At 41.4% G+C, this 124,204-nt stretch overlaps 5 protein-coding genes across 12 annotated transcripts; 1 reads left to right on the top strand and 4 right to left on the bottom strand.

The window, feature by feature from the left end:
• Positions 1-9,637: 9,637 nt before the first annotated feature.
• Positions 9,638-17,584, bottom strand: timmdc1 (translocase of inner mitochondrial membrane domain containing 1). The gene is made up of 8 exons (XM_044188252.1): positions 17,400-17,584; positions 15,816-16,162; positions 14,338-14,503; positions 13,863-13,951; positions 13,474-13,541; positions 12,650-12,728; positions 11,220-11,330; positions 9,638-11,065 (listed from the first exon to the last, which is right to left on the bottom strand). The coding sequence occupies exons 2-8, from the start codon at positions 16,139-16,141 to the stop codon at positions 10,915-10,917; spliced, it is 990 nt and encodes a 329-aa protein (XP_044044187.1). The 5' UTR covers positions 16,142-16,162; positions 17,400-17,584; the 3' UTR covers positions 9,638-10,914.
• A 252-nt stretch (positions 17,585-17,836) lies between these two features.
• poglut1 (protein O-glucosyltransferase 1) lies at positions 17,837-24,847 on the bottom strand. Its single transcript, XM_044188242.1, has 11 exons — positions 24,695-24,847; positions 23,956-24,046; positions 23,567-23,710; positions 23,351-23,486; positions 23,128-23,249; positions 22,655-22,714; positions 22,284-22,383; positions 21,946-22,004; positions 21,519-21,686; positions 20,430-20,486; positions 17,837-20,290 (listed from the first exon to the last, which is right to left on the bottom strand). Exons 1-11 carry the CDS (start codon positions 24,765-24,767, stop codon positions 20,134-20,136), a joined length of 1,167 nt encoding a protein of 388 aa, XP_044044177.1. The 5' UTR covers positions 24,768-24,847; the 3' UTR covers positions 17,837-20,133.
• Positions 24,848-25,256: 409 nt separating this feature from the next.
• On the top strand, positions 25,257-37,479 carry LOC122872261 (calsequestrin-2-like). Its single transcript, XM_044188240.1, has 11 exons — positions 25,257-25,779; positions 29,807-29,891; positions 30,183-30,283; positions 31,679-31,787; positions 32,554-32,627; positions 33,584-33,714; positions 33,809-33,854; positions 34,100-34,154; positions 34,254-34,354; positions 34,519-34,593; positions 34,677-37,479. The coding sequence occupies exons 1-11, from the start codon at positions 25,537-25,539 to the stop codon at positions 34,884-34,886; spliced, it is 1,230 nt and encodes a 409-aa protein (XP_044044175.1). The 5' UTR covers positions 25,257-25,536; the 3' UTR covers positions 34,887-37,479.
• A 958-nt stretch (positions 37,480-38,437) lies between these two features.
• On the bottom strand, positions 38,438-92,737 carry LOC122872260 (vang-like protein 1). Of its 7 annotated transcripts, XM_044188234.1 has the most exons (11): positions 92,582-92,730; positions 87,442-87,633; positions 82,039-82,307; positions 73,214-73,340; positions 55,476-55,907; positions 54,481-54,656; positions 46,823-46,956; positions 45,620-45,658; positions 43,198-43,345; positions 41,669-41,903; positions 38,438-41,531 (listed from the first exon to the last, which is right to left on the bottom strand). In XM_044188234.1, the coding sequence occupies exons 3-11, from the start codon at positions 82,107-82,109 to the stop codon at positions 41,271-41,273; spliced, it is 1,623 nt and encodes a 540-aa protein (XP_044044169.1). In that variant the 5' UTR covers positions 82,110-82,307; positions 87,442-87,633; positions 92,582-92,730; the 3' UTR covers positions 38,438-41,270. The 7 variants fall into 7 exon arrangements, with proteins under 7 accessions (XP_044044169.1, XP_044044168.1, XP_044044170.1 ...); XM_044188233.1 differs by lacking the exon at positions 87,442-87,633 and having other exon boundaries at positions 92,582-92,737; XM_044188235.1 differs by lacking the exons at positions 87,442-87,633; positions 92,582-92,730 and adding an exon at positions 91,967-91,989.
• A 9,269-nt stretch (positions 92,738-102,006) lies between these two features.
• On the bottom strand, positions 102,007-106,025 carry LOC122872259 (helix-loop-helix protein 2-like). 2 transcript variants are annotated; one of them, XM_044188232.1, is made up of 2 exons: positions 105,564-106,025; positions 102,007-104,418 (listed from the first exon to the last, which is right to left on the bottom strand). In XM_044188232.1, exon 2 carries the CDS (start codon positions 104,376-104,378, stop codon positions 104,007-104,009), a length of 372 nt encoding a protein of 123 aa, XP_044044167.1. In that variant the 5' UTR covers positions 104,379-104,418; positions 105,564-106,025; the 3' UTR covers positions 102,007-104,006. The 2 variants fall into 2 exon arrangements, with proteins under 2 accessions (XP_044044167.1, XP_044044165.1); XM_044188230.1 differs by having other exon boundaries at positions 105,335-106,023.
• Positions 106,026-124,204: the final 18,179 nt, after the last annotated feature.

The raw sequence follows: 124,204 nt of genomic DNA, 5'->3' as shown, positions 1-124,204 counted from the left end.
ACCTCATCTGTGAGCAGCTCACACAGTTTAAACAACATTTTTCTTTTATAAATATGGAAGGTTTTGTTGTAGCTCCCCGAGACAGAAGAGAAGACTCACCAGTATGCGGTCGCTGCCTATGATGGTGTTGAGACGATGAGCGATGGTCAGCACAGTGCATTCTCTGAACTTGTCCCGTATGGTTTTCTGGATCAGTTCATCTGTCCTGCAGAGACACAATAATGAAAAAACAGACAGCACAACCACAAGCTGCACAAGCAATGACATTTTAGCTGATGTTTATTTCACTAAAGTTGCAACACAAAGCAGAAATGTTTCCTTTTTTTTTTAATGCTGAATTTCCAAATTTCAGGAAAAATTATTTAAAAACCTACAACATTTGAGGCCAAACTGATCTTGCATGCAGGTGTTAAATCCTGCCATTAGAGGAGGGCAGGTCACGGAGGCCGATCTGAGGTCAAAACATCATCGATCTAGATTTTTTCCCAGCACCCGTTCTACCCACAATACCAACCTGACACACAGGAAAGACAGAAAAACTGACGTCATCCATCGTGTGTGTTGAAAAAGCAGACTGTGACTGAGTGCACAGTTTTGGGTTTCCCAGGGTGCTTCACTCTTCAGCTCCATACACTTCTGCTACATGTTCTTCCACTAAAACCCCTAACAGAATAGACTTGAATCTGTTAGTCTTTAACAACCATCAGGATACACAACTAAAGACCTGAGCCTGATCACCAGGTAATGTCAACATCTAATGAAACAAACTAATACATATAACCAATATATAATTGCTAAAGAAGTCACAGTTCTTACCGTGTTCTCCGCCTCGGCCACTGGAAATTTCCTACGAGTGTCACAGCATAGGTCAGCACCAGGCCCACCTCTCTAGCACTGAGCCCTAATGAACAAAAACATAATAAAAATGACATGCTGCCTCAGGACATTTTTCTACACTGAAGTGACAAATTTTCAACTTCTGTATGCATGCCAGCAGTCCCCCTCCTACACTGCCCTCCTTATAGTTATAATGCTCTTGCCATATGCTGACTTTTGGTTTTTTGGAGATTGTAGTATACCAGAGTGAGGATAAGAGACAACCATGTTTCGTGCCCCTGAAGCAGTTTGTAATTAACTGTGTAGAGGGATTTTTTAAAACTTTTTTTTTTTTTTAAACACAACACTGCAAATAAGTGACATACTAGCTCTAGTCAGGACCATCTTCTTGTTTTGAGTCATTTTATTGAGACTTCTGAGATCATGGAAGGAGTTTCAAAACAATACAGTGGAAAGACTGCACTCATTTGTAAAGCTCGATTTTAAGATGGACACATTGAAGATAAAAAGCAGAGGAACGATGGGGGATGACTGAGGCCGCCACCGCAGCCACAGCTACATTCTGTAAAAATAACTAAAGAACAAGCATCACACTGTGAGGAATACTGAGAAAGAAAATATAATCTCAATAAGCTACACTTAATTCGACAGTACATGCACCACTAATTATTATACTGTATTATCATCATCATCATCAACCGGTAAACCCACTTGGTACTTCACACTTATACCCACCTGGTACTTAATTTATTTTCTGACCTGTTTTTATAGTGTTTTTATAGTGTATTGTATTATATTTTTTGCTAGTACTTCCTCTTTGCTAGTACTTCCCCTTCGGGGATCAATAAAGTATTTCTGATTCTGATAACATCACTTTTCACACAAGCAGGAAATGTGGAAGAGTGGGCAGATCTCTTACTTTGGAACTGTTTAAATGAAGTCCATATTAAAGAATTAGTATGAATATTAGAGGCCTATGAGCCATGGCTTACCTCAGCTATGACACTGAGCAGTACTTTAACCAGAAGGTTACAGCCGGCAGCGAAGTACTTGAGATAAATGTGGCTGCCATACAAAAAAGGACTTCAGGTTGTCCCTCAAGGTGCTAAAGACTTTCTACACCGGCACCGTAGAGAGCGTTCTGACAGGCAGCAGCACTAAGAGGGACTACCTGGCCCTGCAGAGGGTGGTGCGGTCAGCTGAACGCACCATCCGATGTCAACTCTCAACTCTGCCCTACAAGACATTTACACCAGGAGGTGCAGGACGAGGGCTGAGAGGATCATAAAAGACATCCATCATCCCAACATCGGACTCTGCTGCGTCAGGAAGGCACTACCACTGCCTGAAGGCCAAAACAGAGAGGAGGAGGAGGAGTTTCTTCCCTCAGGCCATCCGGATTCTGAACCAGTGACTTTCACTTCACTTACATCATTTATAACCCATAATTATAATCAATTTTTTACAATTATTAGTTGCTTTCTGGAGCTAGGTACAAACAAATTTCACTACATGTTGTACTGTGTATGATTGTGGATGTGACAAATAACAGAGCTGAAGAGTTTGTTGCAATTGCAGATGGCTGAAGAGTGATGTAGTGAAATAGTAAAGCATGTTCATTTTTTGTATACTAACTGCTAAAACAGCATACTATGACGATTGATTATTACATCGTACATACTGTTTAAAATTAGTATGTGGAACGGATTTGAGACACAGCGACAATTTGAACAGAAATGGTAATCACTCACTGTTCAAAAACCTCAGCACTTAAAGGTCATCCAGGAGGTAGAGGTCTGCATCCTGATACAAAGCCCTGATGAAACACACACTTTAATGGAGTGTAACAATGTGAGGAACAAATAACTGTAGAACAAATTTAACAACAGGGCAATTATGTCAGTAGTCTCAAATATTAAGTGTTGTCTCCTAACTGTGGCAAGAAAAAACACTAAGTTGTGCATACCTGGAGAGTTCAACAAAATGCAACCTAACATGTTGCTACTTGTTGCTGCTGGTCTAGGTTCCCTTGACACTTAGCCAAGCAGCCAAACAGACAGGGCGACTGTGGTAGTGTCCTTTCTGCGTAACAGAGATGACAGTTGTCACTGTGCTCTTACCTCGCCAGGTTGACACGAGCTTTCTGTCCCCGATCAGTGGCAGGTCTCCGTCTTGGAGCAGCTCCAGGTCCTGCACTCAAAGACAACAGATGTTTACTACAAATAGAAAAAGAGACAATATTACCAATATTCAAAGTTTTGGCTCTGATAACTATTAAAAAGGGGAACTCCACCGATTTTACACATCAAAGTCTGTTTACAGGTGTTGGGGAGGACTACTGCAAATGTGAAAAAGACTAGTATAAAGCCTTTAGTGTCTCCAGAGGGAGCTGTGTGAAGTCTGATAAATGTCCTCAAGTGATGTCACTTGAGTCAACATCAGTTGGGGCTGAAGACTAAAAGTTTGAAAATGAATCAAATCTGGGGGAGCGGAGTTAGAAAGAAGTGAGCTTACCAGACCTCTGTAGCCCGCTCCTCAACTCTGCTGGAGGCCAGAGGCTCCAGGCTACATTAGCTGCTACTAGCATAGCGCACCCGAATCTCTGACAAGAACTGTCTGGGTTGACTGTCAGGGATGACTGTTGGGAACATGGATTGGTTATTGGTATGTGAGCTGGCTAGAAAGTGACACACAGTGAGAATAAAACTTTTCATTTGTTAGTGCTCATCCAGACTGATGGGAAACAAAACACAAATTTGGAGAAATAACAACCATGTAGCAATACCTCCATTTAGTCATCACATGACAAATCTGGTATTTCACATTGTGTAAAACCCCACACTGGCCTTTCTGACTCACACTTTGAAAAACTTTGTTAAAGTCTTACAATACATATACTATGCAGTATTTAAGCACACTCACGTCCTTTAAAATGACATTACATCACAGTGATATATCACTTTAAGATTAGAATATTCACCTTATCCCAGTAACATGTCAACTTCTCAATCTTCTCAGTTTTCCTTCTTTCCTCCAGAGGTAGCCCAAAGTTCTTTCTGTCAAACTCTTCCAGCAGGAGGAAATTCTGGGAAGAGGTTACCAAACACACATGCCTTTACATTGTGAATCCCATAATGAAACCTAGAAAGTGTGATGTTTGCAATTTTTATGGATCAACAGTGCTAAAATACTGCAATTCTCATTAACTCTTGAAATGCGAAATATGAAAACATTAGTATTTTGATGTTGTGAAAAGAGTTTCCTGGAAATCAGACGGTGTAGTCCCTCATTCGTCCAAGAGTGTTCTATCGTAGAAAAGGTTTCAGTCGTAGTCATCTGGACACTGTTTTCAGAATCAAGACGTTTCGGCTCCCATCCGGAAGTCATTCTCAATTGTGAAATTTTTTTTTTCACAATTGAGAATGAAAGAATCAGCCTATAGTTCAAACTGGGCCAGCTTGGCTCCTATCCCAGCTCTTCCTCGCCGTCTCATCTCCATGACGACCCCTGTCCATCAAATCAATGTATGTTTGATGAACAGCTGGATGAACAGGTTAATCAGCAGAGGTTATACGCTGTAGTTCGCCTCTCCCCCCGTGGCAGAGCAGGGGAAATGGCTGGATATGAGGGAGGGAGGCAGACAGGCACAGAGAGACAGAGATAAAGACAAACCAAAAAAATAATACACGAGAAATAACTTTAATGCACAATTCAAGCTTGAGCTGTGAACTGCCACTATGGCTGAATCAACAATCTGGCGTTGAGTAGATGGATAGCAGATGTGCGGCTTGGAACAGGTGTGTAGGTTGAACAGCAATCAGGGAGCTGGGAGAGTGAGAGGCGCCACGCCCACAACACACACACAGTTAGGTGCGGTGTGGGATCCAGGTACGCTCTTCAGGACCGTATCCCTCCCAGCCAACGAGGTATTGGTAACCCCGGCCTCGGGCGGAACACATCCAGCATCTGCCGAACGGTGTAAGCCGGGTGGTCATCAATGATCTGGGTGGGTGGAGGGGGAACGGCTGGATGGCATAAAGGACTGACAGAAACAGGTTTCAACTGGGAGACATGAAAGGTGGGATGAATCCTCATGGACCTGGGCAACTTCAGTTTCACAACAGAGGGATTAATAATGGTTTCAATCACATATGGACCAATGAAGTGGGGTCAGAGTTTCTTAGAATCAGTTTTTAGTGGAATGTCTCTAGATGAAAGCCAAACGTTCTGACCTGGTAGATAGGTGGGGGCAGGGACCGGTGGAGGTCAGCAAGGCGCCGATTGTGGTCATCGGTGCAGAGCAGAGCAAGCCTCCTTCCTTATCTTGCGGCACCAGCGGAGATGAGCCTGAACTGACGGTACCACAATCTTATTCTCCTGAGCGGGAAACAAACGGAGTTGAAAGCTCAAAGAAACTTCAAAGGGTGACATACCGGTAGCTGCGCAGGACAGGGAGTTGTGGGCATATTCAATCCAGGAAAGTTGGGAGCTCCAGGAAGAGGGGTTTCTTCTCCAGGTCCTGAATGGCTCACTCCGTTTGACCGTTAGTTTGGGGATGAAAACCAGAGGAGAGACTCACTGAGGCCTCTGTCTGAAACGATGTCTGATGGGATTCCGTGGAGACAAAAGACATGGTGGACCAGCAGCTCGGCAGTCTCATGGGCTGTAGGGAGAGCCACAAAGTACACAGCTTTCGAGAAGTGGTCAACAGTGGTGAGTGGTTGAGTTAGGCAAGAGGCAAAGCAGACCAACAGGAGGATGGTGGGAGGACTTTCCATGGGCACACACAGCACAGGCGGAGACAAAGGCACTAGTGTAAGCAGCCATGGTGGGCCACCAGAAGAGTCTCTTCAGGAGAGATAGAGTGTGACCTTCGATGATGTAACCCAGGAAGCTCACAGAACTAACATAAAACTTGCACTTTTCAGCCTTTACGAAATGGCAGAACTTTGTGGACATGCTGAACGTGTTCCTTGATGTTGCAAGATAATATCAGGATATCATCCAGATACATGAAGACAGAGCAGTTGAGAAGGTCTCAGAGCACGTCATTGACCAGAGCATGGAAGACAGCGAGGGGGGCGTTGGTTAAACCGAAAGGCATAACCAGATATTCATATGGCCAAGAGGGGTGTTGAAGGCTGTCTTCCACTCATCTCCTTCCTGAATCCAGACCAGATGATATGCGTTCCTTAAGTCCAGCCTGCTCCTTTAAGGGTCTCGAAAGCGGAGTTGATCAGGGGCAGAGGATAATTATTCTTCACAGTGCGACCCTTTTTTAGACACAAAAAAGAAACCAGCACCAACAAGGGAGGAAGAATGTATTTCTCCATGGATTCTCTCTCTGGACGGGACAAGTTATACAGCCTACTGGAAGGTAAGAGAGCTCCAGGGACTACATCAATGGCACAATCATAGGAGTGATGTGGAGGTAGAGAGAGGACTCGTTTACTGAAAGCTTCACTGAGGTCATGATATTCATGGGGAATAGTGGACAGGTCTGGGGGTTCAGGAACAGATGAAGTGACAGTGCCCTCTGTAGGGGGGAGAGCAGACTGCAGGCATGTGGAATGGCAAAAAGAGCGCCAACTAACAACCTTGCCGGAGGACCTGTCAAGATGGGCATTATGCAGTCTTAACAAAGGCTGTCCAAAAATTACCAGAGAGGGAGAGAAGAGAGAAGATGAAACCGCATCTGCTCACGGTAATTTCCAGAGAGGACGAGGAGCACGGGACAGGTTTGGTGTGCGACTCGGGCCAGGATCTCCCGTCCTAAGCATTAGCATTCAAAGGGGAAGTACCTCCACCTCTACTGCTGAGCTCCCTCTTTCGGCCGAAGGGAGCAGGTGGCAAGAAAATGGCTGGTCTGGCTGCAATACAGGAACTCACCCGCGTTGTAACCCTCGTCTCCGCTTTCTCACAGCAGTAGGCTTTATTTGTGCCCATGTTTTATAATGTGAGGCATATTATTTTTGTGAAATGCAATTTTAAACATTTCCAGTTTACATTATTAAACCGTAATCGCCACATCAGATATATCGAACATACAATACTTTTCATATTAACTCTTAACAGGTCTTTCTGCTCCCAAACTGCTTTTCATTTATTCACTTCTGCTGGTCACTGCCTAAGTTACATTCTTATTTGTTGCAAGAAATAAATAGGCAAGATTCTTCATCTGCAATACATTGAAATATTCTGTCATACTGGTTAAAAAGTGGGATATGTCAAGAATAACTACAGTTGTATAAGCTGTATAACAAACTAATAAAATAGTATGGTTAATAAATAATTACACAACTCTAGACACATTTCAATTTAGTTTGAAACAAAAAGTATTTCTGCTCTGTTTAAAAATAATATTTGTTTGTCGTCATGCATTACTTTTTCTGCAATTACGCCTGGCAGTTACTGGGTGTAAATATTTAGTAACAATTAATCTTTATGTAAAAACTATTTTGTGTGGTGCAACCCATTTTAATTTAGTGATAAAAATAAAATTCCACTTAGTAAACACTTAAGTTATAACTAGCAGCCTTTTAACCAGCCTAACTAGTTTGAACTAACAAAGAGCTGGTGCTATGGTGTTATACCACATTCTGTGACCTGAATAGGAATTTCAGCTACATTGCCACTTCATCTTACTTTATCACAGGTAGGTAGATAGGTAGGTCTGTTGGAAAAAAATGGTGTCCCCATAGTATTTAGACAGGGTCACAAGTTGATTTAACCAAAAAATGTGACCCTACATATTCAGATATAAGATGTGAAAATTTTGATAGCTCCTGAAATGTGCAGGTCTTTCAGGTAATGTTCCTCTCTGTTGCGTGAGAACAGACCTTTTTTTCCCCCCTTCCCCACAGTGCATACCACTGTTATGGCTTTGCAGGAAGCATCTGACAAAGTCCACATTGTTAACAGAAGTGAATGAGCAGCGAGGATGATTCAGCATGTTTTGGTTAGTAAGATAAAGGTGATTTCCAAATAGTTTCTTTGACAGGAGTTAATGTGTAAATGAGGATGTCTTAGGAAGTGTAGATACTCCACATCTATCATTTATTATCAAACACTAATCCCCTGTAGCTTGAAGGGTGGCTGGAAAAAGTTTTTTCTTCATAAAAACCTGCAGCTTCATAAACGTCTTCATTGTCCAACCGTACATGAGTGTTCAATGTCACATTTTTGCCTAAATAAAGCTAACACTTCAGGGTGGGCTTCTGAGCTTTAATTCTTTAATTCTTAAAAAGGCAACACAGATGTTCCTTTGGCACAGGTCCAATTTGTTAAGGACTTATCTGTCTATCTATCCAAACATATTCTTTGAAGATAATTTTGACTGTAATACTGACTGCTAATGCAATAGGAAATCAACATTTTGCTGTTGCACTATAAATTGTGGTAAACTACTGGTTAGAACATAAGTTTGTAAACACATAACTAGCAGAATGCATCACCTTATCAATGATTCCTTACATTACACAGACATGCAGCATGTCACTTTTGGATAATTCTGTACCGGCGCATTACCCAGACCGTGCTGAGAAATCCAGTATTGTGATGGTAATCACTCACCACAACAGGACCCTTGAAAGAAAAGGATTTAGTCTCTCCTCTTCTTTCTTAATCGTCCTGGTAATTTTAGCATCAGTTCAGACAGTAGCACTGAGCCTCGGCCTAAAGCGAAGACGAGACCGTCCATACGCACCAGTCAACTCAGGAAGACTTACTTCATTGCCAACATCATGTAAAGCTAAGACTCGGCCAACAACACTGTTTTTGGATAGCCGTTTTAAAAATACTTTATTGCATAGGTCTATCTATAATTTTATTTATTATTAGATTTTTGTATATTGTTTATTTTTGTACTGATTTTGCCTTATGTTTAGGCATAGTTGGACCACATGTCTGAGCATATCCTAGGCCTGCTTGAGTTTGACCTCAGCTTTTGCCCTATAAATTCAGTGTTAACGTCGATCAAGTGCTTGTTGTTTCACGAAGTGTGTTTGTATCACTTAATTTCCAACAGCCACCAGTGTGAAGCCTGTAAACAAACAAAAAAAAAAAGTTACCGGCTCAACAGAATTTGCAAAAACGAGCAGTATACGCCATTCTCCATATATTCGTGCTTACAAGCAGCACTTGAAGGCTGCATCTGCGCAACCTGTTTTTCCACACCTATCTTCAAAAGTGTTCATCACGTGCAATAGTCGCTGTTCACGAGTGCAAGACTAAGTTCAAATAACAAAATGGTACAAAACTAACCAATAGTTCCCTCTCGGGGCAGAGCCTTCTATAACTTCAGTATGGTGTCACAGCATTCCGGGACTCTGAACCTCACCTGCAAGGGCTGAGGATTTTTCTAGCAGAAACCAATGCCAAGAATTTAGTATCATAATGCTCTTTCTGTCACTGTCAATAAAAACGCATAGGCAGGACACTATTATCAACAAATTATTTTGAATATATGTATTTGGTTTGTTTTAATACCAATCTAGCTGTAAGGCCTGTATGCATCAAGTATTAGAATATTAAACAATTCTTTCATGCAAAACCAGTTTATATTTGATAACACTGGGTTGATTCATAAACATAAGATTTTTTTATTCATATTAATTTGTCCTGTGAAAACATTATGAAGATGCTTTTAAGAAGGAGACTGGACTTAATACAGGAGATGGGGAAATATAGAAATGCTGGCTGTGAATAGCTATGAATACTGTATTAAGTCAGTTAGGATACTGTCATATCAGATAGTATGTTACTGAAAACTTTGTCATGTCTAAAAAGCCACAGAGATAAATAAATGTATCATGTATATTTATTTTTCTGTATTATTTAGGGTACATTTGCAGTTCCATAAAGCCACCATAAGAGGGAACTGAGAGCCCATTTATAAATGCTCTGAAAGCAGTCATCCTTTCCTATCTTATTTGGAGAGGATGACTACGGTATTCAAGCTACATGACCCCAAACCAAGTTGCCAGTGAAGCCCAATTTAAAATATTTTTAGACATTAATGTTTACATACCGCTTACATTGCTTTAATTTGTTCCACCCAAAAACTCTTTAGTGGGAATGTAGAAGTGCTGCACCTTTGTCATGATGGGATGGGACCAGTGTCCATTTAAGCCAACAAGTTTTAGTGAAGGTTTAATTAACACTGCCATTCAACAAAACAAAGGGAAAAGGTCTGACATTTGCATGTATAAATTATCCCAATCCAAATGTTCTCTCATTTATTTCAGTTCGATTTTGATCTCCATGATGCTGATGGAGTCATTATTGGGTCTCATTTGAATTTAGTTGATCTAGCTGGATCTGAGAGAGCAAGTCAAACAGGAGGTGAAGAAACACATTTGCTGTCTGTTCACACTCAGCCAAGTGATCAAGAAACAGACTGATGAAGGCCAGAAGAGTGCCACCACCTACAGAGACGGTAAGCTCACCCGCATCATGCAGAACTCCTTGAATGGGAACGCTAAAATGGTCATCATCTGAGCAGTTTCATGTGGTGACGATTGTCTCTCTACCGATAGTTCCTACATGAAACTGCTCACACCAAGGTCTGAATTATCTTGAGTAACCGGGTCATGATTCTGGCAAATATCTCCAAAACTCGGCAACTCACACCAAAACAATCTAGATAGATAAACACTACAAGTAAGATTGAATGTAAAATATGTATTTTTTTTATTTTTGGGTGAACTGTCCCTTTCACTTTCAAAACAGTCCTTTCAAGAGGTATCTCCCAAAGCGCGGACCGGCTAAAATATCGTCACTTTCGAAAAATGTCCTTACTCCCAATGTCTAAAACTCAAATTGGTCCTCATAAAGACAGACGTACAAGTACACACACAACAGTTGCCCAGTACAACCAATGTCTACTGAGCAGCTCACTAGCTACTCAAGGGCACCTTGACAGTAGTTGGTGAGGTACAACAGTGTCTTGATTCTAATGTGAAGCAGTTTCCATTCAGTAAGAGACAGTTCAGGCAAAGAAGTGACCCATTTATTGTCAGTTGTGTGAAGTCCCACCTTCAACGTCGCAACTGATAAAAGGCAGTAAGGCAGCTACTGTCATTGGCTGCTTGAATCCTGAGTCAAATCCTCATTCTGTGGTAAACTGAGCAGTTCCTGGATCCTTTCCATGTCCTTATTGGTTTCCTCTGCCTGAGAGCTGACTTTCAGATCTCCAATCAACTCATCTGTCAACTGCAGACGGGCCGCCCTAATGATTTGAAAGAAGGAGACTGGTGAACAACAAGACATCAGGATAACAACCAACTTGAATGTAAATTTGGGTTTGTATTTTTTTAAATGCTTGGTGAAATACCCTGAAAAAGCGTAACAGAACATTATTAAAATCTTCTAATATATCTCACCATTCTGCGAGCCTGAGCTCATGAAGTTCTCTGCGCTCTCTCCTCCTCCTCTCTCTGGCAGTTTCTCCAGCCAGCGACTGCATGCTGATGATCAAAGCACCAGTGGGAATCCTGAGCAGAAGTTAGTTTATATTATTATAAATATCAAACATATATGTTTAATGTATATTTGCATTAGAATACAATACAGAAAATACACTTTATACTAGAACCAATGTTACCTGCACGACAGATGAAAACATCAGCTACTGTAAGTTTATTAAAATAAAAAAAGGTAACGTATGAAACCATTCCGGTACATTTTACCAAACGAAAACACTGGAGAAACTGGGTAATAGAGCCTAAAACACTTCCTGCTATTTCATAATCTGTTTTGTAACAAACCTAGCTGTCAAAGCAGCAGTTAGTGTTCAATTTCCTCTCAGTTGTCTCTTACAAAGTCACACCCTCCTCTGCGGCCCCTCCAGGCCCACCCAAACCTTCACACAGTCACACCTCTGCCACGTGTCTGGACAAGGGGACGATTCTGGGGTGAGATCTGGAGCGTGATGTGCTTTCCGATTAGCTGCCTGCTTTCATTTCGCCCCCTTTGGCCCAGACTGCACCTGGCATAGCCAGGGCCGGGGCTGTTTGCACACATTAAATGCTCCAGGTGGCTGGTCCCTCAGGCAGACAGTGAGAGGAGGAGGAGGAGACATCAATGCTAGTATGGAGCCAAGAGGAGAAAAGACTAGGGCTGAGCCAACACGGAGCTGATGATCACAGAGACAATCCAAAACAGCTCCTTCAGTCTGTTACACCATCAAACACCTCACACTCAATCTCCATTATACAATCAAATTCAGATCTGCTCTTGGCTTTGTGCACTCAGCTGAAAGTGGCCAGAGGAAGGAGTGCAAAGTGGGACACAGAGAGAAGAGAGGGTTGAGGAGACAGAGGAGATGGAGTGAGGCATAAGTCCAGATCAGACCATGGTAGATGGAGAAGAGAGGCTGGAATAACAGAGATGGTATGAATGGAAAAGGGCAGCTGCTGCCTTGGCCTGCCTCCTTGCTCTTGTACCCAAAACATGGCCCTCTGCAGTGCACATGAGTCCCTCTGGCACTGTGAACAGAGTTGGAGGTGGGGGGTGGGTAGGGGTTCAGCTGGGCGACAGAGGGTTGCTCGGAGGAGCGCAGCTGGCTGCCAGAGTGCTCACTGCTCCCAAGCACACGGGCATGAACGTGGACACGCACACAAGCAAGAGCAAATACGCATGTCTGTTAAAAAAATAAATGCATAGCAGCTTCTGAAGATGTAATTTTGTTTATGAGGAGTGAAATGTATCAGGGCAGAAACGAGATTAGTTACTGTAAAAGGTTGATGAGTTGGACTGTTAGGGTGATCAATGGACGTGAATGGACACTTGTGGAAGCAGAAGCCAACCTTACCCCAGCACTGCTCCGATGATTGTCCCTGCCACCATTCCTCCCAGGCCCAGGTTCAGTCTGAAAAGGCCTCCAGTCACAGCTGCTCGCTCACACACACACACACACACACATTTATTATTATCATCATTCATAACTCAATGTGCTGGCATGTGTACTGTATGTGTTAAAACAATTTGTCATTAGGTTAAACGAGGATTATAAAAGTTATTATTGTCAGTACCAGAATTTTTTTTTGGAGCTGTAAAACATATGAAATTGGACAAACAAACAGAATTTCCAAACAATATAAAAATCACATTTCCTGGACAGTGAATTTCTGGAGTATATGAATATCTAATATAATCAAATCTTTACAGCCCCCCTTACAATCCTGAAAAGGGTCAGCGTCTTGTACTCAAAGGATAGAAGGAGTGGTTGAAATATAACCACCTACTTAGAATCTACATCAAATCCCCATCACCAATGATGGATGAGTTTGTATAGAAAACAGGATTTCTGTCAGTAAACAAAAGCATATATTTTAAAGTTTTGTTAACTGACATTTAAAATGTCTTTTTTTAAGACAGACCTGATCAGAAATGCAGCATGGATGCTGCACATAAAACTGCAAGCAGACAGTACACACCAACAACAGGAGTGAAGTGTGGAGCTGCTCGGTACACTGAGTTGGAATAGAACAACTCCCAGATGGAAATGTGTGGAGATGTGTGAATGTGAAGCGGCCTTGTTGTGACACAGTAAGCACGCTCAGTTGGCTTTCCCTGGATAAATAAAGGTTTAAAAAATAAGTGTGATCAGGCCCTGTTGAAGCCCATGTGACTCACCTCCAGCTGCAGCATAGTGGCTGAGGACGCACTTGTCTTGGTACACAGACAGCCCTGTGCTGACAGAACTAGAGAGGGAAGGGAACAGACAGACAGATGAGGGAAAGACAGTCCAACATTATGGTCATTGGAAATAAAAATAATCAAATAAAGAACAAATATATAATCGAATATGAATACTATTCTGCTCAGCTGTATTACAACAGAGTCATTACTGTTAGAGCTTAAAAATACTTAAACCACACTAGCATTAAGTTGTTGGCACAGAGCCTGTAATAGCCTGCATTCCCATCGGATGAACAATAACAGAAAATTTCCTCACGTTCATTGTCTCAAACATAACTCTTAACCTAATAAAATGGTCTGGTATAATCGATTTGTTTGCTTACTTGAACAAGGTGACAAAAGCAGCCACTCTCCAGCTCCATCTCCATCCATATCTCACAAAACCCCGGATTGCTGCATTATGGGCTGAGCGCTGATTTAGACAGAAAGGACACACAACCATAAGGTTTCTGCTGCGATATTACCATGAAGCTAGAACATTAGAGTTTTACATTAACCATTTAATTTTTCCCAGTAGTCATTTTCTACAGGAACATAATCATCAAGAGTCAGGGTTAGTGCCAGAATTTACAGCACCTGGTATTTTCCACAAATCAAAATACTAACTGTTCAGTGTCCAATTCAGAGAGTGAAGTTAAAGTGTGATTATTGAGGAAAAGTTAGTGTAACTTGCTCCCGTATTAGTGACCATAGTGACCTTGAATCATTGCACCTTTGTCACAAATTCTCCCTAAATCCTCTGCTAGTATTTAGTTAAACACTCATACACAGTTCACTTTCTGCCATTCACCCACTTACCACTGCTTCCACTCGGCTGGTATAGATTTCCGCCTGGCTGACTTGGATATACTTCTGCCTGGCATGGCGAGCTGCTGGCAGGCCTCCGTAGATCAAGCCTGCTAGTGCAGCAACTACACCGCTCTTTATCACATTAGTCAGCTCCTCTGGATACCTCAGTGTCGCACTACAGGGAGACAAGGGCAATACGTTTCTTTTGAGAACCAACTCAGTGCCACTTACTCCTTATCTTCAGACAATCTTGAAGGTGCACTTTCAAAAAGAGTAACTGACAAAATGACCTAAGTGAAGTTGTGTTCAGATATTCAAAATGTTGGTATTCACAGAGTTTAATACAGAAACATGCAAACTTATCACCAACAGTTTTAATTTACAAACTGTTGATTGTTGGCTGATGTTAATTCCACACTTTATGTAGTTCACAATTGTTATTTTTTTTGTGTACAAAAAAGTAAAATAGTAATACAGCAAACATGTGTTAGTCAGCAGCATGTGGTGATGATTAAGTACATTAAGCTGTCCACTATATTTGAGTAATTCCACCCTTGCATATTCTTACACAACTATACATAATGACATTTTCATGTTTAGTGCATTCAAGGATGGAGCCTTGAACATTTATACTTGTAGCCTACTTTTCTCTCACCCAGTTTATTTACTACTGTGCACATAGTAGACTGTGTGCATAGATTCTGACAATTCACTAAAAAATTATTGTTCCCAGTCCAGAATAAGTGAGCCTCACAAGACTGTACTGTATTCTGGTCTACTGAGATATCTCTGCCTCTTCTCTCCCTGTATGAATGGTAACAAGGTGAGTCTAGAAATATTCTCTCTCTCTCTCTCTCTCTCTCTCTCTCTCTCTCTCTCTCTCTCTCTCTCTCTCTCTCAGCACTTTAGATAGCTGAAGGATTTGACTAGGGCTGCTAACAATTCTTTTCATTACCGATTTATCTGCCAATTAGTCTCTCAATTAAATTGATTAATCAATAAAATGTAGGAAATTCTGCACACCTGAATATGTGCCAGAAGGAAGCATAACTTGAATAAAAATAACTCCTGCAGTCACTACTTTGACATTTTATGTCATAAAGTCCATCACAATTTCCTTAAGCACTAGATGACACCTTCAAATTGGATTTTGGACTGTTGGTTTGACAAAACAAGCAAAGATGCTGAGTTTACGATCACATTGGACAAAGAAAAGCTTTTACTTATTTCATTATCAAAGTAATGGCCAATTAATTTTCTGTCGATCGACTAATCAACTTAATTGTTTCAGCTCTAGATTTGACATCACATTGTCTACATCTGCAGTATAAAACAGCAACACAACAATTAACAAAATGGATGCAGAAAGGAGGACAAATTATTCGTTTTTAACAGTGTTCAAAAGATTTACGATAGAACTTTTATAAAGAGAGCAAGGTGGTAAAGAGGTGAAAGAGGAAAAGTCAAGAAGGAATAGAAATACCAACTCTCTGTCAAAGAGGTCCTTGATACGGTCCCATCCTGTGTCTGGGAATTCTGGCTTGCCCATGTTGCTTGGCATGGTGCTGGGAGAGGGGATGGGTGCAGGAGCAGGACTGGTGGAGGAGGAGGAGGAGGAAGAAGAAGGCATCTGTGCAGGCTGGGCAGCAGCCACATCAGCTGCGTGGACCCTGGGGAGCAGGAAGCAGAAGGAAGGAGGCCTGGCGCTCTGGATGAGGCCCTGCAGTAGGCCGGTGCTCAGCGTGCCCCGAGGGGCTGAATCTGCCCGTCGTCTCTGCAGGGCGAAGCCCGTTCTGGGCTGTTCTGGATGCATCACGCTTCAGCTGGCATTAGGCTGCAGCAGAGAGGCAGAAACACATGGCCATGGGTTGGGATGTTGCACTCACTGCCTCGACTTAAGCTCCATCCTCAAAATAAATAGCCTTAAGGCAAATTAAATTCTGGCAGGGCTACACAGGCTCTAACTCAGCAGCTGTTAAACAGTGCAGTCCTATCAAAACACACTGGGCACACAAGCAGACTTTCTGGGAAAAGATTTCTTTCTTGACTTCAAAATGCGAGAGCTTGCACTGCTGGGAACCTCAGGTCCTCTGAGCAGGGTGTGTTGGCTGGTCCAGGGTCAAACAAATACAAAAAGGTCACTGTATCTTTACATACTTGTCTCTAAGTCTCTGGAAATGCCACCCAATGAAATAATCTGATAATCTCTGTCCTAAAGAATTACTAAAAGAGCAACAATTTTCAAGCATTCATCAAGTCAGAAGAGAATGTTAATGAATAAGATGGGATGGGAGCCGAAACGTCTTGATTCTGAAAACAGTGTCCAGATGACTACGACTGAAACCTTTTCTACGATAGAACACTCCTGGACGAATGAGGGACTACACCGTCTTATAATGAATAAGATGTTTTCAAATCTGCTCTTTGTTCCATATCATCTACATTTATTTAAAACATATCCTGCTGATGGCCCTCATTTGTTGTTTCATGATGTGAGGATCCCTGCTCACAGTTATTTGCTTTTGTTTCATATAATTTTAAAATGTAATACATTGAGGGTTTATCCCTGCTGGTCAAGCTAAGTTAGAAACCCAGCATATTTTGACATTTGTCAATACCTGTATCAACTTATATAATACATTTCGAATTAACAAAATATTATATATTTTATATATATAAAAATTAAAACATAATAAAAGTCACCCGCCCGGTTAATGTGTTGAAAGGCGTCAGTGCATAGCGTCAGTTCACTTAATGACTTTTCCTCAATCAGCTTGATGTCGTGCAGCTGTGTCAGGTCAGACTGACTTTGCTGTTAGCTAGGCTAAAATCTCACCACTTTTAATTCTCTGTGACAAAAATACCGAACTACTTTACATTATAATTGCTTATGAAACGTTAAATTAAGGTTTACATTTCAGTCGTCTGTTTACATGCCTTGGTCGTCAAAAATACTACAGGAAAATTGTAAATCATGTCTGTCCGATAATTGGAGCCTTACCGTTAACGCCATAGGCTAACGCTTAGCATGCTATTAGTCTGTATCATATCACAGGAAAAAAGCAGCCTACCTGCAAGCGGCGCAGAATTCCTGAACAATGAACTGTTTGTTTTATGAAGCTCTGCAAGCCTGGTTACCGCACATTATTTCCATTTAGTGTCTACATTTCTTTTTTTCATTATTGCCCTTCTGCTGTCTCATTTTCAACCTGACTTTCCCGACCTTTAACCTCGGCCAGAGCGTACAGCTACACAAATGAAATGTGAAAACAGCGCCGCCCGTCGGTGGAGGACTGAGCATTATGCTGCCTGTGCTCTACTTAAGATACTGTGAACAAGAAAGAGCATTACTGAATAGAAATTATAAGAAACTCACTGTTTTGCATTTACTAACAGTACATGCAGATAATTTCTACCCATGCAACTAATGCTTATTGCAGATGTTTACAAAACTGAACACATTTAAAAACACTGACAAAATCAAGAAGAAAAACTCAGCTCCAGGATGTTTTAAGAACCAAACTGTTTATTGGCATAAAAACACAAATGCTGCACAAGATGTAACAACAACCTGAATGTCACACTTTGACCAGGCACATGATCACAGCTTTTTGGTCAAATCAACACACTTACCATCTTTACCTGCTTGTTCACGGTACAATGTGAATACTACAACATATTCAGCATTATCCTGTATCAACTATACACCATCTATCATCTCTTAACATTAAGACAGATTCTTTTGAAAAAAGGTAAAAACAACTAACATGAGTGTTTCTTGGAAACTCCACACATCAAAGTAAAACTAATTACTCTAAAGTCATTATTGCTTAATGTTGGCACTTAGTGTGGAATGAGTAATGTTGACTGTGAATAATTGTTTTTTGCTTTCAAGTAATTAAACTTATGGCAGAACCCATTCAAATGCAGACATTGACAGCATTGTCGCAATAAACAAGTAAATCAAACAATACACAGTATGCATATGTTGTTGTAGTGAACCTTGGTAAAGGTCTATTGGTGTTTCTTCAGTTGTCCAGTAGAGGGCAGTGTAGCAAAGCTGGTGTCCTCTGTAAACTTTATGCTCAACTTAACTGTTCATGGCACGAAGATAAAACAAACTACTTTAACACAAAACTGCTACCAGCCTATAATATTCAGTATTAGTGATTCACTGATGGCACTTTTCCCCATCAAGAACAGATTCCATGTACTTAACATTAACTATCAACTAAGTAAATATCACTTTTGGCCATTACTTTATTTATATTAATAGGACTTGAGTAGATATGGACTTAGATCAGGGTTCCTGGGATTGAATATTTTCAATATTTTTCTACATACAAAAAGGCCAAATACAGAAATTGCAAATAAGCATTCCACGTGGTGCATATTACAACGTTTTAGTTCTCAGGAAATCCTTCCAATACAATTGACTGCATTAAATATGTAACAGCATGGCAACCTTAACTAGTATTATCATTGGCACATCATTCGTGTATATTTGAGCAGGTGTCGAAAGTCACCATCACACTTTACTGTGCTATGATTCAAGTATTTAAAATTAGAGTTTTAGGTGCTCCACAGCTGGATGTGCAGAAAAAGGTCAAAAGGTCAGGGGTTCAATTCAGATTTTTTCCTTTCCCCACCAGCTTTTTGCCAGAGGTCTGATTTTCATGAAAATCTGTCTGAAGCCCAGTCCAGATGTAATTTATGTTGCAAGACAATGTAAAGTCTTTTACATTGCATGTTAAAGACTCCAGCAATTAAGTATGTCACTTCCATAACGTTGGGGAAATCATAAGAGATGGTCAAAATCGAATTAGCAGAGGCTGAGACAGCCTGACTTTTAGTTCTTCGTATGGGTTAAGCTCCAAAAACACTGGATCCTACCATTTCCCACAATGCAACTCAATAGACAGTTGATTTTTCATTAGACATATAAGTTTGGTTCTAATTAGTTATTTGGTGCAATAAAAGGGGGTTACACGTCATGATTGACAGCTGAGGCCGGCTCGTGATTGAGTCGGCCGGGTGTATGGGTGGGACCTTGATACGCAGCTCCAACCCCAATAACTACTGCGCAGACTCTGGCTCCAAATGACGTCACCAGCTCCCGTATTCGGGATATTTTGGCTTCATTTTTGTACAGTGGGATGAAGTGGAGACGCGACGTCCATCTTGATTTACAGTCTATGCTCCAGAGCCACAGAAGACATTTTACAAATGCTTTTACAGGCTGATTAGTACTCGTCATGATGAGTAAACTGAACTTGATGTGTAAAATCTGTGGAGTGCCCCTTTAATGTGTAAAAAAAACACAGCTCACATGGATGTTACTTTGCTGGTGAGTATAGACAACAGCCCTAACAAAAGGAGTTATTTTTAGAAGCAAATCAACTAATTGAACGTGATTGAAAGTGATCAGGGACTCAGAATTGGCATATGAGCCCCCTAGTGGCACCTGAAGGTATGGCAGCATCCACAGTCAACATAGTAAACTACACCTATGACTGGCTAATACTAAGCTATGTGCCCTGTAACTAACTCCTGTAAGGACACATGGTCCAGCCGTGCTCCACATTAGACTAAAATTCAATAGAAATAAACGTGAAAAGTATTTGGACAAAGCTTTAGGCTTTAGATTAGAAAAAAAAACTGTGTTGTGATTTGACTAAAAATGGAACTTCAACATCGACATGTAACATTACTTGTGAGGAAATCATACGTTGTGGTGCAGTGATTACATTCATTATGTAGCGTTTCCCTTCACTACAGCTGCCCTGGTCCTGCAGAGTGTCTCTCCTATAGCTCCGTCTTGCTGGGTCTGTGGACAATCTGGTTGTAGTTGTTGTTTCTTTTGGGTTTGTAGGTGAGAAGATGGCTAAACTCAGTGAGGAGTCTTTCCCAGTAGCAGGAAATATCTTGCATCCGCAGGTGGTCAAGGATGAATTCCTTACCCCTGTGGGTGGGGGTGGGGTTGCACGGGGGACAAGAGATTGGGACAAGAGATTAACTGTGTGCAACGTCTACACTCACAATTTCAAATACATGGCTGCTACAGTTCATTTCCATTCAAAGTCAATCATATGATCTGTTACCTTGTGGCAATCTCCTGTGCAATGGCATCATTCTCTTTGACAAACTGTAGTAGTGCCCTGAGGAGACAGAGGATGTAAAGACATACCGACATTTAGCATACATGCAAAGGAGATTCAGACCAAGGCATATTAAAATTTACACCCTTAAAACATTCACACACCTGAATGAAAAGTTCCTTCAGTACCGATTCCATTCATTCAAGTGCTGACCTGCACATTCATTTAAACATGAAATGTCTCAGGTTTCTGCTACTATAACACCTTCGCATGTGTATTTGTATGATGATTTTTTATAATGTGTGAGAGGACCCATTTGTAGTTGTTTTGTTTGTATTTGTTTTTCTAAAGAGTCAGGGAACCCTGCACTGATTTTGCATTTAACACTCAAACTGCAGGAACATTTGAGGTCTCAAACAGTAAGGGGGATATTTAGTCAGGATTTGTGACCCTTTTTAGGCTCTAAACAGTCAAACTGCGTTTGTCCTTATTTACTAAAAGGACTGCACCAAGGTTTTGCGGAAATAAAATGGAGGAAAACTGGCACCACTGAAAATTACAGGTTTGGTCTCGTAATATGTATTTTAAGGTGTTTCTATTTCGAGCTGCAAAACATGGGAGGAGGGAATGGAAATTCATACAAATAGCTGCTACGCCTGATTGTTCACTGCTGACTCATCACCGTGACAGAGGAAACTGTGCCTGAAATGTAATGACTAACAAAAGCAGGTGTAAAATATGCAGCACAGTTTTTGGGTCAGCAACAGTCAGTCAAACAGTCATTTTTTGACTTTACCTTCTTCCTGCTTGAATATGTTTTGTATTTTTCCTGACTTTAATAGCTCACAGCAGCTCCAGTATAGTGTGATATGATTGAAGCAGCCAGTAATACTTGATTTTTGAATACTGATTTTTTTTATCCATTTATAGCAATAATCTAGTCAAAGGAGTTTCAACGTTTTACCAAAGAACTCTGACAGTGATTTCATAACATATTCAATCACAGATCTTTTTGTTGAGCTGATAATATCAAGCTATTTAACAACATGTAACAAGCAGACCAGGACTGCAAACAAACACCAGTTATGGTACCTGACATCAGAGAGATCCTGCTTGACCGGGATGTAGTGGACCCAGGGCTTGAGCTCAGGGTAAAAAAACTCCTGCCATTCATCCCCCACATGAAACACCAGGGAACCACAGAGGAAGAGATGTTTGAAGCGGAAGCTGGCTGCCACGCCTCGGAAGTTGAATAAATATCTGCAAGGGAAGCGAGGGACTGGTCATTTTGAGCTGCCTCATTTAGCTGATGTATAAACTAAAACAGCTGAAATGCAGATATTACAGTAGTGAATGTGTGTCACCAGTCTGATGGACAGTGTGATGCATCAGGGAACTTAGCGGATACGTGATGATCACTGCACTAAACAATCAAATGGGCATTCAGTAAAGCTGTTGCTGTCTAACAAGCGGCCATCTTAAAAGTCACGTTTTGTCCTTGATCCCACATCCAGCTTACTTGTATTTGCAGTGATCGACCAGTGGGATTTCTTTAGCTGGGGGTCTCCCTAGTGTGTCCTAAAACAGAAAGAAAAACATGGGCTGGTAAATAATTAATACAGATTGACTTTCCAATTGTTTTTCCTCGTCAATATAAAAAAAAAAGTCATAAGGATGTAACTGAAAGCCAATCGTGTGCTTCTCTGTCAAACTGTCCTGATGCTTTAAACCTCAACCAAGCATTACACAAGGCAGAGTGAAATAAAGGCATAGAATTATTATAATATCTTCTACAGTAGCTTCTAATCATTATGAATGTATTTGACCCTGGTGTGGTGTGGTTTCAGTATGACTGACCCTCTCAGACTTCCAGGCCTGGTTTTTTGTGTACTCTGCATCCACCAGCTCTGCAGCTTCTCTGGACAGAAGAATCAGAGGGTCGCGCTCCGGACTAGTCCTATCAAAGAAACGGATACAAGAATGAGAAACAGCAGCTCAGAAAATAAACACAGAGGGGGTTTCAGGTAGTGAGACACTGTGCTAAATTTAATTAGTGTGATTGATAGAAAAAGAAAAAAGATTTTATGGATTTTTATCCCTTTTATAATTTATAATAAGTCTGAACTTTGCAGCCAACTGCGGTAAGAGAATAGCTGAGTACATGAAAACATTTGGATTGTCGTATAATGTCACATAATTACACAAACTAATAAATTCACAGGACTGACCTGGAGCCTCTGAAGAATCCTCTGGAGTCTTTCTTCTTCCATGGCCACTGTGCTGCAGACCTACCACAACATATTATATAGATAAGGCACACTGAAATGATATACTTCATAAGCTATGGCTGCAAATTATTATTATTTAATGTACCATTAATCCACTTCTTATTTTGTAAATACTCAATTAATGACTTATGTCATTAAATAGCAAAAATATGAATAAAAAACAAATATGTGTCATCGCAAAACATCAGATCTGTTAGGGTTTAACCAGATAATACTTATTATAATGTTTACCATATGATTGATAAATAAAGTAAAACAATGATCAAAGTTGGTTTAGAACTTTTTAGAGGTGCAGCTAATTCATTTTTTTCCCCATTGACGATTAATCTTCTCGTTACTTTATCTGTTAATCGATTAACCATTTATAAAATCGTCTATAAAAACGGCAGAAAATAGTGAAAAATAAATCTTACTTTTTAAGGTCATCCCTCATCAGATCCCATCTTCCCAGTCCAGTAGGGTATATGGGCCACACAGCAGGCCCGCCCTCCCAAAACGTCCATGCAGGGTACATGATGTCCTGGTAGTCTGCCGTCTACTCAAATCAAACATACACATGTCAAAACCAGTTATTGCATTTAATAAACATTTGTGTGCGTTTTTAAGTGTGCATTAAACTAATGCTCAGAGTCTGACCTTACTGAAAGAGAAGACAGGCAGGGTTGGCTGCACCCAGTTGGGGACTTGAGGGTAATCCCTGACATTTACCACCATCTCCAAGTCAGGTAACCTGTCAATCACCTCCAGAATGAAATGCTCCACCCCACTGCACCTGGACACAGGAAACAGGTTTAGGCATGGCAAACAAACAGCTGGATGTAAGGATAATCGTATCAGGTACTTTCTCCTTACCTGGCAGGAAACATACAGTTGTGATCTCTGTACAACTTGTGCCCAATGATCTGGTAGTGGGTGCCCACCCCTCTTTGAACCGTCGCAGCCATGACATCCTCAGAGATTCCCCCTTCAAAGGGCTGCAAGTCATGTTGTAGAACACTGAGAGAAAAAGTGTCAGAGGAAAAGCAAGAGAAAAACGATCAAATCCACATTATATAATTAATGCTTTAAAAAAATGAAACCTGCACAGTGATAATGCAACAATAACCATTTGTCGGATTAGTATGCTTAATAAAAAACTGCATGGTGACCTTCGCTACTCTGATGTTGTCCTGTAATTCCTGTTAAGAAAAAGCTGGGTTACAATACATGAGGAAAAGCAAACACATTGGCATCAAACCCACCTTAGATGGCAGCTGCAGTTGACTGGGTTGCACGGAGTGTACTTTTTAACAGCATCAGAAATCTTGTCTCTAATTTCCTTCCACTGTTTCCCTACAAATAATGGCAAATGGTGTCAGAATGTTCATATTGGTACGATCCTATCATTTACCAGTGGGTCACGAGACTGATACATCCACTGTTAGGGAAGAGATAGCTTACTGGGTCAGCATCCCCAATAAAGCTGTCTCAAACAAGGCCAGTGGCTCAGCAAGGAGCTCAAATGTCCTGCATTGTGCAGGTTTTGCCTTTTATCCACTGTTCCACACAGCATATCATGACTTCAAGTTACAATCGCAGCATAAAATATACTGGAATAATGGAAATACCTTTATCTGTCTGAATAAAACAGTGTCAGGGCAGCCAGAACATTTGTTAGTGCTAACTAGCCTTAGCAGACCTGTTGCCAGAACCACGCCCAGCCTCAATGAATATAACTATCGCAATTAATATAAATCTTATTTACAATAATAATGTAAGCGAAAGTGCTAACTTTTAACCGCATTTCATGCAAACCTTAAAGTTAGCAAACAATTAGCTTAGTTGAGTTAGCTCGTAGGCTAGTTAGCTAGCTCGTGAAGTGATGAATGACTCAAACACTAAAAGTTACCTCAAGAAGGTACAGCGAAATAAAATGCAGCAGAGCCTTACTACCACTCTTAAAATGGTTTCATGAGTCGCATTTGTTTATAAATGTATTACCTGATGCCGAAACCAAACATAAATCATAAACTTGCAACAGTATTAAAAATCTCCACAGCCAAAGGCGCTCCATTTTTCCCTCTATCCTCCAGCTTTGTCTGAAGAGGAGAAACAAAGCGGTGATCTGTGATCTGTTACTTCTGACTGAATACAGTCATTACGGTAATGCGCACAACGAAATTCATTTACAGCTTAGGCTACCGTAACGTTTGAAGGTTTAGCACAAATTGGCATTGAAGGGATACTCCTCACAAAATCTGTTTCATATTCACATTCACATTCTTCCTGACTAAATAAATCAATCAATTCTTCATTCATTTCATAGCATGAGATTCCATTTTGCAATGCATATAGCCAATTCCCTCTCATTTTCCTTGGCATGGATAATGCCATTGCTGATGAAATGGCAGATGAAATCTCCACAGCTTCTCTGTTCTAATTTCTAAATTTCTTTCAAGGGCATGAATGACTCTCACATGGACGATTGTCCTGCAAATGGATTGTTGAGAGGCGAGTTTCTCAATCAGGGAGAGAAAAGGAGGAAAGAAAGAGACCCTCCTGGGAGATTTGGGGCAGTAAGACTGAGTGACGGAGAGAGGAGGAGACAGAAGACAGGTGGAGAGGGAGAGATATCTAAGGAGAGCAACAGAGTAAAGCAGAGAGAGAGAAAATAGTGATGAAATATTTGTGAGAATATTTGCTAGAGAGGTAAAATCTGTAGATGAATCTTAAATCTCCCTTGTATGAAATCTATTGTACTCTTCAAGTCGGGCCTTGAGAGGTTCTTTGATTTCTCTGCAAACATCATTCTAGCTCGCAAACACCTCCACAACTGAACAACAATGCAGCAAATCTGGCTCTCTCTATTATCTGGCCTGTGCCTTCGCCTGGTTTTCCTTTGTAGGGCTGAGGAAGGTCTCGAGTTCCCTAATTTTGACGGGAAGGACAGGGTGCTGGACATCAACGAGCGCAACTACAAGAAGGCTCTGAAGAGATACGACCTGCTGTGCCTGTTCTACCATGAACCACTGCCTGCCAACAAGGGCCTGCAGAAGCGGTTCCAGATGACAGAGCTGGTGCTGGAGGTAAGGAATAGGAGCTACAGGGATGGGAAGAGGGGAGCTGGAGGAGTTAGTAAAGACAAGGCGATTGGTGCTGATTCTTTCTTTATTATGGAATTTGCGTTAATTGCAAAGTTTTGGCACATGGAAAGCAAGCAATCTGAAAAAGTGAAGTGTAATGCCCTTTAATACCCTCTAAAAACTGGGCAGCTTTCTACATTTAAGAGATGTAGAGGAATCTCTACAATACCACTATCTTATAGGTCACATTTTGTAAAGGGTTTATTAGTTGCAACTAACGCCTTCATTAATGGTTGGTAAATTTTGGGTTGCCAGGTTGTGAAAATCCATTTGGCAGGTGTATCCTTTCTATTTGGTAATATTGCAGTTATAATTGTTAGGAATCCATTAATAAATACTCATTGGTTTCTCAACTTTCAAAAGCCATCAAGACTGAAGTTATAAATGTGATTCACAAAGGATTATTAATCCAACAAGTCTGCAGTTGTAAAAGTTAATAAGGTTGTTAATGAATAGATTTTGGTCCAGGTTAAGTGGTCAAAGGGATTTATCACCTGGAGACCCATTAGTTGTTGTTATTAATGGTTTATAAGTTTCCTATAAAGCTTAAGTAAATGATTAATTAACCATTAACAAAGTCACTAGTTACAGCTTATAACCTTGTATAAAGGGTGCCTTATCAGAAAGTGGTCCCACTCTACTTTGCTGTAGAGACTTTGCTGCAACCAATAACATACTATTTGACAAAGAAAAGCAACAGATGAAAAATGATTAAAAAAAAACAGGAGAAAGTGAAACCAGAAAAATATTGGCATTTTTGCTTGACAATATTAATTGCCGATCAAAATAGTTGCTGATTAATTTTCTGTCGACTGACTGTTCGATTAATCGACGAATAATTTCAGCTTTACTTTGATTTATGAAATACCTGCAAAACTAACGACATTCCCATCAGCCTCAACTGTACCTACCTGTCTTAGTCTTGATTAGAAAATGTGAGAATGCTAAAGCAAATTGGTGACCGTGGTAAACATCCTGCCTGCTAAACATCAGCTTTGTCATTGTGAGCGTCTTAGCATGCTGATGTTAGCGTTTAGCTCAAAGCACCGCTGTGCAGCCTCACAGAGCTGCTAGCATGGCTGTAGACTCTTAATCTTGTTCCTTGATGAATGGCATAAACAATTAACCAGTTAACACAATTGTTATCTATAAATGTTCAGCTCATCAATCAATCAACGAATTGTTTCAACATCAGCGCTACTCTACATCCCTTCAAATCCTTAATTTTCCAGTGACACTGCCACTGACTTCTTCAGGTACACAACCCCTGAAACCTGCCAACAAAACGTCATTACTGATCAAAGAAGAGCACCAGAGTTGAGAGATGTATCTGTTGTGACATACAGTACGGTGCCCTGATATATCTGATGTCACTAATAACATAAAAATGTCTCAATAAGCTACAGCTCAAATCCCCGTGGATTAGACTTGCAGGCTCAACCGCCATGCACATTTGACTCTAACCTGTCATAACAAGTCATTGTATAGTCACTGATCTCCTCTGGTTGGAAAAGCAGACACTGAATGCTTCACTCTTCCTCCATCTCCTTGATGTGTAGACTGTCTGCTTAACCATAAAGTGAAGTGAAGCAGGATTCATAGCTGTCATGCCGTCACAGTTTGATGGACAGAGTCAATGTTTTACCTGCACACTCTCTTAACTGGCAAGCAGTGATTTTAATCCCATCATGTGCCCTCCTCTGTGGTTCACATGTATCCAGGGATTGTTTCTAGGTCATTCTGTTAATTATAGCTTGTTCCCAAAACTCTTTACTATCTGGCTGTGAACTAGAAATAAGTGGATGTACTCACTTTCATCCCCTTTTTCACACCGTGAATGTGTTCTCTCAGCTACCTTTCCAGTTATCACTTCTGCATTCCTGTCATGTTTCATGCACAGTTTGAAACAGAACCCAAATCTCTTCTCTTCAGTGGTATTTCTAAATCTGTTTTCCTTCCTCAAGCACAGCGAGCTGAAAGGGAAGCAGTACTGACTCACAGCTTCCCTCTAACAAGAAAACTCCACAGGGGGCTCTCAGCACACACACACACACCTTGGTAATGAAAAGATGTATTGACGAAGACAGCAGCAGCTGTGGATGCCAGCTCAAATACACAGCGTACTCTACTCTGCACTATGCGAGTAGTGTGAGGGTGTGAAGTGTTTTGATCCCAGGCTGATCCATGGAGTCTCTATTTAACAGTTAAGGTGATTTCAGTTAGTCTTTTTAAGGATAAGAAGTCATGATTTCCTAGAAATGTTTATCTTTCTGCAACAGTGGTTCTCAAACTTTTTGCCTTATGACCCCTCAAAATTCAGCAATGTCTACTTGGGACCCCTCGTCTCTTGTTTCAAATGTTGTTGAGTTTTGAAATGTCAGAAAAGTCTTTGTGTAGCAGAACTATGTTTCATCATCTTTCCTATCATTTCGCAACCGTTAAAGTTAAACTTGCAAGCCCTTCATGGGGTACTGTCAGATACCCAGGCTGGGAACCACTGATGGTCTGAATGCCACACTCCACACTGTGACGAATACAATTCTGGTGGACGTAACACCCACCAAATCACATTATATAATTGAAATACATTACAGGCTATATATAATATATTCAGCAGAAAAATAATAATAATAAAAATAAAATAAAGCAAAATCAGCCTTAAAAAATTTAATTTGTGTGTAATTGTAAATTGAAGACTCCTCTTCAGGACTTTAACCGCCCCCAAATTCCCAGAAAAAATACAGAGGAAATTTCTTTAACAGGCAGAAACCTCAAGCAGAAACTCCGGAGGCAGAATTACCTGCTGAAAGCGACAGAAGGAGAGATGAGAGAGACGAGAAAGCACAAAACTACAGGAGAGAGAAGATGTCGAGTTAGTAACATGCATTAATCGGATAAGAAAGCATACAGATGGAGAGGAGGAGAGAGGTGCATCATGGGAAGTCTCCCGGCAGTCTAGGCCTATAGCAGCATAACTAAGGGATGGTTCAGGGCTCACCCAAGCCAGCCCTAACTATAAGCTTTATCAAAGAGGAAAGCCTTAAGCCTACTCTTAAATGTGGAGATGGTGTCTGCCTCCCGAACCCAAACTGGGACCTGATTCCACAGGAGAGGATCTTGATAACTGAAGGCTCTGGCTCCCGTTCTACTTTTGGAGACTCTAGGAACCACAAGTAACCCTGCATCTTGGGAGTGCAGTGTTCTAGTCGGATAATAGGGTACTATGAGCTCTTTAAGATATGAGGACATGCCTGACCATTAAGAGCTTTGTAGGGGAGGAGAAGGATTTTAAATTCTATTCTGGATTTTACAGGGAGCCAGTGCAGAGAAGCTAATATTGGAGAAATATGATCTCTTTTCCTAGTTCTTGTAAGTACACGTGCCGCAGCATTCTGGATCAGCTGGAGAGTCTTGGCCCCAAACCCCTCCGAGACACATTATCTAAAGATATAATTAAAGGACTTATTTGGGCAGCCTGATAATAAGGAATTGCAATAATCCAGCCTAGAAGTAACAAATGCATGGACTGGTTTTTCTGCATCATTTTGAGTCAGGATGTTGCAATGTTACGTAGGTGAAAAAAGGCCCGTCTTTGAAGTTTGTTTCGTGTGGAAGTTTAAGGACATATCCTGATCAAAGATGAGTCAGAGATTCCTTAAGGTGGTGCCGGAGGCCAGGGCAATGCCATCTAGAGTAACTATATCTTTAGATAATGTGTCTTGGAGGGGTATGGGGCCAAGTACAATAACTTCAGTTTTGTCAGTTTAACATGCTGGGGGTAGCATAGCGACAAAATGCTTCCCCATGTCCCTTATTTTTTAGATGATAAACTGATTTAAAATGGCTGCTAAAACATTTCTGGCCTGACTCACAGTTTTTACAGATAAAGAGTTATGGTGTGCAATGATTTTCTGCCTTTATCAAAAAAAAAGCCTTACACTGACTGACATGTGTCTGTGTGAACACCTAGCTCACAGCTCAGGTCCTGGAGAACAAAGACATCGGTTTTGGGATGGTGGACTCCCAGAAGGATGCCAAAGTAGCCAAAAAACTGGGTATGACGTGTCTTCATCATTCCACAGTAGCCTACCACAGTATCAGTTACATTACTGTGCATGCTGAATGTCTAAGTTCGGATTCTGCTTTATCCTAGATCAGCATTTTAGGTAAAATCCCTTTCTTGTTGTGCTAAAATACTGACTTCTTCGCATGACTTTGCTTTCCCCATACACTCCTTGCCTGTAATGTACTGAAACTGTATGGCAACAGTGCTGCTGTTATCTAAATGTGAAGCCCCCAGACTAGCTTTCTTCAAGTCCTATACCATACTCCTGCTGTTTAATTAGGTCTGGAGGAGGTGGGCAGCTTGTACGTCTTCAAGGACGACCGTGTCATTGAGTTTGATGGGGAGCTCTCAGCAGACACACTGGTGGAGTTTCTGTTGGATGTGAGTGGAAAATCTTATTCTGCTACTTTTTAGATGTGTATTCCATTGAGAGAAGAAATCCTCAAGCAATTAACAGCTGCAGCCTCGTTAGGATACTTGTAAATGATGTATTTCATAGTAAAACAAGATTCAGCAATAGCTTTCATGTCATTTTCCCCTTAAGGAATTTCTTATTAAAGTGATAATCAGTGATGTTTTCACATGAATAAATTTAAAGGAATAGTTTGACATATTGGGAAATAGGGTTTGCGAAGTGGGAGGGGCTGCTGGTTTAGGAAGTGTATTTCCCCATTCCCGTTTTAAAAACAATATCCTCAATGTTACCTAACATAGAAACACTGGACTCTCCCAGATAACGTAACAATCCTATACATTTTAATAATTTCGGAGCACTTAAAAGAATTTTAAGCTCTGTGATTGGATGTTTCTTGACGAAATGCACCTTGGGAGTCGTAGTTAACTTCTACCTCAAACTTTTTATGTACACGGGCTTGTAACTTTGACTTTTTATCAAAGAACCAGACTTTTTTAATGCGGTTGTTAATCTTTTGTGCTGTTAATTAAGCGGGAGAGTTACATGCTGAACCAAGCTGTAGAAGAGCTACAACTGCGAGTCACTTAATATTGAATAGGAAAAATGAATGGGACTTCACTTCCGGGAACCAGGCACGCCCAAAACCTCTTCAAATTCACAACTGTATACGCGTATTCACTTTCTTGCCTTGAGGTACATTAGAAGATTGATACCACTCTCATATCTGTATGTTAAATATAGACCTAAGGCTATAGCCAGCAGCCGATTATCTTAGCTTAGCATAAAGAATAGACGCAAGGGGAAACAGCTAGCTCTGTCTGAAGATTAATAAATCCACCTGCCAGGACAACAAAGTTCTTATGTACTCTACTTTCTTCAACTGTACTGTGCTGCATTGTTTAATTCTAAAACTATTAATCATTTATACAAGTTAAAGATGCTACTTCAAATTACAATTAAAAAAAACAAACACTGAAACTATACAAAATCTCACAGCTCCTAGTCTGGCACATGACTCCCGTAAACCACAACTTGTTGTTTTTACCCTTTGGTTTGTGTACGGATTAAATAACCGAGATATAATGTGTATTAGTGAGCTTTAGAGGTGCTGGTAGGCGGATTTTGTTAGCGTTGGAGAGAGCCAGGCTAGCTGATTCCCCCTGCTTGTAGTCTGTATGCTAAACCAAGCTAACCAGCTGCTAGCTCTAGCTTCATTTTTAATAGACACACATGAGAGTGGTCTTTTCGTCTAACTTTCGGCAAGAAAGCTGCTAAAATGTTGAACTATTACTTTATCTTTTGCAGCTTTGCAGTGTTTCGTGGCTGTGAAAATCACCTACCTTTATTATGCCGCCCCCTAGGTGCTGGAGGACCCAGTGGAAATGATCAATAATGCCATGGAGCTGCGAGCCTTCGAGAGGATGGAGGAAGACATCCGCCTCATTGGATACTTCAAAGGGGAAGATTCATGTTAGTTTACCACCAAACTCATGTGCTAGTGTCTATGTGATTAAGTGAAGTGTCTTAATGCCTGTGTTTTCATTAACAAAGATAAGGAGCGTGTGATGGGTTAAAAAATACATCTACACTGTTTCTCTGTCCCCTGAAGTCTGTGTTCCCCAGATGCTAATGGCTTCTAGAGGCTAATGGAGCTACATCACCATGAAGCCTAACTAGCTGCTAAAGGGAAACCTGATTCCAGACTGTGACACTCGGTCTCAGGAGAGCCTTTAAATAGCTTCTAGTTCTCTGTCTAATAGGTCAAACTGCAATTATAGTTCCTCTCAAAAAAAAGGGAGAAAAAGCGAGACAGGGAAGATGCTATCTGGTCTGATATGACAGTGGCATGAAGTTTCATTATGGAGCCTATTTCTGTCCAGAGATAGGTTGGTCCTTGGTTGTGACCTTGTTGTGAGCAGAGCCAGCGTTACAAGCGTATAAAACTGTATTAAGGGAGACTTTGTTACTTGGGTGAAGACAGTTCAATCATGATGGGAAATTGAATGAAGCGAGTGGGGTTCACTGCTTACCTTCCTGATCACATACTGTAGATTTGGCTAAGAATGTGACCAGAATGTGAATGATGAAGTTCCACACAATCTGTTTTACTTACCGGTACTTACTCTTTGGTTTCTGTCATTCTCTCTTGAGTTCCTCATCAGTCTCTCTCTCTCTCTCTCTCTCTCTCTCTCTCTCTCTCTCTCTCTCTCTCTCTGTGTGTCTCCCTTTTTCTCAGACTACAAAGCTTTTCAGGAGGCCTCAGAGCGTTTTCAACCTTACATCAAGTTCTTTGCTACATTTGATAAATCTGTAAGTCTTACGTAAGATGTACAAAATAAAACTCTAATCTTCATTAATAGTGTCTAAATCTAAGGATCATCATATATTGCTGTAAAACCCACTTTTGATTACTCTCACATACACATTTCTTGTTAATACACTCTTTAAAGGTAGTAATTGTTTGACATTTTGGGAAATACACCTATTCGCTTTCTTACTGATAGATGCGAAGATAAATACTACTCTAATGTCTGGACACTAAACATGAAGCTACAGCCAGCAGCCAGCTAGTTTAGCTTAGCATAAAGACTGGAAACAGGGGGATATAGATAGCATGGCTCTGTCCATATATAACAATATCCACCTAGCACCTCTAAAGCTCACTAATTATTACGTTATATCTTGTTTGTTTTACCAAAATGTAAAAACAGTGAGGTTGTGGTTTTACAAGGGGTTGTGTGCCAGACTATTTCTTGCCCAGAAGCAGTGTCTTGTCCCACTGTAACTTGTATATTAGCAAGCTTTAATGGTGCTAGAAGGCTGATTTTGTTACCTTCAGAAACCTACCTGTTTCCAGTCTTTATGCTAAGCTAAGCTAGCGGTAGCTTTATTGTTAGCGTACAGACATGAGAGTGGTATCGATCTTCTCATCTAACTCTCAGCAAAAGAAAGCGAATAAGCCTATTTCCCGGAAAAAAAATTTAATGAATAGCAATACGATGAAATGATGGGAGATAGTGTTTCTGGTGGAAACAGTTACAGTACAAAGTTACAGTCTGAACACACTTGGGAGAGGAGTGAAGCATTACAAAAAGTTGTAAGAAGTTGTAACACTTTTCAATGTAAAATGCATTTATTAGAAAATAGATTTTTGAATGAAACCCTTCAGTTTTTCTGTTTGTTTAATGAGCTCATTAAACAAAACCCGATAATTATATCCTCCATCCGCTAATCATAATGAAATCCTGGTATGTTGTATGTTTTAGGTAGCCAAACATCTCTCCCTCAAAATGAACGAGGTGAATTTTTATGAGCCGTTCATGGAGGAGCCGGCCATCCTGCCTGGTAGACCTCTGTCAGAGATGGACATTGTCGAGTTTGTCAACCAGCACAGAAGGTCGATTAGATTGATATCTTTTAAAGGTTCTTTCATTATAGGTTATAGCTGTTAAAACCTGGGTAAGAATTTTATGAAAGTGTGCTCTTTACAGGGCTACTTTGAGGAAGCTCCGGGCAGAGAATATGTTTGAAACATGGGTGAGTAGTTGTTCTGTCTTACCAGAGTTGGCCCCCCAAACTATTTTGTATACATCTTCATGGAATTGTTTTAAGCTGATCTGAGGTGCCACATCAGGACGATTCATACAGTGTATGGTTATATGTAAGAAATAACTTGTACTATATAGTGAATCAAACCTATGACACCATGCAGAATACTACATAAATGCATTTAGGCTGGATTGTAAACCAGTCTTGTGCTGTAAACTTTTTTCAATTTCCAGGAGGACGACATGGATGGAATACATATTGTTGCGTTTGCTGAGGAGGAAGATCCAGGTCTGTGCCTTATTTCCTTTTGGTTTCGCAGTTGTTTCCCTTTTTATTTGCTTTAGTACCTGAAGGTGAGCTGAAGGTTCCTCTGTTCTGTCGCCCCAGATGGCTATGAGTTCCTGGAGATCCTGAAAGACGTGGCCAGAGACAACACCAACAACCCAGAGCTCAGCATCGTCTGGATCGACCCCGATGATTTCCCTCTGGTTCTGCCTCGTCATTAGCTTCCTATTTCTAACTCAAATCAAAAATCTTTCTCAAAAAAGAAGAAACAGTATCTATACAAAATTGTATTTTAACAACAACCATATTCCTTTCAAATGTAAAATAGGTCACTGATCAGTTAACCTGGTTTGTCTCACCCCTCCAGCTGACCACTTACTGGGAAACAACCTTCAAATTGGACCTGTTTAGACCTCAGATTGGTGTGGTAAACGTCACAGATGTAAGTAATGGTTACAATCTTAGACTGCATCAAAGTGAAGTTATTAACCCGTACCTTGACTTTCTTGGTGCTCTGTGTTCCAGGCGGACAGCGTGTGGCTGGACATGTCCAACGACGAGGACCTGCCCACCGCTGAGGAGTTGGAGGACTGGATAGAGGATGTCCTGTCAGGGAGGGTGAACACGGAGGACGATGATGAGTCTGCTGACGACCAGGAAAACCCTGATAGCTACGTCACAGAGGACAGCTATGAAAGTCAGGACCCAGATGAGGAAGATGACGGCGATGACTAACCTGAAGGGTTGGGCTAGTGTCCCGGAAGTTCAGACCTGGGTCAAAATACTGAATCTGCTTGGCACGTTAGAACCAGATTACTGACATTATCTCCTTTTTTTCAAATAATTTAAAAGAAGTGAAATTAAAAGACAATGTGTGGTCTCCCAAAAAATTCAAAATTCTAGACTCGTGGTTTAATGTGGTTTAAATAGTTAGGCAGATAAAAAAGAACTGATTTAAGGTCATCATAGGAAATTTTGGCCAAGTTTATAATAAAGTTTACAGAGTGCCTGAAACAGTAATTCTCCTGTACTCACCAAGGATAAAGATATCAGCATATTAAAGTTTCTGTGTCGCATACACATGTAAGTTAAAGCGCCATTAATAGATTTTGGCTGGGGGCAGCGCAACAAACTGTAAACACAACACTAACATTTTATCATCTTTTAAGCTGGTATGGCTAACATGTTAGCAAACAGTTTCCTATTTAGACATCCAGCAGACATGGAGCAACATTAGCATTCATTTGTTGTCTTGTTTCAGGTCAAATGATGAATCAAAGTCCTGTTTTGGTCTCCACCAAATACTGAGGGAAACATCTGGCTCTTCAGTTGCTAAATGCTCCACTATGTTCACCAGCTAGCCGCTAATTTTGCCTGTCTGCTGTTTGGTGGTGGACAAGCAGTGTACAGTTGGGTTTTAGAGCTTTTCGCTGAAAGCAGCTTCCTGAAATGCGTGGAAACAATGCAGATGTGAATCAAAACATTAAAGCTGCAGGCCATAAAACCAAAACAACAAGCCGAAAGAACCTAAAACCATCCATAAAGCTGAGGGGAACAGCAGAGTCTGGTGATAATTCTTTGTGAGTTCTTAATGATTGACTAATCGATTACATTACACATATGTTAATATAAAAATATTGATTGTAGCAGCTTTAAGGTTGACATAAATGATTAGATAGTTAAGAGGAATTCTATTAGTGTGTGTGTGTATATATATATATCTATGTGAAACTAAATGACAGATGTTTTTGTTCTAAGTAGAATAGTGCTTGAATTGTTTTCTTGTGATTAAATCAGGGCAAAATAAAATGAATAGTTCTGTATATAAAATGTTAATAGACTAAACCTGAATTAAAAGAGCAACACAGAAAAGTATTAAAAGCACTGTTTTAAGAACATTTTCATGATGTAAAACACTGTGAATGTGAATCACCTCTGCTGTTTTTAAGGGGGTGTGTGTGTGTGTGTGTGTGTGTGTGTGAGAACATGCACTTCAGTTCTCTCCCTCATTAAGAAGGTCCAGACTGCTCAAGACAGCAGATTGGCACATTTTCTCCTTTAGTCAATGAGCCTTTTCAACCTTGAATTATTTAAACATCAGTGAATAATTCAGCATCATTATGCCTCCTAATGGGAGAAGGGACCTGGACAGTGAGGCTGGGGAAAGTCGGGGGTGAGGGAGTTGGGGTGAGACAGGCTAAAAGGCTGCCCACCAGGGCCCAGCAAACTGCATATGGAGCGGACATACTCCTGCTGAACCCATACTGCTGGATATGAATTAATAATACAGGGCCATGCAAGAATCATTATTCCCCTGGAGGTGGATGTGATGCAGTGTGTAAACAGGATGTTTATATCATGGTGTGAGATTTACACATAATCCATGCCATAGCTGAAAGATGATCAACTGCGTGTGTGCATTTAAACGTGACCTGAGGCAAGAAGACATGTCGCGCTCTCTCCTGAGGAAAAAGACGCAGACAGTGTCATGGTGCAAGTGTTGTGATGTTCTCCAGGGCCTTTAGGTTACATAATCCTGTGAATGTCAAGTGTGATGGTGTTTTACATGAACGTTGACTAAAAGGAGGGCAGGAGGACTGATTTCTCACACACACACACACACACCTCCTTACTCCCCAGAGAGGAAGGACGACAGCAACACATAGTGGGTGTGAGGGTCTGACAGATTCAATATAAAACAGCAAAGAACAAAGCAAAGAGTAAGATGTATTAAGGTGTAAGATTTCTGTTCAAAACTGAAGCCACTAGAAGATAGAAGGATTTTCTCTCATGCCTCGATCTGCACATAACCAAGTCATTACCAAACAAATAGAGAGGGAGGAATGAAGGGAAGAAAAACATTCCATTTAGATGCAAATGCTCCTCATTTTCCTCTCTATTCATTCCTCTCCTCCTCGTCCCGGTCCTGCACAGAGCAGGCGAGTACGAGAGGGGGATTAAGCCGAGGACAGATGAGTTCCGACAGGCGGCCTCGCGCCCTGGGCTCGCGGAGGGATGAGGTTGTTTGTTTTCAGCACCGGACACTGACACTGACATTCATTTACCCACAAGGCCCGGCTGCACCACTCTGACAGGCTGATGGCAAGCCAATTACCATGGAGCTTCATGACAACAAAAAGCCACCAAAATAAGGCCAAAACCCCTGAAATTTGCTCCGGCATGTCACACAGCAGGGCCAGATGAATGGGCAGGGACAGAGGAGAGTGTTAGCAAGCTTGCAGCCAGGGCAAGTGTAGATAGTGCATATGGAGATGCTGAGGATTAAGTGTGGTGGAATGGGAGAGAGGAAATTAAAGACACTGCACACTTGAAACTGCAATAGAGAATTTTAAAGGGAAAATTCGGCATTTTTTATGTGGCTGTCCAGTCAGTGTTGAAAGTCAATGTAGTCAGTTGAAGGAATAAACTCCTCAGTGAGTGCTATATTGACAGAGAAAACTGAGTTTGCCAAGTAGTTCTTCCTGCATCCAGTGATGTCATTTGACAAGACAGTGACATCACTGGAAGCAAGGAAGAACTACAGGCTACTTCAGCTTTCTAGTCTCTGCCTGTGGTGGGGAAGTTTTCGCTTTAGAAGCAGTTATTGTGGTGATATTCACGGTAGAAGTGCAGCTAGACTCGGTTAGCTTTGTTGTTATACGGAAGCCTGCTGGGTGAGTGTGGGCGTCAGAAGCTTGTGCGGAATGCATCCTGGTACATGTAGGCACTGCCCAGCACAGTTATGCTGGCAGCATCGCGGAGGAGAACTCAGTTTTCTCTGTCAATATAGCATGCACTGAGGAACTGACTACATTTACCGTCAAAACTGACTGGACATCCACATAAAAAAAAGCCAAATTGGAGCCAAAACGGATGTGAAAGTAGAAGAACAGTAAATCACAAAACGGGGCATCAAACTCATCCGTTTTCACATGGTAGGAATATCCAAGGTGAAATTTTTCTCTGCAGCTGAAGCTTGTGGCTTGTAAATATGGAGGCCTTCCCATTACCTAAAGGTCAAAGGTTGAAATGTCTGCATCATCCCTGAGTTGTTGAAAAGTGCTGGAGCAAAACACTGACTTGCTTTCTCCACATTCATGATAAAACTGTTTGTTCCCACTAAATTCCCAAAATGTAAATTTGACATCTGGACACTATTCAAACCCGTACGGCAGATTTGCGCTCAGAACTGAGTCTAATAAAACTGACAGCTCATGAGAAACAAAAAATGACCTTTTGGAGACAAATCGGGGCCATTTACTGCACAATTAAATTCCATTCAGCAGTTTTACAAATGTTCATAAAAATGTTTTATTTTATTTTTTTTTTTACAAATGCTAATGCTGTGAAACTGAAACATGTCTTACATTACAATGTCACGTCATCATCATAAAGCTGTCCAACAAAAACCAAACCATGACAGAGGACTGTAACCTGGCAACAGCGTGACAGACGGAGGTGATGTAGAGGAGAGGGGGGAAAGGCTGGTCATGTGAACTGGAATGGCATACATACATACTTACATACACACATGCTTGTTTACATAAATAGATACAGTGTAAAAACAGGAGGCACAGTCACATTGGGATCATACAAAGTTCATCTGTCAGTAGGTACAAAATATGACCAGCTGTTCAAAAAAAGATATTTGCTGTTATTGCATTGCGCAGGAAACAGCAAACAGCTTTTTTTGACTTCTTTCCAGGTGGTTTAACAGTTACAAGTTTACAGTGAAAGAATGTTTTTGCTAAAATGAACAGCATCTTTATGTTTTATATGGAAACATGTTGCTGCTGCCCTCAGGCAAAGTGACAATATTAGGTTTACCAGCCAGGGGGCAGTAGAGGACAACCCAGCTCACAGCTATATTAGTATGACATTTTTCTTCTTGAGTGAGTTATACATGAGCTCAGTGTGATTCTCGTTTACCACTTTGGCGAATTTGCTTGATCTGTTATGACAGGGACAGAGTAGTCAAATCTGAGCGTTGACAGAACATAAAAGTGACATTTTAGTGCCGTTAGCTTAATTTAACTGTATTTTTCTGGCTTTACAAGATAGGCTGATACATCAGCTGAAAGAAATAATTAGAAAAATCCCTTCCGAGTCTTCCATTGAAGTGGCTGACCTCGAGGGATTAACTGTGAGCATGTTTGTCAGACAACAGAGGTGAGACAAGGTAGTAAAGGAAAACCAGATGGTCCAGTTGGGAAAGAGGTTCCACCCTGCTGCAGCTCTCACTATTGATACACGCTCAGTTGATTCATTATCATCTATTATGTATTCTAGTAAAACAAGGAAATCATGCTTTAAATACCGTAAATTCTCAAATAGTGGCCTTTATTTAGCTCAGTGGCAGAGAAAACCATTTGCACTGTTGTCTTGATAAATTCAGTATAATGTCCATTTCCACAGCACTAATTCTATCAGTACAACAGTCTCGTCAGGTGTTCTACTTTGCCTTTTTCCCCCAAACGATGCTAAGCAGCCATGAATGAAACTCAACACTTCCTCCAGAATTTTCCAGAACAGGACCTTTGTAGCATGTAATTCCCCCCCCCTGTTCTCTCTCAATCCCAATGTTTCCTGTCTCTCTACACTGTTGACTGTCGAATAAAGGCAAAATGCCAACAAAATAAAAGTCTTGCAGCCTTCCCTTTATAGGTAGGAAAAACAACAGGTGTTATGTGTTTTGTTGATGGTAAATGAACATTATACTAAATTTACGATGTGAGCTGTTGTAGTAGGTAATTCCACCCCCCTCAATGTGTTTTTTTACCTGGCTTTTATTAGTGACCGGCCTTTATTTGTTCATGCTGGCCATGCTTTTTTGAACACCGGCTTTTATTTGAGAATTTACGTTATTTAGATTTTCTGCTATGTAACAAAGGGGGAACTCTGGTTATGAGTAATCAGTAGTACTTTTTGCTCTGTCTCTCCTCCTCGCTGCCTTCCCTTTCCATCATGTCAGGCAGATACGGCAGACATGAAAGCCCTGAGAAGGTTATTGAACCGATGAGGCAGGGCAAATGTTTCTGGGCATGTGTCCACCTCTGAGCGTCTCTTATGATCCGGTTCATTCTGAGTTCGCCCCGGTGTTTAACATAGCATGTGTGTGTTGTTCCCAACTGGAGTGGAAATATTACTGATTTTACTCCATTGCACCTGGAGTAGAGTCGTGCACCAAAACAGCTCAAAGCATCCCACTTTGGCTGCTACAAATAGCACTCAGGCGTGCTACTGTACGCATTAGGCTGGACATGAGGCGGGTTGGAGTTTGACATCTCAACTGTCAAAAAAAACGTTTGTCCAGAGCTCTACAGAGAGCCTGAAGTAGTGATGAGGACGTTGCGGCGAGAGGAAAACAGTCCGACTTCATTTTTGAGCAGGCTGAGATCATATGTTCCATCCTTTTTAGGCATATTCTTTTAATTTATAAACATACATAAATGTGCATTTAATGCAAAGTATGACTGAAGTTTAGTTTCATCTTTTTGTCAAATGCATTTAATTTGGTTTTCAAGAGAAAGAAACCCATTTATTTGTCTGTTGACGTCCAAAAGAGCATCCAAATACTTTCAAATGTTGTAGAGGAGAATGCAAAACAGGCTGGATATTTGTCATGTGTTTCCGTCAGGCTTCAAATATCAAAATCCAAGTCACACCATGACTGTCCTTAGTGGTTTGTCTGTCTGTCCCATGGAAGTAAAGGAGTAACCGAGACAACAAAGTCTCTATGGGGATGTCAGAAACCTCAGATGTTCCCATCTTGTTTGGCTACAGCGTCTCAAACAGAAAAGGAACGAGTGATTGTGTTGACACAAAAGGACACACGTGCATACACACATATACACTCACACACACTGTATGTGCACACAACCAAGTCCGAGGCGTCCGAGTCAAACTGCCGTGAGCATAATCCTGCCTCAATTCTTTCTTTTGTTTTCATCCAAATCAAACAGAAAAAGATCAATGTATTCAAACATGTGTGTAATATATAGATTCATATATAATATATAAAAATTCCAAAAAAGTAAAAATAAAAACTGCAAACCCAAAATGAAAACATTTGAGAGCAACGAAACAGGGTGAGGAATAAAAAACCAAAAGTTTGGAGTCCTACACAGAGGTTTCAGACTGTAATCGCAGGACAAACTTGTGTGACTTGGGGTCGATGTATTCCTCTGACATCTGGATGTAAGGGATCTTCTTTGATGTCACCACCAGGCTGAAGTCCATACACTTGAGGAGGAAGACGGAGCCATCTTTCAGGCCGCTGGTGACCGACGCCTCGCTGATCAGCGTCCACTGACGGGCCAGCCAGTGGTCCCGGCTGTACTGCAGGGTGGGACCTGGGGTCAGGTAGCTCTCCAGGAACGCCTAGGGGGTGGGGGGTGGATTATATACAAACACACATCTGTCATTTCTGTAGTATTTAATCTTAACAGCCAATGAAACCCCTCAAAAAAATCCCGAATGTAAACATGGCGGCCACGTGTTAACGTCAGAGGTCTGACCTTGGGTGTCATGTTGTTGGTGATGCAGAAGGCCAGGTGCTGCTGGATGCTCTCCATGCTGTGGCAGTGCTGCTGCTTGGTGGTCCTCAGGTACTTCTGCAGGGCGCGAGCCATGGATGGGAAGATGGCTTGTGCTGCCTCTCGAGGGTCCATCACGTCCCCTGGAGCCTTCTTCTGCTCCTCCTCCTGCATGCGCTTGATATGTGTGAACGCCTCCTCTACTGCCACCACCAGTCTGGGAGGAAACACAGTAAACAAAGCTTGGGGGTTAGTGCCTAATGATGGAGCAATACAATTTCTGCATCACCTTCCTGATACTTTTAGGGAGACATTCTTCCTAGTTCATAGGCATGGGGCTAGATGGGCCCCCACCAAGAATTACAATAGCCCCACTGTAGCCCAGCCAAGAAATTAATAGACGTTTGAAATACAAAATCCTGCCTGATTTCCTTTATTCGGTTGCTGTCTCTCCCATCCTCCTGTTGATTCGGTCCCCCAATTGCACCCCCAATTACCATAGCAACCCTCCATGTAGTGGAATCACCTGGGAGAGTTGACTTTGTGACACAAGATGTATTTACTGTAATAACAGATTTTTTGGGGGGACAGCAGAAACAAGCTCTAAACACAACACTGACATATTATCACCTTGAAGTTGCTATGGTGGAGTCGTGTTCCTGGAGACCTGGGGAATAGTCTGATATTCCCTCTCCTTTTAGCTCTGTTTTGGTCTCCACCAACTCCTGAGGGAAATATCTGGCTCTTTAGCTGCTCCACTATGTTCACTAGTTAGTTGTTAGCTTTGTTTGTCTGCTGTTTGGTGCTGAGCAGGTAGAGCTTTTTAACTGCAAACAGCTGCCTGCTGTGTCTGTAAACAACGCTATTAGAGTGTTGAGAGTGAATCAACACAGTAACGTAGCGGGCCCTAAAACCAAAACAATGAGCTGAAAGATGCTAAAAAGCTTCAGAAAGCTGAGGGGAACTACAGAATCTGGCAATCTAGTAGTCATGTAATCCTTCGTAATGTAAAAATATTGATTATAGCTGCTTTAAGTAAATTTTTCAGTTTTAAGTAAAAAGTAATCTACTCACTTTGCTTTGGTTTACTAGCAGTTTGATAGTAATTAAACGACCTCATCAAGAGGAACCAGAAACTAGTGAAAATGAGAAAGTTAAGGCAGCATAGAGAGAGAGAGTTAGAACAGTGGAGGGAAACCACCTGTGACATGCTACAGTAGCTCCTCCACTGCTCTCCTCACACCTGGCAGTGCTCTGTTAGTGGCAGCCAGAGGAAGGACCCAGCCATAAGAAAGTACCCCCCCCCAGAGTTTCACTCTGAGCTGGTATGAGTGGGACTCCTAGCTGGAATATTTTGTCACTAAAGATGCAACTTTTTGTAGGTATGTACTATGGCCCCTGCCTGTGTTGTTCCAGTCCAGCCAAACCACAGCAAACATGGCAATTTTAGACTCCTTCAAATATTCCTCCATAAATGCTTGAAACAATTTAAAAGTTACTCCATGGATTACCTTGCTCTGCGTTTGCGAACACGCCTCTCGTGCTCAGCGTCCTCGTAGTACAGCTCGTTGTGGCTGGTGTCTCTGCGGCGGGCAGCCGCTGCGATCATGGCTCTGGACTGGGAGTGGGCAAGTCCAGCTGCTGCATTGTTCCCCGGACCTGTCATGACAAATAGATAAGAGAGGAATGGTTACTGTGTGTGTGTGTGTGTCTCTCTTAATCTCGCAGCCTTAGAGACTAAGGTAAAGGAACAAAGAAATCCTTGGTGATGACATAAAGTGCAATGTGCTTTTAGAGTGGAGGGGTGGATTATTAATGCATATAAACCTCGGTCCATTTCCTTTTATCACCAGCAATATTAAAACCCCAGGAGCTGACGTGAATAGCCACATAAAGTTGTCATTTTTAATTGTTCCAAACACTGTGGTCATTGTAAATTCTAAAACACACTGCTCACCCACATATGGTTATTGATATTCAAGCATTCCCTTTACTCTGGCACTTGATGCCTTCAGGAGGCACGGGGCATCCAATTAAAGAAGTATCTCGGGCAACTTCAAAAGTTTGCATTTTTGGAATTAGGCTAGGAGGCTGCTGATGAACCCTGCCCAATGTTAATGCAGGTTAAAATAAGGCAGAGCTGGTGAATTATTAATGCAGGGCAGGGATCGTGTATGAACAGAATAATTCATGGACAGAGTTTTCAGCATTACTTGGTATTACTATTACAATTAGATGGGATTTACGGGTGAGAAATGTTATGCTGAAAGCCATGTGTTGGCTGTCAGGAGTAGGTACTTAAGTTACTTTTATAACTTAGAATTTTGTATGTATGATTTTTTAACACTTTTTTGTAAGGAAGATTTAAATGCATAAATAAAAAGAAAACAAAGAAAGAAAGAAAGGGAAATACAATCAGAGGAGGGTAGAGTGGCCCAGAACTGTACTCACGTAAAACTAAATAATTGAATTTGCTTGTTGTCTCCTGTATTATATTAAGATTTGGCAAATCAGATACACATGGACCAGGTCTATTATGTCACAAAGTAAATATAAAGAGAGTCAATATGTTACAGTGTCCTTAAACTTTTATCATTCCAGTATAAATGAGTCCCACCAGCAGACCTGGGATCAGCAGACCAGCTCCTTAACATAATGCGCAAAAAATAATAAATAAATAGGTTAGCGCGATTAATGTATCCAAATGTAATGATTTTTCTCTAAAAATATACTTAAACAAAACTATTTCAAAAAGTACAATTTACTCAAAAAAGTTACTTAGGTACATAAAATGGAGTAAATATAACTCATTACTACTCACCTCTGCATACAATACACTTTGTTATAAGTATTACATTTGTATGTATGCATTAACAGTGTCATAATTAAACATATAAAAACATCTGTGTTGTGATTTGATTTTAATGTGGCATGGAAAAACATGTCACATAGAAAAATAAATTAATTCAGTTAATAAAGACAAACACATTTTCATTTTATTGTGACAGGAAACACATAACAATGTGTATTGTATTTCACTTTGTTTCTTTGTTTGATTTGGTTCTATTTAGGCATTTTAAATCTTCCGTATTTTAGAGGATTTATTTGCAAAAAACACCTTTTTTCCACTGGGATTCATTTCCAATTCCCAATATCTAGAGCTGAGAAAACAATATGGAGACCAAATAACTGTCAGGTTATTAATGTCAGGCATCATAAAATCACCTGAACCCATTTGGATGCAGTGTAATTGAGTGTTACGGCCGCTTTGCGCCTAGGGCTTCGCCACTCTTTAATCAAGGAAAGATTATTGTCTGTCCCTGAGTTCGACTTATTTATTACAATGTCGGCGCGGCTGCAGAAAGAAAGGAGTGGGAAGTAAAAGCTCCAGACAAGAGAGAGAGACGGAGAGGTCTCTGAGCAGCTGCTACAGGATGAAAATGAAGGAGGATGAGACACGAGAGAGAAATGACAAGACCGGCAGCTTAATAGCTATTGATTTATCAGCCATCTCTGTGCTGTCTCCCACTAACATTTGAGAGGAGGCAGAAGAAAGGACGGAGATAAATGGTAACAGAAAAAAACCCAAAAAGGGAGTCAAGTTAGTGCACTTAAATGAAGCTTGAGTACACTTAAGGGAGAGCAATAATTTAATAGAGGGTTTGTATTACATTCTGTCAGCTGTTGTAAGGACGACTTTGAACTGTTTCATTAAGCTGTGCCATGCAAAGAGTGAAGAGGAGTGGAGAAGAGTGAGTGGATCCACAGTGTAAGTGAGTGTGTGAGGCAGTCGGAGTGTGTTTCACTCAGTGACATTACTTCTGTGTGAAAAGGAGGCTTTCGTTTAGCTTCAAGGACATCTAACTGGGGATAAAGTGAACACCAGCAGTCTGTGAGGGTACTTTAGTTACTAGCAGCGTTGCCTTTACTTACTGTCCAAAATGTAGGCTTTCAGTTTAGCTCTAGAGATGTCTTAAAAGGGTTAGCGTCAGTGTAAAGAGAGACATAAGGAGAGGAGAAAGTCAACATTTAAACAAAGCAGTTGCTCAAATCTCATTCCCACCTGCTCAAAAGGTAGCAGAGGGTGTATTGAGACATATCAAATAACCACACCTGTATTTTTGCATGTTGTAGCACATTAACTACAAATCACCCGTGCTTTATATATGACTGTCAACAATTTTCCAATTATTATATGTTAATATGTTTGCAGATCGATTTCCTTCCTTCGAGGCAGCCATTTGTTTCAGCACATTCCAGTACAGTACGGAAATCAACTTGCAGAGACTTGAAATGTGCTTTAGATGGGTAATCTGTTACAGGGAGCAACTCAGAAAAGTAGAATTATTGTTGCGTGCTAATGCAGTCTTGAAAAAGAAAAATATACACAAATTTCAAGTAGCTGCAAATGTCAGGTTCCAGCTTCTCAAATGTGAATATTTGCTGGTTTTCTTCTTTAATACACTAATATCTTTGAGTTTTGAACTGTTGGTCAAACAAAACAAGCATTTTGAATATGTGAACTTGGGCTTTGGGAAATTGTGACCAAACAATGAATCCATTAGTTGAGAAAATAATCGACTCATTAATCAATAATGAAAATCCTTAGTTTCAACCCTAGTTGCATTACATTACAGAAGTTTCAAGTTGCTGAAAGGTGAATTTCATATCATAGTGAAATGCATGGAAATCAATGGAAGTTATCAAGAGAAGAAATTAATCTAGAAACAGTAGTTAATGGGCTAAGACACGCAAGACCGCTAATATGTTCTTTTAAGAGAAGACAAAATATGCAATCTAAATCATCGAGAGCTAAAGCGTTAAATATAAAACAAAAACAACTAAGTCGATTAAATGATTAGCAGATCAACAGAAAGTGAATCGACAACTATTTTGAATTGATTAACTGTTTCAGTCATTTTTTCATTTTTGGGTTTTGGACTGTTGGTTAGATAAAAAAGCAATTGGAATACATCATACATCTGGGAAATTATAATGGGCATTTTTCACTATTTTCTGACATTTCATAGACAATACGACTAAATCGAGAAAACTTCCAGATCAGAGCAAACAAAGACGCAACATGGAGTTCAAAGACATCCCACTCACCCTCAGCAGGAGCTGCTGGGAACTCACCATCCACGTTGTATACCTTGAGGCCGGCCAGGTGCTTGGCTGCGCGGGACTTGGAGGCGGAAAGCAACGCGGGGTTATGGACTGGGAAGTCACAGTAGTAGTGCTCTAAGATGGCCAGAGCTGCCCGCTGAATGCTGGAGAGGAGAAGACGGAAGAATTAAAGATAAGCTTTATCCAAGGGAAATATTTTAATTAAATTCTAGGTAGCTTTATGCCAGTGTGAGAGGTGGCGCTCTAAAAATGGAGATAGAATGTGAGAAACATTAGCCATGGGATGTTTTTCACACGTAATACCAAATACCAGGAAATCCCTGCAGTAATTCTACAACTTCTTGCTGAATACAGAACAGTAAATAAGATAGGAGAGGGCAAAACCAGAAGGAAGTATTAGCCCCAAAGATCTTTTTTGGCTTTCTTTGCCAAACGACTGAAAAATTGTTCTCGTATTTCTTGAGGATAGCAAGTATCATCTGCTGAGTGGTAGCAGGGAGGTGGAAGGGCAGCAAAAGGGAGAGAAAGGCTTTCAAATGGCTCTCATGTGGAAAATGTGAATTCATTACACACTTGTACAGAATAATCATAGGGTGTTGAACAGAACTCCAAAACAAAATGAGAAAAATGAAAGAAAAGAGAAACTACAAGTGTAGAAAGAGGGGGCACTCCTTAATGCCCTTAATGCTGTGACACCAAAGTCATACAAAACACAGAACACATCAAGACACTTTTCACACACACTAATCACAGAAGATAATGCATTAGTGAAAAAAGAAACACTAAAAATAAAATAAATCAACTCCTGGGTAGTCAGATACAGCCACACTGTTCATTTAAAAAGACGCATCACATGGGAAGGGATGAAAGAGGGACAATTTATTTATTTATTTTTTTAATGGTACATTAACAGAGAGCAACATGATCAACAATTCTCTGGAACTTCATTCATTCAGAGCTCCTGACTGTAAATAGCAAATCAGATTTTCGCATTTCCTTGTTGCCCTATTAATGTGATTTTGTTTCATAAACGGCAGCTCTTCCTGCTCATATCCATTTCCCACGATGTTTACTATTTCCCAAACCAGTTACAGTAACAAAAGACATCATGTCTGTTCTTATCAAGTTGTGACCGAATTAAAAAGTCTGTCCATGAGACACGTTTTATTTGGTTTTGAGAATGAAAATACAAAACATATGTAGGTTACAAGCCTAGTTTGGAACTGATAAATGACTCCTTGCAGTTTTCTGCAGTCCATACTGAAGATCTCGGTCACACGTGAGTGAAACAATATCAGATATGGGACACTTTGAGCTGCATTGTGATGGTTGCCATAGTTGCCATATACAGACTGACAACCAAGACACAGGAAGTGATGTTTGACATGACAGGAGACAGGTGACGAGAGAAAGAGCGCGAAGCAAGAAAGGGATTAGTTAAAAGCCGTCAGAGACTGATGTGTGCTCCTGAGCAGCAGCCATTGCCCAGATCCTGATGCTTTACACTGTGGATCAGAGAACATGCCAGGTCTTGTCCTTCATAACAGAGCACTATTAAACCATTTGTACACAAGCAAGGTGTTTTCACATGTTATACAACATAAATCATTGGTTCTTTTTCAATATTCTGCCACTGTTTTCCTGGAAGTGAGCTACATTAGAGGCTGAAGCGAGACTTTTGAAAGAAGACATAACACATTCTTCCTCTTACGAATGAAAAGTTAAACTCAAAAGCAATAAAAACTCTTTTTACACTGTTACACTGCGTTTAAGCATTTACCATTATCACTGCCTTTTGTGGCCACAGTTTAGCTAAAGTTACATAGTTTTGCTTTTTGGTCTATAGATTACAATATTTTAAAATACCACAATATCCTTATGTAAGTAGCTACAATAAGTGTAAAATATCTTCGGCATCATTCTGGAATCAGATTTTTTTGCATTTCAATTTCCACTGGCAGCTGTTTTTTTAAATCAGAGTTTCTTGCTCAAACATGATTACATCCTTGATAACTGGTCAACAAAGTAACACTTTAATATTAAAGCTGCTTTAATCTTTTTTTTTTTTTTTTTTTTTTTTAACATTAACCATGAATCAACTGACTACAGGTAATGTAAAGGGGTCGCTTGTAATGATGAACCCGCAGAGGATCATCGTCTGACTTTGCAGTCACCGACTTAGCTTTTTTGAAATGAATTGTTTTGGTTTTACGGCCCGCAACTTTACTGTTTTTCTTCACTCTCACCACTCTCACCATTGTCGTTTCCAGACGCAGCAGGCAGCTGTTTTCAATTTGTTTTAAAAAAAGCAGTGTTTGTGTGGATGTATCCATAGGTGTGTGAGCCCTCACTGTGTCCTGTGTCATTCTTTAGGCCACGTGGAGAGCTAACTCAATATACACAAACAACAGCACATGCTAGCCTGCAGCATGTGCTTCCTATTATCCCAAAGGAGGATCACAGTATGACCTCTGACCCACTGATGAAAGCACGTTCAGATACTTTCTGACCTCTTAGCTTCCAGTCCTTACTCAGAAAAAAAAAACAAAAAAAAAAAAACATAAATTAAGTAATGGATTATTTGCAATACCACAGACAACAGATACAAACCACCCAGGCATCCCGTCGGCATTAAAACATCATTCATTCTTACTGCTTTGCCCTCTGGTGACAAATGTACCAGAGCTGCCGGTAACTCCTCAATTTTTCTAAAAACTTAAGGAAAATCCACCTTCTCAATTTGTCATGATTCCATACAGTACGCATTGCTCAGATAATGATCCATGCATTCCCATGAGGTCTTGTTCATACAGGAATACTTATTTTATTTATTATATTTTCCATTTTTTGCCTTTCGTACACATATTACAGGCCTACAAAGACTACATATTCCTTTAGCCTAGAAAAAAAGGTTAACTGGATGTGTCTTGGAAACAAATACAAAGAGAAAGCTTTGTGTTCAGGGGGAAATCATGTCAGAAAAATAATACAATGAAATGATGAAGAAATATAATGTACATACGACAATTAAATAAAAGCTTTTGTATTCTGTATCCTACAAACAGGTGTTACTGTCACATACTGTAGTATGTGAAGTAACTGTACAGATTGCTCCCAGGTCCTTTAAATCTGCCAGAAGTAAACCAACTCAGAGGATTTTTAGCAACAGCACGTCACTCATAACACAGACCTCTGCAAGAAAACAAATGCATCATAGGGTGTCGATCATTTAATACGGCCGGAGGCTGCGCTCATTTCCTCCAAAGGAGCAGGAAGGAGTGTGATAGCAACTCCCTAGGTTAACTCAAGAAACCCGGACAGCCCTCTCCTGCATTAAGCATTCAGAGCCACTACAGACAGCACCATTGTTTAGTGGCCACTTGCGTAAGTGCTGAGTCAGAGTTTCTGCCGCTTCCCAACTTCGATCAATTATTAAGCCGAGCAAACATGGCACAAAATCATTCAAACCAAACAGCTCGACTGGCCTGCGTAGCAGCATCTTACGAGGAAATACACAACAACTGCAGACAACTTCGTAAACCAGTTGCCCTTGAAACCAAGGTAGTTGACCACTGCCTTCTCTAATGTTGCTGCTCAGGACCGACCAGTCAGGCAATGTAAACTGGGAGGTCTCCAGCTGTGACTGTGTTTAACCCCCACCCCCCCTCTGGCTGTAAGGAATGCGTTCATATTCAACTTGTCTGGTCTGACAAGGGGACAAAAAAAAGGCTTCCTCTACCCCTCAGATTGGCATCAAAGGCCAGGCAGACCGAGAGAAGCCTTCAGGGCCCCAGGGCCCAGGCTGGGTCCCCATTATGATAAGGCAAAAGATGGATGCCAGAAAAACAGGAATGTGAGCAGCAGCAGCCCCCTGTTAACAGAGGAGATGCATGAGAGATTGGCTGAGAAAATACAACACCCACTCCCGTCTGGGTTTCTCTGTACGATACATTGAGCATGTTTGTGGCTACATGTGCATGAATCTGTCATTTGCATGTATATGGTGCAATTACTCATCCACACACACACATGCGTCTGTGTCATGCATGTGTGTCAGGCTGACCAGATGCTGTGATCCAGTCTGCAGGGAGCACTAATTAGCTGTGTGTTTACTGTCACAGACGGACAACAGAGTGAGGCCAGGCCTGCTGCCGGCCAAGCAGGGATGAATGGCAGAGCTTTCAAAGGACAACACCCCCAAGGCAGCCAGCTATCACACCAACCAGACCATTACGCACACACACTTGTCTGACCTGTTTCTACCAATGCAAAATCAATATGAAAATACAAACACTTTTCAGTCTGTTAAAAGTTCAGGTTTACAGTATGTTTTAACACATGAACACATCATCCCAATAACTATAAATGATATACTGTATATCACTGCCAACAATATTCTAAGAGAACAATGTGATGCTAGATGAACACTAGCACTCTTGGTATGCGTAGGGTGAAGTGAAAATCTGGTAAAGCTGCCTTTTCTCTCCAATTTACCAAGTATCTCCAAATTTGGTGATTTTGGATTTTTCAAATAAACTCAAGGTTCCTTTATGGGTTGAGAAGATTATTCTACTTCTTGAACTAAATAAGCCCAATCGTCACAAAGCTGAAAACAGAGCTATTTTTTTTAGCTCATGGAAAGTTGATGTTTTGGAGGATTTTCTTATGCTCTTGGTTGCTGGAATAGACTTAAAATGTGTTCAGACTCTTCTTTTAAAAGCAGTTTCAAAAGACTTTTCTGTTGCCTTTCAATAATGAATATTGTATCTTACTGTAGTCATCCAGTAGTATGTGTGTGCTAGCTATGACAGAGCTTTGTTTTTTTTTTTAAATAGAGCACACTGACTTTGACCTGTGTATAAAATGTGCTATTTACTGTATATATACACTGATAAATCAGCCCAGCTGATATATATTTGCTGATATTAGTTCAATGCAGATATATTGGTATCAGTGTATATGTCGGCTGATAAGTCACAAGAAATTGCAGTACAGTTCATTTAGAAACAGTGTCTCCATCACAACATTGCAAAATGTTATGCCACTATGTATCTTGGTTACAATTCTTCATATCAAGATATTTGTTTATGTTAAGTGTGTTAATGTAAAAAAAAAAATACTATAGGCTGATATATTGTTATCTTTGTCAATTTTTCAGTACTGGCCTAAACAATCCAGTATTGGTCGGGCTATAGTAACTATGTTCAGTTCAGTGTTGTCAGGCATGCGTCATGCCTGTTTTCAGTGCTATATAATTTCAGTCAGACACACTTACTTCAAGGAATTGACTATTTATAGCAAATGGTTATACAGTTAGATTTGGCGGAAAAGGCTCTGCTCTTTGGGGGAGCTCGCAAAGTATCCGAGCAGCAACAAAGACTCTGCTGGGAGAGCTAATCCCCCCTTAGTAAACACGTACAGGAACATTAAATCTTAGTAAAATCAATAATACCAAAAATATAGCACGTAAGGAGGAGGCTGGGGTGGTGGCAGGAAGCAGCAGCAGTAAACAGTGTTAGCATGAGTGACAAGTTACAATGGCCACGCTGTATACCTGCATGAATATCATTGGATGGTACTAATCAGCTGATCAGCCACATAGCTGTGATTGTAAGGCATGAATGAAACTGCTGATGTCCCGCTCAGTATGTATTTTGGTCATTTTGCAGTCATCCTGACATACTCTTAAATACTGTGAGTGCAGGGCACATAAAGTATGAAACAGTCCACCTGGAAAACTCACCCAACAGCTACTCCATAAAGATATAAACCTTAGAGCAGATATAGGATAATATTTCATCCATCCTGTCATAAAAGAGGTCCATCTATAAATCCATTATAGTTACCCGTATGCAGTGTGTGTGAGACTGGGGGCTGCGTATTGATAGCAGGGAGCCACAGGAGAGCTGCTGCTGTGTTTGGCTAAAAATGGGATCTTCCTGGTTTTCCTCAGAGACGCTAAGGTCATAAAAACCTGGTTGGTCTAGTCTGAGCTGTTCTTTCCTACACAAACGCCTTCCCTTTCTTTCATTCCCACATACATTTTAGGATTCTTCAACACTACCCTGCCATTAACTATTAATCCCTCGTTCTCTATTCTCTCTCTCACTCCCTCCCGTAGCGTTCTCCCTGCCTCAGTCTCCTGGGTCTTCCCTCTGTACTCCACCCCCTGTCTGCAGCTCTTTTCTGAGGAGTTTCCTCTCTGAAGTCTTCCCCACCCTCCTCCTTTTTTCTCCTGGCACGATTTCCTCTCGCTATCAGCCACTTTGTCCACGCATCTTTTTGTCTCTGCATTTTCTTCCATCTCTGGCTTAACATTCAGTCTCCCTTTCTACTTGATCACCACTTTTTTCCCCCTTCAGGCACATCTCTCAGTTTCTTGACTTTCTCGAGTCTTTCCTGTATGAATTCCTTCCTCCCATTTCCGAGTACGTAACCAGTGACTTCCCTCCTCCTTTCCCAGCTCTCTCACTTGAGGTGTCCCAGTTTCTATCTTTTCCTCTGCCTTCATCTCGCCCACACGTCCTCTGTTTTCCCTCTCTTTCATCCCCCCACGTTCTCCTCTTCCATCCCCTGGTCGCTCACATCAACCTAGCTCTCTTTACCCTCTATCTTGTCCCTTCCTCACACTCCGTCCGTCTTCACTGGGTACTTACTGCTATCCTGCTCTCAATGCTAACAGCATCCACTAATGCCTCTATAAGTCTTACAAAATTGTTGACTACTCTACAGTCATCAGAAACAGCCAAATATGTAAGATTTGCATCTAAATATGAACCTGCATGTTCTTTCAGCCTAAATTACAAAGTGGAGCTATGACAGCAGAGAACTTCCCATCTCCTCCCACTGATACAGCAAGGTTTTACACTATTTTAGACATTATTTTCTGGTGCCTGCTTTATTTAAAAGTCATAAATCTTCTCATAGCTTCTCAGTAGCAAGCCTGAACAGACAGCTAACACTCTGTTGAGAGAAAGTCAGACTGCCACCAGACATTAAAAGGATAAATCTGTTGTTATTCTATATTTTTCTTATTGTCAACAAATCCTGTGAAAATATCACAACCAACAAACAAGTATTGTGGGTGGATCCAAAGCCTGATATATCTTATTCCTCTGTGCCACTGAGCTCCATTGTTGTCCAAAAACTATTAAAAACACATCAATGAGCCACACTGTTGCACTGGGTGACATGTTCCTTTATTACCAAGAACACACACACTGACATTTATTTCAAATCAATCTCCCACACACACACACACACACACACACACACACACACACACACACACACACACACACACACACACACACACACTGTCCTGCTGCCCCAAATACTCACTACAGCACCAAATGTGGATTAATCTGCCACTCAAAATAGTCCCTAAAAAACGCACTATTTCCGCCTGTTTGAGTAACCTCACTAAATTGCCGAGCTGTTTTAGGAAACTACTGAGCCTTCCACTCTGCCTCCTGTGTTGTTTTAATGCAGGGCTGACTTCTGTCTTAACAGTTAATGGTAACTCTTGATAACAGGACCAACCATTAACACAAATTACTGAACGTATCTGCCATGTTTGCAACAGATTTTAGAACGAACATGAGGGTACATCAAACTTAAGCTAGAAAACACCTATAAGTTGAAACTAGTCACTCTGTGCTTCTCACCTGAGCTGTCCCAGATTGTAGTGGCGCATCTCTCCGTCTGTGGAGCGCGTGACGCACACAGAAAAGCACGGCTGGAGCTGCCGGAGCTCCAGCAGGACGATGGCCAGGTAGTGGATGAAGAGCAGAGCGTCCACCAGCGACACGGCGTACTGCACGATGCCCTGGTAGTTCTCGTCCTGTGAAAACCGTACATACTTTTATACCGTACATACACCTTTAAATCCACTCGGTACTTACACTTATTTTAGCTTTTATACTTATATCCCCTTTGTACTTAATTTATCTTACCTGTATTATAGTGTATTATATTTTGATTTGCTTAGTACTTCATCGACGTGATAGTGAGCAGCTGTAACGAAAGAGTTTCCCCTCGGGGATCGATAAAGTATTTCTGATTCTGAAAATTAAGTTTTAAGGCGTCATTTGTACCTCTTAATGGAATATATGTACAGTACACACACAAAATACAGAGTACATAGACTTCATGCAAAAGTAGTAAAGTAATAACAAACAAAAAACAAGCATAAAATACTCCTGCAGGGGTAAAAAAAAAGCAGATCATACACATGTAAGACAAGATGTAGAGCATATGAATATTTAGATACATTTCAAAGGAAGCAAGCTTTTTAGACCCCCTATTTTTCTGTGTGTGTTTTCCTACATGCATTCTGAATGAGGGACCAACAGGGATTTAAAATTATGACTCACACAGTAAACACAGAGCACTGGGGAAACCAAATATCTGTGTTTTGGTTGTTTGTGATTTTGTTAAGCTCCTAAAGGCATTAAAAATGAATGTGTCTGCAATATATGAGACCTCTCCCACTGCTATTGGAAATATTTGGTTCTGTTTGTGTGTGTGTATCTGTAGACTCACTTGAATACACTGTATCACTGTATATTCAGTATATTTTTAATTAGTTTGCACTTACAATCAGTGATAGCTATTATATTTCACGCCTGCATTCCCTTCTCTTAACCTTCTCTTCACTCACCTGTGAGTCGAGTATTCTGACTCCGTAGAACAGCCAATAGGAGACCACGAAAAGTAGCACCAGCACGGCGAGCAGTGCCCGGAATACGAAGACCCGCGGGAGGCCAGCCCGTGGCGGTCTGAAGAAGAGCGCCCACACGGCCAGCAGCAGTATGAGCAGCTTGAAGGCCACGGAGATGAAGAGGCCCTCGCAGGCCGTGCCGCAGCTCTGCAGCTTCTCCGGCCAGAGGAGGTGGGGGAGCACCAGGAAGGCCAGCGGCGTAAGGAACACTAGCAGGCCCAGGATCACGGCCAGGGTCAGGGTGAAGTAACGGCGGCAGTCGAGCCCCACGCTGTCCTCCAGGTCCTTGGTGATGCGAACGATGTCCTCCTGAGAGAGGCTGTGCTCTGATGTGCCCGTGACAGCCGTGGTGGTCTCGCCCCAGTTGTCATCCTGGAAATATGAGGAGAAGGAAATAAAAAAGGATTTAAAATGACGGCTACATCCCAATTCCCTGATTTTATCATTCCTCGCGGCCTGTGAATATGTCTGGCCAACAACGTGTCCAGTGTTGTTCCCTGTTTGTTTGTTAACGAGAAAATTAATAAGGGAGATCTGTCAAAACAAAAACACAGAAAGATTTTCTATTCATCATGTCATTTCCCCTATTATAGATAATATTATAATCATGGAGAGGAGGAGAGTCTGTTATCTTTCAGCAATAAACACATTTTATAAGCCTATTATAGACGTCATTACCAAAGATTACTACGCTTCAGGTATATATTTACATAATTTCTCTACATTATTTATGCTATTAAATTATTTTTACAATTGTGCAAATAATTAATTATTTTTTTGAAACTGGCTCTTAGCATTTTATGTCCATTTACAAACTGGTTGAACTAATCCGTTCACAGTACACAGTAAATGCAGAACACAGTTTTCTAATGCATGTGTGGATTCTTGTCAAACAGTTCATTTTCATAGGGAACATGTAGAAAGTAATATTGCTTGGAAGTATTAGGACAGAAAGCGTTTATCTGAACTGTGCTCCTGGAATACTGCTTGGTATCTCACTGTACTGCATTTGAGTGGATTCCTGTTACCGTAACATTTTCCTATAGCTGGGACACTCTGGTGCATTATAACACACCTTTTTTCCCCCCTTTTGACTGAAAATGTCAGCTCAACAAAGGCGAGGGAGGTTATTTCCAAGCATGTGAGAAAGAAAGGAGTAGAAGATGGGAAGTGGAAAAAGTCAACAGAGCAAGCTGCCAACTGGGCTACACGCTGACGTCTGGGTCTGACTGCATCCGCAGATAATGAAGGTCAGCGGTGTCGGGGCAGAGCCGTTAGAACAAGAAAGATAAGGACTCTTTACACAGTAGTCATAACAAGCTGCTAACGTGGCCCTGTGAATGGCTGAGTGCTGCCCCTGCCAGCAAAACAAAAGGACAGCCATCAGTTACAACAACATTCAATAACAGTCACCCAAAGACACTGTTAGCAAAATGTAATACCATTGTAGATGAATCCTATTTTAAGTATTGTATCAATGACATTAGCCCCACACTAGCAGAGAGGAGGTGCATTATGATCACTGTAGACTGAGGGGGTTGGGAGGTGGAGGAGGAGGAGGATGGTGCATTGGGACAGAGAATATCCCACTGGCCTCAGGGGTTAAAACAGCAGAGAACGAGAAGAAGCAGAACAATGGGAGGACCCAGGCAGTATGCTCAGGCTGTCTTTGAAGCTAGAAAGAAGCTACTGAGTATACTCATATACTAATAATAGAATGTTCACTACTATACATGATATCAATACTGAATACACACATACACTGAGTCGGAAGAAAATGAGAGAAAAATCTGTGTTTGTTCCACAATTCTTTTCTATCTCCTTTAGGCATTATTACAGGATAAAGCTGGTGATACTCTATATTTTTCTTATTGTCCACAAATCCCATAAAAAAGACCAAAACCAACAATGAACTGATCGAATAACAAGTATTTCCTGTGTAGCCAAAGCCTGATATCGTATATTCCTCTGTGCCACTTTCCAAAAATGTAATAACACATAAATAAGCCTCACCGGTGCACTCCCTCACTGGTGCTGCAAATCCACTATGGAAAATAGTTCGCAACAAACGCACTCCCAGTTTGAGCAACGTTTGCTAAAAACTACAGTGTTGAGCTGTTTTAGGAAATACCTTACCTACCTTTTTTTTTTTTTTTTTTTTACCAAGACCTACAGTCTACAGCCATGCTAGCAGCTCTATATGAGTCTGTACATAGGCCCAGTGGTGCTTTGAGCTAAATGCTAACATCAGCATGTTAACATGTTAACACCTCTCTCAAAACCTAACACGGCAGCGGCGGATGGCCGCCCATCATTGAGTCTGGTTCTGTCCAAGGTTCCTGCCTCTTAAAGGACGTTTTTCCTTGCCACTGTCGCCAAATGCTTGCTCATGGTGGGATTTGTTGGGTCTCTGTAAATAATATTATAAAGAGTACGGTCTAGACCTGCTCTATAGGGAAAGTGCAATGAGATAACTTCTGTTATGAACTGGCGCTATATAAATAATAAAATTGAAAATTAAATAATAAAACTGAATTTACAGTGACAATGCTGATATGCTAATATTTACCAGGATCATAGTTTATTTAGCCTGATAGCATGCTAACAAGTGCACATTAGCACTAAACACAAAGTGTGTGTGTATGCAAAGTCACATATAAGAAAAAACTCAAGTTGATGTCCAATGCAATAAACTGTAACCCTGCTGAGTTGGTTTTTAGAGTTTAGTTTAGCTCAGTTTAAGTGTAGATCTGCTCCATTTAGAAATTCCCATTATTTCACAGCGAAACCAGTGAAAACTGAAAAATGATGAGCCTTAAACATGATGCAACATTTTCTATTTATAGCAGCACTATCATTCATGGGAGACGACATGTTAACTGTTGACTTGTTGGTATAGGTTTGCATGTCTCTCTGATGACGTCAAGCACTCAAAACTGTCTCAGTTTCACCTGACCTTTGACATGACAATGCGGTCGTAAATACTCATCTCACTGTCTGCACTGCTCTAGAAAAGAGCAGTAAACCAGACGGTGGAATGCATGGGTTCGAAAGGTCAAAGAGTGAAGATGTTACTATGTCCCTGTGGGGACGCAACCTGACATTTAGGTGTGCAAAGTGTCTGCATCTCATCTATAAATGCAAGTAAATAAACCTAAAATAGACATTTAAGGCACGAAAATATAAGATTAAAGTCAAACTGAAATCAAAATTCATATTTGTAAAAAATATATATATATATATATATATAATTCCTTAAAGTGTGACTTGGCTCGTGTCAAAACTGTAATTTAAAAAGAAGACATTTTGTATTGATTTATTTATTTTTATGTAGTGACAGCGCTCTCTACATTGGTGTCCTCTACGGGGCAGGAGTTTTTGGTAGCAACTGACAATGTTGGTACTGTTATTTGATTGGTGCAGGACTGATAATATCTGGTGAAATATATCTGTGTAATATCACAAGTGTTGCCAACTTGGCGACTTTGTCACTAGATTTAGCGACTTTTCAGACCCTCTCAGCAACTTCATTTCTAAAAAGCGACTAGCGACAAATTTAGTGACTTATTCAGACAGGTGAAAAGGCGAGAAATATATTTAAATATACTATACTGTAATTCATTCCCATGCATGCTGTAGTTAGTTAACAGTGCGTCTCCTAGCCACACTGGCCCTAAGATGTCAGTCAGCCACTGCCATGGTAAACGCCCACCCAGAGGTTTGAAGCATAGACGCTGTTTCTTTAAATATGTATTTAATAAAAATGGTTTCATCCTCTTTTGAAAAATGAAGAAATATGCATTATACCTGCAGTACCATAGTTTATATTTCCTTTCAAAGTGACGGGAATACAAATTTCACTTTGAATTTAACATCAGTAATTCTGATAACCTGCGATATGACGCATACTTACTTTATTTCAATAGTAACGTTGGATCAACTCTGCATATGAAGTTTATGTATTTAACTTGTATCTGACAGAATAGTACATCTGATAACATAACGCAATACACACACACACACACACACAAGTATAAATTATGCATATTTCATTCCAGTCAATTGTAATGGAGATTGTTTTCGAAACCGAACAGGGAAAGCCACTTCATTAATAATGAGAGAGGCGGACTGAAGGGGGGCTCTCAGCCTCTCCACAGAGACTTAAGCAACCGGCTTTTTACTCACATGAAGCAATTATCCCCTACAGAGAACAAAAGTAAGCAAAACCTCATTATTTTCTTTTTGTATTGGCAGAGATAAGTGCTCCACAAAAGGCGAGCCACAAGCCTCAGTTACATGGAGATTCACAAATCATCTGGGATGACAACTAGCATACCTAAGCAGTTACACAGCAGCACTGGAGATATTTTGTTAAAACAAAGAGTGAAGCCCTTTTACAAGCAGTAATGTTTTAATGTCTCCTGATTTCATTTTTTTAAATATAGAATTTTTAAATGTTTTTTGTGTCTGAATGAGTAAATATGGCACAACTGATCCATGTGGTGTCAAGTACAGTGCATCTTTCCGGCTCTGACCACCATCTAGCTGGAGAAGACAAGCATGCACTGCGTGTGTGTGTGTGTGTGTGTGTGTGTGTGTGTGTGTGTGTGTGTGTGTGTGTGTGCGTGAGAATGGAAATCAATACGCATTAGTTGTAAGGAAGAGTGTCTGTCTGACCACAGTGTACCTGGAGAACACCCAGAGGAGACATGAGTCACAGCTTCTCATGCCTTCACTCATCATCACTCATCGCCCTTGTTTCATACCTCTGAATCACACACTGCTTAAGGACTCTTATGAACTCGACCATTTATGCAACATGCTCCAAACACAAAAGGACTTACAAATTTGCTATTTGCTGACATTGTACAGACCAAACAACTGATCGATTTATGGAGAAAATAATTGGTATGCATGTATTCATGACACAATCCTGTCTATTAAGTAGGGCTGCAAGTAACAATTATTTTCATTATTGATTAATTTGCCAATTATTTTCTTAATTAATCATTTAATCCATAGAGAAAATTGCCCACCATAATTTCCCAGAATCCAAGTTGACATCTTCAAGTTGCTTGTTTTGTCCAACCAACAGTCCAAAACCCAAAGATACTAACTTCACTATCACATACAACAAAGAAAAGCAAAATAGTGGCTCTACAAGTAAGCATTGATAAGTCAAATAATTAAATATGCACATTTTTTATTTTTCAAATAATTTAATATGAAGCAAAACTGGTGTGAAGATTCACTTCTGCCTAATGTCTACTTGTTGAAATTTTCAAGATTTCAACAAGCCCTCCGGTATGTTACACTCACTCTGGCTCAATGCTAATGAAATTTGGGACATTGTTGTTGTTGGATCCATACTACTGTAACTGGGCTTTCCCTCTGCCGGCATGACTATAAATAGACACTAGTGACCCGCATTTCCTCACGGGATTAACCAATCACCACAGGCTGATCCGGTTCAGTACCAGCAGCCTTGCAGGAGGCCCAGTCCCATTCATCACATGAAAATAGGTGAAACAGAGAGGAACAGCGAACAGAGAGGGAACAAAGAGGAAAAAGAAAGGGGCAAGAGCATGACAGAAATGTTCGATAACAAGACAGCCAATTAAAGACAGGAGAGGGATTGATCCAGAGAGGGAGGAAAGGTAAGGGCAGTGGCAGTTCAAGGGCCAGAGATGATTATCGCACAGACAAACCAACATGTGAAATCCTCCGCTCACAACTACATAAGCGTCATGAATATACCCACTGCAAGTAAACACCTGTCAGGTCGACTCCTGTCCTCCGTCTGCAGTGATTTATTCAACCCAAACAAGGTTTTACAAGCAATACTCTGCTCTGGGAGGAGCTGAGGCGTTCCAGTTTGAAACTAAACAGCGGAAAAATGGAAACATCCGATATGACGTGTTCTCACATACCACCAAACAAGAGAAGAGAAGAAGAAGGCTGGGACAATGAAGGGATATTAAAAAAAGGCAGATAAAAAAATGAAAAAGGGAATGTAAACCTACAAAATAGATGGGAGATGTAGGAGAGCAGAGTATGGCAAACTAGCTATTGGAAACTGGATGATAAACCAAATAACAAACCTAAACCAATGCTTTATTTCGCTGATGTAAATATTCCTCTTATCCTTTATGGGCACCATTTCTACCACATTTATGCAACACAAGCCGCCCAGGCTGACCATTCACAGTTTCACAATAGCCACTGTAGCTCCAACATGTAGTTACATTTTTCAGGAAGCACACATGAGCTACAGCAGCTATGGTTGTAGGCTCCGAGCTAAACTAAAACCCATTTTTATAGGAATATTTCAATATTTTGGGAAACTCACTTATTCGTATTCTTGCCGAAAGTTAAGATGAGAAGATTGATACCACTCTCATGTCTGTCTCATATCGGTCTTAAATATGAAGCTAGAGCCCGGAGATACGTTAGCTTAGCCTAGCATTAAGGCTGGAAGCAGGGGAAAACAGCTAGCTAGCTCTGTCCAAAGTTTAAAAAAATGTCTACCAGCACCTCTAAAGCTCAGTAATTAACACGTCTCTCGACTACAACGTGTTAATTAGCACACTAAGACTACTTCCAGTCTTTATGTAAGTTAAGCTAACTGTCTTCTGGCTCTAGCTGGCTGAAAGTGATATGAATCTTCTCATTTTACTCTTGGCAAGAAAAAGAACAAGCTTATTTCCCAAAGTGTCAAACTATTCCTCTAATAAGTCTCAGTGAATGAAGCACAGTAAGCAGTAACACACTATGCGATAACTTTGGCACTGCTTCAAAGGAAAAGACTGCCAATTTGTTCAGCCACCTGCAAGACAAAAACTAAAGAGAGCATGACAATTATGTATAGCCAGGAAACCAAAGCAAAGAAAAAATAGTGTCTAAAAAGATAAGGAATCTATCACTAAGGCAAGCATCCATAACAGCAACGTGTGCAGCCAACTCTTGAAGAAATCACTTTTTCCATCACACCCACCCAGCAAAAGATACGGCATCATTAAAAACGGTTGAGCGGTTTCAAAAGCATGGCAAGAGCGGTTTGATAAGATGCAGAATGTGCCATCAAAGTATTTCTTTGATGACATTTTGGCGAGGCTGCAAACTAAGTGCTGCAATATGATACAGTAGCCGCGGAGCTTTAAACACATCCAGCACGACATTTGAACTGCACACAGGCACTTGTTTGGATGCATCAGATTGCATTATAGGACTGCTTGTTCGGATTCTAGGGATTTCCCAATGGTATGGGCCCTCGCTAGAAAGGCCTTTAGGGTGTTTTTGATGATAAATGATTTGACAGTCCAGCCAAAAAAACAAATACCACAATTGCTTACAATATTCTATTCTGGTCCTAGGGTGAAATAACAACTCATTTTTGAAACCAGCGTATTTTGTTATATATTTCATAGGCCTTCAACTGTTATTACGAAAATACACTGAGCTGTACAGTCTGCAGCTCACTAATAACATGAGCCCTAAACCTCATTTTTGTCCACTGAAAAGCACAAATGGCTGAGCAGTAAAGAAATGATAAGTCTGGTAGCACAGCAAAAGATGCTCAGACAACACTATGTTTGTGTTTGCATGTGTACGCAGGTATATATAGCACACTGGCCATGTACACTAACATGCTATGTCAGCCAGTGTGCATTTACAAATCTTTCAACAGAGTATTTTCTGCACTCTTTCCCCTACGGAGTATAAATAACAGCTATTGTCTCTCACAGTAAATCCAATGACCACTAAAAGCCTGTTTTCTGTTGTTCAGCTATAAGTGGGCTGCAAACAAAGCCCCTCGCCCAGTGCAGGAACAAGTGCACTCTACTCACTCCAGGGAGGCAAGGTGTGTGTGTGTGTTTGTGTAAAATATAGCAACATCCATTCCCAAAGAGCCATTTAAAACCACCTTTCTTCCAACTGTGGACAGCGTGCGAGGCTGCCAAGAACTTGTCAGGACAAGGAGGGGAAGCACTTAAAAAAGTTCCCTCGACTAATTCGCGGGATAGAGGAGTGACTGTGAGACAATGGGAGGCTGACAGCTGAGCGGCACTTGATAAAGGGGTAAACTGCAGTATGGTTGAAACGGGTTGTTCAAAGAAATGTCAGGTAACTATGAGGGGAACACAGAACTTCTAATTTAGCAAAAGAAACAATTACACTTAAGAGTGCTCTAAAGTAGCCGTGTGAAGAATAAGACACAAGTGACTCACTTAAAGTGTGGGAGCACTTTTTTAAAAACATCTGCAATTAATTTGAATTGTTTGTTAAATGTATTTATTTAATCTGCCGATTATTTTCTCCATTAATTGATTGTTTGGTCTATAAATCATCAGAAAACATTGAAAAATGCCCATCATGATATTCTAAAGCACAAGGTGACGTCATCAAATGTCTTGTTTTGTCCAAACCCCTAAATATTTCATTTATTATAATGTAAGACCAAGTAAAGCAGCGCATTCTCACATTTGAGAACCTGGAGGCATTAAATATTTGACATTTTTGTTAAAAATGTCTCAACTAATAATCGATTATTAAAATAGCTGCCGATTAGTTTTCTTTCGACTAATCAGTTAATCGACTAATCGTTGCAGCTCCAGTAGCAATTGATAAGTGAAATTAACAACAAGCTATATATATATATATAGATATATATATATCTATATATATATATAGGAACGAATAGGAACAAATAAATAGGGATAAAATAATATTAAAATGGCTGAATTGGAAACAAAAAGAAAGGCAAACTAGAGTAGAAATTCTGCTGCAGGTAGAAATTCTGCTGCTTTCACTTTAGTGCAAATATTCACTTCTCCATGTGGAGAAAGTTCGTCTTTACCGAACACCTGGAGGCCAACCAGACTCATGTTTTTAAGCCTTTCTGGGTCAATGTAAATGCAACCATTAAAGAAAGAATGGGATATACCGTTCCAAACAACTGTGCTGTAATGCACCTAGCAAACACTGAGGAAGCTATACAGGAAAGAGACAGATACCTGACAAAATTTTACTTGCAGGCAGCATTAAAAGCTGTAACAGTTAACTGGTGTCAAAACTGATCCTTCAGGGAAAGAGCAGTGGCTTAATTACTGTCATTACTGATTTGACTATGCCAGACGAAGATTTGTTAGATCTTGCTGGGAGCTATTAGTACAGTGTGCACATCTTTTGTTTGATTCTTGCCTTCTGTTTGCTTTTTGATCCAGCACCTGTAGATGTTTTTTTGATGCGCGTACTCGACACCCTGTTTGTCTAAATTACTGTTCAAATTATTTCGATGGAAAGTCGACCTATCTTTTGAGAAGAAAATATTTTTGACAGAAATTGGGAAAAGGGGATCATTTACATTGAAACAAATTACAGAACAAGTAACTTAACCGCTTAAATATGGCATAACTGGACAGGAGAATGTATATATAAATCTGAGGACCCTGTGAAAACATATTTAAAAAATGTATTACAATTAGAGTATTAAAAAAGAATAATACATTTCAGATGTAAGTTTGGTCAGAGGAGTGACACAAACACTAGTGTCTCCTTTCCACATCAGCAGCATTCACAAACATCCCGCGGTGCAGCTAGATTTAATGTTAAGCGCAGAGCACTTGAGTATTGTCCTCTGTGAAAACTCACAAGCACCAATATGCACATGCACACACACACACACATATTCTATATATTGTAAAGCTTTAACCACATAAAGCAGAGTTTATACCTAAGCAGGCCTGCATTCTGGGTCACGCAAACCATTTCTATAAGAACTGGACATACAGCAACAGTGAGCGTTAAAACTAGACACCCCCACTTGTTTATGTAGAAGAAGAACTTTTGTAGTTCCACCATGTAACAGTCACTGAGCCATCGTTTCTGGTGAGTCAGGAAGTTGGACCTCTCCGTCTTACCTGGCTTGTTTTAGTCCCTGGTCCACAGCTGGCCACTGGTGGTGAGTTAGTATTGGAGTCTTCTTCTATGGTGGTGACAATTACTTCTTTAATCTCCTCTAGAGTCTCGCAAACCTCAAGCACCTGCAACACTTCATCTCCCGCCTCCATTACCGTTGGCGACTGCATCCCGAAATCCTCAACCACCAAACTTTACCTCAGTCCAGCTCGCACAAACATCGTCTCTGTACTCAGCCACTGCTTTCCTTCCCCAGATGCATCCCACAGTGTGTGTGTGTGTGTGTGTGTGTGTCTTTGACCTCCCTGACTCTCTCCTGATCTGTATCCCAGCCCTGCTTTATCCGTCTTTATATAGAAATCTCTCCCATCATGCCTCAGGAGGCACTGTATGGGAGAGAGCCCTCACTTGCCACATAATGTAAGGGATTTATGGTGACAGGCAGAGAGCGAGGGAGCGCAGAGAGCAGGAGAGTTGGGGGGAGACGATCACATGGGATGTCCTGACAGCGGCAGGGATAGAGGGGGGGATAAAAGGATGGATGGATATATGGAGATGGAGAGGAGGGAGGGAAAGAGGAGTGGAGGAGTACAATACATTCACTTTTAAGTAAGAGTAAACAAAATAACACACCAATTAGGTGCCATCGCTATACTCCAAAAGATGTATTTCTCCCATCCTCCTCCTTACTCTCTCACTCTCTCTCCTCCCTCCTTCTATTTTTTCAGTCTTTCCCTCAAGGCATCCTCTCATTCTCCTCCTCATTCTCTGCTCGTCTCTTGCCTCAGCGCCACTCTCTGTCCATTGCTTCTGACCCAGTGAGCACTGTGGTGTCGCTGTGCTGCCACTGGCAAGGCTGCATGTGTGTTAATGTGTGTGTGTGTGTGTGTGTGTGTGTGTGTGTGTGTGTGTGCGCATGTCGGGAAGGTAAGACAAACCCTGTTCATCCAACCAGCTGATCTACAGTAGAACACAACAACCTGACAGTGTGTCTTAAAATGATAAGTACGGCGATGTTCTATATTTTTCTTATTGTCAACAAATCTCATTAAAAGACCAAAACCAACAGTGAATGTATCTACTATTAAGTATTGTGTTTGTATCAAAGCCTGATATATCTTATTCCACTGTGCCAAAGAGCTCCATTGTCGTCCAAAAAATATTAAAAACACATTAATGAGCCACACTGTTGCACTGGGTGACATGTTCCTTCATTACCATGAACACACTCAATCCCACTTACACCGTCCTGCTGCCACAAATACTCACTAGAGCACCAAATTTAACTATAAATCCGCAGCTGAAAAAGATCTTTTTTTTTTTAAATATGAAAGAATATATTTGTAACCCATTTATAAAGGTTTAGAGATTAAAGATTTTGAAGTATTGAGTGGTGGACTAATGGGTGGTTGGCTTTGATCTTTTCGTGGGATTTGTTAACAATAAGAAAAATATAGAATACCACCAGCCTAATCCTTAAAGTCCTGTTACATCAGCTTTTAAAACCGACCCAGTGCGGTGAAGTCAATTCATTCCAGTGGAATAGCAAATTTGCACCTTTGACCAATAGCAAGCCATCTTGACAGTGCTGACCTCTGAAGGAACAGTTAGCTGGAGAGTGCAAAATGGAGGAAGCTATCATAGCTTATTAGCTATTATTTAACCTCCTCTTTCAGAGTATCCACTGCTCCACAAAAGAGGAATGCTTTGCAGACAGTTATGAGACAGGAGTCAATGGTACGAATACGACTTTTGAATCAACGGTGTGATCTTATTGTCGCTTTGGTGACCAACTGAACAATTAGCTCTGAGAACTTTTGTCTGGGGGAGCTATTGTGACTAGCTAGCACTAGCATGTTCCTGGCTGATAAGCGTGTTAGCCGTTAGCTCATCAGTTGCAGGAGTTCACCAACTAGCCCTGCGAGTAGTTGCTAAGTCACCAAGCCTCTAGAACCACATATTTCGTGAAGACGCGCAGATTCATTTTGCTGTGCCATTTTGCAATGATGACAAGTGATCTTTTCAAATCACAATGTCATATAGGATATTACTACTGTCTACCACCTCTTTGATGTAAAAAAAAAAGCCCTAAAATACTAAAGCGAAGCCAGAAACCTGGGAAAAATTCTGTAAGTGTGCTGACCTTACCTCCAGTCTTTAGCCACAAAGTTCATCTCCGGGTGCTAATAAACTTATCCAATGGGCGCTCTGGTAGCCTAGGGGTGAAGGCAACGACCATGAACCCCAACATCCACTATTCGAGTCTGTTTGTTGCATGTCATTCCCCATCTCTCGACTCACTAGTAAAGGCATAAAAAAATGCCTAAAAAAAAAAAAAACCTACTCCCCAAAAAAACACCTTCTCCAAATTTACTGTGAAAAAGACTATCTTTCTTTCTCTCTCCTGCTTTGCCCACCCACAGAGCCTACAGCCTTGCCAGCTTACGACAAGCACAGACACACACACAAAGCACCGGGATAACCATGAAGCTCCGCAGGATTCTGTCTCACAGGGGACTGAGCCAGGAAGCACTCACCACAGGGAAGAGATCCCAAACATGAACGCAAGAGCCCGACATGGCTGCCTGCGCGCCCCACGGAGTCCGGGGCGGCAGAGATACCTGTGCCGTGGTCTGCCAAGGAATGCCACGAGTGGTGCTGCTGTTACCATACCGAGGTCCGGATCGAGTCAGCGAGCAGCTGAGATCACAAAGCAGCTGAGTTTAATTGGGTTGAATGATTTGAGCTGTAGGGAAGGTGAAACGGCGGGAGGTTGAGGGTGCAACTTTGAAGAACTGGCTAGTTCAGCATTTTGTTTAATTTAGCGGACACCGCAGTCAAAGCATGACAATGGTTTTCTTTTACTCTACTTTTAAGTTGCCACTTTAGTGTTGTTGGAAACAGCATCAGTATGTTTGTGGTAAGCACTGATAGAGGAAAGATGGCTGAATTTAGATAAAAGAAGAAGGCACATAACAAGAACTCTGTGTGACGATATCATAAGCTGTTAAATGTCTTAAATTTGGAAGTAAGCTACAAGGGTTGTGCAATCATATGTCGGCCATGCAAATCGGACAAGTTTAAGTGCATTTTGAGCCAAACTGTCTTTCACTATTTCCTTGCCAGGAACCACCTGTTCCCTGCACAAATTAACATAAACATCCAAAAATAAACCCAGCACCACTTTCTCTCCATCTGTTGGGATAGGAAGGTGCTAATTCTCAAAGAATGCTTTATGGTTTAAACATATCACATTTCTCCTGTTTGACACCTCATACAATGCCACTCCACATCACACTCCTAAGCTGCAAAGCTGGCATGTTACATTGACCTGAGCTACTCCAATCCACCTCTCACTATCCACTCCAATATCCAGTTTCGTACAACAATAACAGCAGGATAAATTGACCCAATTACTCACATGATTTAGTGTCAGTCCACCTACAGAATGTCCATACCTCAGTCCAGGCTATACTCACCTCCATTGTCCTTTACAAACACCCAGCCAGCAGAATACAGCAGAGGCGAACTTTCTGCAGACATCTACTGATACAACTCGTTCCCACCTAAAGATTTTACTGCTGAACGAGCACTTAAAGTGTATTTTTCACTTTCACACATTAACATACAGCCTGGAGCTTTGGCCTGCCTCCTGAAATTGGTGCAACCTGCTGAAAGTGTTCTGTTCAAACATATCAAACAATCTTAGGTAACATAAATATGATCAACCTCATTTAGATGCAGCGTTGAAATGCCATTGCAGATACAAAAAGTGTGTAGAATTGTAAGGAATGCTTTGCATTTTGAGAAATACACTTATTCGCTTTCTTGACAAGAGTGAGATGACTAGATTGATACCACTCTCCTGTCTGTTCACAAAATATGAAGCTGGTTAGCCTAGCTTAGCATGAAGACTGTAAACAGGAGGAAACAGCTATCCTGACAGAGCTGAAGGTAACAGATCCACCTACTAGCACACCTCTAAAGCTAAATAATTAATATATTATATCACATTTGTTTAATCTGTACCAAAAAAAGTGTAAAAACAAAGTAACTTCTGATACAACGTGTTAATTAGAAAGCTTTAGAGGTGCTGGCAGGTGGACTTTGTTATTTTGTTTCCCCCTGCTTCCAGTCTTCATGCTGCTGGATCCAGCTTCATATAAGTATAAACTGTAAACGTATTTCCCTAAATGTTGAAATATTCCTATAAATGTGGCTCAGTTTCTTTGATATGTCTTCGGCCTCTTGTGAATACTTGCTGCCAAGTAAAAAAAAATTACACATATAAACACCACCTCTTGACAGCGGGAAAATCCTCTAAACAATTTTCTGGCTGGTTTGGTGTTAATTTCACATCTCCAGTCGTGTTTTACGACACATTTACATGTAAAGCAAGCCCTCTTATTTTATAATCCCTGTGATGAGGCATCACAGACACATCCCAGCCATGAGAAACTTTTGTGCTGGATTGTGAGGACATCCCTGCCCGGAGCAATGTGCTGCTCTGTCAGCCAAGGCTCTGATTAAGTCCCAGCAGTGGAGTAATGAGCGCAGCGCCGCACAGTTAGACTGAGACAAGACTGACGCACACAGAAACAAAACATTCACATACAAGAGCATATGCGAGACGGCAGACCAGAGCGCACATGTACACACAGACACACAAGGATTTGTGCTGAGCCTCTCTCTCAGTAGAATTGGTGGCCCTGATTACTCAAAGTAAAGCCAAACACTCCCTGCCCTGTCAGCAGCACGACTGCAGGCCACAGCATGAATAAGACATGAAGAGCAAGATACTAAGGATGGCTGTGCTCTGTGGCAAATCCTGTCATGTTAAAATTAGACACACTATGCAGACAAAAAAAAAAAAACACAGTCACACGTACACGACACACGGGCACTGCTAACGAGTCTTGCCACAAGGGAAAGTGAGTGCCAAGTAGGTCAGTAAATGATGGTGAACGTCGGAGCGTCTGCGTGCGTTTGTATTTGTCATCTTTTCCCTTCAGCGGGTTAAGCCGAACACTTGATGAAGGCCACTGTGCCAAACAGTTGTTTGGCGAAAAGAGCGGGTCAGAGTTGGGTAAGCCAAGCCTGTCTGTGTGCTAAATTCTCAATCTCTTTTTTCATTAAATGCATTTGACTCTTGCCAGCAGCAAGTGTTGAAATTCGTGCTTTCAAAGCATGGTGGAAGAAGAAACTGCACACATTTCACACTTTCACAAGATCATCTTAGTTATCTGAAAGCACCTGGACTGGTCTAAACTATAAACTGTAAAGCTATAGAACAGATGGAAAGCCCAAAACTATGTTTGACTTCTTCGAGCATATACACACAGATAAAGGACACTGTGCAACTCCAAACCATGAGATCAAATCCAGAAACAAAACAACTGAATACAAAGCTGAGCAGAAGTTTCGAGTGTCATTAAGTCTTGAGGGAAGAAAGACCGTATTCTACACTGGTTAGGAGTTGCTGAATTTTCAATGGGAAGCATTGTGAGTTGCCCTCACAGGTCAGGTTTGCCATTTTGAAAATTCCACACTGTCATTTAAACACTGCCCAGGTTTTAGTCTTCCAATGTTGGACTTCCACAGTTACACTGCTTAAGTATGCTGATGTATAATGTACGAGAAAAATATTAGGGATGCACCCATCCAACTTTTTCTTTCACGATACCTCAACTCAGGGTATCTGCCACTACAGAGTACCGTTCTGATAACAGTGCTCCTTTTTCCCCAAATCTAAAATCTGTATACTTGGAACTTATTGGAGCCATTTTAATGTAAGGTAACATGAAGCCAGGGAGTGATGTGGCACTAAAAACTGACTGAATGAATGTAATTGGTATTACTAGATCTGTATTGGCGGCGATACCGATGTAGTGTATTGGATTGGTTACCTTGAGAGGCAGCTGGATTCGCGAGATCATGCGAGAATCCATCTTGCCAGGCTTCAAGTTACGCGCTTGTGGCCGAACCACAGTGGTTCGGACCAATCAGCGTCCTATGCAGAAATACTGGCAGCTACGGGCGCGCCAGCTTATTGGATTGGTGCATCCTTGAAAAATATATTGATTAGGGCTGGGGTCAGTGGTGTGTCTGTCTGATCATGTACTGTATGAGACAGTCCCAAACAGGGCTAGGCTGCTTTAAATCCAATAAGAAACAGGCTGGTGATGTACTGTATATTGTTAAGACTGCCATAAGCTGTGCCAACAAACACGGGAAATACCACAAACTACGTTTACCACCTGTAGCATCACCATCCAATAGCGCACGCAAAGTGCGCAAAGTTATACACACAAGATTGATGTTTGTTTTTGTATAATTTATTCATTTAAATTAATTTTCTGGTGGCAGATCATACCATTCTTGGTCATTTTTCAGATTCTGAGTCCACAACTAAGTTTAATGGAACTGTTAAACTTGGCAGATGACTTAATATCCTGATTTATATCATGACAAAATGTTTTGCCCAGCCTTAAAAACTTCTCATAATGACTTATGGTTATTTTAAAAATTGTCCAATTAGGCTTTAGTCAACCATTTGGGAAGAAACTCTTAGTAGTTTGCACTTCTCTTTCATTAAGGATCATAAAAATTAATCGTGTTTTGGCTCAACAACACCACACAAAACTTAAAATAACAAATTGGCTATTACTAATTTTCTTTCACCGTGATTGTTTTTGGACCAAGAACTCCTGTATTCCTCAAGTGCTACCAGGAATTTCAGGTCTTAACATGCCAACTTGCAGCCAACCTGCCCAGCTAACATTGCTATCTGATCGACCTATGTTTTAATTGTTCTGCATTTTATCTCACTCCAAGAAACATAATCACATGACACATAAATTTCGTCATCAAAAGACCTCATCAAGAGGAACCAGAAATGTCTATTTGGCCAACCAATGGCCAAACCTACACATCCTGATGGTGAGGCCTATATTTTCAGCAAATATTGGAGTTATTATTTAAATTGTATAAGCAAAATATTTGATTTTTGATAAACAATTTCCTACCTTATATTTCTCTTTTATCAAATAATCCATCACATAATCCATTTTTTGAGCTTGCAATCACTGACATCAATGTCAGCATGATTTCTGAGAGTTTGAATTTTGACAGTCAAAAACAGCTACGCTGCTGTTTTGGCTTGGTCTGGTCCATTTTGGCGGGGGCCACTGAAGCCACCTCTACACCTCGCACTGGAACGTATCATCAATTGACCCACTCCCTGCAGTGAAATACAGCGTTTGCCTCTGACAAAAGGGATAAATCAAAGTTGTAATGACCAGAGAAGCAGCCTGCTGTATCCATATCCTGTTGCAGATATTTGTCAGTGATAGTGTTCCTGAAAGTGACAGCCCAGACCTCGCCAAAAGTGGACTGGCCCTTCTGGCTTTTGCCCTCAAATACCAGATGGCCTGTCCCAGCCCAGGCTGATAAACATAATCATCATTCCAACTCATTTTGACTAGTGACTGATAAATCTCCTGTGCTCTAAATCCCTTACAAATCAGACTAGCAGAGTTACACTATCTTGTATTAGAGGCATCCATAAAGCGACTTGTGAAAACAGTGTTCAGTAATGGTGGGTAATTCTGCTTAAAAGGGCCAATGTACAGAAATTGTGAGGTGATTCTTTATGTGAAATCATGTGAAAGAGGCTTCTGGAGTGGTTTGGTAATGCAGGATTGCGTTTAAGTGACCGTGCAGTGTTTACAGATTGCACATGGTGCTGTGTTCAGCCCTACCTGGACCTGCTCACCCCGAACAGCCGAGTCGCCCAGCAGCGGTTCTGCAGGCGGCGTGTTAATTGTTACTGACTTTTCTGAGCGGCTGTCTTTACTGCGGGACTTGTGGCGGTCCCGGCTTCGCTCCCTGTAAAACAAAGAAAAAAATCACGGTCAGTCTAATACGGATGTTGCCGTAAAGAACTACTAGTACACATGCTTGGAAACAAATGTTATCTATGAAGTTCAATTTACTCATCACAAGGAGTACTGTGAAAACTAGGGCTGCAACTGATTAATCTGCCAATTATCTTTCTGGTTCATCGATTAGTCATTTAGTCAATACAATATCAGACCAACAGTCCAAAACCCAAAGATATTCAGTTTACCATAGTAGAAAACAGCAAAAAATATACACATTTAAGAAGCTGAAAGCAGAGATTTTTGGGGGATTTTGGCATTAAAAATGACTTAAACAATGAATCGATTACTGAAATTGTTGCAGATTAATTTTCTCTCAATCGACTAACCGTCTCAGCTCTAGAGAAAACAGTTGTATAACGTCTTCTGTGGCTCAAAGTAAAAAAATAACCTTGGGTCATCAGGGTTATTAAGGGTCTGATGAAAGAAGCTGTTGTGTTGCATTATGGGAAATGTAGGATCCAATGTTTCTGCCACTTGACCCATACTAGTAACTAAAGTCAGCATATCTTAGCCTCTGCTGCTTTGATTTTAAACCGAACTTGTTTTAATCTGTCAACTGTGGGTCTCTAAACTTTACTGTCTTTGCACGTTGTTTCATCTTTCCCTTCCAAACAGAACGCAGTGTAATCCATGATAACTGTAAAGACCCTGGCCTTTGACTTTTTCCTTGCTTTTTGATTTGTCCTATTTTACAGCAAAAAAGAGCTTAGCGGAGAACAAAGAAGGCACAGAGACAAGCATGCTGAAGGAGACACACAGTTACATATATGAACATACTGTACATACAAAGAAAGCGGTGAAAGCAGTCAGCTGCTGTTTGAGTCAGATAAGACCAGAGCAGCTCTGTGTGTGAAGGCAGAGAAATTAAACTGCGCTTTGTTTCAGTCTCCGTCTAATTTCCGATGACTGAACGAGTATAAAGCCTGTGTGAATTCTGCCCCACATAAACCCCTCCCTCTACATCCTTCCTCACTATATCCAACCCCCACCGCAACCCCCAAATCACTGCATCACTCGCTGTGTCCCTAACATATGAGCTCCATTAGCCAGACTGACCCCCTGCACTTACAGCCCTAATCCTGTATAGAGCGTGAACGGCGGGTCTCCACATGCTCCGCCCAGCATCACCATCGCCACATGGCACAGTGCCCACTCTGCAGATCCATTACCGCAGAAAAGCTCAACAGCACCAGTTAATCCCTCATCTTTCACCTTCCCGCTCTGGCGTCTCTCTCATTCAGTCTGAGCACGCTGCAACAGCTCTCAATACCTGGGAAATACAATTGCTGTCATACGAATTAAACTTGAGGTATTTTGCTGCATTAGACCTCAAAAAAGTATTTTTGTGTAACCAGTTTTGCAGCATTTTGATGTTGCTGCTGTCTCTAAGCATGTTGTTTCATGGTAATCACTTCTTTTGTATGAGCGACATTAGAACAGAAGTGTAACAAATCAAATTTTCACAGCGCTCTCTCCATTAAGACACTGTTTAAAGCTGCATTAACAGATTTCTTTGGCCACTTGTGTTTATTTACACATCCAGGAAATACAGAGCAACATTAGCATCAATTTGGAGCCGGGTCTCTGGCCACCTGACAAATGTAAGTCCAATATTCACTCTTCTTTTAGCTTTGGTCTGGTCTCCACAAACTCCTGAGAGAAAGACAGAAAGTTTGGATAATGAAAGTGTGACACAGCTAAATAAGATCTGGTGCTCATAGATAATAGCCTTATACTGAACTATAAATGGCAAACACAAAACTCGAGTGACCCTTGTAAACTACTCTCTCACACAATAGCAATTCATAACCATAATGTACAGGATATCCTGCCTGCAGGGGTAATGGAGGAATCAGTATGATTGACAGCAGTGGCAATGTTACAGTCTAATAGAGTTGCATTGGATCCAAGTGTTAAGGGTGTTAACCACTCTGCTTTCCGCCTTTATTCTTATACTTCCTATTGACTGTGGACAAGATTTCCTCCAGAAAATCACAACAGCAACTAATGTTTCAAATCTGCACACAGTAATTTTCAGTAGCCTGCAGCAACTTCTTTCACTAACAGAGTGACTGACATATTCTTATCTAATAAATCCAGGCGATTAGGAGGTTGATGTAAGCCTTTAAATATATTACAGCTATCATTAGTACTTTAAATATTATCATGGCTATCGTCCTCACTGTACTGGTTATTCCAGTGGGAGTGATCAGTCAAAGGATGTCACTGATTCTGATTATTAATTGGGGAGGAGTGCTGTAGGAGAGGGAACGGGGAGGAGGCTGGGAGGAGCAGCAGGACTCATAAAGCAGTGATCCTACTTCAAAGTCATCAGCAGAATAATAAGCAGCTCTGGGGGGAAAGTATAGGAAAGGTAACAGCCAAAGTACGCAAAGAGCAGAGAGTAGCAGAAGGTTTTTGGTTGCATTTCAGGGTCTATCAGACGTTTGGTGGATTTATCCCATTCCTGTGGATAGCCAGGCTAATGTGACAAAAAGAAAGAGGTCATGTTAAGATACTTCAGCAACAATGGAGGTTTTTTTAAGCCTGTCCAAAACCAAAAACACAAGAGCAAAACTGTAAGGAATGGTTTAAACAGTGTGTTTATCTGCTCTAACTCTTTGTGGGGTTACAGGTAATGTGAAAAACTAAACAAAAACATTAACATAGCACATCCACTTTGTTGTATTTCCACACTGTGTGGAAGCTGGTCCTGGATGCTGACCTACTGTATGAAAAAGTTATCATAGTTCATAGTTATAGACTGACTAGCTCTACACTGAATTACAAGAATAATGCTAGTTCTTTATTTCCGTGTCTTGGGCTTAGTGAACCGCCAATTTCTCCACTCAATGGACCTCAACGGACCTGAAGGCAAAGCAGCCAGTGTTTACATCTCTACACCTTTTTTTTTCGTCACTGACAATGCGAAATTTACTGGGAAACAAATTACTGTAATATAGCTACTCTTCTCCATCTACACACACATTTTTCTCAGTGCAAAGCAATCTGGCAAATGTAGGAAATCAGTTACTGAATGAGAATTAAGTAAAGCAAGTTGAAGGAAAGTAAGAAAACTCCTGGAACAAATTACAATCTTACTAATCTTACATGTAAGGGCAGTTTTCCTTTCCTAGCTTTAGGCATGGGTGTAATGGTGGCATGAAATATTATTTCTTTGTTAGACAACAGCATAGAGCAGTGGTTCCAAACCTGGTGTCCCAAGATAAGACAGAACGGTCACAAAATGATTAAAGGAATGCCATTTACATTTATTTACTTGGAAGATACAATCTAAGCCATAAGAATGAGAACAAATATTGTGCTTTTCATCAAGTGAATGACTGATACTTTCACCTGTTCAGGCCTCTTCTCTAAAAATCCTTCAAATTAAACTATCGGAGAGGGAAAAATCACGGCGAAAAATCTGGCGAGACTACAAATTTGTAAGAAAAAGATGCAAAGATGATGTGTGTTAGAAAAATTGCACAACTGTGAACAACAAGCATTCTTTATTGAAATGTGCAATTGTGGATGCACACAGACAAGAAATACAGAGGCGGGCAGACCTGTGGGCAGCCAGGGAGTGGTTTGAACAGATCAGCCTCTGTCTACCAGCCCCTCCCCTCCCCCAGCCTGTTTTCTCATTCCCCCTCCAGCAAGCTTCTGGGGTGATCGCACTGTGTGGAAACCTCACTCCCAACACACACACACACACACACACACACACACACACACACACACACACACACACACACACACCTTCCCCCCTTTCCCACATCCTCTTCCTGCCTCATTAGCATGCAGCCGGCTCGTTGGTATTCCAACAGCATGCTGTGCTATGATTTGATTAATGGAATTTGACTTCCAGTGTGGATCCCTGAAACGGGTATGGCTTTTTGGAACAGTGAGGATGCGAGGGGAGGGAGGAGAGGTCCTGTGGGGGCAGAGATGCCTGGCGAGCAGGGGCAGAGTCCTGCCAATTAGGCTATGGAAGGCAGCACTGTTTCCCTCTAACACCTGAGGATGAGTGTGGCTATGATCGCATTCTCCACCTCACACAGAGGGAGAGCGGCTATTGAAAAAGGAGAGCCAACAAGCATGGCACGCCAAACTGTCTGTGGACCAATTTGTTCTCTCTATGGCTGGCAGGGCAACCCACACACCTGTGTGACACAGAGCTTTGTGTCAGTGCAGCCGTCTGAGCCAAGGCACTGGCGTATGGCTCGGCCGCAGCCAAATAGGTAGAATCATGAAGCCAAATAAAAACTGACCATCATCTCAAACCCATAAACACGGTATAAAGCAAGGGAGGGAGGATGAGAGCAAGCAATCAAGAAATCAAGTGCTGTGTGTGAAAAGAGCTTTCAAACTTCTTGGGCGTGATAAGTGTTACTTTAAAGTGACTGATAAGCTCCACCAAATATAGTCCCCACTGTAGCACGTGCAGTCTGGTGTTGACCCAGGGCGGGTTGGAGGGGCACTGGGTGTGATAAGCGGCCCTGTGGCCTGGCTGCTCCAGAAGATAACACGACAGTAAAGGAGACACATTGCAGTGACAACTTAGGGTCGGGTCATGCTAGAAAAGAAGTGTTTGTTTTTTTTTGTTTTGTTTTTTTACGACGTGTTGTCTGAATGTCGGAAATCAAAAGTGTTTATAGCTGTTCCAAACGTTCTCACTCATCTCTGCGCGAAGTGGGTGTGAATGTTGGATCATCGGATTCGGAAACTTACAGAAATTGTCAAACACAGCCCCTCCCCCAATTCCAACGTTGTAAAAGTGTGCGGAGAGGGGGTTTCCAAAGCTTTTTGATCATCCCACATGCATTTTTGATGAAGAATATTGGTGCCTTAACACATTCCCACTATCGATGTATTTTAAGCCTAATAGTATTATATAATACTACAGCCTAAAAGATTTTTCTTCCAATCTTTGAGTGACGGTGCAGCGAGAGGACAGGCTCTGTATTGAGAGATTCAACAGTTTTGTCAATGATCATCAGTAGTCAGAGTGTTCTTCTGTGAAGTTAATTTAGATTCTCAGGAGCCATGATTGGTGCTTATTCAGCACATTGCAGACAAGTCCCCTGGATTGAGACCACTACTAAAAGTTACCCCTCCTGTATACGTCTTCACATTTTATTATCACAGTATTTATTCAGACTAATGAAGCCAGTAAAAATCTAAACATTTTTACGGTCAACTTACAAATCTATAAAAAATATATATAAAACGTCTCCTTTAAGAGGAGTATCATCCAGGAACCTCCAAATGGTATTGTGACTGTGAATGAATTAGTTTAAATGACTCACTCAGTCCCGTGCAAAGACTGCGTGCTGCCCTATAATTGGAGTTAGACCAATCAAAAGAACCAATTTTCCACATGAGCAGCTGCTAATATGAGATTTGCAATTTTAGAATCATTTAAATACTCAAAATTGACAGAGTGAAGGAGCCAAGCTTTGGGAAAATCACAAATTTGCCTCAAGGGGCTTTACAATCTGTACAGCATACAACACCCTCGATTCGGATAAGGAAACCCCCACCCCCCACAAATAACCTTGTAATGGGGGGAAAAATTGAAGAAACTTCAGGAAGAGCAACAGAGGAGGGATCCCTCTCTCAGGACGCACAGACTTGCAATAGATGTCATGTGAGTATGAGGCTGGTACACAATTATGGCAGAGATGCAAAAAATTGACATACAGCATCTTTTTTTTTTGTTATTTATTACACTATAATCACTTTTGCAGGTAGAAAAAATAAAAATCACAATTACTGGTCTGAATTTAAAACCAAATTCTTCGGATTTACCCAGTAAGAACCATTTAAAAACGTGCAAGCTAATTTGAATGTCAATGATAAATGCACTGCACCAAAGAATATAGAAAAAAAACAACAACATGGCTTTCTACTTCCAAGAAGTCATGTGGTAATGGAATATTACGACCAAGAAGTGAAAATCATATTAATGCCCTTTCCTCGCAGTTAATTGCGCATCTCTGGATTCAGCCTAAATACAATAACAATGTATTGGCATCACTGTAATACCCACAATTATCGAGTTCTCTCTTGGGTATTAGTGTTTTGCTCTAGTGCAACTGAGCATGGTCAGAAAGGAATAAAAAGAATAACTACATGCATATAAAAAAAAAAATCAGTGTCCTCAGCATGGTTTGTCTTAGCGTTTGGCAGGAGGTCCATGGGACAGAGTTGCTACTCTGCCATCACTGAAGAGCCAGGGGAATTGTTTGTGGAAGTTTCTTGGACACCAGTTAAGGATTGTTTGACACAGGAGGGGGGCAAAAAGCCAGCTATGAGAGGAAACAACTCCAAAAACCCAGCACCGTCTGTCAATGAAAACCTAAGCCAATCCCATTCCATTTTTCTATTATATTCTGAAAAATTATGTTTAAGACTGACTCACAAATATGCATATATACAAATACACAATGGCACAATAATGTTACTGTGTGTGATTACTTGTATGGGTGCACGCACACAAGTAGCGAACACACTGCATCTGTTCCCGGCATCAGTGTAATTAGACAACAGTGATCCAGAACTGCCTCACGCGTGGTACCCCTCAGCGTAAAAAGATTACCTTCAGACAACGATGGCGAGGGGTTTCAAAGGCAACAATTTCTGTTTTTTGAATATCAAATTAGGGGCCAGCCGGTGGCTTTGGCACAGTCACGGTAGGAGCGGAGGAGCAGAGGAGCGGAAAAGGCGCTTGGCAGGGATGCTCATATGTTCCTTTCCAATTTGCTGTCACTCACTTGAAAGGCTGCCGAAACAGTAAAGAAGCAGGGGATAGGAGCTCCCATCACCACCACCACCATTACCCACTTCCAAACCACCAACCTCTGCCCCCTTTGATTCCAAACAAAGTGAGACCACTTTTGCCCTGCGTAACTTTGAGCTACAAGGGCACATTCCTGCCCAGGGGAATGCGAGTGAGTGGGGAACAAGTGATACGCCTGCGCCTACCCATCCTCAGAGAGTAGCCAGGAATCCATTTGGAGGGGGTGGGGGGTAAAGAGGAGAGGTCAAGAACGAACGAGAAAGTGGCAGCTGCTGCATTCATATCACGACGGAACCCATGGGAGCAAAAGGGTGGGAGCGAGGGTATGATGAGGAAAAGGAGAGGAAAAAGATAAAGAGGACAAGAGCGAGGAGGATAAAGAGTGAAGGGGAACGAGGCAGTGACAGAAAGTGGCCGACGACATGAGACACAAAGTCCTTTAAACGGCAACAGGTGTCAAGAACCGAGAGAGATATATGGCGAATAAGCAGGAGGGGGCCGTCATTGACAAGGGAGGGGCTGTTGTGGAACAGGAGCCTCCTCTCCGATGTCCTCCTCTCATCTCCTCCCAGGCACTCAACGTATCCGCTGAGCCATCAGTCAGTCAGGCCTCTTCAGCACCTGTCTCCTGCAGCGTTCCTGAGGCCTGTCAACCACAGTCATTTCACTGCTGACAGACTAATGCGCCTACACAAGCTGTGGGCTCCACACATGCCGGCCCAGAGAGGAAGCTAGGGATACATGAGAGGTGGGATCATGGAGGTGGACAGAGGCACGGAGGGTTGACGTGAAGGGAAAGGAAGGTTGGGGAAGTAGAAATCCAGGGATAAGAAAGGGAATAAAGATAAACTGACAAAAAGTTGCAATAGATTCTGTCAATTAGTTGTATGATTAAGTTGGTTAGTCTATAAAATGTGCATAATGGAATACTGGAATAATGAAAAGAAAATACAACATTTCAAGAATTTTTTAAGATATCTCCAAATAAGAGATTACATATGTAAATATTTAACAACCTTTGAGAATGAAACATCAGTTATAAAACAACATCTACTAATTTGATCCTATCTGTAAGACTTGCTGCCCCCTCCTTCTTCAGACAGCTTTAGACTGGAATAGAAAGAAGAACTTTATGCCCCTATTTCTCATGACGTCCAATGCTAGACACCGTTCAATTCGAACCTACACAAAATCTATATGGATGTTTCTCCCATATGTGACAGAAGCCAGTCCTCAGACACAACTCCAGGCCATATTGTAGTTTATCCATGTTTTCTAAAATGGAACTCTTTTAACATTTTTGACATTACAAAGTTGCAAAGTGGGAAGAGCGATTTCAGCTCCCATTCATTTTTCCCCACAGACAATGTTACGTGACTGACAGTTGGAGCACTTCTTCGGCTTGGATGCACACGAAACTCTCCCCGCTGAATCATCAGTACAAAATATGTACAACTATGATTATTACATTATTGAATCACACGACTCGGAAACAATCCTACGCAGCCGCTGGTTGGGCAATTGGACAAATATGAATATATTGACAATCGGTTGTTTTTTGGGGGTGATTTCTTCTTCTTTTTCTTTTTTTGTACTAATTTAATGGTCTGCCTCTGAAGAACTTAGGTCATCTTTAGGGAGGTCAAAGTGCAAGTTCAGCTACCAAACAGCAGCCTTGGCCCTGATAGGGATTCGGTGACTTGTAAAGGATACTTTGGCAGGGCAGATGTTTCCCAAAAAAGGGTTTAACTTGGATGCTACATAACACACTCCAACCCTCCAGGTGAAAGCAGAGACAGGAGGAAAGAATTATTGACAACGCAGGATTTAGTCTTACCCATGCCTGTGGGATCCCCGGGAGCGTCCGGAGTAGTAGGAATAGCCCGAGTAGGTGGACTCTGTGTCCATGGTGATGCAGTCCTGCCCAGGCAGCTGGGCTCGGGGCAACACAGAGGTTGCTCGGCTGGGCCGCTGGCAGACGCAGTGCGCGGTGTTGTTGAGCTAGAGGCGATCAATTGGCTTGCTCAAGAGGCTGACAGAGGTGGCGAGCTGTCGGCAGTCAGGCTTGAAAGCGACCCTGGGGGCGCCCGGTGAGGAAACATCAACCTGGAGGGGAAGACAGACAGGAAATTTGAATTCAAAATGTGATACGTCTGGGAAACCGGCCCACATTTGACTGTTTGACAGTGTCTGAAATGGAATAAAGAACATTACAGAATCAGTCATGCAAGTCACAGGCTTTTTCATCACATCTATTTTTATCTTTTATCTTTTATTTGTTAGCGCCCCTCATGCATAAACACTCGGATGTGCCTGTGCGTATCTGCAGCTGCATTACAATCAGTATGTTCTAGCTCCAAACCTGCAGTCACAACACTCCACGTTATAGGCAGCTCTCAGGAGTGTTCCAGATAAAAGAAACACCTATACCGTGAAACTGCAATTTGCTCTTATTCCCATACGGCTGACAGAAGCAGTTTGAAGTCTCTGACACACAGCAAACAATTTAAGTCCGACACTGAGATCCAAGATCTGAGAAGATGAACACAGCGAGAGCGGGGTGAAGATAAAAGCTTCTTTTTCACAGGAGAAGTTCAAGAAGATGGAGGTGTTGCCAGTTTGGGAGCGAGTCTCAGGGAGTTATGACGGCAAACTAAAATACCAAGACATTCACAGAACTGCTCCAAACAATACATCCTCATTTTACCTACATGTCTTTACTTTTGATAAACAGCTGATTGTATCAGTATAATGCATGTTAAATTTTCATTACTGAGCCAAACCGTCACAGCAGCAATGATGAAAGATGAAAGATGATACTGAAAAAATGAACTGCTTGTGGCTAAGACATTCTTCTTTTAAAAATAATGAAGCTTTTTCAGTGAAGAATTCTGTGATATCTATACCATAGATGATGATAACATAGATTATTATCCTTTTTAGACATCTAGACATACATAGGCATGTATTGTATTGTAATAATAATAATAATAATAATAATAATAATAATAATGCATTGCATTTATATAGCGCTTTATCATGAATACTCAAAGTGCTTCTGGCTTAACACCAGAATTTTAATGTATTGCAATTTCGACTGACTGATTTTCAGTTTTAGTCAGCAAGTAATACAAAACAATGCTGGTTGGTTACAGTGTCACAAAGAGTCACTTGTTCTTTCTCTATTTCATACTATTACAAACCAGATACAGAAAAAAATGTGTTGTGACAGTAACAAGGGCGTAGGTTTGGTTTTAGAATGACTGTAGAACACAAAAAACAAAAAAAGAACAGAAAACATGTGAATGCTATGTATTTACAGCCCTCAGCTAGCAGATTACACAATATAATGAAATTGGGCTTTGTGCCTTTCAGTAGTCTAACAAAAGAATTAGAAATGTGGCTTACATTTTTGGATTATTAATGCACTATCTCGGAAAATGATATTAGTTTCACTGACTGAAACACAAGCTGCTGCAACAGGCAGCACCTTCGGCTCAGACACTGCTATTTCCCTTTAGCATTAATACAGTACTTGACTTGTTTACAACTGAGACTGAGATAAGGCTATATTTACATCTCTAACCACAAAAATATATTAAAAAATAAAATAAGATTAAAAATATAAAGCATGCAAAGATTTTAAGACTGAAAATCTGATCAAAAACAGGACTTTGAAAAGTTAGGGGGACATTTCACTATTAGACCCATCCCTAGTGAAATTTGCACCCTTGGATTATTTTCTCAATTAATCTATTCATCGTTTGGTCTATAAAATGTCAGAAAATAGTGATGTCGTGTTTTGTCCAACCAACAGTCAAAAACCTAAAGATATTCAGTTTACTATCATAAAAGAAAACCAGCAAATATTCACGTTTGACCGGCTGGAAGCGGGGAATTTTGGCTAAAAACTAAAATCAAAACAAGTAATTAAGCAAAATAGTCGCAGATTAATTTTCAGTTGAATGACTAATCGCTGCATCAACTAATTGGGACCCCAATGAGTATATCATCATTTTGATCAACTCCTCTCTTCTTTCATCTGGACTCTGCACAGTCGGAGGGTGCTCTTTAGAGAGATTTTAGCGGGGAAATCAAAGTGAAACTATAAAAGCGAGGGGATTGGATTGTTAAACTAAGAAATTGTACAATGTCACTGTAGGCTCAGTAAGTAACTAACAGATTAATTGTTAATGAAAATAATGATTCTTTATTTCCCTCTGTGCAGAATTCCTATCTGGTGACACAACTCGGCATGCTACAGTTTAGAAATGTGAACACGACCCATCAACATACATAACGCACAAAACAGACTTCTATGGACTGTACTGTACTTACTTGACATGCATTTACTTTTCAAGTTTATCCAGCTGGGTAGATGCTTTTATCCAAGGCACTTAATAAGGCTGTGATTGCATTCATTATTATTAGTGGTTGTTACAGGAGAATTGCGCTGGGTGATTAAGTCATTTCCAGTAAAAAAATAAAAAAATAAAAAAATCAAGCCGCAATCTTTCCCCAAGGGGATCAACTTGTAGTAAAAACGATGAAGGCACCATGTGCAGATGCAGAAGCCCGCTCAAGCATCAAATAGTTTGCAATACCAAAGACACAGTAAAAAAAACCCACAGACTAATTCCATGTACAGTCTGACTGCATTAAGGAGAAACAGTGGGTACACTTGATATGGTCAGAGGAAGTGAGCAAAGACGGTTCATGTGACAAAGTAAAAGGTGAGAGCTGTGGAGAAGTGTTTGAATGAGATACATTTACCTGCACAACGGGACAGAGAAAGATGCTTTGGCACCATTGTTCTTGAAACATTCATGCCAATAAAGTCCTTTGAATTGAATTGAATTGAAAGAGAAAAGTGAGTCATGGGTAGCTTGAGGCATGCTGTAGACACACTCATGTAACATACCTGCATGACACACATGCACACACACACACACACACACACACACACACACACACAGACTCACAGCTTCTCAAACAGCTGCTCTGGGTGAGATGAAAAACGTGAAGTGTGAAATACACCGGTAGTTAAAACTTAACTCACAAAGCCCTAAATCAATTTTTGCCCAGATGACACTCACTGAACATGTGCACTTTGAGCCAGCCCGCCTACACTTGGCATTAAACAGCCATGAACCCTATGGAGTGGAGGACAAAAATAACTGATATTAAGTCTGAGCTGATATTAACCAGAGGGCTCTCTCAGGCAACATTTTGAGGTTAAGTGACGCCATGTTTGGGATTAAAGTTATCTATCAGCAGTATTTTAGGTGAAGTATGAACACATTTTTGTTTTTTAAATATCTGCATCCATCATCCAGAGTGCTTCAAACGCTTTCGGATCTCCTCTTTCATACGCCTCCCGATCGAAACCTGCACTGAAGCTCTCAGGCCAGGCTTGGAGCACAACACACACACACAAAGATTTATGGCTGATTTATGGCTGCAGTCGCCTTAAAGGTGCTGAGAAACTCAGCAAACCGCCTCCCTCACAAGACATCCCTGCTTGTCTGCATTCACAACTCCAGGAAAAAGAATCACTTAGCCAGATTTAGTGCACAAACTGCAATCCTTATCTGCCACTTGGAGGGAAACACACATCACTGGGTCCCAAAACACACTGTGGCACAAAACATCTAGTATGACCCAGTTCTGAGTGTGGTGTCGGCACATCTGTGAGTGACTCTGTTGTGTGTATGTATGCTTGCGTGACTGTCACAGACTCCTGAAAATGCTTTGAAGGTTGCGCAACTGCATATTTGGATATGCTCATTCTGCAAATCATTTTTAAATGCCTGAATCATCCTCACATGGTGACAAATCCTCCCTCAACTGGTTCTTCGTAGTCTCACCACCAGCTGCATTACTGATCCTACTGAATACTTCAAGTGAAGCTGGGTTTTCCAAAAGCCTTTGTTAACATGAGCAACTTTTTAATCCTCCCTGATGTAAAAATGCCTCAAACAGATGACTTTCTTTTAATTTTACTTAGTTTGGTCATTCAGATATGAAAATTGACCCATCCCTTAGTTTAAAGCAGTTGGTCTTAGCTAAAGTATTTGTAATGACAAGTTGTGCAGTTAGGCTCAGCTTGTTAGAGGAATAGTTGAACATTTTGGGATGTACGCTTACTCGCTTTCTTGCTGAGTTAGATGAGAAGATCAATACCACTCTCATGCCTGTCCGTTAAATATGAAGCTATATCCAGCAGTCGGTTAGCTTAGCTTAGCTTAAAGACTGGAAACAGGGGGAAACAGCTAGCCTGGCTTTGTCCAAAAGGTAACAAAATCCCCCTACCAGCACCTCTAAAGCTCACTAATTAACATGTTATTGGTTTAATCTGAGCGAAAACCAAAGTGTAAAAACAACAAATGGCAGTTTTTTGGTCAGAAACTTCCTGGAGTCTCTGCTGGTTGCCGGGCAAACTGGTCCCAACCAAGAAATAGTCTGGTCAGTCTGTCTCTCTTTCGTTGTGTGTTTCCCATTACCTTAACCTGAACCCAACCTTGTCATAACCCTACGGGAAACACTGTTCTAACAGGAGGGAAACAGTATTCGGGGGGGGGCGACACACACACACTTCAACACAAGACCTGTTCATAACTCCAGGAAATTTCACAAAATGTTGAACTTTTCCTTTAAAAGTTAAATGTGAAATAAAATGCCATTTTTTATACTTGGATTCTGCAGCTTTGCAGAAAAAAGATCGATTATTACTCAAAAGAAAAAAAATCTGGCCTATATTTAACAATAAATTCTAAATATACGAGAGGTTTGAGAACCCTGGTTTAACGGGACCTATACCAGGATGGAAGTGGCCAGACATTGCTAATGCTCTACTGCAGGAATTTACCGATTGAATAATGACTGCTAAGCAAGCTGGACACAGTCGCAGAGGTATTTCCATCACCTGTTTTAATCCTCTTAAAACCAGGGCACACGGCTAAATGAGGGATTAATGGGGTTAAATGAGTGCGTGGTCGAGGTTCAATCAGAGTGCAGCCACGAGTAAAGACTAAAAGCTGATCGATTATTTCCTGCTTCAGTGTGTTTCCTCACAAAATGCAGGACTCAGTGTCTCCACACGTCGTCTCTGACCGTTTCAGATACTTCACTCTGGGCAAACTGTACAGTCCAGTCCCTGCACACGCACACCACCAACCCAGCGAGAGGCCTGGCTCCGAGGTCTATATTGAAGTGAAACAGGATACGCCGGTGTTCTCACATGTGGTTTCTGTCTTTGCCATGCCAGAGAAAATTGGTAAGCGGAACCACTTCAGGTTTGTGGGGAGAGTCTGAAGCTGAAATAGGAATCCCCCACTCTGGAAGGGAGGCAGGCAGGGACCCCTGGCAGGTTCTTCACAGTAATCCAAGACCCCTGCTGAGCTGCCGGCTTGTCTGTTTGTCCTGGAAAACACTGGCAGCAAGGAGTGGGAGAGGAGGAAGAGCGAAATTATCACGGCAATCAAGAATGAAGGGTATGAGCTCTCACAAGGCCATTTCATTCACTTTGTGAAAAACATGAATCATAATTGAGGAAAACTTCTGTGTGCCAATCCTATCCCAAATTCCTTGAGGTAACATAGCACCTGGGCGTTTTCATTTTCATCTGCAGAAGAAATAAGTAACTAATAACTACTAGACTCAAATGCCCCAACAAAAACACTCAGGATAAAAAATGTCTACTGAAAAATAAAACTAAATATGGAAAAAATAATAATACACACAAGCTAACAGGTGGAACAACCTGAGCGGAGACTCGAGGAACGACGACAGAATAAACATCCAGCGGCTTGAACTGGGAATGTAAACAAAACAACCTTGCGTAAACAGCCCAAGAAAATACTTTCATCTCTGAGCACAGAGCTGGAGCAAAGTTACAGCGGAGCCACGAGACATCTGCTGTAAGCCACCGCAAACAAATCAGTACTGCTTGGCTGCACCTTCCACATCACGTCCAATAGAGCAGTCAGCGACGCCACTTGGCAATACTCGATTATTAGCGGCTCGAGTGAATACGTGGAGATACCGACACTTTGACACCCTGACTATGGCAGTATGTAGTTTAACATCATTATTCTCAACATTCTCATTTCCATACTGGACGCTGAACACGCTCTGTGTAGTTTCAAACTCAAGTTTTCACAAAAATGTATGGTATGCCCCCTTTAGGAATTTGTTTTTTGCTGATAATGATAATTGATGGGTGAGTATGACCTGAACACATCTGTCATGTTGAGTAACAACTGAAGTTACACTAATCATTACTGGAGTAATCAGTTGTTCCAAATGGAGCTATTAATACGGAAACCTGTCTGGTTCAATTATGCAACGCCTATTTTATGATGCAGATTACCAAAACACGACAAAGTCAGTTTTTCCTATATTGTTTTCGGTGCCTTTTGTTTTTCAGTGAAAAAATTATGCATTGTTGCATTTGAGTTCTGGTCTGGTTCACGTTGACACTGACATGTTACTTGTACACCAAGAGCTGTAAGCAGAAGTTCTGAGGACTGTCAGGTAACTCTTTCATTGGACAGTTTTCTGCATCATCACCCTACATGGACATCGTAACATCAAAATTCCTAATCAAATTCCGGTAACTAACATCATGCTGCATATTTTGACCTAATGCTAAAAATCACATGTTTACTATCACAAAATCCTGTGCTTGGTGGGCTTTGCTTTCATGCCACAAACAACCGAGAAAGGACGGGTCTTATTGTTAGCATCGGTCGTTTGGTTAGCACCAGAGTTGATTTGACAGCTTTCACACCAGCCCCAAGGAACCAGACTGAACAGGCAAACACAGGAGTATTTATTTTAAACATGTTATTGTAAGCAGTAAGCACTCATTTGTTACAGCTGCAGCTTGAGCTGATTAAGAGTCATTTATAAAGACTGACCTTTCTGAAGCTGTTTAGGGAAGCACATGGCTGACTCAGAACCTACTGGACTTACTGACCCCTTAACACACTGATGAACACCACCAAAGTGCTGCCCTGCAAACTGACCTGCTGACCTGAACCTCTGAAGACACGCTTACTCTATGAATAGGAGTCAAGCAAGGAGAAGTACTTCCAGTTTCCCTGTGTGAAACAGCAAATTAAGCATCTAATGAACCAGATAAGATGATCCGTTATGTTTTCATTCGAAACCTCCTTTCGGGGCAACCTGTTCATCCGTTCCTCCTTTTTGGAGAATAGAAATGAAAAGCCCCCTGTAGCTCATTCACACTCAGCGGTGATTAATCCTGAAATCCCACAGCCTTTTATGGCCCGCCTTTGATTCCTGCACCATTCCAACACCAGTTTCTCCGTTGATCCGCTATGGAAACAACAATTTCTCTCCTTTTGAAAAAATAATAATCCAACTAAATAGCGAAAAAAAAAAAAGAGACAAATGTTCAGGAAATGACGATTTCTCTTCACCACAGTCTGAATGAAATCAACAGGGCTGCATTTGTAGACAACACGTGGTCTTGGAGTAATGCCAGTTTGAGCAAAGATGCTATTAAAAGCTTGTGAGTATTTAGAGCTAATGGTGTATATGACCTATGTTTACTCAGTGGAACAGCTCTCCAACATGAGATGATGGGTTTACATGCAAAATTGGGGATTAACACATAATTACTTATTCTGGATAACAAGGCGGTGAGATTTGACCGCACTTTTGACATAATCTGTTAAACATATCTGCTTTTGTCATTTATAAAAATGATATTAGCCTGCTCTGTTACCTCCAGCCATCAGCATGCAGCTCATTCGTGTGCCTTGCCTCTCGCCTCCTCCCTCCCTCCCTCCCTCCCTCCCTCCGTAACCATGACGCCCTCGTAGCTCTGCCTCTATTAGCGCTATGATAACACATCTCCTCACACCTTAAACAGAGACAACCAGCTCATGCAAAATAATGACTTCACGTCAGCTTGAGAGAAGTTAAGTCTTTGACAGCCACAGTCACGAGACTTGCCAGGACACGAGGGAACATGAAAACAAGTCACTGTGGAAGTCTGGCCCGGTCACGTGCTCGCTGTGTTGCTGTCCATGACTGAGCAAATGAGGGCCGTTAATTCTGTGGAATTCAATCAACATTGCCGGGTGTCACCGAATTTAACCCCTCAGGTATCCTGTAAGATCATATCTCACTAAGATATGAATGAGACACATGGAAGCAGAGAGACAGACACAGAGACACACAATTGAGGATACTGAGATGGAGCAACAACAGCAGAATACAGTCTCTCTATTAGCATTATAAGAGACTGGATTATTAGAATCTGCTTGTTATTGACTGAAGTGATCATTAGCATGCACCTTTTATGCAGTGTTAATTACAGATCGCTATCAGTTTCTATCTGCTCTCAATAAGAGGAATGTCTGATTAACACTGACTCCAAACCTTATAGTTGATTCCCATTTGGCCTTTACCTGTTGCATTTTTGTGCTGGTGTTACTAGGCAACCACAATGAGCTAATCCTGAGCGGTCAGTCAATAAACCAGCTGTTGATGATTCCATTGGCTGGAGTGAGGTTATCTAATTGTTATAAACCAGGGGGTTTCAAAATCTGACACCGTCTCTTTCACGTCACACAGTTTCTTTGCCTCACGCCTCTCCCTCTGCTTAGTCATAATTATGTCAAATATTCCATTACTGCTGCTTAAGATAACATCAGGTGATTTTGTGAGTATAAAACATTTTAGACTTGGGTTATTACCAGTGTTTCTAGATCACTTTTTGCTGCTGCAATTTCCCCAGGGGTTACACTGTTTCAACTCATGCCATATCAAGTACTCCACTCATGGTTCTGTTGATGTTGCGTGTCACAAGAACATAACTCATAGCTGGACTGAAAACCCCACAGTTAACAGACAGTAGGAAAAAATGGCACTGACATATTGCCTATTTCCTCTCAAGAGACTAATTTCTTCTTTTTTTCCTAATACAGCACTGAAAACAAACCAGAAGCCAAAGAAGTCCAACAATGACAGAGTTGACCTATTCATGAAATTGGGATAAAGTCATAAGTCATAATAACTATAGTCAATTAATCAATTATTTTGACAGTCGATTAACCTTTTAAGTCATTTATCAAGCAAAAATGCCAAACATTTGCTTCTGGAATGTGAGGATTTGCCTTTTTTCTCTGTTTTATATCATTGTAAATACATTATATTTTGGTTTTGGTCAGGTGGAAATTTTCACCTCGAGCTCTGAGACATTATGATGGGCTATTTCAAATCACAAATGGATCAATAAACAGAGCAGACACCCAGTGAAGACTCCAGCAGCTAAAGCAAAAACCACTAACGGTGTGTAATTGTACGTCACCATACTGAGCACGTGCTACAGGAGCACCTGCGTAGCCTACATTTTCAGAAATCCCACAGAAAATGAAATGCGTCGCTGACCCATGGCTGAGACAGTCAACCAAAAAGGGAGAGTTATATTATGCTTATAATAATTTAAGCAAAGACGAAAGTAGGCTGTGTGAGGAGAAATATACGTCTCACTTTACTAGTAGTCACTTATCTGTCTGGTGGAGCTCCAGAGCAGGTTTACCCGCCCAGCCCCTACCTGTGACCCGACAGGCAGACGGACCTAGAGGCAGGAAACTCCCTGGTTTCACCGTGGCCTCGGAAGCCCCCCCTCCTCTTGCTTTCCCTCACCTCTGTAGCCTATTTGTGCGACTACTTGAAAAACCAAAGCACCGTGGTTTCAAACGGGTGTTCAGTATGTTTTTCTGGCTTACTGGTTCTTTTCAGAGCCTACGAGTGCTACAGTGTAGCCTATCCGTCCGCGTCAACTCTGCCGCTGCAGGTTACAGTTTACAGCTGAGCTGCGGTGCACCAGCCGGGGTAATGCGGACCAAGTCAACCGTGTGAAACATAGTTGACTTTTTACTAGGTCTCACAGTGGCTGTGTGAGTTTCTGGTTGAGAAAGGCGCTATAAAAACGTCCATTTGACCGAACCGACACTGTAACAAACTCGAAACTGTAGCGGGAAAAAAAACAAATACGGGTAACTGCCCCAGTCTGGGTTTGTGCGTTGGGCTGACCGCAGTTTGAGGGCATTGAAATGAAGTTGAAAGCATTCCCTTTCATACAGGTAGGCAAGACAGCAAGGGCGTGTTCCCAAGTCTTTCCTTAAAACACACACATTCAGCCTCACACTGAACAACAGCCTTTGTTCTGTGTATATAAAAATAGGTAGAAACGGTAAGCTACATTTTTGTAAGCTTCACGAATCAAGACAGGACATTAGACTGTAAGGCAGAGAGCTTCACACACTACTGAGCCCGCACACTAACATCTGCAGAATACATATGACCGACACTATCCCCTGCGTTATTAAAACATAACTCACCCTTTATCGGTGGAGATATCATTCCCGTAGTTGATAATTTATCCAGAGGTTATAAAATAGTTTGCCCCAGAGCACACAGTAGGCTACAGTAGGAAGCAGCCCTTGGTAACCGTAGGAATCACCCTGGCAGTCAGGAATTTCACAGGGGGCAGTGCTTCTCAGCATATGGAGGTGTAATACGGAAGCATGGCGCTAGGGGGGTGTCCCCAGTTTTTCACTGCCAACATTGCAAATACAAAGTAGAAGTGAACCTGCTGCATATTGACTTGGTTAATTACAGTAATGTGTTGTATGGTTCTCAAAGGGGCTTTTCTCAGTCAGAAAATATCTGTGTGATTACAGAGGCAAAACAAATGGAGCAAGCAAATATAGCATATAGCATACTAAAATAGAAACTTAAAGACCCCCTCCATACATGTTTAATCAATTTGTGTATATATGGTTTTACCACAAGACCTTGTTTTACCACATCGCCTCGTTAAAAAAAATCTTAAAATGACATCCTCTTTCCACACCACACTTGTCTAAGTTTCACATTTGGCCAATGATTTGTTTCCAAAGTAATTGTGATGTCACCAAATCGTCTTAAGCTCAGATTTAAGGTAAGCACAGAGAAAAACAGGATGCTCGACATGCATCATTCTGCACAGTGAAGCTCAAACATCCAAGTAAAGTTAAAAAAAAACAAAAAAAGCAATACTTTTTTGAGTGGAGGGGGGCTTTAACTAAGTATAAACCTTGATGTATAAAAAGCCCTCATTTGATCATATTGCACTCTTAATGTTCACTCCCCATGTGTAGAAAATTAACAAGAACAAGCGTATTCTCGCATTTAGGTGTCCATGACTTTAAAATGACTGAGTATGCATGCATTACACTGTATTCATACATAAAACGTTCATTGATCATCTCTGCATTCTTGCAGGTCAACCTCTGGAGAGCAACTCTCAAATTGGGACTGTTTAACATCACTTCAACAGTGAAGTCTGTCAACGTGCCTCCTCTGATTTAAAAAAACAGCACCTTTTGACCCACAAACTACCACGTTCCTCTGGTCATTTTCTTGTCAGATGCTATGGAAACCTGGGCAAAAAAAGTATTTTTACCTATGACCTTTGTGTGCCAAATGGGCTGGGAAAAGGCTTGCTAAAAACAGAATGCAAAAAGCACTGGAATAATCCTATGGAATGGTAAAATGTATGTAGAAATAATATTAGAATTATTTTATCAATGAATCCATTCCAGGGGAGTCACATGAGGACTAAAGTACTGTTGTTGTCCGTCCCAGCAAATATTTGTGCTGATAAACAACTATCTCCTTAAAATCAGAACCATTAGAAGCCATTTGTCTGATCAATGATGCCGCTCTAAACAAGCAGATGGCCTTCGCAGGGAGCGGAGAATGGCAGGATCTCACACAGTTGCTGTTGCCTCAACAAGTCTCAGATTTGCATTACATGGATGTCACACATATCAGCAGCGAAAAGTGACAGCGATCAATAAAACTGTTGATGCCATGGAAACAAGCTGGAGCATCTTCTGTTCTGTCTCCAAAGAAGGCACTGAATGCATATTCTGTAGACAGCAGCAGTGTGGGGGGGTTTGCGGTAGCAGAATGTCTTAAATGCAGTAAAGAGCAGTTAAACAGCTTTTTTGGAGTTTAGGACAGTCAGTTCAGAACACCAAGCACACATTTTATAAGTATATGAAAGCAAAAAATGGTTTTAGAGGCTAAATTGTATTGTTGTTAAATACTCTTGCTAGTATAAAGTTCTATCAAATTCACAAAGTTTACAAAATACTTTTTTTTTTTAACAAAAGTTCTTCTAATGTTTAGACAAGAGCAAAAGCACCAGGCTCTATTCTCTCTTTCAGGCAATGTTTTTGTCACAGTTTATGAAGTTGAGTAAGGTAAACAGTTGACAGTGATACAACCACGCACTCACTCAAAACAGTGGAGCGATAGCAATCTGGCCTGGACACAGTCAGTGAAAGGGACACAATGAAGTCACTGAGGCCTTGAAGCAGCCTCTTAAAAGGGAATGTAAACAAATATTCCTCTTTTCTGCCAGATAACTTCTAGTCCTTTAATAAAAGAGAGCACAGAAATATTTGATATTCAACACTGAATACTCAACACTCCCCTACTGCTAAAACTGCTGTAACTCATTGTAAACATACTTAAAGTATTACAGGAAGAGCTTGGGGGCACTGGTATTTTCATTGATGTGACATACAGGAATGCTTTATTGGCCAAGTGTCTCCTGAGGAAGAGATTTATTTAAGAGTTGCAGTTAACAGGATAGAACTGCAGAAACATTAATACTATACAAAATTATACTCATTTTTCCTGATGTTCCTCTGATTTTTTCTCTCTCTTCTTGTGAATTATTGAATAATTTTACTTTTTGAGTTGTCTTAAAAGCATTCAACTAAAACAAGGGGGGGTGGAGGTCTGTTTGCTTGCTTGACCTGGTCACAACCTACAGACAAGTAATCCTTTTTGCTTCCTTTTAAAGGAAGCCGAGAGTTAGATGAGAGTTATATGAGAAGATCAATACCACTCTCCCATCTGTACTGTGAATATAATGCTACTGCCAGCAGCCAGTTAGCTTAGCGTAGCATAAAGACTGGATTTCATGTAATTATCAGCAAGAAATCATTTTCCCAAAATGTCAAACTACTGCTTTCATCCAAGGGGTGTTTCTTGAATGAATGTAAAAACCAAGTTCTCACAGCCAGAGCAGTCCAGATGCTGGACTCTGATTGACTGATAGCATCAATTGGTGTGAGGCATTAATTAAAGTTATACAAAAAAAAAATAGCTGTAAAATTGACAGGTTTTTAAGAATGTGTTTTTTTTTTTAATGTAATCACAGAAACTTGTACATAAGTAGACACAAATTCCTATACTAGGGCACCTTTAACCTCAATAAGCATATCTGGTTAAGACAAAATCAAATCATACAAAATCGATTAAAACATGTATTCCCACCAATTGATTTCACATCTCTCTGTTGTTGCTGCCATTCGTCTTCTATTGTGTCACGAGACAAAGCGGTCTCAGGCCACTTCATTCACACTCCAAACCTCACATGAAAGTTCAAACCACAAGGCAACAGATGCCTCCAGCAATTACACAGCTGTATATGAATCAATATTTTGTTCCCCTTTGAACGGCATCCTTACCCCAACACACACACACAAACACACGCACACACACACACACACACCCTTAGATATATCTCATCCCCTCCAGAACACAATGGAGGTCATGACTGGGACACGACCCCTTACCCTCCCCATGGAGAGCCAAATAAACACCACAATGCTGTGTCAAGGATGGGGGATGGAAGATAGATAGATAGATAGATAGATAGATAGATAGATAGATAGATAGATAGATAGATAGATAGATAGATAGATAGATAGATAGATAGATAGATAGATAGATAGATAGATAGATAGATAGATATTTTGTTTAATTCTCTATCAATATTTGTATATACCCAAATTAAAAAGGAAAAGAAATAAGATAAGGCATGTTTGTAGTCAGATAATGAACATGAGCAATGAGCTACTTTAATCACTTTAAACTCAGCAGTGGTTATATTAGGCTACTTAAGAATAACAGACTAAACTCCTGTTTTATTTGTTGTTTTGTAATGTATCATAATGTAGCTTCCTTCACTATGGATAAGCATCTTTCTTCACGCTGATTCTTCTCTCTCAGAATCTGTGTATCAGCAGCTTTCAAGCATCGTAGTTTAAGATGAGTGCGCCACCATGCGACACTTTGCCGCCATTACATGACCCGAAAGCTTCAAAATGCACATCAAAACCCTTCCATATGGCAGACAGATGGAGGTTTTCTATATATTTGCTGTATTTTACACCTCGAATGCTTCAAAATAAAGAATAAATCCACCCTTTGAGTTGAGTCATACAGATATTTGTGTTTGTCGCGTGTCAGTCTGCTTGTTTGGTTGTTTGTTCAGAAGTTTGTCAAAGGTTCAAAGGAAGAAAAAAAAAAGTTAATATCAGGTAATGATTAATTAAACAACTTGTCAAAATTAATATAGCATCTAAAAGTTAACAAAGACCTCCACGCCCGGATGTGGGACTCAGTCAGCTGCAGTGAAAGCGGTGAAATCAGATTACACAGCTGAATGGGAGCGCGAGGCTCCCTCGGAGCTGCACGCGCGTCGTGTGGCGGCGAGCGGCAGCAGCACGTGCTGTCACTTTTTCATGTTTATTCAAAGCTGGAAGCGCGCGCAGATGGCCCCTATTGAGAAGGCGAGGTGGGGGCCCCTGAGATCAATTCAATTTGGTGTCCGGAAGATGGATGGATTCCTCCCCAAAGACGCGGAGTTTATGAGTTTAGAGAGGTTTTGGGTAAATAGAGGAGAAAAATGAAAGCGCATAAAAATGAAGACGAAGTGGGAAGAGATGCAGTTTATGAGACCACACGCATACATGCATGCACGCACATAGCGAGATATTCTGTCTACCGCAGGATGAATGTGAGATTTTATTTAGAGCAATGCCACTTTACAGTCAGCCAGATGAGATTCTCTGTTCAGGGGGCAATTACATTCAGTGTGCGACAAAGTAGGCTTAAAGGCCCAAACCTAGTAGGTATATGCATAGCCTTGTATTTTTTATGATTATGGGTAGGCTATGGCGATGGGATATATATATATATACATATATATATAGGGCTCTCAATTTTTTGTTACCATCGAAAACAAAATGTCACAGCAGGAGAAGTACAATAAGAGAAGCATAGCTTTAAAAATCTTTTAAAGAACCTGAATACATTATAAACATCTACTATTCTACTATATATCTACTATATAACAATGAAGCATGGAAAAAATACAGTAAAAGGTATCAGTACCATATACACCAATATAACATAACATAAATAACATTACTCAAGATAATCCACAGATTTGTTGTGAGCAGTTTCATGTAGGGACTGTTTTCTTTCTACCGGTAGTTTGAGCACCACAAGCTCAGTGCCATATAGTCCCATTATATTCCAAAAATGCAGACATCTCTACGGCCGATATCTCCAAAACTCAGCAACTCACACCAAAACAATCTAGAAGGATAAATAGCACAACAGGTAAGAGGAGAAATATGTATTTTTGATTTTGGGGTGAACTGTCCCTTTAAGGCAGGTCTTGCATTTTTACCTATTACATAAGGGCCCACAGCTCATTTTTGCCCTGGTAAGAAAAATTAAGTACAAAAATTGCACTCAGTTTTAGGTAAAGACAAGAAATGCTCACTAAAAAATTAAAATTGATCAGCAAAAAAGTTTAATCAGCATCTATTTTGATGATCAGTAAACAATTTAGGCTCAAGCAAATTAACTGGTTCTAACTTCTCAAAAGTGAATGGTGTCTGGTTTTCTTAGTCTTTTGTAATAATAAACTCAATATCTTTGGGTTTTGGACTGTTTGTTGACCAAAAGGCATTTGAAGACGTCACCATGGGCTCTGGGACACTGACTCTGCTGACATTGTTTAGACCAAACAATTTATCACTTCAGTGAGAAAATAGTCCGTAGAACTGATACTGAAAATTGTCATTAATTGCAGCCCTAATACTGACCATTACGTTCTGCAGTGATGATCAAATGAGGAATGACAAAATGTTTTGGGGAATTAAGTTAAAGACAGAGCCGTGATGAGCAAATAATTCATTTTTCAGTCATAACAGAGGATTAAAGTTGAGATAATTCCTCCTTAATGTCTTTATCATTCCGTAATTATAAATCTGCGTCTTGGCTGTGTGTGTGTGTGTGTGTGTGTGCGTGCCCTCTGAGACTCAAAAAAGGGACAGCAGGATGTTGAATAAACTCCCCTTCTGACTCACAACCAATGAGGCGTCCACAACAAAAGCCCAACAATTGGATTTAAAAGATCTTAACCAAATTGAAACCCAATGAATATCACCGTTTTAACTCGCCAGATTGGGCTGTGTGCCGGGGCCTAATGCATGCACACACACCTTATGACAGGCCCGCGGTACAGATGGTCCGAGCGTGAGTCTGAATGAGAGGGGGACCATCCGCGGCTGCTGACGCATTGTTGGGGGACGTCGTCTTCAATACAGCACTTAATGAGAACAGACTGACTCTTTCTCCCTCCCCTCCCCTTCTCCTTCCTCCTTCCATTCTACACCCCACCACCCCCACCCCTCCCCCTCTCCGATTCTCCACTACTCCTCTCCTCTGCCCATTTCCATCTGTTTGGAGACAAAGGGCCACGAGCCAGCTCGAGCCGCGGGACCCTGCTGGTGAAGTAGGCAGGGATAATACGGCCCATCTCGGGGGCTGCATTTCAACACATGGACCAGGCTTTGTACTTCTGCTTCACGAGCACCCTTCATACTGCACACACACACACACACACACACACACACACACACACACACACACACACACAGGGATGTGCACGCTTCACGCACTCCCACAACAAACACACACCTCTATGAGAGAGGCAAGAGGAAGGAAAGGGGGGGGGACAGAGTTGCAATATTGATGGGGGAGTTCTCGCCTTGAACATGAACACTTCCATAATTCCCAACGAGGTGGAGAATAAAGGAGAGGGCAAAAAATGAGGCAGCACAAAAACCCCAAATGTTCCTCGTACTGTGAACATATGGCTGTTTGTTGTCATACTCTTTCTCCCTGTCCAATTTACACAGAGCTAGTGTGCTCTCAGAATTAAATGGGTGTGTGTGTATAGCACTGTGTGTGTGTGTGTGTGTGTGTGCGTGCGTATGCTCCTCCTGGCTTTCAGTATACCTGAATGATGATGAGGAGAAGGATGTCCAAACATCGATAATGGCCGCTGTATAATCCCCTGCTGTCTGCACACACCTCCTGACATATGGTCACTCCATGGCCTCCACCATTACATAAGCCCACAGCGCAAAGAGGGTGGTGGTGTGTGTCTGTGTGTGTGTGTGGGGGGGGGGATGTTGTGGTGAAACGTGGTACTTTCTCACACACACACACACACAAGCATGCACGGGCCACACTGTCAGCCAGGCTGTTCAGTGCCCTCAGCAGTTTGGGCTTCGCCTGTCACTTTTCTCTCCCCTGCCCCTTCTGGGGGTTTGTAAAGAATAAATTGAAGAGGACTGATGCTACGGAAGCTTTTGGGATGAGGAGCACAAATGGCCTTGTAGTGCTCCACGGCGACGTACAGATGGACTCCTCCATTCAATAAGCTTGAGCAGAAGTCCATCTCCACGGCATGCCAGAATCGCAGAGCTTGTTTTGTGTTCTGAAGAGGACAATCTGTTGATGCAACATATTGGTGTTCTTTTCTTTCTTTCTTTCTTTTTTTTTGTAAAAGCACTGACAGAGCAGTCTGAAATATTGGACCAGTCAGGTTTGAATGATGTACGGCAAATGTTCTAATGAAAATCAAATGACGATCAAACGTTTAAATGTTTCGAAGTGATTCTAACATAATGCACACTGCTGACAATGCCAGTTTCAGTTGAATGTAACAAATCTGCTGCCTTTATTTTGTGACTTCTGTGATGGTCTTCTTCTATGTTCACCAGCCAGTCTCTAACTGTGTCTGTCTGCCGTTGGCTGCTGGGCAGGAAGTGTGCTGTGGCTAAAAACAACACCATGAGAGCAGCGAGAGTGAACCAAAAAAGTAAAGTTGCTAAAACAGTGAGCTGACTCTCGCTATAAGTGAGCCAAGGTTGCAGATTGGGTTGATACATCATTACGTGCGACCCCTTTGACATTGCCCACCACAAGCTACTGGTCACACCAGATCAACCAATGCCGCACGAGAGTGTATTGAAATTAGCAAGGGTGTGTTTGAGTTCTTGTGAATTTTTTCATTTGTGAGAAAAAGAATGTGTTAGTTCTTCTTTCAGAAGTTACCGAGTTCGCTTTAAGTTTGTCTCCAGAATGTCAGTCTGACCAGTAAAAGCAGCCTTGTCACCATACAAACTCTCTTGGCCCGCGTGGGTGCAGCTGAAGGCAAGGCAAGAACGTCAAGCGGAAGACTGACAGACGCCAAATAACTAAACGACACACAGGAGGCCCCTGAGCTGAAAGGGAAAGAAAATGTCATGCTACCTTCAGTCTCCACAGATAAAAAGATTTGAAATGAGAAACATGGCTTCTCTAAAGCCTCACTGCAGCTGCCACCTGAAGATAGATAGATAGATAGATAGATAGATAGATAGATAGATAGATAGATAGATAGATAGATAGATAGATAGATAGATAGATAGATAGATAGATAGATAGATAGATAGATAGATAGATAGATAGATAGATAGATAGATAGATAGATAGATAGATAGATAGATAGATAGATAGATAGATAGATAGATAGATAGATAAAGTATTTCTGATTCTGATAGATTGTATTGTTTCTAATCATACATATTTGATCATGCATTCTGTTGCTCAATTGGAACTGCTTAACTGTGGCATTTCCAGGGTGAAGGGTTCGATTCCCACTGGGGCCACCCATGCTTGTGCCAAAAAAAAAAATATATATATAAAAAAAGGTTCACTCATGATAATCTAATGAAGCCTGGATAAAAGCATTCACACATCCTCCACATCTCCTGTTCTGTAACTCAACTACAAGCTTTTTATAGCGCAATCGATGGGAATAGGTGTATATATCACAAATGAATATAAATATTTGGATCTTTTTGTTTTTGTACCATTTGGCAATATTACATCTCGGCGCTCGCTCGCTCATAAATTTCCATCTCTCTCATCCCTCCTCTCTCCCCGGGTTTCCCACGGGAGGTGCCAGACGGCCAGTAATTTGGTTGTCTTGGCTCGTCTGGAGTAACACCTGCCCCCTCTCTGGGGGAGGGAGAGAGCCTTTCAGCCAGGAGCACACATGTAGCCTACCACTGCCTTTAGCTGCTGACCACTGTGTGTGTGTGTGTGTGTGTGTGTGTGTGTGTGTGTGTGAGAGAGAGAGAGAGAGAGAGAGAGAAAGTGTGTGTGTGTGTGTACAGGGTGAGTTTTCTTCTATCTGCTTGGGTTTACACTTATTTCACCCTGCGTTGTGTGTGTGTGTGGGTGTGTGTGTGTGTGTGTGTGTGTGTGTGTGTGTTTGTACAGTTTGTAATGTGAGTATAGGCGTGTGTGTGTGTGCGTGCGCGCGTGTGTTCAGGAAGCGGTCCGAAAGCGCGCAGCGTATGTGTGCTGATTTGCACCCCGCGCGTGTGCGTGTGCTCGCGCGCGTACGTGCACCTGACGTCATCCTGTACCGTATCCATCATTCCAATCAGTTGAATGTTAGCAACGGCCGTCACGCTGTTAGCTGTTAGCGCTTTTTTTTGTACATTGCAAACTCAAAAAACCTTCGTGACTTTCTTTTTTAAAATATGTCAAAACAGGAAAGGGATTCTTTTTTTTTCAAGTATTTCCGTTTTAATTAAAAATAACACCGGAAAATATGAAAAGTTTGTCCATTAGAAACCAGCTGTCACACAATACCTCTACTACAAAAGATCTGCATAAAGCAACAAGTAGCCTACACAACCCTGAAGAGACAGAAAATCTTTGGATAGAGGATATGTTTTTTTTTTTTTTCCTTCACTAGAAAATTACTTATTGGATTTCATAATACAAAGCAGAGACAAATAAATAAATAAACCAATTCATTAAAATAATAACATCAAAACATTGAAGATAATAAATTCAGACTACTCGAAATAATTAGTATTTTTTGGTAACAGCAAAAAAAAGAGGTTTGCTTCTGAATCGTATGATAACCCCTTGGTGGTAGAAACTGTTTGACATAATCATTCTTCACATGATTACATTATTCTGTCAGTGAAACAAATTCTTAAATTGAATGATTTGTTTAGTTTTTTTTTTGTTTTTTAAGCAGCCCAATTCCAATTCCTCGAGCAACCTCTTAACACAACAATTTAGGGAAATAGACATGTATGGGGCCATCGAACCCCATCTTGAAGTGCTTATCGTTGCTATTGATAGACAATAGACGTGACATTAAAAACAAACAACAACAAAAAAAAAGATAATGACATACATCAAACATACATCAAACGAATAAATTATGCTATGGATTAACAGAAAGTGCCATTTTTTTTAAGAGTAGAACACCATCACTTTCCAAGTTCAATTTCACAGCCTAAAATATAGAAGCAACAAACAATATACATTTATACAAAAAGACGCCAGCCTATGATATCAACAGAAATAAATTAGCCTTAAATATTAACACAATTAAATAAATAATTCCATACACTTTTAAAAAAATGATTAAGGTCACAATTTTATATGTCATAAGTGGCACTTATGCATTGAATCTTTTTTTTTTTTTTTTTCTTCCTTTACGGAAAACATCATCTAAACTAGATCTAAAGCAGCTATCTCGTTTACATCCTTTCACTTCGATCGGGAAAAATGCCCCAGTGTTTGTTTGACTAGACCTCAAATTGATACAGTGAGGGCAGGACTTCGTTTTGAGGCTGAGGTGTATTCACGACATTAGGTGGGGGGGGGTTATACTAATGGCACGTGTGAGGGCGATTTAATGTGGAGATTCAAGTTTCTCTGAAAACCAGATTCTTGATATTCATGATAACCCCCCACACACACACACACACACACACACATTTTCTACTCTCCACTACATCGCCGTTGGGAGGGAAACATGAATGCCTGCGGGGGGCTCACACAGCCCACCCTCCCCCACTGTATATCGGAAAAGAATCATTTTTCTCATTATTGCATCTAACAGCTCAAACGACTCGGTCGCTTGTTGCTTTTGTTCAGTGAGCGGTCTGGACTGAAAGTTGAGGCTTTCCTTTCATTCGGAACTTTAATAACCAACACTGGACTCACGCTGGGGGTCAACTCAGTCAACTATAAGGTATGGCAAAGTCCCAGCATCTGGGGGACAAGACGGTTTCATTTGGTGGGAGAAATTCTTTACTAGATGTTGGCCCTGAAAGTTTTTTTTTTGTTTGTTTAACGATTTCAAGTTTGCTGATTTAGTAAGCATGTTGCAGCCTAATTAAAACCTCGAAGATTTCAAGTCAAAGCAACATGGGAGCTCATGTCACAGGTGTTATAGAGACCGATATATCCGACGTTTCATATCAGCCAGTTAGGAGGTTTCTTCACTCAGTGAGTCCTGACTCACCCGGAAATTGATCAATTTAAAGGTAGTGAATGAGTGCACAAAATATCTATGAAAAGCTGCAAAAAAACAAAAACAAATACTGGGTATCTGCTTTACAAGTCTCCGTTCTCAGTCGACCCTAACTGCCAACCTTGCCATATCAATTGACGCCCAGCATGCGCTTGAGTCCAGTCTACCAACCCAACCAAACCCTTTCTGTCTCATGGTGGGGGGGTGGGGGGTGGGAGTCACTTTTAGACATCCAGCACGTGATTGAGATATGAGATGTAGCATATAGCCAGTCTGAGGATCTCGATCTTGGAGAGTTTCTTGTCCGGGGGCAAGGTGGGGAGTAATTTCCGCAGCTCCGCGAAGGCCACGTTGAACGCCTCCACTCGGATCCTCTCCCTGGTGGCGTGGGCCGAGCGGTACTTTGCCGTGGCCCTCCGCCTCCTCCTCTTCTCCTCCCTGCTCAGGGGCTGGTCGGCTTTGCATTTTGGCCTGTCCTCGCCCTCCGCCGGCTCGTCCGAGGCGCAGCCGGCCGAGTTGAGGCCGTTGAGCATCGTCTCCGGGTCGGACTGAGTCCAAGAGAGGTCGGCCTCAGCCTGGTCCGGGCTCAGCATCATTTTTATTCTCCGGTGTTGGCAGTCAGTCCTCCTTAAAAACCTGCAGAGTGGACAAAACCAACTATTAAAACACTGTTTTAGGCTATTCTATTCTTAAAAATATCATCCCAATGCAACCCTGTGTGACATCTGGATTTCTATTGTAAAGATTTCTGAATGTTAAATAACCAGCCTCCAGTGTATATCTTCTTAATAAGTCTGTTGTTAATCGAAACTCACGAAGAATACACAACAAATATGAAGAAATGGCAATTAAATGTAATTGTTTTCAGTGTTTTCTGCCACCCTGAGGCCCCACTATGAGAAATCCCATAGCGGGTCCTGGTTTGGGTGCCAGGGCCCCCCATAAATCCGAACGTAGTCTACGTTCGTTGCATAATAACATTAAACTCCATAAATAATGAACGGCTCGTGTAATGGTTAATTTATTAAAGCCTAAGGCCTTCAAAAGAGCCGAACAATTAAGAAAAACATCGCATTTTTAAAGTGTGGCGTTTGATTTTTCTTTCAAATGATTCTTTTTGATTTGATGCCCCCCCCCAAACAAAATCACGCAAGTTGTGATCACTTATGAAGGAGAAACTCCCTTTTTTTGCGTGAATTAACATAATCAGAATTGGCCATCTGTCACAGTGTGATGAACACATCTGCTTGGCTGAGGCCAGAGTGACTTGACAGCATGGAGGCATAAGACGGCAAAAATAATGTAGACATCTGCTGGACATGAAATTATTGGAGCTATTGTGTTTTAATAAAACGAGGTTAGTAAAAAAAAAAAATATATATATATATATATATATATATATATATATATATATATATGTATATATATATATATGTGGCTGCACATAAAAATACAAAAATAGATGATGGAGGCACAAACATTTAAAAACAAACTGATGTGTCATTTTTTCAAGTGTGTGTAGAATGTTTTTCCCCCCACATTTGACACTCACCTTGACAAAGAGTTGGGAGGCAAAAAAAAAAAAAAAAAAAAATCTCGAAACGAACTTAAAGGCGCTCTTGAGCGGAGCTTTCAACTCCAAATTAACTCATATTCCACCGGCCAAAACAACCATCAGACGCTAAAGACACGGACCCTCGGCCTCACGGATAAGAAAAACAACAACCAAAAAAAAAAAAAAAAAAAAAAAGACAAGAAAGAAAAGAAACTAGTTGTTTTACTTTTTTTCAGCTGCGAACTTGCAACATGGGAATCACGCGGGGTCAAACGTCAAGCCAGGAAATGTTTCTGCAGATCAAAACAGTCTGGAGCCTTAAAGTCTTAGAGATGATTAGTGATCGCTCGATTAAAAAAAAAAGAAAAAAAAGAAATGACAGTAAAGATGTGAGCAGGGATCAGTCAGCATCCCCCCCCCCCCGTGTGATCCCAGCGATGGAGAGACAATAGAAGAGATGGGCAGATAGTGGAGAAAGTGCAGCCAGGGCTACTCGTCCATCCGCCTGTGGAAGATGGGGAGAAAGGTGCGAGATAAGCGAGGCTCTCCCGTGTCAGGAATCAGCGGATCGGAAGGCAATTCACAGATAATCCCCCTCTTTTTCCTCCAGTCTTTCCTCCGCCGAGTGTCATATGCGAGATAAGATCCAAACGATCCCGACTAATAAAGGTTCACTTCAGGGACGGAGGGGATGGAATATATTTGAGGAATGGTATTGTCTAACACCGCCCCCTCCCTCCCTCTCTCTCTCTCTCTCTCTCTCTCTCTCACACACACACACACACTCACAAACACACACCTCCTCCCTCTCTCTTCACGCCCCTCAGCCCTCAAGCGCTCTCCCTCCCGTGGGAGCAGTGGGCAAAGGGAAAAAGCAGAGATGTGTGCATGATAAAAGATGGAAAAAATAAATAAATGCGTGTGTCCGTGTTGTGAGTTTGTGCACGTGCGCCCGTTTTCGGTGACTAGTAATGATTAAAAAATGTTCCTGTTTTTTTTTTTTTTGTATTGTTTTTTTTTTAAGTGCAGGTGGAGAGAGGAAGAGAGAGGGAGATTTTCACCAATACACAAATCTGGTAAGCTCGACAGTCAGAAGTCCATCCTAAAATGGCTTTATTTTTCTACATTCTCGTTGTCATGTATGATGATAAGATGAGATGAGATGAGATAGGGAGATAAGGGATCGTTTTACCCAAGGGGAAAATTCAACAACAGTTCAGTGAGGGCAGTAGATGGAAAATGCAAACGCTGCCTGCTTGTTTGCGTCATTTTGGCTTTTGGAAAATAATAAAAGTGCAGCATTTTTAAATCAAACTTTTATTTTTAGAATGATTTACTAAGCATCGGTGTTTTAAATGTAGGCCTATGTTCCAAGCCGGTAAACTTTGTTCATATTTGATTCCTTGTTTCCATAGCGATATTGTGAATTTACTCCTTTGCCTGTGTTTGATTTGTCACTACTGTAACAGTTTTTAATGCTTCCAGGTGTACAGTATGTAATACCAGTTTATGAGGTACTACTGGTTGAGAGTTTTAGACATCTTGAGTCTGGCTACTGCCACACCTGTGGGTGGGACTAAGACCTGTATTTCTTCTGTTTTATATACCTGACCATTAGTATCATTTTGCCTTTTGAACAAATATAAAAGTGACTGAACTCTATTCTCCACCCTTTTTAGACCTGGCATCAGCTCGCTAAATCACTGTGCTGTCTGAGATTTAAATCCAAACTTTTTCATATTTGATTTCTGCTGGACCGATAGAAGCAATAAAGATAAGATACTTTTTTTGTAGCTTTTGTAAAAGAATAAAAGTGTAGAATTTTCCAATAAAATCTTTTTTAGGGTGATTTAGACAGCTTCAGAGTTTTAAATTGATATTCTGTGCTTTCTAAGATTTAAATGTAACTTTCTTTGTATTTGTTTTTGATGATTCTCACTGTATATAATATCAATCTGCAGTTGTGGGAGAACTACTCCTAGGCTACTTGAAGTATGAAAGTAAAATGGTTCTGCAGATCTATTATTATTGAAGACATTATTAGATTATTAATACCGATGCAACAATGTGTTTACTGTTGTAACTGCTCGAGGTGGAGCTAGCTTTAACTACTTGAGATACTGTTAGCCAGTTTATTCCACCACTGCTAATTTGTGAAGAGCACCATCGCTTTCCTTAGATGTGTGCATTTATCCAGTCGGCTGCAACCACACCTATGTGGGCTTAAGATGTTCTGCTGCCCTCTGTTGCACCTGTCACACATTTAGGTGTGCACTGATAGTAGTCGATAGAAGAAGGCTCTTAAATACATCCAGATCAAACTGAAAATGTTTTTTATAGTGTAGATTTAGATGTGTTGGTGGTGTTGTCTATGTTTATATATGGCATATTGGCACAACTCTGCAGGGCCAGAGCAACGCTTTTTAAAGGAAACTTGATGGATGGTCTGAAGTTTGTCTTTTTTTCTTCTTGTCCTCCTCCCATCATGCATCTCTGTGCCCGGTGGCACCACCAGCGTCGGGTCAGGAGGGCATGGTTCCAGAGGAGGGGCAGTGGCCAGTGAGTGTGGGGACTAGCTGCGCCTAACGAGGTGATTAAAACGATAAGGGGAAGCACGGATGACTTGCCGTGGCCCGCAGCCACCGCCATGCTTATTGCCACCACCGCACACACACACACACACAAACACACACACTGTGAGTGAGAGAGAGAAGTACTACCACAGTGCCAGAAGGACCACATCAGTGAAAACTCAGCATGTGTGTGTGCGAGAGAGAATGTGTGTGTGTGTGTGTGTGTGTGTGTGTGCACATGTGTGTGAGATGACGGACAGCTCGCCTTGGGCTCCGGCCGGGTCCGTGGAGTGTGTGTGACACAGAGAGACTCACAGCGGGGTGTATCGGAGACATGTCAGGACCAGGAGACAGAGGCCTTCTGACAGCTGGAGCCCACGGACACACACACACACACACACACACACACACACACACGGCCCGCCACCCTAATTGCTCCACAGACGGAGAAGTGGAGATGGTCTATGCTTGGTGGTCTGCGTCACTCGGACCCCTCCTCAATCCGCAAGGCCCTTGGCCAAAGACATGAAGGACCCCTCGAAGGCTGTTTTGTTTGTGCCTGCTGCAATTACATGCCACAGCTGATGTACGGACCGTGAAGACAGGGAGGCAAACTGCAGGGTGGTGTAGTCACCAGAGAATGGTCATTTCAGTCAAAAGGATGATGTTTGGTTTAGTCATGACGTTGCTGGTAAAAGACTTCACTGGATTGTCTTAGACGTTTCGTTTATGTGCACTGAATCTCACATTAAGTCATTCTTCTGTTTAAGAAAATGACGCTGTTGTGACACATGGACATCTGCATGCAGCATGCAGATGTGACTGATTCAACAGTAAGTCCTTTTAGCATAACTGGTTCTGCTCTACCAAGAAATACTATGGCATTAAAGTTTTGTTTTATTTCATCTCCTCTAAGCAATTGAACTACTACTTCATCTTAGTTAAAGCTGCCCTAATCAACATTCCTGTATTAGCAATGGATCAAATGGCTACTTGTATGTGAAAGATGACGCTCGTAGTGATGAATCCACAGATAATTACCACCCGACTCAGCTCTACAGAGCGTTTTAGGGTCTTTCAGCTCATTGTTTTGTTTTGTTTTTTCATTGTTTTAAGGCCCACAACTTTACTGTTTTGGTTCACTCTCACAGCTCTCATCAGCGTTGTTTCCAGCAGCAGGCAGCTGCTTTCAGCGAGTGAATAGTGGACTTACATTTACCAGGTGGACATAATTGCGACTCCAAATGAATGCTAATGTTACTCTGTGTCTGCTTGATGTATAAATAAGTTGCCATTTGCCAACATGAATATATCAACTTAAAAAGTGATGTCAGTGTTGTGTTTACAGCTTGTTGTGCTGTACGAAGTCTTTTTTTTCATTTATGCTGGAATAGGCAACATCGGCATGTCTACGCTCCTTTGAATTACTTCTAGGCATCCTATCTGGAGAGAATTAAGGTCACAGACAGCTCTTTCCTTTAAAAATATTAAGATTATGGAAAATTGAATAGTCCATCACCAAGAAGATGGAAATTTGTCTTTGAGATGGCTCACAAATATGTCCAAAACACACACAGTATACTCATTCAGTCTGATTGATTCAACAATCTATTGACAAGTGATCCTTTTCACACAACTCAATGTGCTTAAAAAGACCATTATTATTGCATTAAAGGAACATTTCAGCCCCCCAAGGTTATTTGAAAATCCAAATTAGCCTTGGTTGTTTCATTCCAGTTCTCGTAAGCTATTGAAATGAACAGATACAACTTTTTACACCTCTGAAAAAAATCAAAAGGCTTCATTTATTCATTTTAGGGTGAAACATTCCTTTAAAAAAGACCACTTTAGGAACACCAGTATAGTCTGGGTTGAAATGCCCTGGTTCCCACAATCATTCAGAACTTGCAGACACACAGGAAGCAGTACACTGATTTATGGTCATGATTATTCTTTGCAGGGCTCATATCACCAATCCAGCTGAGGCCTAATATAGCAGCGTTTCGGAGGAAATAGGATGCAAATTTGAAACCTGTTTTTTTTTTTTTTGATCAAATTGTATTTCAGGCAAAGAATTGTAGAGACTTTAAATTCTTTGTGTAGGTGGACGTCATTGTAAAGAAGCTTTCATCTGAAAGTTGCAAAGTGATGTCACTCTGATGAGACGTCTGTAATGGAGTTATTTCAGAGCTCAGTGGACCCCGCAGCTGTCTGAGCCGCTTGTTACAACAAAAAACACCTTGAACTCGTGCGACATACTCCCACCTGTCACCTATCACACACTACACACTCACACACACACACACACATACAGGGAGCAGTGGGATGGAGCTGTGAAATGGGAAGGATTAGTCACTTTGTCAGGAGATGTATGAGGCTTCTCTCAGGTGGATGGCGAGCCACAGGGGGCATCTGGGAGAGGGAGAGTGGAGAGAGAAGAAATTAGAGGCCAGAAAGAGAAGATAGAGAAAAGAAGACGTGGAGGAGAAAAATGAAAGTGTGTAAAAATGAAGACAAAGTGGGAGACAATGTCGTTTGTAAGACACAAAAAGGAGAAGTTGTGGCAACTGAGCATTTAGCCCTGAAAATCTAACAGCAATGTAACTCGGCTCTTCTTGCATTTGCATCACTTACATCCCTTGGACACACACACAAACACTCTGGGCAGTGTGTGAACGCCAACTTGTCCATGTGTTGTGTTCTGTCTTTTCTTCCAGGGTAGTGAAATAGGCAGTGGCCTGGACCCTGGCCTTGTGTGTGTGTGTGTCTCTGTGTGTGTGTGTGTGTGTGTGTGTGTGGTAGAGGGGTAGGGGGTTGTCGGTTCAGGCCTGAACAGGAGGTGTGGGATCCAGAAAGCTGGGGGTCCCATGTGAGAATGTGGCCATCGTCAGCGCTGCCGTGGCAGGCCTCGGCACCATCTGTGCTCCCAGCAGGGCGCCCGGCGCCCAGACACATATGGACACACAAAGGTGCTCACTTTCTCTCTCTCTCATGGACGTGCAGTCACACACACACACACACACACACACACACACACACACACACACACACTGGGAGAAAACACTTGGGACTGAACAGTGAGAGATGGGAGGATGGATGATGAGTTTGTTGATTGTGCAGCGAACAGGATGATAGCGTCTTGTTGATGATGCTGACCTAAGTGTGATGACTTCGGAGTGCAAGAGGAGGCATTATTAGTCAGCAAACGACCCAGCTGTGTTCAGCAATTGACACAAAACCACATCTTTTATTCTCTCATTACATTGCATAAATGTCAATTTATATTCTTCATAAACGAGGATTACAAGTTTGGATTTTTTTTTAAGTAAAAATTTTACTTTTAACAAAACAAGCCGGTCTCTCGCTTCAGCAAATGTAAGTGAGTTCTGATAACTTAAAATCTTTAGTTTTGATTCATTATAAGAGAGAGCGAGAAAGTCCCGTTAAAGTTTGTTCTTTAGGTCTGGAACCATTTCAGAACTTAAAGGAGAGCTTGTCATTTTGGGAAACACTTGTTTTTTCTCCAGGCAGTCAGTGAGCATAAAGTTGTTACTGTGATGTAGAGACAGCGCACAGTTAAAACGTTATGTATGAAAGATAAATTAGTTACAAATTAAAAACTTACCAATCTGAAATGTCTTGCTCCAGTCTATGTTGTGAAGCTGGTTCGGGTTGTTGGCTGAACCGTAACGGCTGAACCGAAGCCATAGTTACTGGCTGAAGCGGCTTTGTTTTGGATCACACTACCTTGCTTGTCAGGAGCTGCCCTATAACCTGAAAATGAGCATAATATGACCACTTTTATTAGTGAGCTTTAGAGGTGCTGGTAGGTGGATTTTGTAACCTTTGGACAGAGTCAGGCCTGCTGTTTCCCCCAGTTTTTGTACTAAGCTAAGCTAGGCGGCTGCTGGCAGTAGCTTCATAATTAGCATAGAGACATGAGAGTGGTATTCAGTAGGCGATTTGTTCATTTTGAACAGGGGGGATGGCCCAATGGTAGCACTCCATGAGTCGAGTCGAGGCAGTGAGTGAGGTACATACATACAGGGACACAGATGAGTTGGAGAAATAATTTCACATGGCGTGCTCTAAAAAGAGAAAAGTAGACAGCGAAAACAGAGCTTTTAATCATGTACGGGCCGACTCTTACATGTTTAATCTTCCCACAGGCAGTTCAAAACCGGCAATGTGAAGCGCCACCATTTTGCTAACAAGGGGGATGGCGTCCCCCCTCATCCCCCTTCAAAGCACCTACTGGTGGCGGAAAGCGTATTTCCCAAAATGGTGAACTTTTCCTTTGAACAGTGCATGTGTAGACTACATGTCCAACTGACCGTTTACCTAACTCATCAAATCAAGTTGTTTAGAAATGTTTTTAGCTTCCCAGAATGCATTGTATTTGGGTAAAAAACTAAACAGAAAGCCTTCTTTTTACTAATTTGAGTAAAGTTATGATGGAGATTTGTTATGTGTCTCTGGTGAGTCACATGGTCAAAATGAAAACAATGTAAACCATGATGATGATTGGTGTCCACTTCAAGCGCTCGCTCTTCTTTGTAACAAAGATCCTCTGATCCATGTTTGCTGTTAGAAACACAGTAATAGCTGCACACTGAAAATCAATGGGTCAATTTCGACCCAGTTTGGGTCAATATAACACAGATGCAATACCGGATTAACTTTACCCAGTATTAGTGGGTTGTTTTTACCCTAGATTCTATCAGTTTGCAACCATGCTATATTTTAGTTTTGACCAGTAAAATAAAAAATTCCTTACAGAACAAGTCAGTTTAAGTTTGACAAACCCAACATAGAAGTCTTATTAAACAAAGAGGTGACACAAACAGCTGTAGAGGTGGAAATTACGGATCCCTTCGCTCATTCAAATTGTTTGGTTCAGTTGAAAGATTTGTAGTCACTATGTAGTTCATTCACTTTTTTTTCTAAGCTAAGCGGATCGCCCTTCAAATGCACTTCAGTACGTACAACAGTAAGTGAACACAGCATGCTGATTCAGTATAGTTAGTTCAGTTTGAAGATTTAGTGTTAAAGATTTGTTTGTACATGTACTGAACACCTCTAACTAACTGACCCAAAAGTTTAGTACATTTCTTCAGCTGCTCATCTGAGCTCCATGTTGGCGCCACAGTCATAAATCCAGTCCTTGCCTCCATCTCTTCCTCTCCGTCCCATCCTGTTCAGCACAGACCTACATTTTCTCTCCACAGCCTCCCATACCTCTTCCTCCTGCCCGCTGACCCTCCTGTCTTGGCCCCCAGCCCCCCTCTGAAACTGCACCTGCCTCATTTACCATGCTGTTGAGCTCTCCTCAGTCGCCCCACACCTCCATCTTCCTCATACCTAGCACCCTGGCCGGCTGCCCCCATCTCTCTCTCCCTCTGGACCCCCACCTTCCACCAAGTGGCCCCTGTCCCTCCATCCAGGGTCTCCAGCTGGCTGATGAGTTCATTAGGCCCAGAGCTCTGCCAAGGAGTGAGGCGCTGTTCGGGCCAAACCGGGAGGGCATCAGGGGGCCCCTGGTGGTCATTGGGCACAGGCTATGGTCATTGGAGATGGGACAGAAAAGTCCCAGAATGTCCCACATGTCGATGTTCAGGTTCCGTGTCCATTCTTGGAGCCGGAGACTGTTATTTTGCACATTAGCAATCTGGTTCGGGGCTTGTTTCTCTCTGAAACTTCAGCGGGAAGAGCGCAAGGCGTTGTGGTTTGAAGGGGTCCACATAAACAATGAGGGAAACAGATTTCTAATAATCCCCACAGGTCGCAGTGACATCTGGCCCCACACTTGAGCGTTGGCTCAATTAATTCGGAAAACACAAAACAAAAAGCGCCGGGGGCAAAGATCTGGGGGGACTTAACAGGCCGCTTTGTATGTGTGTCTATCAGTGTGTGTGTGCGTATTGATTGTGGCATTTGATCAAGTCAACTGTGGTGCATGTGTATGTGAATTAGTGGAGGTAAACAGCTGCTGTACTGAAAGAGATATAATCATATTCCTCTTTTTAAGATCGAAATCTTGTGAAATAACAACAAAAATGCCAGTTAGTGTGAAAATCTTAACTTTTCATTCCATAAACTCTCTCCAATACACACACCCAGCACTTTACCTGCTGCTTCAGCTTCGCCACGATTTTTCGTTCCCTCCACTCTCACCTTTTCCCGCCTCTGTCCTCTGCTTCCTTCCTCTTGGCGGGGGGTCAGCTGGGGTCGTGGGCCTCGGTGGCTGGGCTCAGGTGTAGCCTCAGCTGGGCAGGAGGGGGGAGGAGAGGAAAGGAGAGAGATAGGAGAAGAGAGGAGACGATGAGGAGTCTGTCCCACATGTGACCCAAGAGGGAGTATGTCAAAAAATAGGAAACAAACACGTGCATACACGCAACTAAAAAAAGAAAAGAAGACAACAGCTTTGTCCCTCACCCCTCTTTCTACACCTCCCCCATCTTCTCTCTTCCCCTCTTTCTCTCTCACTCCTTCTCTCCTGGGAGAGGCCTGGCCGGGCTTGGCCTGAACGCCATCTGCTGCATAATGTAACGGGATAGAACTCCAAATCCTTCATTTCCACTCACTGCCTGTCATCTGTGTGTGTGTGTGTGTGTGTGTGTGTGTGTGTGTGTGTGTGTGTGGGTGTCCACTCAGTACAGTTGCATATGCACACATACACTGAAAGGGTGTGAATGTTTGAGCGCGTGTGAGATCTCATTTTACGGATGTTGTGACATTAGCTCGTCCAGCAATGATGTTGAGTGATGGGTTTGATGAAATAAAAGGTGACGCCAAATGAGTGTGTGTGTGTGTGTGTGTGTGTGTATGTGTGTTTTAAAGGATTATTCCACTCTTTTGAATATCCGCTGAGGAAAAAGAGACAACTCCTCCTCAGATGCAACATCATAGCATCGCTGAGTGGTTGTTGTCTTTTGAGATCCATTTTCAGATGTAACAAGACGGCCAAATGAAATAGTCTTTAAGCACGAACTCCTGGGAAATCTTAAAATCGCATCGAGCTAAGAATGGCACCTTGCCAGAGATGTCACAAATTTGCTTTTTGTTTACAAGTTAACAAACAAAAGTGCACACACACAGAGTCGTGTTTAAGTGCCCCACCCCTCTCTGCAGTGCTGGTAACCCGGAGGTGCAAAGAGTTGTCCCTCCAGGTCCCCGTGGGGCCACTGTGAATTGGGGGGCCATCTGTTTTCTGGTAATAAGCTTTCTCTTCATTCATCCTTTCTCTCTCTTTCCCTCTTCTCCACCTCTTTTTCCTCCTGTATGTTGTGCATTTGATTCTACTTTTGTTTTGGAAGGTCTTCCCCTCCGCACGCACACACAAAGACATAAAAAGACGCAGGCAGACAGAGAGATCTGGTATGAGAGACCGCATCGCTTCTGGATACAAACACTGGCTCTAACGCTGTGAGTTTAGGGGAACAGAGACATGGTGAAATATCACAGTGTGAACCCTGAACCCTGACCAGCTATCCATGGCTGTTGACATAAAGTAAATGTGACACATCCCTCCTCACATAAACCCATACACCTCCCCCCAGCTGCTGGGCAGGCACTAAAGTCTGCGTTAGATTTTATTTTCTTTGTTTTATTGGTATTAGACAGTGGTTCTGGAAGCTCAATGTACAACGACTTCAGAAAACACATGCAAATTAAGAAAATTTGACAACACATGCACAGCATTGAGGAAAAAACTGATAGATAGATAGATAGATAGATAGATAGATAGATAGATAGATAGATAGATAGATAGATAGATAGATAGATAGATAGATAGATAGATAGATAGATAGATAGATAGATAGATAGATAGATAGATAGATAGATAGATAGATAGATAGATAGATAGATAGATAGATAGATAGATAGATAGATAGATTTAGGAAAAATGCTACAGAGTGAGAAAACAACAAAATACAGAAATGTGTTGCAAGAACAGAAAACAAGTGTGCAGGTACAGGTTTTCTCACTTTGCTGCATTTTTCCTAAATCTATCTATCTATCTATCAGTTTATCAGTTGTTTATCAGTTGTATGATTTGTCTGCAAAGCACATTTCTAGCATAGGACCATAATGATTTGAATTGTATTGAACTGAATTCACCATCTTGCCACTGCTCACAGTAAGACTGACAGACTAACAGGCTCTGAAAGCCAACCCCGCTCCCATCATCCTCCTCTGCTGGAGCCGTCACCTCACGGGTGAGTCGCTGACGACTGCCTGATTGTTTAAGTTTTGATTTGGAGAAACATTTGGTATTAGATGGCACTGGATCGATCAGAATAGTTGCCATGGCTACGGTGTGATGTGGTGGGGAGAGGCTTAAGGGAAAGAGAGCAGAGGAGGAAAGTGGATTTAAGTTCACAACCACAACACACACACACACACATATACAGAGCCATACATTAACACACAGCAATGAGCAGCAATTCAGTCTGAATGGAGCGCTCTCCAAGGTCCTTTTAAAGTGTACAGCTCCTTTTCTTTCATAACTTCCCCTTGCGCACTCTATGGAGCAGTGTTAAGGACAAAAAACATGTGTTTGCAGCCGTGTGTCTGCTCTGCATGGGCGTACCAATTCAAACCTAGCATCACACAATGCACATTTATGTTCCATTACGGGCCGTGCATGACAACATCGATATGTCATCTGATATTGTTCATTATCCCGGGCGTTGCATTATCCGATTTATGCTTTCCTATGGCAGGTTTCAATACAGTCAAGTGTTATATCATGATTATGAGCGGTCTGGGCTCTGGGATGCTGTCTGCATCTCATTGAGGCAGAATGAGATGGATCAATATACCAGAGGAGGCTGAATCAGGGGGTCTGCAGAGTGTGTGTGTGTAGACAGACAGCCTTGGGAGATCAGAGTGCATCAAACTGCTCGCGGCTTCAAACAGTGTCTCTCTTTCTGTCTCTCTCTCACACACACACAGCTGTTTTTCGCTGCATGCACAAGAGTTTTGATCGGAGCAACATTTTGGTGTAGAAACAATATAATCACACAGTATATCAGCCTGTGACTGCTTCTTTCTCCCCCTTGTGTTGGTTACAAACTTCATGAAGCCATATTTCTTTAGTGACGCAGCAGGCAGGCAGGCAGGCAGGCAGGCAGGAGTCGGGCTCTCGCTTGCTTTCATTTAAGTGCAGATTTACAAGCTGTTTGCGACAGGAGCTTAAGTGCCTTTTCAGGATGTGTTCGGCCTAGTTGGGAGGAAGCTGCCATGTGAATACATCTGTTGTGTCATCCAAAGTGCAGCAAAACAAGCTGTCTGGCTTTCTGTCTTTTGAAATTGAAAAATCGGAGCCCTCTAATAGCTCAGGTGCTTTGTGGATTTGTTCTGAGAAAAATGATTTGCTCTTGTTGGAAGGATATTTTTATTACCTTTATGCATACAAAGAGACAAGCACACACACATGCATGCACCGCTGTTACCTCACAATTACACTAATTTAATGCCCCATTCCCCTCTATTAATCCTGAATTCTGTCCACATTTTTATTCTTGCTTTAAATGAAGGGGCTGCCACATGCGTCACTCCAAACAAAAGGGGAGGATAGATTTATTCTTCATTTGGGGCAGTGTGGGTGGGTGGTGGTGGTGGAGGAAGCTTGGGTGTGGAGGGGGGTTCATGCATGGGCATAACCCGGCCCCTAAAGGAAGGCCCCCGCTGCCAGCTGCCAGCCATAATTAAGCAGCCCGGCCGTGTCTATCACTGATTATGTTTGACCTGGCTAATAAGGCAAGTGTGTGCCACCTACATGTGGCAGGAGAGTGCCACAGCCCCCATTGTCCACTTTTAGAGGAGGTTATTAGTTTGATGTATTGTTGATGACAAAAACACGTGTGTTGCTAAAACATCAGTTATGTTGATATTGCTCGATGTGATGTTTGATAGGATGGTGCAAAAACAGAAGATATATCTCCAAAATGTCAACATTTTTGTTTATTTATTAAAGTTGTAATCAAACCTCATTTTTGACAGAATATATGGTCAGCATTTTTCTGCAATAGCCATTTAATGGATTTACATTCAGTAATTATCTCTCCATGCAGTTTTCAATGTTAGTGGCAGAGTCCGCCATTTCTGCACTGGATCCAGATTGCTTACCAAGGGAACATGTAATCCAGAGCAATTTTATCTCATTGATATGAGCCTCACTGTTTACTGTTCACGCTCTTTGTGAAGCATCAGAGCTGTTTTAATTACTGCTAATGCTAAACCAACATTTCCTACTCCTTTCAACACTTCTGACGTCTTTATTAAAACAAAGTGAGTTTGTTTGGCTGCACTGTAAACAGATACACTAGCTGCTCTTCTGTTGTATTTCTTACAAAGTAGCTGCTCAACGAGTGTTTGCTGTAGTATTAATTAAACTGCACTTGCTGTTACAACCATAGGTGTGGACAAATCAACCAGGACTGAAATCTTAGAGTGGCTATAATCAAAATGTTATAATAACAAAATCAAGTGACAATATGAAAACAATGTGGTAAAAATGGGGTCGCTCAATGAACCTACAGAGAATTATCACCTGAATCTGCATTATTTAACTATTTTAATACAATTTTACTGACATTTTACAGACCAAATAATTAATTGATTAGCTGTAAAAGTAATCCTTAGTTTCAACCCTAGGCTTGACAGTGCTTTTAAGGAGTATCCAATTGGATTAGAAACCAATGGAAGATCATGTGATCTGTCAGTTGAAGTGAAAACTTAAAAATCACCAATCCTGTTTAGGAACAGTGCAAATATTTACACTAATAAATGTTTATTCCTACTTGTAAAAAGATCACTGTCTTCCCAAATGTCAATCCCAGGGAGGGATATCCTTTAGTAACTGCCTTTGCCTGTATGTACGCCAACATAGCAGCAATCAGTATAAATTAATAATAAGTGAATCAAAGTGCTTAATTTAATGGAGGCTATGAAAGATTAATACCTGACATTATCCAAGCTGCTGTGCTGTAAGGGGAACCACCCATGCCTGAGGTAAACCAATCACATTTCTATGAATATGACATTAGACACATTGATGTGATGTGTTACATCAATGTCAGCCCGAGTCTTGAGTACAGCAAGTCTGGATAGAAAGTCCACTGAGTGTGACTGGTCTATTTCTGTCTCTTTTTCCTCCCTCCCTCCCTCCCTCCCTCCTCCATGGGTCTAGAGGCGAGAGATCAGTTCAGGGTGGAGGAGAGCTGGTGTTTGGCCAGAGGGGCCCTTGGACACAGATTCTGTCATTGTCCACAGCTGCCACTCCGCCCCTCCCTCCCTCCCTTTACCCGCTCCACTCTGTGGCCATCCTAACCTTAAGGGCATCCCCTGCTACCCCGCCTCCCTAATGAAGAGTGACACGCGTCCGGAGGATCTGATCTAGTCTGAAACCGGGCCCTTGCCTCCTCTGTTTTGTCTCCTATTATTGACTGCGATGGCTCACACTGAGTCGCGGTGATGAGAGCGCCATATACCCAAGAGGCATCGCTCCCAAATCGGAGGGGGAGCTCAAAGGGCAGATGCAATTGTATGGAATCGTGAGGACCTAATTGTCTTTATTCATGAGCTGTGTGATTGATATTAGGGGAAAATGAGACACTCTAATTGTCCTCTTATATGAGGAATTTCTCACAGGTCCACACTCTGGACGCTGTGTGTGTATTGTGCTTGCATCTGTGGTGTGTGCGTGCACTACTGGGTGAGATATCAAACTGACAACTCCTAAAGGGCATCTATGCTGCAGTCTCCCGACATATCACTTGAAATAATTCATGTTGTCTTGTTGTCCTTTCTGACAGTTTCTTGCCTTTATTGCATCCAGTGGATCCAGACACAACATTGTCAGGAAGAAATGGATACACAACCTCTTCAAAAGATGGCAAGGACCCTCTCTGCTTTCCTTATGGCCTGTGTGAACAGCTAGTCAGGCATGTCATGGAAAATGACTTTAATACTGAAGTAACTTACGTAATGGTGATTTAGTTACTTCAACAATACAGCCTTCCCCTTTTGTTTCCCCTTAAGAAGGGGGTTGTTAAAATCATCTTATTCCACACTGACTGACAGCATCATATATATTCTGAAGCTTTATGATGTTTACACTGAGTGAAATATTTACAACCAAGACATGTTTTCTATGGCTGCACCATTCCATTAAATTCTACATGTATATTCTATCTTTGGAAACTTTGGGATCTCAGTTCAGTGGGTTTGCACACATTCTGGGTGCACAGAATGAGGTTATCAAGGGTTTTTTCTGATCATCTGTCTGTGCCTTTGGTATTTGACTAGTTTTGGTATTTGTTACACTTTGAAGGATAAGTCTCGTGATATTCTACATTTTTCTTATCATCAACGAATCCCATGAAAAGACCAAAACCAACAATGAACTGATCCTACTAACAAGTACAAGCCTGATATATCTTCTTCCTCTGTGCCACCAAGCTCCATCATTATTATAAAGTATGCATGTGCCACTCTTAACTTATTTTGTATTTTGTCTTTCTTCTTTCTATCTTGCTCCATTTTCTCATTCTCTCATGTGCTGTTGCTGCCTCAGACCTCCCTGCAAGGTTAAATAAAGTCAACACACATCATACATACTGTGTACGTGCAGCTGCTGAGAGTTTTTCCACCAATCTTGTCTATTCGCCGAGCAAACCTGAAAATCCTACAGTGTTAGAGTACAGTCCGGTGTGACTCTGCCTGTCCTTCTGTCTACCTACCTATCTGCTTCACTTGAGGCATCCCGCTGAGCCATAATTGAAATCCATGAGGGAAAACACCTTGACTGGTTCAGGTAAGCGTAAATAATGCGTTCGTGTGTGTGTTTATATGGGCCAACTTGCACACATATACACACTCCCATAAATGAAGATGAAAGCAGGGTGTGTACGTTTATGCAAGTGTGTGTGTGTGTGTGCACCCACTAGTGTAATGTGATAAGCTCCAGCAAAGCACATACCTGATGCCATTAAATGCAATTTCCCCTGTGTGTCAGCCCAGCTATTTGTCAGCTGCTAACACTGCACGCTTTATTAAAAACCTCATCCGCTTCAATTAACTGCGCCTGCAAAGCAGTTTAACTCCACTCTAATCCTGTCAAGATGTTTAAACAGGCCTTGCGTACAGTAGGTACAACATTTCAAACCCTGTCAGTGAGTTTGTTATGATTTGCTTTAGCCCCTTTACTCATCACTTAAAGTTGGGGTTCAGCTCAGGAGGGAGTGGGTTTAGCGTGAGTGCGCAGATTTTTTTTTTCTCTGTGGTTTGGCCTCTGCAGTGACATACGTTGTGATGGCATCCTGGTGCTGACACAAACATACATGAACACATTCTTTTTTGCTACATTATCTTCTCCCTAACCATAACCCTCCACAGTATATGCCAAATCTTAATCTTAAGTTTTAGTGTGAGCGTTCTCACAGTCTAAATATTATGAGGTATTTCTTTAAAGAAAGAAATGAAATTAAGGCTGTAGCTGTAAAATCAAGCTTTAATTTTTGTGCAATAGCTACCAGCTGTGTCCCTCTATGGTTTATTGTCTCTTTGCTTAACTGGGTTGTGACAGACAGATGGCATGGTCGTGACCAAAGTTATGTAATATTGGGAAGGAAAACAAAGGTATGGGATTTTTTGTGCCTGTTTAAAATATCCAGAATCTTCAGAAAAACCCTTTCCTTGTATCTGGAATGGGAGGCTACAGTTGGCCTACAGTCTATGCCCACTTTGCTGTGACTGGTAAGGTGTTTGATTGTGGATTATATTTTAATTCTTCACTCAACTTCATCTGTCATCATCACAGAAGGAGAAACTCTACTAACAGTCTTAGTATTTGTCTGTGAACTGCTGAGTTGCCGTCGTCTCTCTTTTGTTATATGTTTCTCTTTTTGCTTGTCATCTTCAGACAGAATGGTCATTCTGGTTTGCTTTTCCTCAGCAGTTCTGGTTTTACCGTGAAGCAGCTGCAGAAAATGTTGAGTGTTGCCTCTTTGAGCCACTTTCTAATGCTACTGCTAATTTTGCTCATTAAACATTAGTCTGGATTTGTTTGTTAACAGGAAGTCAGTCCAAACCATCTCCATCAGCAGAGGAGAACGTCGATTTTGGATGATTCTGCAAAACCCTGAATTTCATTCAATGACAATGTTTTCTTTTTTATGTTTAATAAAAAATTAATTTCACACTTTCTGCAATTTCAGCACATGGCGACCACAGTATTGTTAAGGTTAGGGAAGGCCTCTGATGGACGCAAAGTTAGATGCGCTATACTCTTATCGACCACCCGACCTCCACATTCTTGGCGTAAAGACACACAGAAAGCTGCGAGCTGGGCAGAGCTGCAATCAGCGAATCCCTCATGCAGGTAGTGCGTTTTCTCCCTTTCTTTCCACCTCGCTACATAAAAGGCACACTACTTCCTGTGTTGGCGATGGATGTACATCATTGCAGAATTGTCCAATATGGACGTTATTCCTGGGAATATCATGCTGAAATATTGCATGTGATTGTGATATAAATATTTAAAAAAAAAAAAAAAAGCATGATACAGGGCTGTGATAGTGAAACAAAAAACAAGCTGTGTAAAGTATCAGTTAAACAGGAAACGGACCAAGAGCAAGACCTGGAGGCAGGACGGTTCGGTCCAAAGTACAGAGTAAAGGTTGTTGCCAGGTGACAAAAGGGCTGCAAGATCCAAAAAGAAAGGCAAATGGTCGAAACAGGCAGGCAGAGAACAGGTAGGCTGGGGAAGGTAAAAGCTCAAAGACAATCTGACAAGAAACTGAGGGGAAGTGACTGGTATATATACTATAGGGATCTGATTAGGGAATGAGGAGCAGGTGTGTAGGCAAGTGAGGATCAGGTGACAGGGGAGGGCCACTGCGGGAAGGTGAGGGAATGTTAGGGTCTGAAATGACAGGAAAGGTTGGTGGCAGGCAAGCAGGCAACAGGCATAATAATCAAACTGATGATTGGAACTGGTAGGAGCCATGACACACAGCAGAACTGTCCTTTAAACTTGTCTTTATCAAATCTCAAATGTATCCCCTAATTACAGTTATTAACCCATACCTAATATTAACTTCAACCCTCACCTTCTTAATTTTAACCTTAAACTCAAGTTTATTCTACACTTGTCCCTTGAAGAAGAAAGGAAAAAAATGACCTCGCCTTGCAAAAAACGTACCCAGTCTGAAGGTCTAAAACTGCTTCCTGCAAGGATACCACACATGCTCTTCTGCTTTCTTTCACTCTCTCTTGTACACACACACATTCAAACACACCCTCTTTCTCTAACACACACACACACACACACACACACACAGAGTCATGCCAGCAGGGAGGTGGCGGTTAGCATGGTGCTGTCACCAGGGGATCCTGGGTGGGGTTTGCAGGAAAGGGAGAGGTGTAAATTGGGTGAGCGCCGGGTGCAAAGCCTTGAGAGTGAAGGCTTGGTACTCTTCCTCTTGATGCTTTGTCACTCACTCACACCCCAAGAGATAAAGGTGGTGGGTAAGGTGAGGATGTGGAGGGGAGGCAGTTTGACTCACTTTTCTGTCCTATATTGTTTTTGTATCAGGGCTGTGAGTTCCACTGTGTCTTTCACGGCTGCTCTTCTTTTCTTGTTTTTCAGTGCACTGTGAAACATTTGATTTGATTTCAAAGAGAGAGCAGAAAAACAAGGTGTGAGGCAGAGGGAGGGTGAAAAAGTCCAGGAGAAAGATGGGACTTGGGATTGTGATGGTGTTGACCACAAGTAAACAGGTTTACCTCATAATTTCATATCTATCAACTTGACGTTGATGAAATTTGAAAGTGTAATCAGCGTAACGAAAGCTAAAGGCGAGCAGGTGTGACTTGCCTTTGATCATAACGGAGACCAATTGCAATTAGACCCAAAATGGCTTGACGGTGGTATCAGGGGACCGCTTGCAGATTATGTATTTTTAATCAGAGTTGTTAGCATCTGTGATGGATGCCCATTTTACTCACACGAGCCTCTGATGGCATACGTCATGTTTGCTAGCTGTGAATTATCACCGTGTGTATGCTGTCCATTAACTGCATGAAGAGGTGCCCATCCCCCATCACGTCGCCCACTACCTCAACTGGTGTATGCTGAGCTTCTGGGAAACAAGAGGGGAACTTGTTTGTGAGGATGTAAGGTGAAAACGACAAATGACTTCAACACTCACTCTGTAGGGATGGTGCAGGACTTGTCAGAGAGTGTGCACAGCCTCAAATGACTTTTTTAAAGAGTTTGTACCAC

Source organism: Siniperca chuatsi, linkage group LG24 (assembly GCF_020085105.1).
Source record: "Siniperca chuatsi isolate FFG_IHB_CAS linkage group LG24, ASM2008510v1, whole genome shotgun sequence".
Classification (NCBI taxonomy): domain Eukaryota; kingdom Metazoa; phylum Chordata; class Actinopteri; order Centrarchiformes; family Sinipercidae; genus Siniperca; species Siniperca chuatsi.
Note: the sequence above shows the minus strand (reverse complement) of the source record. Positions and strands in the feature narration are given on the sequence as shown.

Coding starts and splice junctions, on each gene's coding strand:
- poglut1 (XM_044188242.1), bottom strand. CDS start 24,767: ATGGAGCGCCTTTGGCTGTGGAGATTTTTAATACTGTTGCAAGTTTAT. Junction 23,711..23,955: donor AACTGCAGCTGCCATCTAAG/GTGGGTTTGATG, acceptor TTTTTCTCTCAG/TGTTCTACAACATGACTTGC. Junction 22,384..22,654: donor GGATTCTTCAGAGGCTCCAG/GTCAGTCCTGTG, acceptor TTTCTTTGATAG/GACTAGTCCGGAGCGCGACC.
- LOC122872260 (XM_044188233.1), bottom strand. CDS start 82,109: ATGGACACAGAGTCCACCTACTCGGGCTATTCCTACTACTCCGGACGC. Junction 43,346..45,619: donor GAAAGCCTACATTTTGGACA/GTAAGTAAAGGC, acceptor TTGTCATGACAG/GTCCGGGGAACAATGCAGCA. Junction 41,904..43,197: donor GTTCGCAAACGCAGAGCAAG/GTAATCCATGGA, acceptor GTTTCCTCCCAG/ACTGGTGGTGGCAGTAGAGG.
- LOC122872259 (XM_044188232.1), bottom strand. CDS start 104,378: ATGATGCTGAGCCCGGACCAGGCTGAGGCCGACCTCTCTTGGACTCAG.
- timmdc1 (XM_044188252.1), bottom strand. CDS start 16,141: ATGCATCCAGAACAGCCCAGAACGGGCTTCGCCCTGCAGAGACGACGG. Junction 13,952..14,337: donor CCAGCCGAGTGGAAGCAGTG/GTAAGTGGGTGA, acceptor TGTCTAAATCAG/CGCTCAGCCCATAATGCAGC. Junction 12,729..13,473: donor CCACTATGCTGCAGCTGGAG/GTGAGTCACATG, acceptor GTGAGCGAGCAG/CTGTGACTGGAGGCCTTTTC.
- LOC122872261 (XM_044188240.1), top strand. CDS start 25,537: ATGCAGCAAATCTGGCTCTCTCTATTATCTGGCCTGTGCCTTCGCCTG. Junction 25,780..29,806: donor TGACAGAGCTGGTGCTGGAG/GTAAGGAATAGG, acceptor GTGAACACCTAG/CTCACAGCTCAGGTCCTGGA. Junction 34,594..34,676: donor GTGTGGTAAACGTCACAGAT/GTAAGTAATGGT, acceptor TCTGTGTTCCAG/GCGGACAGCGTGTGGCTGGA.